A 144,179-nucleotide genomic window follows, 5' to 3' on the forward strand; every position below is an offset into this window, starting at 1 on the left:
TTCAGGATACTGACTGACAATCCCTTCTCCATGCCTTCCTGAAGAAAAGATAATATTCTAGGAATTCTAATTCTACTCCAAGAGTAGCCCTTGGATTCACACCAATAAAGATATTTAAGCCATATCTTATGGTAAATCTTTCTAGTAACAGGCTTGCGAGCCTGAATCATGGTCTCAATGACCGACTCAAAAAACCATGCTTAGACAGAATTAAGCGTTCAATCTCCAAGCAGTCAGCTTCAGAGAAACACGATTTGGATGAAGGAAGGGACCCTGAATCAGGAGGTGCTTCCTCAGAGGTAGTCTCCAAGGTGGGAGAGATGACATCTCCACTAGGTCTGCAAACCAGATTTGCAAGGCCACATAGGGGCTATTAGAATCACCAATGGCCTCTCCTGTTTGATACAAGCAATGACTCGTAGAAGGAGAGGAATCGGAAGAAACAGTTATGCCAACCTAAAAACCCAAGGAACTGCCAGAGCATCTATCAGAATGGTCTGCGGATCTCTTGACCTTGAACCGTACCTTGGAAGCTTGGCGCTCTGACAGGATGCCATCAGATTTAACTCCGGCACCCCCTATTTGAGGATTAAGCTGGAAAACGCCTCCGGATGGAGTTCCCACTCCCTGGGATGAAAAGTCTGCCTGCTCAGAAAATCCGCTTCCCAGTTGTCTACTCCTGGAATGTGGATGGCAGATAGACAGCAATTGTGGGTCTCTGCCCACTGAAGAATCGGAGTAACCTCCTTCATGGCTAAGGAACTCCAAGTTCCTCCTTGGTGATTGATGTAAGCCACAGAGGTTATGTTGTCTGACTTGAACCTGATAAACTGGGCTGAGGACAACTGAATTCTTGCTATTCCCTGCTTTTTCTGTCATTTTGCAACAAATCCCTCTTTTTGGTACGTGAGCTAAGGCCCTGCACTGAATTCTTGCTATTCCCTGCTTTTTCTGTCATTTTGCAACAAATCCCTCTTTTTGGTACGTGAGCTAAGGCCCTGCACTGAATTCTTGCTATTCCCTGCTTTTTCTGTCATTTTGCAACAAATCCCTCTGTGTGTGTGTGTGTGTGTATATATATATATATATATATATATATATATATATATATATTGAGCAATTGAATTTAGTCTGTTAAAATTAAGTCCTGCATTTTTTGTAATGATTTTCCCCAATGTCTCAATTCTAATGTCTAGTTAATTGCCATGTGATGCTCACTCCTTATCAATACTTGCTATAACTCTAAAATTTATAGTTCTTTTATGTCACAGTTTTAACCCCCTCCAAATTTTATTGTCTGTTTACTTAACTCATCTCACCCTGACCAGATTCTAACATTCCAATTGGCCTTACCAACTGTCTTTGATTAGCAATTAAGTAAATTTAGTGGACTCAGCTGACTGCCCTACCTGTATATATTGCAGTCTAGCTTGGGGAAGTGCATTGCACAGGGGTGAGTGCATTGGTAACAGGGCTGTGTACTTTTTAACAATAGCATATGTTCACATTTTCCAAGTGAGGCATTAATTTTTAAGAATTATACAAAAATTGAACAAGGATTGGGCAAGGGGCAAGACACAAGGCAAGTACTCTTGTAATACTATGTTTTATGTATATCCTTGTATCCTTTTGCAAGTGCTGCTGTAACACTGTGTCTTATGTGTTTACTTGGTTCCCACTTTCAGAATAATGCTCAATATCTTCATACTCCTTTTTGCTACCTCTTGTCTCTACAATAAACTACATTACTCAGTTACTCCTTCTCCCTCTCCACCTGCACTGTTCATTAGCCCATCTCTCTTATACTCACCTTACTTTTGTACTCATGAACTCTACTTATTCCTAAATACTCTCTCTCCCCCCTGCACTTCAGTTAAACAACAGTCTCATTACTGCAAATCTGCTTCTCATCTCATGTCACTCTCCCTCTTGCTCATACTAGCTGCTGGCAACATTTCCCCTAATCCTGGTCCCTCACAACCTCCTAACCTTTCACATCCTTGTGTGCCTTTCAATAGACTTCAGAAACTAAACTCTGGTAACCTTAATCACATTCCTCTTACATCTAAAAACCCCTCCCCCTTCACTTGTGCACTCTGGAACTCTCGCTCTGTTTGCAACAAGCTAACTTCTATCCATGATCTCTTTATCTCCCACTCTCTTAACCTTCTGGCTCTTACAGAAACCTGGCTCTCTACTTCAGACACAGCATCCACTGCTGCACTGTCACATGGGGGTCTCCATTTCAGCCACACTCCTAGGTCTGGCAATAGACAAGGAGGTGGTGTCGGTATTTTACTTTCCTCTCGTTGCACCTTCCAACAAATACAGCCCTTCTCTTCACTAACATTTTCTTCATTTGAAGCACACATGATTCGGCTATTCTCTCCCCTCTCTATACGTGTTGCAGTCATATACCGCCCCCCTGGCTCCCCAACTCAATTTTTAGATCACTTTGCTGCCTGGCTTCCTTATTTCCTTTCCTCAGACACCCCTGCCCTCATTCTTGGCGACTTCAACATCCCCCTTAACAATCCCACTGCCCCATCTGCTAAACAACTTCTGCAACTCACTTCCTCTTTCGGTCTGTCACAATGGACTGATTCTCCCACTCACAAAGACGGTCACTCCCTTGACCTGATCTTTAGCTATCGATGCACTCTCTCAAACTTCTCAAACTCCCCTTTTCCTCTTTCTGACCACCATCTCCTTACCTGCAACATATCATCCCTTCCTACAACTCTCCCACCTTCTACTCCTCACACCAAACTTCACAGAAGCATTAGGTCTTTAGATCAGCAACAACTTGCTAATTCCCTTCAACCGCTCCTCTCATCCTTCTCCTCCTTTTCCTGCCCTGAACAATCTATCCGCCACTATAATTCCACCCTTATATCCGTCCTTGACAATCTCGCCCCTCTTACCACTGCTAGGAAATCACACACTCATCCCCAGCCCTGGCATACTCCTCTGACACGGTACCTACGCAGATGTTCCCGTACTGCTGAACGGCATTGGAGAAAATCACGGAGTTCAGCTGATTTTCTTCATTACAAATTCATCTTTAACTCCTACTACTCTGCCCTTAATCTCCACAAGCAACACTACTTCTCTACCCTTATCTCTAATCTTTCTTCAAACCCAAAATGTCTGTTCTCCACTTTCAATACTCTCCTCCGCCCTCCTCCACTTCCTCATACAACTTCTCTGTCAGCTCAAGACTTTGCCAGTCACTTCATTAACAAAATCGATTCCATCAGACATGAAATCAGTTCTCAACACAATTCCATTCTCTCCCCCCCTCAAATGCTCTCACTCAACCACAACCCTCATAACCTGAAACTTAGTTCATTCTCCCCTGTTACTGAAGACGAAGTTTCAGCACTTATACTGCGCTCTCACCTCACTACCTGTCCCCTTGACCCTATCCCCTCACAGCTGCTCCCCTCTCTCTCTGCTACCCTTACCCCTATACTAACACACATTTTCAACCTCTCCCTCAGCACTGGTACATTTCCCTCATCAATGAAACATGCGCTGGTCACACCTATCCTCAAAAAACCTTCCCTTGATCCTACCTCCCCATCCAACTACTGCCCAATTTCTCTCCTCCCTCTTGCTTCAAAGCTTCTTGAAAAACTAGTATATGCACGCCTATCCCATTTCCTTACGTTAAACTCCCTTCTTGACCCGCTGCAATCTGGATTTCGTCCCTATCACTCCACAGAGACAGCTATTGTTAAGGTCACCAACGACCTACTTACAGCTAAATCAAAAGGCCACTTCTCTCTGCTTATCCTCCTTGATCTGTCCGCAGCCTTTGACACTGTCGACCACCCTCTTTTGCTCCAAACCCTCCAATCCTTCGGCATCTGTGACACAGCCCTTTCGTGGCTCTCTTCCTACCTGTCAAACCGTACCTTCAGTGTAGCCTTCTCTGGGGCCTCCTCTGCCCCGTCACCACTTTCTGTCGGAGTACCGCAAGGCTCTGTCCTCGGTCCCCTTCTCTTCTCAATCTATACGTCATCACTAGGTTCCCTAATTAAGTCCCACGGTTTCCAATATCATTTGTATGCTGATGACACCCAAATCTACTTCTCTGCACCAGAACTATCTCCTTCCTTGCTAACCCGTGTCACTAACTGTCTTTCTCACATCTCTTCCTGGATGTCCTCTCACTACCTCAAGCTAAATCTCTCCAAAACTGAGCTCCTCATTTTCCCCCCTTCTTCCAAAATCTCCACCCCTAATATCTCTATAACTGTCGACAACTCCATCATTACCCCTACCTCGCATGCCCGATGTCTCGGGGTCACATTTGACTCAGATCTTTCCTTCACTCCTCACATTCAGTCCTTGGCTACAGCCTGCCGCTTCCACCTTAAAAACATCTCTAAAATTAGACACTTCCTTACGCAAGACACAACTAAGATTTTAATCCACTCTCTCATTCTTTCCCGCCTTGATTACTGCAACTCTGTCCTCTCTGGTCTCCCCACCTGCCGCCTAGCTCCTTTACAATCCATAATGAATGCCTCTGCCAGACTCATCTTCCTTACACGTCGCTCTTCATCTGCTGCGCCTCTCTGCCAATCCCTTCACTGGCTTCCTCTTGCCTCTAGGATCAAACACAAAACTCTCACTCTTACATACAAAGCCCTCAACTGCACTGCTCCCCCCTACATCTCAGACCTTGTCTCCAGATACTCTCCCTTCCGTCCCCTTCGCTCTGCTCATGACCTCCTACTCTCCACCTCTCTTGTCACCTCATCACACTCCCGTTTACAGGACTTCTCCAGACTGGCTCCCATCTTGTGGAACTCTCTGCCTCGCTCCACAAGACTCTCTTCTAGTTTTAAAAGCTTCAAGTGCTCCCTAAAGACTCTACTGTTCAGGGACGCATACAACCTACGCTAACCCTTCCTAATACTAGTTCCTCTCCTCCACTGCAATGCCCTGAACCCTCTTAGCATGTAAGCCTAAAAGTCCAGCTGTTTGTAGATCACCTTCTTAAGAGCTGACTACAACAGTGCAACTTTTGGCAGGGCCCTCTACCCTATAATTGTTTTGTTGTACTCCCCCTTTTGTTTATAGCGCTGCGGAATCTGTTGGCGCTCTACAAATAACTGATAATAATAAAATAGAGCATTGTAAATTGCCTTCAACTCCAAGATGTTGATGGGAAGAGCAGACTCCTCCCGAGTCCAAAGGCCCTGAGTTTTTAATGAGTTCCAGACTGCTCCCCAGCCCAGCAGGCTGGAGTCCGTGGTCACGATCACTCAGGGAAGGTATCCAAAAGCATGTGCTCTGAGACAGATGTTCCTGAGAAATCCACCACGGGAGAGAATCCCTTGATGATTGATCTAACTCTATTCTCTGAGATAGATCCACATGGTCGCCATTGCATTGTCCGAGCATGCAAAACTGGAGAGCTCTCAAATGGAATCGAGCAAAAGGAATGATGTCCATGGAAGCCACCATCAGACAGATTACCTCCATACATTGAGCCACTGAAGGATGAGCAGTAGCCTGAAGAGAGAGGCAAGAGGAAATGATTTTGTTTTTCCTGACCTGTGTCAGAAAAATCTTCATCAATAGAGAATGTATTATGGTCCCTAAGAACACTACTCTTGTAGCAGGGGAAAGGGAGCATTTTTCCAGATTTACATTCCATCCGTGAGAACGAAGAAAAGACAAGGATCACTGCCACAACCTTTGAAAAATTCTGAGAGCCGTGGCTTGACCAAATGGAAGGGCCATGAACTGGAAATGTTTGTCCAGAAAGGCAAATTTCAGGAATCTGTGATCGTCCCTGTGAATAGGAACATGAAGATACGCATCCTTTAGGTCTATGGTTGTCATGAACTGACCATCTTGTACTAAAGGAAGAGTGGAGCATATAGTTTCCATCTTGAAGAGTGGAAATTTGAGAAACTTGTTTAGACACTTCAAGTCTTGAATGAGATGAAAAGTTCCCTCTTTTTTAGGAACCACAAATAGGTTGGAGTAGAACCCAAGACCCTGTTCCTGCACTGGAAATGGAACTATCACTCCCAGGGAGGAAAGATGTTGTATACATTTCAAGAACGCCTCTCTCTTTATCTGGTCTGCAGATAATCTTGAGAGAAGGAATCTGCCTCTGGGAGGAAAAGTCTTGAATTCCAATTTATAAACCTGGGATACTATGTCCACAGTCCAGGGATCTGGGACATCTCATATCCAGGCTTGAGTGATCTGAGAAAGTCTGCCCCCCACCTTATCCGATCCCGGATCAGGGGCAAACCCTCCATGCTGATTTGGAATCAGCTGCGGGTTTCTTTGATTGTTTCCCCTTGTTCCAAGACTGATTGAGTTTTCAAGAAGACTTGGATTGTTCCTGCTTGGAAGAAGAAGGGGAAGGCTTTCCTCTGAAGTTGCAAAAGGAACAAAAATTACGACGTTCTTTAGGCCTATTCTTCTTATCTTGAGGTAGAAAAGACCCTTTTCCACCTGTAATATCAGAGATAATTTTTGCCAAACCGGGTCCAAACAAGGTTTTGCCCTTGTAGGGAATCACCAGAACATTGACTTTAGAGGAAACGTCTGCAGACCAGGATTTCAACCAGGGCTAGGACAGCGAAACTAGAAGTTTTAGCTCCTAGTCTAACAACCTGTAAAATGGCATCTGCAATAAAGGAATTGGCCAACTTAAGCGCTTTAATCCTATCTTGAATTTCATCCAAGGAATTCTCTACTTGAAGATAATCAGACAAGGCGTCGAACCAATAAGATGCTGCACTAGTCACGGTGGCAATACACACTGCAGGTTGCCATTGGAGACCTTGATGAACATAAATCTTTTTCAAATAAGCCTCCAGCTTCTTGCCCATCGGATCCTTAAAAGAGCAGATATCCTCAATAGGAATAGTGGTTCTCTTAGCCAGAGTGGAAATGGCCCCTTCAAGTTTGGGTACAGTATACCAAGGGTCTTTAATGGAGTCTTTGACGGGAAACATTTTCTTAAAAATGGGAGACAGGGAAAAAAAAAAAAGACACCCCTGGTTTCTCCCATTTCTGTGACTCTGCCTAGTAAGGTCCAGCACAGAAAAAACCTCCGAAGTGCAAGGTTCATCAAAGAAACTATTAAGTTTACTAGATTTCTTAGGAGTGAAAACGACAAAGGGTATCGGAGTCATCTAAAGTAGCTAAAACCTCCTTTAACAATGCACAAAGGTGTTCAAGCTTAAATCTGAAGGATACCACCTCAGTCTCAGAAGAAGGAATTATAATGTCTAAAAGTCCTGATGAATCTTCCTCATCAGACTTATGAGAAAGGGCAACTTGGGAAGCAGAACTGAGGACAGGCACCTTATTTTCTGAATTTCTAGATTTTCTCTTGCATTTTCCCTGTAATCTGGAAATGGCAGCTAATGCCGCAGATACCACTGAAGATACCTGGGCAGCAATTTCTGCTTTTAAATAAACTCCACTAGGAGTTATAGAGGAACCACAGGGCACTGCATGTGATGCCATTGAGGCTTGGGACGTAGCAAGAGTAAGCAGAATTATAATTTTAACAGCGTCATCCTGAGAAACATTAGGCTCAAAAATTTTACCTTTATTTTGCAAGGTTTTCTTGACACATGAAGAACAAAATTGCATAGGAGCTGTAATTTGTGCATCTAAACATAATAAGCATGAAGTCATGAAAGCAGGCTCTTGCTCCATATCAGACATGTTGTGAAACAGTAAATAAACTTGTATAGATAAGTTTCAAAGATTTTAATATTCAATTAAAATAAGCCAAGGAAAAAATACACTTAAAATTTTATCCCAAATTAGGATCGATCCCCAGCTAAAATGATGTGAGAAAAGTTAAGAAAAAACATTAAATAAACATCAAATAAACTTCTAAAATACCCCTCAGGCAACACTACACATCAATTACTGAGGTGCCTTATCGCTACCAATTAAGACCGGATCACCCAGAAATGGAGAAAAACATAAATTATGCTTACCAGATAATTTCCTTTCTTTCTGTACAGGGAGAGTCCACAGCTGCATTCATTACTTGTGGGAAATACTGAACTTGGCCACCAGGAGGAGGTAAAGACACCCAGCCAAAGGCCTAAATACCTTCCCCACTTACCTCATTCCCCAGTCATTCTGCCGAGGGATCAAGGAGCAGTAGGAGAAATATCAGGGTGAAAAAAGTGCCAGAAGAACAAGTTAAAATTTAGGGCCGCCCAACGGCGAACACGGACGGGAGCTGTGGACTCTCCCTGTACAGAAGGAAAGGACATTATCTGGTAAGCATAATTTATGTTTTCCTTCCTATTCAGGGAGAGTCCACAGCTGCATTAATTACTTGTAGGAAATTATACCCAAGCTACAGAGTACACTGAATGCTAACGGGGGGTGGGGGGCAAAAAAAAAAAAAAAGAGGTGGACCCCATCTGAGGGCACCACAGCCTGCAAAACCATTTCTCTTGAAGACTTATTCAACAGAAGCAAAAAAACTTAATACAAATTTGGAAAAAGCATGTAAGGAAGACCAAATAGTCTGCCCAACAAACTGATCCATAGAGGCCTCATTCTAGAGGCCACCACTGCTCGAAAAAACTGAGCTGTGAACCTCTGAGGAGACTTGCGTCCCGCTGCCTCATATCCCAAGCTGAAGATACTCCTCAACTAAAAGATAAGACTAAGAAGCCCTCTGACCCTTACACTTCCCAGATAGATAATAAACAGAGAAAAACTGTCTATTCCTATATAGCCTGAAGATAGAACTTAAGGCATGACTCCATATCAAGTAGTAAACTTTCCTTCATGAAAAATGGACACCAAATCTCGGCTGAAGGTGCGATATGACACAACCTTAGGAGGAATCCTAACTAAATTCGTAGAACAGCCTTACTATCGTGGAACACCTGATAAGGAGGGTCACAACACAAGGCTGTAAACTCAGAGACTTCTGCACGCAGAAGCAATATTTAGATGTAGAAAAACTTCTAAGATAACAACCTATAGACAACCTCATGCATAGGTACAAAGGTAGCCCGATGCAAGAACCGTAAGAGTAAGATCCAAAACCCCAAGGAGCGAGCATCAGAACTACTCACCGGTCTGAGCCCAGTCAGAGTCCTAACCAAAACTGTACGTCCAGAAGCTCAATGAGCCTCTGGAGCTGAAAAAGCAGACAGGGCCAAAACTGTCCCAACAAGGAACTTGGCAAAGAGGCCCTTCTGCAGATCATCCTGAAGGAAGGAAATAAAGAATCCTGAATCCTGGCAGACCACTAAACCCGAGATGCTACCCTCAATGCTAGGTAAACTCAATCTCAAAAGCAAGGCTGACTAGAATTCCTACACTGGGACAAACCCAGTAGACTAGACCCTCAGATCAGAAAAGATTCCCTGAAGATCCACTATAAATGGGAGGAAAAAGCTCCTGAGTTTCCTGGCCCCCTTAGGCACGCCCTCACCAAACTGACGGGCTGCGACCAAAGTCAAAACTGCCACAGGAGATTAAAAAAAGATGTCCCACAGGATAGGGAGATCTTGACAAAGACACTAGAGCGCTATTCTTTCAACCAGTAGTCCAGGAAAATCTGCAAAGACAGATTCGAAAACATCTCCACTCCACTGCCTCAGCATACACCAAACCTTGGTTGGAATGAGACCTGGCAAAAGGAATGAAGTCCAATATGGACCCCATGACAAGTCATCACCCTCCAACACAGAGTTAGCGATGGCCTGAAGAAGGTCTAGAGGGCATGACCTGATGAAGCTAACCTTAAAGTAAAGTCTACCTGGCTAAGAAGGCTAAATTAGCATCCAGGGATCCAACCTGGTGCCTACATCAGAGAAAACTCTGGTCTAGATCCATCTCTGAGGATCGAGAAAAACAGATGCAATCCCTAAAGTCTTCTTATAAGACGATACAACAGTAAGTAAAACAGAATCATCAAGACAAGGGAGCTGTTAGATCTGGAATCAGGTCACTGCCCAATTAAACCCCAGATCAGAAACAAGGTTTACTGGAAGAATCAGTCCATCGGATATGGAAATTACTCCAAAAGTGGAATGACAAGGAAAGATATCCTTCTCGACAGTGGTCCTGCAATGTTCCTCCCGAACAAAAAGGTAGAGAGGACCTTATAATTATCCCCCTAAAAGAAGGAGACCATAGACCCCAAGGAGGACGGGATTTCCCTCCCTCTATTGAACCCTGAAACAACAGCGGTTAGAAAATATCCCAAACCTCACACTGCGATAGGTACCGGAACAATGACTCCAAAGGTCACCTGAAAAACTTCCCTAACTCTACTGAAAGACATGATCAAGAGAAGGAAAACTGCCCTGAAAGGCTAGATGTGAAGCCTAGTTCCGACCTCTAAGATAGTACCTAAAACAGGTCCTTCCTGTCATCTAGGATAGATGACTCGCTCTGCCGGAGTCAGCCCCAATGGAATAGCTCAGGTCAACATGGAAAAATCGTAGAAAAACTCTCTCTCTTGAACAGAAGGAAAGAGTAGACTTATCTGTCATAGCAACTCAGGGACTAAATAGAAAAATTATGTTCCAGCTTATGGTACGAGAAGACTGTGAATAATCCAGATAATGAAGTATAAGTTCCATAGCTTTTGTTGTTTTAAAAGACAGATAATCCCTTTATTACCCATTCCCCAGTTTTGCATAATCAACACAGTTATAATAATACACGTTTTCCCTCTGTAATTACCTTGTATCTATGCCTCTGCAATCTGCCCCCTTATTTCGGTTCTTTTGGCAGATTTGCATTTTAGCCAATCAGTGCTCACTCCTAGGAGCTTCACGTGCGTGAGCTCAATGTTATCTATAAAAAACACATGAACTAAAGCCCTCTAGTGGTGAAAAACTGTCAAAAGGCTTTCAGATTAGAGGCGGCCTTCAAGGTTTTAGAAATTAGCATATGAAGCTCCTATGTTTAGCTTTCAGCTAAGAATACAAAGAGAACAAAGCAAAATTGATGATAAAAGTACATTGGAAAGTTGTTTAAAATTGCATGCCCTATCTGAATCATGAGTTTTTTTTTTAGTTGACTTTCCCTTTAAGTCTGTTTTGAAAATATTGAGGGAACCATCACCTCGAACTAAGACCGAGATGCTTCCACAGGAAGGCTCCAAGCATTATGACAACCAAAGTCGTCAGTACCTAATCATCCCATATGACGAAACGTCTTTCTAAAAAGAGTTTCCTCAATAACCAAAAAAAACTATCCTGAAATAGAATAGAAAAAGTAAATAGGCAAACGCACAAGAACTGATAGCCAAGAAGGAATGCACAACTACACAACCCCCCCTACAGAGCTCAGAACTGGGATTCTAAAAAAAAAGAAGGAAATAGACGAGAACTGGGATTAAAAAAAAAAAAAAAAAAAAAGGAGGAGGAAATAGACGAGAAGGAATAGGATCTCCATCCTTTTCCACCCGTCTAATCAAGATCGCTATCTGATTTAGAGGTCTGAGATTCGACTGGCAGATCAGTACTAGAAATCTCTAACATCGCCAAAACTTCTCTCAGAAGCAAGCGTAGGCGTGCCACTTTAAATCTAAATGCTAAATCCTCTTCAGTCGGAGAAATAATATCAACGAACTCCGACCCTGGAGGTCCTACCTCTGAAGCCTCAGAGGGAACCACATCCCCGGATGACTGATCGGATACAATCGCAAATTTACATGACAGTCCCTGGGCAGGAGTGCATGGATTAACCCTTTGCTTGCATTTAGCAGGAAGAGGCAAAATCGCTAAGGCCATAGACATGGCCATGCTGAACTGCGCAGTAACATCTGGTGTAAAAAAGCCCCCTTCAGGAGGAGGATCAGCGGTACTCAGGGAAACTGCATGTGTAGGAACAGAAGATTCTAGGGAACACACCTAACGGGAAGAGGAATCCTCCGAGGTGGACAGCTCAGTGGTCTCTAACATCTCAACATTGGTTGATGAGAACACCCTGTTGCAGCATACGGAATATAATTGAGAGGGCTGGACTACCCGGGCCTCCTCACAATATACACAGGTATCAAATCCTGTCTTAGAGGGATCCCCCTCTAAAATATCAGAATCGTCCATAACTCTGTCTAATTTTAAATTAGCGAAAAAAACAACTGGCACCCAATGGCTGGGGCACTCACCACCTCCTATGACCCAGACAGATAGAGAAACTCGCTCCTCTCCACATACACTCGGTCAGGAATAGGAAATGGAAACCGTGACCACTCCCGGTCACACGGTGCGTCATGCAGGACTGCCCCTCCTAAGGGAAAGCACACCAGCTTAATAAAACTGTGCAGCTCTCAAAATAAAAATAACCTGTACGTTCCATATCGGCCTATGAGCCCAAATGTCTCCCACACATAAAGCAGCCGAAATCTCATAACAAATATTATTAAAAAGCCCACTGATCAATAATACACCTCAGGAGATATTAACCCTTCATTCCATAAAGATAAAAGGAGTCCCACTGTGACCCTATCTTCTATCGTTAACATATGTTCAAAAAAATAAATAAAACAATTTTACCAGAATCTATGTCATGGAACAGAAACACGGTCCTTCAAGTTTGACAGACTGTAGCATCGCTTCTGACATGGACTTGAGTGAAGAAAAGCAGGCAACAAAACTAGTCAACGCTGATTGCTTTAGGAGCTGTTAACATGAGTCTGGATGGGTTCGCAGACTCTCCCTGCATCTCCAGACCCTAACTTTCATCAATGCTTTTACTGAGAGGCTGACAAGACAACTTAAAAATTCCATCCCCATCTCGAAGGGTAGATACCCTTCCTAAGGGACTACTCCGAAATCATCTGACACTTCTCTGCCAACCTCCTGTGACGAAAGGCAAAGAATGACTGGGGGATAAGGGAGGTGGGGAGGTATTTAAGGATTTGGCTGGGGTGTGTCTGGTGGCCAGGTTCAGTATTTCCCACAAGTAATGAATGCAGCTCTGGACTCTCCAGGTATTAAGAAGGAAAACAACTTTTCCCTCAGAAACCTTATGAAGTAAAGCCAGTCATGTGACCGCAACTGCCAAACTCAAAATTACTGCTGCTACACGGAGAGGCACTAAAAATAGCTTCCTGGTGCACTGAATACCAGAAATAACCGTTTTTTCAAACCTGACAGTTTAAAATGTTGCATTGCTTTATTTTAAAGCAAAGGGGAAATGAATAAGTTTCTGAAATAGAAAATTCAGCCTTACTTTCAGTTTAAACTTGTATTGTTCGATCAAGTAAATATCTGTCAGAAAATAAAACCTAATAAAAACATTTTACCCTTTCTTTTTAAAAGAATTTAAATGTTAAGTCTCACACATGCTACAGTGCCTGCTTCATGCCCCAGTGTAACCCATACAACAGGATTATCTAAGTCCTAATAAAAAAAGAAGTGTCTTTTAATTTGTTAAGTGCATGGTCTCCCCAACTGGTAGAGAAAGCACTTACCTGCTCACTGTCCGGCATGTAGACAGTTACAAGGTATGAGAAGACACAGTTCTTCACAGAGACCTTTAAAAAAAGAAAGAACAGAGTAGCCAACTCTGGCTTTCTAAACTAGGGCAGCAATTGTTAGGAAAACGCAGTAAGTACCTTTTTACAAGTTCCTAACTGCTTTAAAGCCACCACTACCCGACTGCAAGGTAAGGAATGACGTGGAATACGGCTATACCCCAAACCTTGCTTGTAGATGAAATACAAAAACTTTTCAGACACCTAAACTTCACCTCCTCCATGCACCAAAGGCAAAGAGAATGACTGGGGGTTGTGGGTAAGGGAGTGATACTTAGCAGTTTAACTGTGGTGCTTTTTGTCTCCTCCTGCTGGCCAGGAGTGATATTCCCAACAGTAATTACTTAAGCCATGGACTCACCATATCGTAGAAAAGAAAAGTATGCAGAGAGAACCAAGTTGCAGCCTTGCAAATCTGTTCCAAGGAAGCACAAGAAGAGGAGACAGCCCTAGAGAGACTTGAGCTGTAATTCTCTCAGAAGGCTGCTGTCCAGCAGTCTCATATGCAAAACGAATCATACTTCTCAATCAGAGGGAAAGAGAAATAGAAGTAGCCTTCTGACTCTTATGCTTTCCTGACAAACAGGGCAGAATACTGGCAAAAATCCTTAGTCGCCTGTAGGTAGAATTTTAGAGCATGCACAATATCCAAGTTGTGCAACAGACGTTCTTTATGAGGAGGATTGAGACAGACAGAAGGAACAATAATTTCCTGATTAATATTTCTATCCGAAACCACTTTAGGAAGAAGCCCCAATTTAGTATGAAGAATCGCCTTACAAACAAAACCTTCCAAGATAACAATGTTATATCTATGGAATGCATTGGCTCAAACGGAGCCTGCTGCAAAACTTTAAGAACAAGATTAAGGCTCCAAGGAGGAGCAACAGGATTAAACACAGGCCTGATTCTGACCAGGGCCTGAAAAAAAGATTGAACATCTGGCATACCCGCCAGATGCTTGTGAAACAAAATTGATAATACAGAAATCTGACTTTTCAGAGAACTGACGGACAACCCTTTCTCCAGACCTTCCTGGAGAAGAGACAAAATTTTAGGAATCCTGACCTTACTCCAAGAGTAGCCCTTAGATTCACACCAATAAAAGGTATTTACACCATACCTTATGGTAAATTTTTAGAGTAACAGTCTTGCGAACCCCTGGATCATAGTCTCAATGACCAACTCAGAAAATCCACGCTAAGACAGAACTAAGCGTTCAATCTCCAAGCAGTCAGCTTCAGAGGAACGAGATTTGGATGGAGGAATGGACCCTGAGTTAGAAGGTCCTTTCTCAGAGGCAACCTCCAAGGTGGCTGAGATGACATCTTCACTAGGTCTGCATACCAGATCCTGCGAGGCCATGCTGGAGCTATTAGAATTACTGATGCTCTCTCTTGTTTGATACAAGCAATAACTCATGGAAGGAGCGGAAATGGAGGAAACCGGTATGCTAGACCGAAAGCCCAAGGAACCGCCAAGAGCATCTATCAGAGCGGCCTGAGGATCTCTTGACCTCGAACTGTACCTTGGAAGCTTGGCGTTCTGCCGAGACGCCATTAGATCCAACTCTGGCACCCCCATTTGAGGGTTAACCTGGAGAACAGTTCCGGATAGAGAGCCCACTCCCCGGAATGAAATGTCTGTCTGCTCAGGAAATCCACTTCCCAGTTGTTCACTCCAGGAATGTGGACAGACAGACAACAACTGTAAGCTTCTGCCCACTGAATAATCCGTGCCACCTCCTTCATGGCTAAGGAACTCCAAGTTCCTCCCTGGTGGTTGATGTAAGCCACTGAGGTGATGTCTGACTGAAACCTGATAAACTGGGCTAAAGACAATTGAGATCAAGCCATCAGAGCATTGTAAATCACTCTCAACTCCAAGATGTTAAAGGGGAGAGCAGACCGAGTCCATAGTCCCTGCATCTTTAACGAGTCCCAGAATCATCCCCAGCCTAGCAGGCTGGCGTCCGTGGTCACAATCACCCTGGAAGGTCTCTGGAAGCATGTGCGATGAGACAGATGGTTCTGAGAAAGTCACCACGGGAGAGAGTCTCTTGTCGACTGGTCTAGATCTATCAGAGACAGATCCGAATGGTCTCCGTTCCATTGTCTGAACATGCATAATTGCAGAGCTCTGAAATGGAATCGAGCAAAGGGAATGATGTCCATGGAAGCGAACATCAGACCAATTACCTCCATACATTGAGCCACTGATGGCCGAACATTAGACTAAATAGAGAGGCAAGAGGAGAGAATTTTGGATTTTCTGACCTCATACAGAAAAGTTTTCATAGATAGGGAATCTATTATGGTCCCTAAGAAAACCTCCCTTGTAGCTGGAACAAGGGAACTCTTTTCCAGATTCCCTTTCCAACCGTGGGAACATAGAAAAGACAAGATCTCTGCATAAGAGTTTGCTTGTTGAAAAAGATGGCGCCTGAACCAATATTTCGCCCAGGTATGGCGTCAGTGCAATTCCCCAAGACCTGATCACTGCCAAGAGAGCCCCCAGAACCTTTGAGAAAATTCTGGGAGCTGTGGCAAGTCCAAATGGAACAGCCACAAACTGAAAATGTTGGTCTAAAAAGGCGAATCTCAGGAATTTGTGATGATCCCTGTGGATGGGAACATGAAAATACACGTCCTTTAGGTCTATGGTCGTCATGAACTGACCCTTTTGGACCAAAGAAAGAATGGAACGAATAGTTTCCATTTTGAAGGATGGTACCTTGAGAAACTTAAGTCTAATAAAGTGCATGTTAGCATCAGAAATAAAGGAATTGGCTAGTTTGAGAGCCTTAATCCTATCTTGTGTCTCCTCCAACGGAGTCTCTACTAAAATTGATATAGACAAGGCATCGCACAAATAAGAATCTGCACTTGCTACTATGGCAATACAAACTGCAGGTTGCCATTGAAGACCTTGATGAACATACATCTTCTTCAAATAAGCTTCCAGCTTTTTGTCCATGGAATCCTTAAAGGAGCAGCTATCCTCCATAGGGATCAAAGTTCTTAGACAGAGCAGAAATAGCCCCTTCTACTTTAGGCACCGTGCGCCAAGAATCTTTAATGGAGTCAGCAACAGGAAACAACTTTTTTTTAATACAGGAGACGGGGAGAAAGGAATCCCTGGCTACTCCCATTCATGTGAAATAATCACCGTCACACAGTCTGGGACATGAAAAACTTCCACAGAGGAAGGAACATCATATTATTTATTACGTTTACTAGACTTCTTAGGGTTGACAACGACAGAAGTATCGGCGGCGTCCAAAGTAACCCATACCTCCTTTAACAGTACACAAAGGTGTTCAAGCTTAAATCTGAAGTTTACTTCTTCAGTATCAGATGAAGGAATAATACTGTCCAAATCTGAGATTTCACCCTCAGAGGCTACCGACATATCCTCCTCATCTGACTTATGAGGGAGGGCAACCTGCGTAGCAGTAGGTGGAACAGAAACCTTACTATCTGAATGTCTAATTTTCCTCTTGCTTTTTCCCAGCATAGGAAAAGCAGATAATGCCACAGATACTGCATAAGATACTTGTGCAGCAAAATCTGCAGGCAAATAAACTCCTCCAGGAGGCTGAGAACTGCAGGAAACTGTATGTGACGCCATAGAGGCTTGGGGACGTTTGAGGAGAAAGCTGTGGCATTGCCTGAACAGCATTATCCTGAGAGACATTGGGCTCAGAGGGCAACAATTTATCTTTAAATTGAAGTGTTCTAGCTAAGCATGCAGCACAGAATTGCATAGGCAAAACAATTTGTGCCTCAAGACAGATCCATGTCCATAATACTAAAAAATTCCCCAAATTGTAGAATTCTTTTTAAATACACTGTCACTTTAATAATTTTTAATACCACAGCCGCTTAACATTATGCAAAAATTCTTTAAAATAATAAACCAATCAGACTCCCGACACCTCAGGCTAAAGTGCCTTACCGTAAGACTTATACACAATTTGGCTGTCAGAAGGTTCTAAAACGATCATATAGTAGATCGACACTGAAGAGACTGAAATTCAATAACGCCGCTCCGTTTCGTGAATATCCAACAGTAGAGAAAAGTCACATGACCAGCAGAGAAAGGAAATTACGCAGCAAGTAAAAGGCGCATGCTTCCCTCTGCCTACAACACCAGAGCTTAATTTACAGAAATGCTCAAGCAGTTTGTCAGCCTGTTCTGGCTAAACAAGCAAAGAAAACTAACTGCCAAATGTTAAGTTTATACATAAATCCCTGTATAAAACATAAGCCACACACATACTAAAAGTATTTCAACAAAAATAGCCAAAAGAGGAAAAATGTCCCAATAAAGGGAAGATTAACCCCTAGTCTCAACATACATAATGTGCCTGCCTACTGCCAAAGAAAATCCTGTATAAAGGATTTTAAAAATGTCCCCATCTACTGAATATGACATTCTTCTGAAGTGCAAGTCTCCAAGACTTAGAAGATAAAGTTAACTGCAGTCTAGCTGTCCGGCAGGAAGACAGCTCACAAGGCGTGAAAGGACACATACTCCTTACAGAGACCTGTAGAAAAAGAGAACAGAGTAACCAACTCTGGCTTTCTGTACGATGGGCAGCAATGTGTTAGGAAACAAAGCAAGGACTACCTCACAACTTCCTAACTGCTTAAAAGCCACCACTACTCTACTAAAGAGATTGACGTGGACTTGGCTAAACCCAAATCTTTGCTTGCAGGGAAAAGTACCTGAAAAATGAATTAATTTCTTCAGACACCAAACTTCACCTCCTCCATTGACAGAGGCAAAGAGAATGACTGGGGATTATGGGTAGGGGAGTGACACTTTACAGCTTTGCTGTGGTGCTCTTTGCCTATACAGTATATATATATATATATATATATATATATATATATATATATATATATATATAAATAATTTTTTTTGGTTTACAAATGATACTGACATTTTCCCAAACAATATTTTATTGCGAACCCATCTGCTCCAAGAGTATTTTAAAGATTTTTTTTTTCTTTTTAGGGATTTCTGTGTAGATATTTAAAAGAAAAATTTAAATATGTAGCTTGTATAAGTATTTGAACCCCTCATATTATTTAGGCAAGTCACCTTTACAACAGCTTTGTCTTTTGGGATATCTGCCAGCTTAGAATCTACTAGACTTAGAAACATAGAATTTGACGGTAGATAAGAACCAAAAAAGCCCATCAAGTCTACCCATATTACATGTTACTTTTTCCTTAAGATAGCCTTTTTTTAATTCCTTTACAGTTTTTGTGTTTTCCATCTCAAATGGAAGTTTATTCCATGAATCCACCACTCTTTCTGTAAAAAAAAAAAATGCTTCCTCAAATTTCTCCTGAATCTGCTACCCTCTAAACTTTAGATTGTGACCCTTTGTTTTGGCTTTCAGCTTCTTTCACAAAAAAAATAAATGCCAAAACAAGGGGTCTCAATCTGAAGTTAGAGGGTAGCAGATTCAGGAGAAAATTGAGGAAGCATTTTTGTGTGCGCCAAGAGTCTGAATCTGACAGCTCACTTTTATATATATATATATATATATATATATATATATATATATATATATATACACACACACACACACACAAACACATACACACAGTATATATACATACATATATATATATCTAAAATACAAATATTTATCAATTAATTTAAAACAAAATTTCATAAAAATAAATCCGCATTTTCTTAGAAATAAAACGGTGATCCCATAAAATGGATTATAAAATGAATTGACCAGATCATGCACAATATAAAAAAAATCTGTTTTATAAACCGGTTGAAAAATTGTACAGTGACCAGTGCAAATATGAAAAATTAAGTTATCTAGATTTTTAACTCGTGGTTTAAATTTAATATTTGCTTTTTAGAAAAAATAAATTAAAAAAACTTCTGGTTCAAGATAGGCTGCAGATTTTAATTATAAGCAGTCAGCTTTTTCAAATCAGTTCCAATATTTATTAAAAAGTTTACTTGGTGATATATAACTAAAGTCTATTAGCAGCAATAAATGACCTTGTACATGTTCCATATACTTATGTCTAGTGACAAATACGAGTCAAGTAAGAAGGTTGTGGAGTTACTTGTGTTGCTAATCTTAGTGATTCTGGTGCAGGGTATTGTTCTTTTATTGTATATCTACCAGCTTTGCAGACTGGCTGGGAGCAATTGGTGCCCATTCCTCTTGGCATATCTGCTCCAGGTTGGTTGGGTCGTTCTTGCTGACCATAATTTTTAGGTTATTGTTCTTGAGCCACTCCAAAGTTGCTTTTGCCTTGTGATCACTGTCCTGCTAAAAGGTGAAAATTCTACCAAGCTTCAGCCTTAGACTGAAAAATGTTCTCCTACAGTATTGCCCTCTATTTGGTACCATTCATGGTTCTTACAAGATTCCCAGATGATGTTGATTAAATAAAATAAAAATAAATTACCTCACAGATCGTACGCGTATGGCAGCGTTTAGTTTACACCACGCATAGTTTTGAATTTTGGCTAAAAAGTTTTATGCTGGTATCATAAGGTTCATCCTTCTCTCATATCTTACCAGACCGTTTTCCTAACATATGTAGTTTGGAATTCTCTCTCGCACTGTTGTAGAATGTTCTTCTTTCTTCATTGTCACAGTTTTACTTCAGTTCTGCTGCCTAGCCAATGATCCATAGTGGGACTTTAAATCAGAATGTCTCACAGGTAGAGGACAATTATTAGGCAATTTTATTGCCATTTAGGCAGTTTTCAGCCATGTCAGGATCAGATCATGGGGTACTGCCTATGCTGCAAGGCAAGCCCCCCAGTCCAAAGTAGAACGTTCCATTCCATCCTAACTGGGTTTAAGCCCAGCGTTAGGAAGACATGGAACGTCCTAATGGTGGGAAGGGGTTAAAATTATTTTCAAATTACACAAAACAAAAAGTAGACGAGAAAGGGGGGCAGAGCTGACTCAGCAACCAAGTGGTCACACATTACTAAAGCTCCATGTAAACCTTACTTTTATTTGCTTAAATGACCACTTGGATGAACAAATACTACCCTAAACGTGAGAAATCAGTTTCAGGGGATTGGGGCTGACTTGCTGGGTAGCCAGAACCTGGAGGTTTTTCAGATAGCTGAACGGTGTACTTTGTTAGCAAGGCAACGCCATTAAGAAGCAGCCAGTTTCCCGCCCTCGTGGCACACCATAATCCTAAATACTAAAAGCATCCCCATATACTGCCTACTAGAAAAACAGAATTTATGCTTACCTGATAAATTACTTTCTCCAACGGTGTGTCGGTCCACGGCGTCATCCATAACTTGTGGGAATATTCTCTTCCCCAACAGGAAATGGCAAAGAGCACAGCAAAAGCTGTCCATATAGCCCCTCCCAGGCTCCGCCCCCCCAGTCATTCGACCGACGGTTAGGAGAAAAAAATGGAGAAACTATAGGGTGCCGTGGTGACTAGTGTATAGAGAAAGACATTTTTCAAACCTGATTAAAAAACCAGGGCGGGCCGTGGACCGGACACACCGTTGGAGAAAACAGAATTTATGTTTACCTGATAAATTTCTTTCTCCAACGGTGTGTCCGGTCCACGGCGTCATCCTTACTTGTGGGATATTCTCTTCCCCAACAGGAAATGGCAAAGAGACCAGCAAAGCTGGTCACATGATCCCTCCTAGGCTCCGCCTACCCCAGTCATTCGACCGACGTTAAGGAGGAATATTTGCATAGGAGAAACCATATGGTACCGTGGTGACTGTAGTTAAAGAAAATAAAATATCAGACCTGATTAAAAAAACCAGGGCGGGCCGTGGACCGGACACACCGTTGGAGAAAGAAATTTATCAGGTAAACATAAATTCTGTTTTCTCCAACATAGGTGTGTCCGGTCCACGGCGTCATCCTTACTTGTGGGAACCAATACCAAAGCTTTAGGACACGGATGAAGGGAGGGAGCAAATCAGGTCACCTAAATGGAAGGCACCACGGCTTGCAAAACCTTTCTCCCAAAAATAGCCTCAGAAGAAGCAAAAGTATCAAACTTGTAAAATTTGGTAAAAGTGTGCAGTGAAGACCAAGTCGCTGCCCTACATATCTGATCAACAGAAGCCTCGTTCTTGAAGGCCCATGTGGAAGCCACAGCCCTAGTGGAATGAGCTGTGATTCTTTCGGGAGGCTGCCGTCCGGCAGTCTCGTAAGCCAATCTGATGATGCTTTTAATCCAAAAAGAGAGAGAGGTAGAAGTTGCTTTTTGACCTCTCCTTTTACCTGAATAAACAACAAACAAGGAAGATGTTTGTCTAAAATCCTTTGTAGCATCTAAATAGAATTTTAGAGCGCGAACAACATCCAAATTGTGCAACAAACGTTCCTTCTTTGAAACTGGTTTTGGACACAGAGAAGGTACGATAATCTCCTGGTTAATGTTTTTGTTAGAAACAACTTTTGGAAGAAAACCAGGTTTAGTACGTAAAACCACCTTATCTGCATGGAACACCAGATAAGGAGGAGAACACTGCAGAGCAGATAATTCTGAGACTCTTCTAGCAGAAGAAATCGCAACTAAAAACAAAACTTTCCAAGATAATAACTTAATATCAACGGAATGTAAGGGTTCAAACGGAACCCCCTGAAGAACTGAAAGAACTAAATTGAGACTCCAAGGAGGAGTCAAAGGTTTGTAAACAGGCTTGATTCTAACCAGAGCCTGAACAAAGGCTTGAACATCTGGCACAGCTGCCAGCTTTTTGTGAAGTAATACCGACAAGGCAGAAATCTGTCCCTTCAGGGAACTTGCAGATAATCCTTTTTCCAATCCTTCTTGAAGGAAGGATAGAATCCTAGGAATCTTAACCTTGTCCCAAGGGAATCCTTTAGATTCACACCAACAGATATATTTTTTCCAAATTTTGTGGTAAATCTTTCTAGTCACAGGCTTTCTGGCCTGAACAAGAGTATCGATAACAGAATCTGAGAATCCTCGCTTCGATAAAATCAAGCGTTCAATCTCCAAGCAGTCAGCTGGAGTGAAACCAGATTCGGATGTTCGAACGGACCCTGAACAAGAAGGTCTCGTCTCAAAGGTAGCTTCCAAGGTGGAGCCGATGACATATTCACCAGAACTGCATACCAAGTCCTGCGTGGCCACGCAGGAGCTATCAAGATCACCGACACCCTCTCCTGCTTGATCCTGGCTATCAGCCTGGGGATGAGAGGAAATGGCGGGAACACATAAGCTAGTTTGAAGGTCCAAGGTGCTACTAGTGCATCCACTAGAGCCGCCTTGGGATCCCTGGATCTGGCCCCGTAGCAAGGAACTTTGAAGTTCTGACGAGAGGCCATCAGATCCATGTCTGGAATGCCCCACAGGTGAGTGACTTGGGCAAAGATTTCCGGATGGAGTTCCCACTCCCCCGGATGCAATGTCTGCCGACTCAGAAAATCCGCTTCCCAATTTTCCACTCCTGGGATGTGGATAGCAGACAGGTGGCAGGAGTGAGACTCCGCCCAAAGAATAATTTTGGTTACTTCTTCCATCGCTAGGGAACTCCTTGTTCCCCCCTGATGGTTGATGTACGCAACAGTCGTCATGTTGTCTGATTGAAACCGTATGAACCTGGTCCTCGCAAGCTGGGGCCAGGCCTGGAGAGCATTGAATATCGCTCTCAGTTCCAGAATATTTATCGGTAGAAGAGATTCTTCTCGAGACCAAAGACCCTGAGCTTTCAGGGATCCCCAGACCGCGCCCCAGCCTATCAGACTGGCGTCGGTCGTGACAATGACCCACTCTGGTCTGTGGAACATCATCCCTAGAGACAGATTGTCCAGGGACAGCCACCAACGGAGTGAGTCTCTGGTTCTCTGATTTACTTGTATCTTCGGAGACAAGTCTGTATAGTCCCCATTCCACTGACTGAGCATGCACAGTTGTAATGGTCTTAGATGAATGCGCGCAAAAGGAACTATGTCCATCGCCGCCACCATCAACCCGATCACTTCCATGCACTGAGCTATGGAAGGAAGAGGAACGGAATGAAGTATCCGACAAGAGTCCAGAAGCTTTGTTTTTCTGGCCTCTGTTAGAAAGATCCTCATTTCTAAGGAGTCTATAATTGTTCCCAAGAAGGGAACCCTTGTTGACGGGGATAGAGAACTCTTTTCCACGTTCACTTTCCAGCCGTGAGATCTGAGAAAGGCCAGGACAATGTCCGTGTGAGCCTTTGCTTGAGGAAGGGACGACGCTTGAATCAGAATGTCGTCCAGGTAAGGTACTACTGCAATGCCCCTTGGTCTTAGTACCGCTAGAAGGGACCCTAGTACCTTTGTGAAAATCCTTGGAGCAGTGGCTAATCCGAAAGGAAGCGCCACGAACTGGTAATGTTTGTCCAGGAATGCAAACCTTAGGAACCGATGATGTTCCTTGTGGATAGGAATATGTAGATACGCATCCTTTAAATCCACCGTGGTCATGAATTGACCTTCCTGGATGGAAGGAAGGATAGTTCGAATGGTTTCCATCTTGAACGATGGGACCTTGAGAAATTTGTTTAAGATCTTGAGATCTAGGATTGGTCTGAACGTTCCCTCTTTTTTGGGAACTATGAACAGATTGGAGTAGAACCCCATCCCTTGTTCTCTTAATGGAACAGGATGAATCACTCCCATTTTTAACAGGTCTTCTACACAATGTAAGAACGCCTGTCTTTTTATGTGGTCTGAAGACAACTGCGACCTGTGGAACCTCCCCCTTGGGGGAAGTCCCTTGAATTCCAGAAGATAACCCTGGGAGACTATTTCTAGCGCCCAAGGATCCAGAACATCTCTTGCCCAAGCCTGAGCGAAGAGAGAGAGTCTGCCCCCCACCAGATCCGGTCCCGGATCGGGGGCCAATATTTCATGCTGTCTTGGTAGCAGTGGCAGGTTTCTTGGCCTGCTTTCCCTTGTTCCAGCCTTGCATTGGTCTCCAAGCTGGCTTGGCCTGAGAAGTATTACCCTCTTGCTTAGAGGACGTAGCACCTTGGGCTGGTCCGTTTTTACGAAAGGGACGAAAATTAGGTCTATTTTTTGCCTTGAAGGGCCGATCCTGAGGAAGGGCGTGGCCCTTACCCCCAGTGATATCAGAGATAATCTCTTTCAAGTCAGGACCAAACAGCGTTTTCCCCTTGAAAGGAATGTTTAGTAGCTTGTTCTTGGAAGACGCATCAGCCGACCAAGATTTCAACCAAAGCGCTCTGCGCGCCACAATAGCAAACCCAGAGTTCTTAGCCGCTAACTTAGCCAATTGCAAAGAGGCGTCTAGAGTGAAAGAATTAGCCAATTTGAGAGCATTGATTCTGTCCATAATCTCCTCATAAGGAGGAGAGTCACTATCGAGCACCTTAAGCAGTTCATCAAACCAGAAATATGCGGCAGTAGTGACAGGGACAATGCATGAAATGGGTTGTAGAAGGTAACCCTGCTGAACAAACATCTTTTTAAGCAAACCTTCTAATTTTTTATCCATAGGATCTTTGAAAGCACAACTATCCTCTATGGGAATAGTGGTGCGTTTGTTTAAAGTAGAAACCGCTCCCTCGACCTTGGGGACTGACTGCCATAAGTCCTTTCTGGGGTCGACCATAGGAAACAATTTTTTAAATATGGGGGGAGGGACGAAAGGAATACCGGGCCTTTCCCATTCTTTATTAACAATGTCCGCCACCCGCTTGGGTATAGGAAAAGCTTCTGGGAGCCCCGGCACCTCTAGGAACTTGTCCATTTTACATAGTTTCTCTGGGATGACTAAATTTTCACAATCATCCAGAGTGGATAATACCTCCTTAAGCAAAATGCGGAGATGTTCCAATTTAAATTTAAATGTAATCACATCAGATTCAGCCTGCTGAGAAATGTTCCCTAAATCAGTAATTTCTCCCTCAGACAAAACCTCCCTGGCCCCCTCAGATTGGGTTAGGGGCCCTTCAGAGATATTAATATCAGCGTCGTCATGCTCTTCAGTAACTAAAACAGAGCAGCCACGCTTACGCTGACAAGGGTTCATTTTGGCTAAAATGTTTTTGACAGAATTATCCATTACAGCCGTTAATTGTTGCATAGTAAGGAGTATTGGCGCGCTAGATGTACTAGGGGCCTCCTGAGTGGGCAAGACTCGTGTAGACGAAGGAGGGAATGATGCAGTACCATGCTTACTCCCCTCACTTGAGGAATCATCTTGGGCATCATTGTCATTATCACATAAATCACATTTATTTAAATGAATAGGAATTCTGGCTTCCCCACATTCAGAACACAGTCTATCTGGTAGTTCAGACATGTTAAACAGGCATAAACTTGATCAGAAAGTACAAAAAACGTTTTAAAATAAAACCGTTACTGTCACTTTAAATTTTAAACTGAACACACTTTATTACTGCAATTGCGAAAAAACATGAAGGAATTGTTCAAAATTCACCAAATTTTCACCACAGCGTCTTAAAGCCTTGAAAATATTGCACACCAATTTTGGAAGCTTTAACCCTTAAAATAACGGAACCGGAGCCGTTTTAAGCTTTAAACCCCTTTACAGTCCCTGGTATCTGCTTTGCTGAGACCCAACCAAACCCAAAGGGGAATACGATACCAAATGACGCCTTCAGAAGTCTTTTATAAGTATCAGAGCTCCTCTCACATGCGACTGCATGCCATGCCTCTCAAAAACAAGTGCGCAACACCGGCGCGAAAATGAGACTCTGCCTATGCTTTGGGAAAGCCCCTAAAGAATAAGGTGTCTAAAACAGTGCCTGCCGATATTATTATATCAAAATACCCAGATAAAATGATTCCTCAAGGCTAAATATGTGTTAATAATCAATCGATTTAGCCCAGAAAAAGTCTACAGTTTAAATAAGCCCTTGTGAAGCCCTTATTTACAATAGTAATAAACATGGCTTACCGGATCCCATAGGGAAAATGACAGCTTCCAGCATTACATCGTCTTGTTAGAATGTGTCATACCTCAAGCAGCAAGGGACTGCAAACTGTTCCCCCAACTGAAGTTAATTGCTCTCAACAGTCCTGTGTGGAACAGCCATGGATTTTAGTTACGGTTGCTAAAATCATTTTCCTCATACAAACAGAATTCTTCATCTCTTTTCTGTTTCTGAGTAAATAGTACGTACCAGCACTATTTGAAAATAACAAACTCTTGATTGAATAATGAAAAACTACAGTTAAACACTAAAAAACTCTAAGCCATCTCCGTGGAGATGTTGCCTGTACAACGGCAAAGAGAATGACTGGGGTAGGCGGAGCCTAGGAGGGATCATGTGACCAGCTTTGCTGGGCTCTTTGCCATTTCCTGTTGGGGAAGAGAATATCCCACAAGTAAGGATGACGCCGTGGACCGGACACACCTATGTTGGAGAAATTCTGTTTTCTCCAACATTGGTATGTCTGGTCCACGGCGTCATCCATTACTTGTGGAAACCAATACCAAAGCTTTAGGACACGGATGAAGGGAGGGAGCAAATCAGGTTACCTAAACAGAAGGCACCACGGCTTGCAAAACCTCTCTCCCAAAAATAGCCTCCGAAGAAGCATAAGTATCAAATTTGTAGAATTTGGCAAAAGTGTGCAGAGAAGACCAAGTCGCTGCCTTACATATCTGATCAACAGAAGCCTCGTTCTTGAAGGCCCATGTGGAAGCCACAGCCCTAGTAGAGTGAGCTGTGATTCGTTCAGGAGGCTGCTGTCTCATAAGCCAATCGGATGATGCTTTTCAGCCAGAAAGAAAGAGAGGTAGCAGTAGCTTTTTGTCCTCTCCTCTTACCAGAATAAACGACAAACAAAGAAGAAGTTTGTCTGAAATCCTTTGTTGCTTCTAAATAGAACTTTAAAGCACGGACTACATCTAAATTGTGTAACAAACGTTCCTTCTTTGAAACTGGATTCGGACACAAAGGAGGAACAACTATTTCCTGGTTAATATTCTTGTTGGAAACAACTTTTGGAAGAAAACCAGGCTTGGTACGCAAAACAACCTTATCTGAATATAACACCAGATAGGGTGGATCACACTGCAAAGCAGATAATTCAGAAACTCTTCTAGCAGAAGAAATAGCAACCAAAAACATAAGATAGTAACTTGATAACTATGGAATGTAAGGGTTCAAACGGAACCCCTTGAAGAACTGAAAGAACTAAATTTAGACTCCAGGGAGGAGTCAAGGGTCTGTAAACAGGCTTGATTCTGACCAAAGCCTGTACAAAAGCTTGTACATCTGGCACAGCTGCCAGTCGTTTGTGTAACAAGACAGATAAAGCAGAAATCTGTCCTTTTAGAGAACTCGCTGACAATCCCTTATCCAAACCTTCTTGGAGAAAGGAGAGGATCTTAGGAATTTTAATCTTACTCCAGGAGAATCCCTTGGATTCACACAAACAGATATATCTTTTCCATATTTTATGGTAAATCTTTCTAGTCACAGGTTTTCTGGCTTGGACCAGAGTATCTATCACTGAATCTGAAAACCAACACTTGGATAAAATCAAACGTTCAATTTCCAAGCAGTCAGCTGCAGAGAAACTAGATTTGGATGTTCGAATGGACCTTGTACTAGAAGATCCTGTCTCAAAGGTAGCTTCCATGGTGGAGCCGATGACATATTCACCAGGTCTGCATACCAAGTCCTGCGCGGCCACGCAGGAGCTATTAGAATCACCGAGGCCTTCTCCTGTTTGATCCTGGCTACAAGCCTGGGAAGGAGAGGGAACGGTGGAAACGCATAAGCTAGGTTGAACGACCAAGGCGCCACTAATGCATCCACTAGAGTCGCCTTGGGATCCCTGGATCTGGACCCGTAGCAAGGAACCTTGAAGTTCTGATGAGACGCCATCAGATCCATGTCTGGAATGCCCCATAATTGAGTCAACTGGGCAAACACCTCCGGGTGGAGTTCCCACTCCCCCGGATGGAAAGTCTGACGACTCGGATAATCCGCCTCCCAGTTGTCTACTCCTGGGATGTGGATTGCAGATAGGTGGCAGGAGTGATCCTCCGCCCATTTGATGATCTTGGATACCTCTCTCATCGCCAAGGAACTCCTTGTTCCCCCCTGATGGTTGATGTAAGCTACAGTCGTCATGTTGTCTGACTGGAATCTTATGAATCCGGCCTTCGCTAGTTGAGGCCAAGCCCGGAGAGCATTGAATATCACTCTCAGTTCCAGGATGTTGATCGGGAGAAGAGACTCTTCCCGAGACCATAAACCCTGAGCTTTCAGGGAATCCCAGACCGCGCCCCAGCCTAATAGACTGGCGTCGGTCGAGACAATGACCCACTCTGGTCTGCGGAAACTCTTTCCCTGGGACAGGTGATCCTGGGTCAACCACCAACGGGGTGAGTCTCTGGTCATCTGGTCTACTTGAATCTTTGGAGACAAGTCTGTATAGTCCCCATTCCACTGCTTGAGCATGCACAGTTGTAATGGTCTTAAATGAATTCGAGCAAAAGGAACTATGTCCATTGCTGCAACCATCAACCCTACTACTTCCATGCACTGAGCTATGGAAGGCTGCAGAATAGAGTGAAGAACTTGGCAAGCGTTTAGAAGCTTTAACTTTCTGACTTCTGTCAGGAAGATCTTCATTTCTAAAGAATCTATTATTGTTCCCAAAAAGGGAACTCTTGTCGACGGAGACAGGGAACTCTTTTCTACGTTCACCTTCCACCCGTGAGATCTGAGAAAGGCTAGAACAATGTCTGTATGAGCCTTTGCTTTGGAAAGAGACGACGCTTGGATTAGAATGTCGTCCAGATAAGGTGCCACTGCAATACCCCTTGGTCTTAGAACCGCTAGAAGGGACCCGAGCACCTTTGTGAAAATTCTTGGAGCAGTGGCTAGCCCGAATGGGAGAGCCACGAACTGATAATGTTTGTCCAGAAAGGCGAACCTTAGGAACTGATGATGATCTTTGTGGATAGGAATATGTAGATACGCATCCTTTAAATCCACGGTAGTCATAAATTGACCCTCCTGGATTGTAGGTAAAATTGTTCGAATGGTTTCCATTTTGAACGATGGAACTCTGAGAAATTTGTTTAGAATTTTTAAATCCAGAATTGGTCTGAAAGTTCCCTCTTTTTTGGGAACTACAAACAGATTTGAGTAAAACCCCTGACCTTGTTCCACAGTTGGAACTGGGTGTATCACTCCCATCTTTAACAGGTCTTCTACACAATGTAAGAATGCCTGTCTTTTTATTTGGTTTGAAGATAAGTGAGACATGTGGAACCTTCCCCTTGGGGGTAGTTCCTTGAATTCTAGAAGATAACCCTGAGAGACTATTTCTAGTGCCCAGGGATCCTGAACATCTCTTGCCCAAGCCTGAGCAAAGAGAGAGAGTCTGCCCCCTACTAGATCCGGTCCCGGATCAGGGGCTACCCCTTCATGCTGTTTTGGTAGTAGCAGCAGGCTTCTTGGCCCCACATACTCTTCACTATCTCCGTACTTGTTCAGAGCGGCAAAGAGAATGACTGGGGGGGCGGAGCCTGGGAGGGGCTATATGGACAGCTTTTGCTGTGCTCTTTGCCATTTCCTGTTGGGGAAGAGAATATTCCCACAAGTTATGGATGACGCCGTGGACCTGACACACCAATGTTGGAGAACGAGGTTATTCTCTGCATCCCAGCCTTTACATCCACTGCCATGGAAGAGCTATACAACAGGGTGGATTACATTTTGGAGGACAGTATCTGAAGCTATGTATTCCAATAGCTGACAGACTGGATTTCTGTGGATTGTAAAGGTTTACACCTCAGTAATTTATGTTAAGATCATAATCGCTAGTCATATTACACTACTTAGTATTATATAAACTTGTTAGTTCATAATGTTTCTACCCAAAGTTTTGTATATTTTCATTGTTAAAGGGCGAATGTTTAAGCTGAACCTGATGCTCCAGTCTGCAATCAGTAATTATTCTTATAATGTTTAAATACATGATGTTTTTATAGTTGGTTGAATGCTTTCTGCTGTATAATGTACATTCTAGATGCTACTGTTCATTTTTAAGCCGGTACATTTTGGGTTCTCCATACAAGAGCAAGGTCCAGGTTATGCAGGGCTAAATAGCTCCCATCCTTAGTATCAGACCCTAAATATATAATGGGCATTTCCATATATATATATATATATATATATATATATATATATATATATATATATATATATATATATATATATATATATATATATATATATATATATATATATATATATATATATATATATATATATATATACACACACACATACACACTAGGCACCCAATTAGCCAATATTAAGTGAAAAATGCTGCCGTTTTATGTGCGTATATACCAATGTCTGAGCGAATGCATAATACTAGCGGAGCTAGGTTTGAGACATCTACCTACCTGTGGCCTAGCAAAGATAATACATATATACTGATATAGTTATACTTTAGGGTATTTTATTTGCACAACTACAATACAGTCTCCTAGACCACCTATATTACGGTAAACAATAGCATTATAGAGATAATTATGCCTATCCAAGTAGCAACATAAGTATATACTTCCCCAGTTGGGAAAGCCATATTGTTTATTTTGTGCTTTCATATAAAGGTAATCCAATACCCAGCATATCTATATAACAAGTTCATCTAGGAGCGCCTGGCTTCTATAGCCAGTTACATTTGTATACATGGGTGGAGCTGGAGCTGCTTAACTATGATAACTAATTTGCTACCAAATAGACTCATCTTGAGAGAGTTACTTATACATCATATATGGTTAGCTCTAAAAGAACATCTTACATTTAAAAAGTTACACCCAAGATCCCCAAGGAAATCTAAGAGACATGTCATACATAGGTCTCCATAGGGACTAGCGAAAATCTTGGTGCATTGGCTTCCATTTAGTCTCAATATTTTGACCCTTTTGTAACTGCGATCCTCCTAAACATCACTCCGCCCTCCCTAAAGTTTTTGTTTATCTGATAAACATAGGAACGTAGATTCCAAGGAACCTTCCCATTTAACTTCAAAATCAAGTATTCTATCTTTAAGCAGCAAATACTTATATTGAGCACTTTAGGTGAGCAGAGAGCATACGGCATATGAATACATTGATCAAATATTTTGTATTTTGGGTGCGGATAATATATAAAGAATGTGTGACAATATTGTTGCTTTTACTCTAGATTAATATGTTCCCATAGTCTATATCTTGTCCTCATCAGATAGGATATTAATCTTGTTTATCACAAGTAACTATCCAGAGACAGCTACTCTTTCATATGTTCTCATGCCGCCAGATTATTGTATGTTTCCCCGTTAATAAGCTTCTTGTACTTAATATTACCCCCTGCCTTATGTTTGATTGTACTATTTATACTAGATGTATATGCTACAAAGAACAGTAATATGTTTCAATAGTGCTAAAAGGAACCAAAAGGGACCCTATATTATAGAAACCCTCCTGCTATACTTCTTAATGGACGTGTTGGAGGTCCAAAGCGGCCTCACCTATGTTATGGAGGTGGAAAACCGAGGATGAACATTTGATATTTTCCTCTTATGTTATCCTACAGGTACAATTGTGATTGTTGGCTGCATTATGGTATTTCACTATCTTTAAGTTTCTGTACCTATTTGATCATATGCCACTCCATTGTTATGGTACTTATCACCTGGGTTTTTTATGTTACCTTATAATGGAATCCCTGTATGACATTTTGTTTAATACTCAAAAATATATTAAAAAAAAAAAACACTTTAGAGATTTTATTTCATGCACCAGCTCACAAATAATGCAACAACAAAAAAACAAAGAAAAAAAAAAAAAACTGTTTAGGAAGAAATAAAGTTGCATTAATGGAGTGATGTGTAACATGTGTTTCACTTGACTGGCACACAAAAAGTTAAAAGGGGCATGGAAGTCAAAACTTAAAAGGGATATTAAGCCCAAATGTATTTAATAATTTAGATAGAGAAGCAATTTTAAGCAACTTTATAATTTACTCCAATTATCAATTCTTCGTTCTCTTGCTATCTTTATTTAAAAAGCAGGAATGTAAAGTTCAGGAGCCGGCCCATTTTAGGTTCAGCACCCTGGACAGAGCTTGCTTATTGGTGGCTACATTTAGCAAACCATTAAGCAAACATAACCCAGGTTCTGAACCAAAAATGGTCTGGCTACTAAGCGTTACATTCCTGCTTTTTAAATAAAGATAGCAAGAGAACAAAGAAAAAAAATAATAGGAGTAAATTAGCTGCTTTATCTGAATCATGAGAGAATTTTTTGGGGCTTTAGTATCCCTTTAACTTTCGATTCTTCTAGCAAAAGCTAATAACCATTTCAACATCCATCTGCCCCTTTTTACCACCACATCTCTAACCACTGGTCATGCCAGATTGAGAACTAGTTTAACAGCAACATAAGCATAAATATCCTCACATCCCCTTTCAAGTTATATGAAAACCATTCTGCCGACCCAACTCTAATAAAAAAATAATCTACAAACCAAATGTACATTTTTCCAAACATTCTTCTTTTAACTGTTGGCAATTTCAATACTAAGGACCATAAAGTGAAATCTTGAAACTGAGATGACAGCCGCCAAGGATTTTCCCAGAGGCAACTCCTATGTGTTTATCCAGTCAAACTATAATGTACAATGACTATGAAATTCACACAATTTTTGAGCTGTAGTCATTTTCCCTCTAGAAATTCCCCATTGGTTTTTCTTTTTCATAAGTTTTACAAAACAATTGTTATATACAAATGGATACTTAAAAAGGTCATAAAAAGTTGTATACTTTAAAACACCCCGTTTCAGACCATCTGAAGAACTGTCAAGTAGCAAAAGGATCAAACATGAATGTCTTTAAATGCCTATAATAAAAAAAAATTGGTCGACTATCAAAGATCACCATATATCCATAAAATATTCACTCCGGATAGACCAAGATTCACTCTTCTGGAGAGAGAGGGAAAAAAAGAAAAAGATGAGATCACAAATAAAAATGCATTATATTATTTTGAAAATAATTTAAATAAAAAAATCTGCCCTCTATAATGTATAAAAAGAAACTTCTTAGTCTACAAATTCAGGCATAAAGTGACAATGTATATACTGTTATAGCGCCGAAGACAAAAGCGGGTTTTTCAGCCCACCTAGCCATGCTCTTCAACAAAAGACACATTAAAAACAAAGTAAAAATCATATGTAAATTGGGATTTTTAATTTTTTTTTATTGAAATATTTTTTTATTGAAGTTTTCCCAGTAAAACAGATACTGTAGCAATAACAAATGGACAGTATGTAAAAAAAAAATGCACTTGTCAGATCAATTCTATGAAGATCAGGTGTGGTCCAATAACTTGAGACCGTGGTAAACTACTGGAATTTCCAATTTAGCAATAGTAGAAATAGTGGGGGGGATAAGAGAAGAGGTCAGAGAGTAAGGAGAGAAGAAAAGGAGAGAGAGAGAAGAAGAGTGGTCTCACGAGGCCGGTCTATAATTGTATCTATTTCCCAACAGTCCTGGTTTCCAACACTCCTTCTCGTCTACATTCTAACAGTATCCTCCCAAACTATCCATTCCTCCCAAACCTTTAGGGATGTATTTCTTTTTTAAGTTATGCTCTAAACAATTCAGGTCACCTTTAAACCCATGTCCAAAAATGTAGTTTTCAGGGGAGAAAAAAAAACTTGATGTTAAATGACAACTTGGAAGTCAAGGTTTTAAAAAGTGCTAACTCACAAAGTAGCAAGGATCCTAACAGCCACACTGTAATGACTTATAATATTACACTAAAGTCTAAGTGACGTAAGGTTCAGACGTTTAAGACTTTAATTTATAAAAAAAAAAACACAACATCTAAAAATTTTCATTTGTGAATTCACCATTATTATATTTTCCATATATATTCTCAACAACATGTACCATTAGTGCACATTAAAAACAGAATTTATGTTTACCTGATAAATTACTTTCTCCAACGGTGTGTCCGGTCCACGGCGTCATCCTTACTTGTGGGATATTCTCTTCCCCAACAGGAAATGGCAAAGAGCCCAGCAAAGCTGGTCACATGATCCCTCCTAGGCTCCGCCTTCCCCAGTCATTCGACCGACGTAAAGGAGGAATATTTGCATAGGAGAAATCATATGATACCGTGGTGACTGTAGTTAGAGAAATTAAATCATCAGACCTGATTAAAAAACCAGGGCGGGCCGTGGACCGGACACACCGTTGGAGAAAGTAATTTATCAGGTAAACATAAATTCTGTTTTCTCCAACATAGGTGTGTCCGGTCCACGGCGTCATCCTTACTTGTGGGAACCAATACCAAAGCTTTAGGACACGGATGATGGGAGGGAGCAAATCAGGTCACCTAGATGGAAGGCACCACGGCTTGCAAAACCTTTCTCCCAAAAATAGCCTCAGAAGAAGCAAAAAGTATCAAATTTGTAAAATTTAGTAAAAGTGTGCAGTGAAGACCAAGTCGCTGCCTTACATATCTGATCAACAGAAGCCTCGTTCTTGAAGGCCCATGTGGAAGCCACGGCCCTAGTGGAATGAGCTGTGATTCTTTCAGGAGGCTGCCGTCCGGCAGTCTCGTAAGCCAATCTGATGATGCTTTTAAGCCAAAAAGAGAGAGAGGTAGAAGTTGCTTTTTGACCTCTCCTTTTACCAGAATAAACAACAAACAAGGAAGATGTTTGTCTGAAATCCTTTGTAGCATCTAAATAGAATTTTAGAGAACGAACTACATCCAAATTGTGCAACAAACGTTCCTTCTTTGAAACTGGATTCGGGCACAAAGAAGGCACGACTATCTCCTGGTTAATGTTTTTGTTAGAAACAACTTTCGGAAGAAAACCAGGTTTAGTACGCAAAACCACCTTATCTGCATGGAACACCAGATAAGGAGGAGAACACTGCAGAGCAGATAACTCTGAAACTCTTCTAGCAGAAGAAATTGCAACCAAAAACAAAACTTTCCAAGATAATAACTTAATATCTACGGAATGTAAGGGTTCAAACGGAACCCCCTGAAGAACTGAAAGAACTAAATTGAGACTCCAAGGAGGAGTCAAAGGTTTGTAAACAGGCTTGATTCTAACCAGAGCCTGAACAAAAGCTTGAACATCTGGCACAGCCGCCAGCTTTTTGTGAAGTAAAACAGATAAAGCAGAAATCTGTCCCTTCAAAGAACTAGCAGATAATCCTTTCTCCAAACCTTCTTGAAGAAAGGATAGAATCTTAGGAATTTTTATCTTGTTCCATGGGAATCCTTTAGATTCACACCAACAGATATATTTTTTCCATATTTTATGGTAGATTTTTCTAGTTACAGGCTTTCTGGCCTGAACAAGAGTATCAATGACAGAATCTGAGAACCCTCGCTTTGATAAAATCAAGCGTTCAATCTCCAAGCAGTCAGTTGGAGTGAGGCCAGATTCGGATGTTCGAACGGACCTTGAACAAGAAGGTCCTGTCTCAAAGGTAGCTTCCATGGTGGAGCCGATGACATATTCACCAGGTCTGCATACCAAGTCCTGCGTGGCCACGCAGGAGCTATCAAGATCACCGATGCCCTCTCCTGATTGATCCTGGCTACCAGCCTGGGGATGAGAGGAAACGGTGGGAATACATAAGCTAGGTTGAAGGTCCAAGGTGCTACTAGTGCATCTACTAGAGTCGCCTTGGGATCCCTGGATCTGGACCCGTAGCAAGGAACCTTGAAGTTCTGACGAGAGGCCATCAGATCCATGTCTGGAATGCCCCACAATTGAGTAATTTGGGCAAAGATTTCCGGATGGAGTTCCCACTCCCCCGGATGAAATGTCTGACGACTCAGAAAATCCGCTTCCCAGTTTTCCACTCCTGGGATGTGGATTGCAGACAAGTGGCAGGAGTGAGTCTCCGCCCATTGAATGATTTTGGTCACTTCTTCCATCGCCAGGGAACTCCTTGTTCCCCCCTGATGGTTGATATACGCAACAGTCGTCATGTTGTCTGATTGAAACCGTATGAATTTGGCCTTTGCTAGCTGAGGCCAAGCCTTGAGAGCATTGAATATCGCTCTCAGTTCCAGAATATTTATGGGGAGAAGAGATTCTTCCCGAGACCAAAGACCCTGAGCTTTCAGGGATTCCCAGACCGCGCCCCAGCCCACCAGACTGGCGTCGGTCGTGACAATGACCCACTCTGGTCTGCGGAAGCTCATCCCCTGTGACAGGTTGTCCAGGGTCAGCCACCAACGGAGTGAATCTCTGGTCCTCTGATCTACTTGTATCGTCGGAGACAAGTCTGTATAATCCCCATTCCACTGACTGAGCATGCACAGTTGTAATGGTCTCAGATGAATTCGTCAAAAGGAACTATGTCCATTGCCGCGACCATCAAACCTATTACTTCCATGCACTGCGCTATGGAAGGAAGAGGAACAGAATGAAGTACTTGACAAGAGCTTAGAAGTTTTGATTTTCTGGCCTCTGTCAGAAAAATCCTCATTTCTAAGGAGTCTATTATTGTTCCCAAGAAGGGAACTCTTGTTGACGGAGATAGAGAACTTTTTTCTACGTTCACTTTCCACCCGTGAGATCTGAGAAAGGCCAGGACAATGTCCGTATGAGCCTTTGCTTGTGGTAGGGACGACGCTTGAATCAGTATGTCGTCCAAGTAAGGTACTACTGCAATGCCCCTTGGTCGTAGCACCGCTAGAAGGGACCCCAGTACCTTTGTGAAAATTCTTGGAGCAGTGGCTAATCCGAATGGAAGTGCCACAAACTGGTAATGCTTGTCCAGAAAGGCGAACCTTAGGAACCGATGATGTTCCTTGTGGATAGGAATATGTAGATACGCATCCTTTAAATCCACCGTGGTCATGAATTGACCTTCCTGGATGGAAGGAAGAATTGTCCGAATGGTTTCCATTTTGAACGATGGAACCTTGAGAAACTTGTTTAGGATCTTGAGATCTAAGATTGGTCTGAATGTTCCCTCTTTTTTGGGAACTATGAACAGATTGGAGTAGAATCCCATCCCTTGTTCTCCTAATGGAACAGGATGAATCACTCCCATTTTTAACAGGTCTTCTACACAATGTAAGAATGCCTGTCTTTTTATGTGGTCTGAAGACAATTGAGACCTGTGGAACCTCCCCCTTGGGGGAAGCTCCTTGAATTCCAGAAGATAACCTTGGGAGACTATTTCTAGCGCCCAAGGATCCAGAACATCTCTTGCCCAAGCCTGAGCGAAGAGAGAAAGTCTGCCCCCCACCAGATCCGGTCCCGGATCGGGGGCCAACATCTCATGCTGTCTTGGTAGCAGTGGCAGGTTTCTTGGCCTGCTTACCTTTGTTCCAGCCTTGAATTGGCCTCCAGGCTGGCTTGGTTTGAGAAGTATTACCCTCTTGCTTAGAGGATGTAGCACTTGGGGCTGGTCCGTTTCTGCGAAAGGGACGAAAATTTGGTTTATTTTTAGCCTTGAAAGACCTATCCTGAGGAAGGGCGTGGCCCTTACCCCCAGTGATATCAGAAATAATCTCTTTCAAGTCAGGGCCAAACAGCGTTTTCCCCTTGAAAGGTATGTTAAGCAATTTGTTCTTGGAAGACGCATCCGCCGACCAAGATTTTAGCCAAAGCGCTCTGCGCGCCACAATAGCAAACCCTGAATTTTTCGCCGCTAATCTAGCCAATTGCAAAGTGGCGTCTAAAGTAAAAGAGTTAGCCAATTTGAGAGCATGAATTCTGTCCATAATCTCCTCATAAGAAGAATCTTTATTGAGCGACTTTTCTAGTTCATCGAACCAGAAACACGCTGCTGTAGTGACAGGAACCATGCATGAAATTGGTTGTAGAAGGTAACCTTGCTGAACAAACATCTTTTTAAGCAAACCCTCTAATTTTTTATCCATAGGATCTTTGAAAGCACAACTATCTTCTATAGGGATAGTAGTGCGTTTGTTTAGAGTAGAAACCGCCCCCTCGACCTTGGGGACTGTCTGCCATAAGTCCTTTCTGGGGTCGACCATAGGAAACAATTTCTTAAATATAGGGGGAGGGACAAAAAGGTATGCCGGGCCTTTCCCATTCTTTGTTTACAATGTCCGCCACCCGCTTGGGTATAGGAAAAGCTTCGGGGGGCCCCGGAACCTCTAGGAACTTGTCCATCTTACATAATTTCTCTGGAATGACCAAATTCTCACAATCATCCAGAGTAGATAACACCTCCTTAAGCAGAGCGCGGAGATGTTCCAATTTAAATTTGAATGTAATCACATCAGGTTCAGCTTGTTGAGAAATTTTCCCTGAATCTGAAATTTCTCCCTCAGACAAAACCTCCCTGGCCCCCTCAGACTGGTGTAGGGGCACTTCAGAACCAATATCATCAGCGTCCTCATGCTCTTCAGTATTTTCTAAAACAGAGCAGTCGCGCTTTCGCTGATAAGTGGGCATTTTGGCTGAAATGTTTTTGATAGAATTATCCATTACAGCCGTTAATTGTTGCATAGTAAGGAGTATTGGCGCACTAGATGTACTAGGGGCCTCCTGTGTGGGCAAGACTGGCGTAGACGAAGGAGGGGATGATGCAGTACCATGCTTACTCCCCTCACTTGAGGAATCATCTTGGGCATCATTTTCTCTAAATTTTGTGTCACATAAATCACATCTATTTAAATGAGAAGGAACCTTGGCTTCCCCACATACAGAACATAGTCTATCTGATAGTTCAGACATGTGAAACAGGCATAAACTTGATAACAAAGTACAAAAAACGTTTTAAAATAAAACCGTTACTGTCACTTTAAATTTTAAACTGAACACACTTTATTACTGAAAATGTGAAAAAGTATGAAGGAATTGTTCAAAATTCACCAAAATTTTACCACAGTGTCTTAAAGCCTTAAAAGTATTGCACACCAAATTTGAAAGCTTTAACTCTTAAAATAAGGGAACCGGAGCCGTTTTTATATTTAACCCCTATACAGTCCCTGGTATCTGCTTTGCTGAGACCCAACCAAGCCCAAAGGGGAATACGATACCAAATGACGCCTTCAGTAAGCTTTTTCTATGTATCTGAGCTCCTCACACATGCATCTGCATGTCTTGCTTCCCAAAAACAACTGCGCAATAGAGGCGCGAAAATGAGGCTCTGCCTATGATTAGAGAAGGCCCCCAGTGAAAAAGGTGTCCAATACAGTGCCTGCCGGTTATTTTACATGATTCCCAAGAATAAAATAACTCCTCAAAACTATGAAGTATTAAAAATGCATATATATCAATCGTTTTAGCCCAGAAAAATGTCTACCAGTCTTTAAAGCCCTTGTGAAGCCCTTTATTCTTATTTAATAAAAATGGCTTACCGGATCCCATAGGGAAAATGACAGCTTCCAGCATTACCAAGTCTTGTTAGAAATGTGTCATACCTCAAGCAGCAAAAGTCTGCTCACTGTTTCCCCCAACTGAAGTTAATTCCTCTCAACAGTCCTGCGTGGAAACAGCCATCGATTTTAGTAACGGTTGCTAAAATCATTTTCCTCTTACAAACAGAAATCTTCATCTCTTTTCTGTTTCAGAGTAAATAGTACATACCAGCACTATTTTAAAATAACAAACTCTTGATTGAAGAATAAAAACTACATTTAAACACCAAAAAACTCTAAGCCATCTCCGTGGAGATGTTGCCTGTACAACGGCAAAGAGAATGACTGGGGAAGGCGGAGCCTAGGAGGGATCATGTGACCAGCTTTGCTGGGCTCTTTGCCATTTCCTGTTGGGGAAGAGAATATCCCACAAGTAAGGATGACGCCGTGGACCGGACACACCTATGTTGGAGAAAGGGACATTAAACACTGAGATCGTAATATAAAATGATAAACTGTTTATATAAAAACTCTGCAATATACTTTAATTATTTTGTCCCCTTTCCCTGTTATTCCATTCTGAAATTAGGAGTTCCCGTTAGAAATGGAAGTGCAGGACACTGTTCTATTCCCCACAGCCATTGGCTGCACACTCTAGTGACCTATTTATAACTGTCCCTAATTGGCCACAGGAGAGGAGGTAACCTAAGTTACAACATGGCAGCTCCCATTGTTTTATAGACAGTAAAACTTTACTTATTTTGTCACTATTTAAACAGCTAATGAAATTTAAAAAATCGACATGTTATTCTCAGACTAATCTTTTCTTTGAATGCATCATTCTATCTACCATTTATTTAGTGTTTAATGGCCCTTTAACAGATATAGCATACAGTTACTCACCCAAGCATCCCAGATTCCTTGGTTTTTATGATGTACAGAAACATAAGTAGAGTATGAAATAAGTTATTCCTTCCCTGAAAAGGCACAAAATGTGGGTTAAACTATGGGTCACTAGAGGACTGCAAACTGTACAATTTGAAAAATGTAAAAACATTACTTCATGACTCAAACCCAGGTGCCAGGGAGCTACTGGTTCCATAAAAATTAGGCCCTGGCTTAGTCTAAAAGATACCCATGGCGCCTATAATTTAGCTTGGTGGACCCTGGATGCTTTTTATGAGCTCAGACTTTGAACAAATTTATCGACCCCTGCATTGCTCAATTTTTTTTGGAGTATTTCTATATTAGAATGTTTCCGTAAGTTTTCATAAAATGTGCTCGTTTAAAAGACATTTGGAAACAAAAATTTCGAAAGCAATGTATATTATACAAGAATGCAAAATTAGCCTAATTACATTAACAAACAAAATTATTTGGCAGCTAATGCTGCAGTTTACCACGGCTGCAACAGGAAGTGAAATAAGAAGCAAGTAAAAAAAAAAAAAAAAACAGCGGATCTTAGGGGAATTTGGGAAATATAGAAGAGGTATTGCCAGCACGCGCCAAAGGATGAAGTTAAAACAAGTCTTTATTAGTCAAAATGTAAAAACCGCGAGAACACGCCCGACATGTTCCGGCATGACTGCCTTAATCCTAAGTGTGAACTCATTTAAAAAGTTACACAATTTATAATGCACACCGCTCTGTGATAGGTTACATAAAATCATGTGACTATACATCAAGTCTAAACTTTTTGGGCGTATTAAGTATTCTGTCAATATTTTTGACAGATTCTACTGCTTTTTGGATTGTTCTACTCTCATAGCCTCTGGATCTAAATCTTTTAGTTAGATTTATTAACATTGACAGAACAGACTTAATACGCCCAAAAAGTGACACAGAAAAAACTAAAAGCACAGCCTTGGAGAAAGACAGCGTATTGTTTATCACGGAGTATATAGAACAATACAACCACATTTGTAACAGTTAAAAAACAACATCTTCCAATGCTAAAAGCAGATGATGGTCTTGAAAATTTCTCTATTAAGAATTGCAGATTTGCCTACAGATGCAATAGAACGATTGGCAATACGATTTCTACTACTAAGCTTCCATCCACTCCCTTAACCCAGTCTACATGGCTAACAAATAAGGGCATGTATAAATGCCATAACAGAGAATGTGTGGCTTGTGAGAAGGTAGACAAGGAGGTAAGTTTAGCTCAGCCGCCACAGGCTTTACGTATGCTAAGAATGTGTGCATGAATTGCAGATCAGCCTATGTAGTTTACCTTATTACATGTGGAGAATGTGATACACAGGTATGACGACGCGTGAGGTAAGATCACAAATTAGAGAACATCTATCTAGTATTATAATTGGCAAGGCTAGTACGCCCTTAGTACAACATTTTGCGCAATTTCACAATAAGAGCGCAAACACATTTAAATGGACCTGCACTGAAAGGGTTCATATCTCCCCAAGGGGAGGAAACAGGGATAAACCCTTGGCCAAACAAGAAATCAACTGGATCTTCACTTTGAAGACCAGGTATCCCTCTGGCTTGAACTCCAGCTATGACCTTATCAACTATTGTCAATAATAAAAAAAAAAAAAAAAAAAAAAATATATAGGTCATGGAACCTGCATGACAAATATAACCCAATGTTTAATACGGCACTCTAATGGATAAGATTAACTAACTTCCCCACTAGACATCATTAACTAAGAGTCATGTTATGAGAACTATTTATGTCAGACTTGTTTCCAGTAGTCAATACTGTACTAATCAAACAATAGCCCCAGATAACCTATTCACTCCTGTTTAGCAGTGTCTACTATATTTCTGATCTTAGAGACTGAGCTCAACCACTCTAGACAGATCTACATACGTCTAACATGTATAGGTTAGGCTATCAACGTCTAACATATATAGGTTAGGTCATTAAGGGTCCATTTTGATAGCAAACATAAATCACCTATACAGGGTCTGCTAGTAGCCATGGTGATGTTATATATAATTTACGTTTATTATTATTATTATTACTGCTCACTCCGGATATAGGAGTTTCACTAGCACTGATCTAATTATGTGTTTACCTTTTCCATTCGGATTTTTCTATCTGGTTTGTAGTAACACCCTGTTATCTGTGTTACAATTGGTATATGTTTTGGTCTGTGTTGAATATCTTATGTGGATTTCTACTATCCTTGATAGTTATGTATAGTCTCTTATCGAAATTTGAAACCCTAACATAGTAACATTTCCACTGTTGTATTGTCACAAAATATAAAGCAGCTACTTTTAGCCTTGACACTATTATTATTCTCCTCCCTCCAATGTGGGAATCGTAAGTGATATGATTGGATGGAGGTGTGTCTCAATTAACAAATAAGAGTCTTTTTCTATAAAAAATGGGGATTAACACTCCAATTTTATTCAGCTTTCACAACGGCAGGAGGGCGAAACGCATCAGCTGTGTTCTGACAAACCCTTCTTTTTGCTACATTATGTTGTTAGCTTTTAACTGTATACTAATAAACTACAGTTTTATTATATATAAAAATCTTGTGCTCCGCTTCAACATTCTTTTACATTTTGGACACCGTCTGTCCTCAACCAAAACGTAGAGCACTCTTTACAGGGTAAAACCCTGAATGCTCACCCTCTGAGCTGTCCAGGAGCTGCGGAGAGGTTGCCCAGTGAGACGCTGAAACGCCGATATCTATTTCCCTAACTAAGGCTACTACATAGGAGATTGCAGAAGGGAACCCAGTCTACGCCTAAAATGTCATTTGAAGGGGAAGTTTCTGAGGAGTACCTGTGATGTCATGTTCCTGTAGAGTAATGGATGTCTATACATACGGAACAGACCCCCAGTGAAGTGGTCTCCTCCTCTCCAGAACCGGACGGCTCCTTCTTCCGAGGACGGATTGAGTCTGGCTGCCAAAGCACTACCATACCGGGCATGGAGAAAGTTTGCGCACACACCCTCAGGGAAGTCAGAAGAGGGAGGCTAATAGTGGAACACGCTCGATTCCTGGAATCAAAATCATGTTTGTTTACAACCAAGAGGCACGGATCGTCAGCGAGTATTTCCCTTCTCCCTAGGACCAGACAGTCACACGTTTATCAAGCAGTTTGGGGTAAGCTGTGTTTATTTATCTACCTTGCATTCAGCTCCTAGAGTTTTCGGACATTCTAGATTATACCAACGGCTCAACCACGGCAGGTATACTTGGTTACATCACAAAGTTACTGTGACACAAGAAGAACTTTCTGCTATATTGTTTACAACTTGACACATCACACAACTAAACAACGATTTACACTGAAACCCTATTCTTGTACAATCTCATAAGTACTTACTAAGTAATCAGTACATGTATAAAAAAAAATATGTAAATAGTAGAATCAATGGGGTAAAGCTACTTCGTGCTTATAAAAATAAATATTTAAGTATGAATATGTAGGGAAAAGGGCATTAAAAAGGATTACATGGCAAAACAGTATACTTCATGGTTAGAAACATAACTGACAACGAGACCACACTCACTTGTCTCCTGAACATGTCAAAAAATATATATATATATCACAAAATTACTCTCAAAGTTAAAAGCTGAATTAAAACCTTTGGGGTGAGGGTGTCAATGGTAAAGAACCAGAATGCTTCTCTTAAGGATCAACTTGTTAATGTTACCGCCCCTTTTTGGATGTCTAACTTTCTCAATTACCTTCCATTTTAAGGTGGTCGTTACATTGTGGTGTTCTATGAAATGCTTTGCTAGCTCAGAGCATTGGTCAGAAGTTTAAATATCGGATAAATGTTACCCGACTCTTTCACTTACCTCACGTGAGGTGCAACCAATATACTGTTTTTGGTTGCAAGTGCACCAGATTAAATAGATAAAAAAAAAAAATTTGCTCTGTAATTCATAAATTCTTTGACTGTATATTGCTTTCCAGTTATTTGGGATTCAAAAGAATCAGTAATGTTTTCAAAACCACAGGGAATACACCGTCTATAACCACATCTGTGCATACCTTGATTTCCAGTCATGAGCTTTGTTGGTCCTAATCTCAATAGGGGACAGTATATTGCCAATGGAAATTCCTCGTCTATATGAAAAAGAGCAACCCTGTTTCACTATGTGTTGTAGACTTTCGTATGCGTATAACATGGGGCAATGTTTCTGCACAATATTGCAAATGTCATAGTAGTCAGATGAATATTGTGTGACAAAATGAGAAGTTGGTTTTTGTTTATTATTTTTTTTTTTATTGGTTTTGTCAGTTAGAAGGCCTGCCCTGTCTAGTTTGTCAACCTCATTTCTTGCTCTAAAGATAGTTTTTTTGTCATAGCCTCTAACCAGATCATCACCCTGTTTTCTATAATCAATCAATGTCCTGACTGCAATTCCGTTTAATTCTAATGAATTGGAACCTGTTTAGGATGATTACTCTTGCCATGTAGAAGGGTGTTACCTGCAATCGGTTTTCTATAAATGGTGGTTTCTACTTTAATGGTCTGTAGATTAAAATTTATAGTAATGTCGAAATAATTGATACTTCGGCTGTTAAACTCATGGGTAAATCTTAAACCTAACGGATTATCATTGAGATACATAATTAAGTTACCAAGTACTCCTCACCGGACCACACAAACAATAGATCAATAAAACAATGATAGGTCTGAATAAATGGTGCAAAGGGATTTCTGTCCCCATAAATACAGAGACTCCCACCAATCCATAGTTACATTTGCATACAAGGGGGCAAATTTTGCCCCCATGGCTGTACCTTGAACTTGAAAGTAGAATGCCTCATTGAATCTAAAAAAAAAATTATGCGTCAGCATGAAATGAGTAACTTCCATAAGAAAATCAATGAAATCTGAGGTATATACAGTATAGTTTGTAAGAAAATATCTAACCACTCTGATCCCCATTTGGTGGGGTATTATGGAATAGAGGGAGACGTTGACTGTAAGCCAACCATCACGATCATTACATTTAAAGTTATCAAAGTTTTGTGCCTCAAGTAGCTTGCCAATTTTAGAACAATAGGTTGGAGGATACGGTCACGCCATTCCAATAACATTTCACATAGAAAGCCTATGCCCAAAACTATAGGTCGCCCTTTTACTTCAACAAGGGAATTGTGGACCTTGGGCAAAATATGGAAAATGGGAATGACTGGTTGAGGGACAAGTAGATAGTCAAAGGTGTCTATCAATATGACCTTTTGAGAGACCTTGCTCTAAAAGTGTCTTGAGTTTTATCTTAAAAGAGGTTAGTGGATTGTGGCTGAGTGGGATATAGTCTTCCTTGTTAACTAATTGAAGAATTCTTTGGTGTAAGAGTCAGTATCCCATACAACCACACTCCCACCTTTATCCGCTGATTTAATAACCAGATCTTTGTTTGCCTTTAAGGATTCCAGGGCCTGTTTCTCTTCTTTTGAGAGGTTTTCTCCAATACGTTTTTGTTTAAATGATAGTTTCACCAGATCAGCCTCAATTCTTTTTTGGTAATAAACCAAAATTCCACCCCTGAAGTGAGTGGGGTAGAAAATGGATTTAGGTTTGAAACCAATATGGGAATCTACCATGCTATCTGCTAGATTACTATCTAGTTCTGTCAAGCTCTGGAGATCTCTCAATTCTGAGAATTCAAATGCATTATCACAAGTAATATGTTCAGTTACTGTGTTGTGTATCTGTTGAGAATCTTAGTTAAAAACATAATTTATGCTTACCTGATAAATTTATTTCTCTTGTAGTGTGTTCAGTCCACGGGTCATCCATTACTTATGGGATATATTCTCCTTCCCAACAGGAAGTTGCAAGAGGATCACCCAAGCAGAGCTGCTATATAGCTCCTCCCCTCACATGTCATATCCAGTCATTCGACCGAAACAAGACGAGAAAGGAGAAACTATAGGGTGCAGTGGTGACTGGAGTTATAATTTAAAATTTAGAACCTGCCTCAAAAAAGACAGGGCGGGCCGTGGACTGAACACACTACAAGAGAAATAAATTTATCAGGTAAGCATAAATTATGTTTTCTCTTGTTAAGTGTGTTCAGTCCATGGGTCATCCATTACTTATGGGATACCAATACCAAAGCTAAAGTACACGGATGATGGGAGGGACAAGGCAGGAACTTTAAACAGAAGGAACCACTGCCTGTAGAACCTTTCTCCCAAAAACAGCCTCCGAAGAGGCAAAAGTATCAAATTTGTAAAATTTGGAAAAGTATGAAGTGAAGACCAAGTTGCAGCCTTGCAAATCTGTTCAGAGGCCTCATTCTTAAAGGCCCAAGTGGAAGCCACAGCTCTAGTGGAATGAGCTGTAATTCGTTCAGGAGGCTGCTGACCAGCAGTCTCATAGGCTAAACGTATTATGCTACAAAGCCAAAAAGAGAGAGAGGTAGCCGAAGCCTTTTGACCTCTCCTCTGTCCAGAGTAAACGACAAACAAAGAAGAAGTTTGCCGAAAATCTTTAGTTGCCTGTAAGTAAAACTTCAGGGCACGGACTACGTCTAGATTATGCAAAAGACGTTCCTTCTTTGAAGAAGGATTAGGACATAATGATGGAACAACAATCTCTTGATTGATATTCCGGTTAGAAACAACCTTAGGTAAAAACCCAGGTTTAGTACGCAGGACTACCTTGTCTGAATGAAAGATCAGATAAGGGGAATCACAATGTAAGGCAGATAACTCAGAGACTCTTCGAGCTGAGGAAATAGCCATCAAAAACAGAACTTTCCAAGATAAAAGTTTAATATCAATGGAATGAAGGGGTTCAGTTATAGACAAACAATTCTTAACGAGAAGTGTATTAATTAGCAGAGGATTGCACCCATTAGCAAAAGGATGATTAACCCCTCAATACCCAAAAACGGATATCAAATTAAGATTTAACGCTTTAATCACAGTCAAACGCACTGTCACAGATCTGCTGTGACTGATTACCTCCCTCAAAAACGAATTTTGCAGACCCCTGAGTTCTCTAGAGACGTCCTGGATCAAGGAGGAAGAAACAGAAAGACTGTGCTAGAATTTTAACTGCGCAACAAGGCGCTAAAACAAGGTCCCTCCCACTCATATTACAACAGTGGGAGACCTGATATAACTGTTTCTATGCAGAAAAATACGTTTAGCCATGTGGAAAAAAAATCATGCCCAAAAGATTTATCACCAAAGTACCTCACAAAACGAATAACATGCCAGTAAACGTTTTAAAAACAACATTTTCAATGTCATGTAAAGTTATCACTAAGCCTGCTACCAGTCGCTTCCACTGCGGATAAGGCTTAAACATTATTTCAGTATTAACAGTATTTTCTCAGTCAAATTCTAGTCCCTAGAAAATAACTCAACTGCGCATACATTTATCAGCCTGATACCAGTCGCTACTACTGCATTTAAGGCTGTACTTACATCATATGGGTAACAGCAGTATTTTCTTAGTCAATTCCATTCCCAGAAAATAATGTACTGCACATACCTCATTTGCGGGGGACCCCGCATGCTATTCCCCTCTTTCTGAAGTTACCCTACTCCTCAGAATGTCGAGAACAGCCAGCAGATCTTAGTTACGTCTGCTAAGATCATAGAAAAACGCAGGCAGATTCTTCTCCAAATACTGCCTGAGATACAAAAAAAACAGCACACTCCGGTGTCATTTTAAAATAAACTTTTGATTGAAGAATAATTAAGTAAAAGTCCAACTCCTCTCGCGACCTCCTTTGTTGAGGGTTGCAAGAGAATGACTGGATATGACATGTGAGGGGAGGAGCTATATAGCAGCTCTGCTTGGGTGATCCTCTTGCAACTTCCTGTTGGGAAGGAGAATATATCCCATAAGTAATGGATGACCCGTGGACTGAACACACTTAACAAGAGAAATAGAAATGTTTTCTTAGTGTTGGTTGTCTAAATAAATCTGTTTATATTGACAAGAGTCTGAAAAAGATTAAATCTTGTGGTTGGTCGGTATTCTGCATCATTAATAATAGTCAGTCAAGTTAATTACATTAGTTGTTTTTGGTTGGTCCTGGCCTGTCCCGATATTTGTCCCGGTATTTGTTGTGTCCCCTGCCACACTTCTCAGGGGATAGAGTGTCTGATTGAATCTTGCACTTCCTCTTCCTGCCCCCCCCTCTTGTGGGGTTCCCCCGGGGATAACTGAAAAACCTGGTCCAGTTCTAATGGTTATGATGATAGGTTAACCTCTCCCTCATTGGTATTTGTAGTGGGTGACTATTTAGATCTAGAATTATTCTTATTTTTAGTGGGCTCAGGTTCCTGGGTAATTGCTTTGTTAAATGCCACAGTTTTTTTGACAGTAGTTGGTTTCAATATAGGTTTTAAGGGGCCTGTCTTTTGGTGATTCTCAGACTGTAAGGGGCGGTTACTCTTACTATCAGACATCCTCACCTGAATCAGTGTCAAAGCTAGTGTTACTATCATGTCCCTTACTATCTACCCCTATTCCTTCTTTGCCAGATATAAACCTTTTCTGAGTTATAATCAGCCTGGTCCCCCATGTATTTATCATGGTTTTATTAGTGTTAAATTTTTCTTTAACTATGCAATGGTATCTTTTAACATTCCGTCATTGTTTATACTTAGTTTCTAAAGTACACATATCAAGTTCAGTTTGTAAAACAATGATTTGTCTCTGACCTTTAATAAATCGATTGCCTTTAAATTCTATAAGACATTAAAAGGATATTCCAGCCAAAATTAGAAACCACATGGGTGCATTTCGATATTGAACAGAAGCAATTTTGTAATATAAATGCATTAGCAAAAATGCTTCTAATAAAAGTTAGTTGTTTCAAAAGAGTATTTAAGTATGCACCGTGCACCAGCATTTTAAACACAGCACTTGCTCAGAGAACCTTAGGTGCTTGTACCACCTGGTAATTACTCAATTTGTCAATTGCTGACATGATACAACCCCCACTGGCGCTCTGAGCAGCTGCAGTATGTAAAATGTGGGTGCACTGAGAATATCTAGCTATGCTTCACATGCAGAGAAAAATGTTAACACTAAAACAGTGATAACTTACTAGAAGCATCTTTGCCAATACATTTATATTGTAAATATGTTTCTATTCAAAGATGTAATTCATCTATGTGCATTTAAATTTTGACTGGAATGTCCCTTTAACTTAAAAGGAACAATCTGACAGTGCATTATTCCAGCGTTCAATAAAATCCTTATCTTGAACAATAAAAGTAGGACACGTCCGATATGTAGACCCCTAGGAATTATTCTCATTCTAATATATCTTTCTAAAGTCCATTTGTCCCACTTTAGTTTGATTTCTTTTTTCATGAGATTTTCAATTTGTTGGAATTTATCACCTAGGGGATTACTAGATTAATTTCTGGAAAGATATTTTCAAAGTCTTGTTCCAACTGATCCAAATTCTTAATTGATGTAAGAGAATAATAAGTATGTTCTTGTTGCGACTCTCCCATTTTGATGATCCATTTACTTAGCAGCAGTAATAATACACACCAGGATATATTCAAAATTTAAAGAGAGACTAAACTGATTAAACCAATTGAACAGTGTACAGGAACAAAAATCAATCCTTTAGACAAGTTAATGAATAAACTGTAAAAAAAAAGTGGATAAAAGGAGCGTAACACTCAAAACAGAGTAAATATGATCACAAAGATGATCATAGGGTATAATAACTTCTGGCGTTGGCACAGAACCGTCAGCTGTCAAGCTCCCTAATGCTTGAAAGAAGTCCAAAATATGTACAGTAGCTGAGCTGCCAGCTCAAAACAGAGGTAAGGGAAAGAGTCAGGGAACATTTATCCGGTATTAAAGCTTCTAACCAATGCTCTGAGCTAGCAAAGCATTTCATATTACATGACAATGTAACGACCACCTTTAAATAGAAGGTAATTGTGAAAGTTAGACATCCAAAAAGGGGCGGTAACATTAGCAAGTTGATCCTTAAAAGAGAAGCATTCTGGATCTTTACCCTTGACACCCGCACCCCCAAAGGTTTTAATCCAGCTTTTGACTTAACCTTTGGGAGTAATTTCGTGATATATATATATATATATATATTTTTTTTTTTTTTACATGTTCAGGAGACAAGCGAGTTTGGTCTCGTCAGTTATGTTTCTAACCATGAAGTATACTCTGTTTTCCCCATGTAGTCCTTTTATATGCCCTTTTCTCTACATAATCATACTTACATGATTATTTTTATATGCACTAAGGTAGCTTTACCCCATTGATTCTATTTACATATTTCTTTATACATGTACTGATTACTTAGTAAGTACTTATGAGTTTGTACAAGAATAAGGTTTCAGTGTAAATAGTTTAGTTGTGTGATGTGTCAAGTTGTGCAAAGTGTATTCAATGGACTTTATAGTTGGACCATTTGCATTTTTTTCAAATAATTAGTTCTATATTTATTCCATCTCCATTGAATGCCATCTTTACCATGTATTGTATTAATCATCCACCTTTAGACTTGATGTATAGTCACATGATTTTATGTAACCTATCACAGAATGGTGTGCATTATAAATTGTGTAACTTTTAAAATGAGTTCATGCTTACGATTAAGGCAGTCATGGCGAAACATGTCAGACGTGTTCATTTTTTTTTTTTTTTTTTTAATTATGACTAATAAAGACTTGTTTTAACTTCATCCTTTGGAGTGTGCTGGCCATACCTGTTCTATATTTGTTGCATTATCCCTGCTGCCTGGCACCTCCTCGAGTGGATCAGCCGTTGCCGATTGGAGCCATCCAGGGTCACGTGGTGGAGGAGTGTCCGTCTTCAGCTTGGTGCTTTACGGAAGCAATAGGAAGCAGATCCTTTGGGAAACAGAGCCTATGCCTATCAGTGCCTATCTGTGTCACTCTTTACACCCCGGCTCTACCCCACTACTCTTCTTGTGAAGAAATCATAGCGGATCCCCTGTTCAGATGAAAAGGCTGCATCTCCACTTCTGAGGGCGGTGAGTGACTGGTCTCGTGGACAGAGACACCCAAGTATCTATGGGACGTTTGTTACTGCTTGCTTCATTGTGAGGGGGAGCCATTAACCACCTACTACCTACTTGCTTCTATTATTGCTTATTAACCCTGCTGCATTTGGGAAACACGCCAACTCCTGCATCTGTTTGCTTTAACACTTTGCAACTCCACCTTTTTCTTCTGCCGTTTTGAGCTGGCTGCTCAGCTACTGTACATAGGGGAATTTGCACACAGAATAATCAAAAAGATTGGAGCAAAATTCCAGGTGAAGTAGCTCCCCGAATTTGTACAGCCTTAAAATTAAATAGATGGCTATTAAAAACCTAATATTAAAACATTAAGGACCACTATGCAGAGACAGAATGGAAAATGTATAATTTCCCTTTTTCTGGTGAGCTCTGATGTTTAAAAAAAAATTAATCACCTAGAGTAGATCCTTCCTTTTAAATAAACATGAGGCCCCTCTGCCAATCATGCAAGCAAGCTTCTGTCATGCATTTTCCCTTCTATAAAACGCATTCCTTTTTTAGTAGAAACTAAAAACCTCAGGCCATAAATGATTTTTGAATCTTGTTATAATCACATTAGCCCAGGGATTTTATGTACTGTAAACTCCATTAGAAAAAAGGTGGCAATAAATAGTTTGTTTACAGGTGGATATTGCATTTAATACACAAATTATAGGTACAGAGGAGTCGGTCAGAAAGAGGGCTTATATTATCTCACACATTTCAGGATGTTTGGTATCTGTCGCGCCTGTTGAGAAGACTAAGCAGCCTTAAAAGCCTGACCCATTCTTCTGCTTAATCACAGAAAAGCTTTTGCTTAGTATTCTAATTTTCTAAAGCTACAGTGATCTTATACCCAACCTTTGCTTTAGTAACACTAACAGGAAGGTTGTGAGGCTTTTTCCTGTGAAAGTGGTTTAGTCTGACATTTTTCTCCCTGCACTGAAGATGGCTCAGAGAAAAAAGACAAAGTATAAATATTGTCACCACTGCCGATTTACAGGTAGGTGCTCCCCCAAGCCAGCTCAGCTTTACAATAGTCTATCCATACCTAGAGTATTACCTTAGGTAAATTGTAGCAGTGCTTCTGATAAACTAGCTCGTAATGTGGAGGGTTGATGCTGCTCTGATGGATACAAAACAAATTCTCATTTGAAATATCTAAAAGGGGAAAAAAATTAAAAATTTTTACCGTTGTATGACCCAATGGAACAGATAAATACGCTGCGTTAGAGGGGACGAATGTCATACAACTATGGGCATAACAAGGTGAAAGCAGCAAACACACACACCAAAATTGTTCATTTATTTCACTTTTTTTATTATTATTATATACTAGCTACTAGCCAGGCTAAAATGTTACTCGCCACTCCTGAACCCACTCATCACCTGCCCCCCCCCCGGCATATTGTCCTACATAAAGCATCACTTCATCTTTCCAAAACACCACATTTTGGATTTTATACCTATATTGTACAATTAAAATGAATACATAAAAAGCATTAGTTTTGTTACTATGCACCATCCTGCCAGTTATGCAGAAGGTATAAATCATCTAACCTTACACATATTAGATTTTTAAAATTACACAAAATTCCAATTTCCCACAGGGGTAGCTTAACTCATTTGAACAATGACAGGAATGTTCCTACCCCTGTCCAAACTCATTATTAAAAAATAAAAATTATTAAATTAAAATTGTACCAAAAGTCTATCTATACAGCATTTCACAAAATATCTATTTGTATATTCAGTTATATTTATTTTGACCATTTTTTTTTTTTTTTTATTAGTTCAAGAAACTTGGATCTTTGAGCCCTAATAAACAAAACAAATAAAAAAAAAAAATAGGTTAGTGGTAATTGGCAGGTCACCATTATTACTATGACGACTACTTAGTAGCTCTGAAGACATGAAAACCCTTATTTGATTTGTGGGACCTCACTCTTTCAAATGTGGGACCTCATGATATATTTCTATAGTGAGTGGTAAAAAAGGCCTCTTAAAAAAAATGCTGGAACATCCAGATGTACTGCTTTCAAATAAAGGGGTCTAATGTTTGTCTATGCATTGAAGGGGCAACATAGGGGATACCCATCTCCCTGATGTGCTTGTATATGCCTACATGGTTGTCAGGTGATTGTTACCATGGTGATAGCCACCTTGGCATGTACCTTTAACATTGAAAGATGGTCCTCTCCTTTCTCAAAATAGGTATCACTTTCCCCATTGTAGTGCTTATTTTAGGGTGCTAGGGTCCATTTTACAAGCCAGAATACTATAAAGGCACCTAGCAGACAGATATTTCAAACTCTATGGCAATTGCCTGTTGTCTAAGACCCCCCCCCCCCCCATTTGAAAATCAGCAATTCACTTTTATCAGAGGGGTATGGTGTTAATGTTGTCATCAGGGGATAATGGGTCCTGCGGCTGGATAGTGCGGCTGCAGGTTATTGCTGCTGTAAGGGTGATCACAAGCATATTACAGGGACATGTAACCCTTCATTTGAAAAGGCAGACACCCACTTAAAATTAGGGATCTCTTGCAACATGCAAGTGATCACTTAAAGGGTTTTGCCTGTTTATTGCAGTTTTTTTTTTTTAAAGTAATAAAACGGCTGTCTACCCTGCGGGTTAGCTCTAATGGAGGCACCCCCTCTTTCAAATGAGGGGTCACTTGTCCCTCTAGCCCCTCTGTGTAAACAGCAATTTACTTGCTGCGGCTGGTTGACGTTTTTAGAGCAATCACCTGCATCTTACAGGGACATGTAGTGCTGATGGCAAACTCACCCTCTTTCAAATTAGGGTTTTCTTGTCCCTTTTAGTGGTAAGGGGGGTTAAAATCTGGGCTCTTAAAGCCCTCACCACATCCCCAAGCTTACAACCAGGAAATTCCCTGATTTGCAAGCTGTTCCGGCAAGAGCTGGCAAATATGTTCTACTGCAGTCTCATTTCCTTGTTGTGGCACATGGTGTCTGCAGGATACAGATCTTAAGGGGGACCCTCCTAGGATGACACACAGCAGCTGATGCCCATGACACCAATGGGTCATCATGCTCAATTAGGCTGTTAACATGGTGTGAAAAACAAACCATGCACTATTTTATATAGGAAGCTATACATTTTTCTTGATGGCTTACAAGTAAAGAATGAAATTTAATGACTTCCATGCCCCTTTAAATATTACAGAGACACTATAAATAGTTAACATTGCGATCAGATAAATCCCAGGTCATCTGCACTTAAACTTTAGCAAATTGGAACAAGAAACACTAATAAGTAATACACTTTAATATCAATACCTGGTTTATCAGGCGTCTGGACAAAGTGCTGCGAGGTAAAGGTTTTCCCATCAGGATACTTGGGGTGAGGTGGTAGTCTGGCATCAAGGTATGTACAGAAAACATGCATGATGATCTAAAACCAAAACAAAAGTGTTATCCAGAGAATCATATAATATATACAGTTCCCATACATCTAATACCAAGAATGCACAGACTTGTGCCAACTACATATGTGCTACTACCGGTGAGTTCTGGGCAAGCACAATCTCATGCTGGCATAGCTGGTGCAAAGAGAGATTTGCCTATACCATGGCCCTCACTAAATCTGAAAATAAAAAAGGGTCTTCAGACAAAAGTATCTAGAGGAGTGAGACTAAATGCACTGCCAAAAAGGAGCAGGAATAGGACCTTAAAGTGATGGTAAACTCCCCCCTTATAAAAACAGATCCGGAATGTTAGTGATATTTTAGATGAAGGTTAATTCCTCAGTTGTAATTAAGATGGTCTATAAAACGTTTTAATATAGTTGTGAAATCAAATACACCGTGCTAAAGTGCCATATGGGGAGAGTGGGCGACAGAGCATTTCAATTTCATCTTATATTAAAAAGTAACTTATAGCACAACTTCATTACAACTGATGAATGAAACTCCATTTAAAATACCATAGAGGAATAAGACGTGCTAGTGTATAAAGAATGCTTTTCAGATCTTTGTTACACACCAGCAGCATCAGCCATAGGCGATTCATATGGTTTGTGAAACACGGAGGAATAAGACGTGCTAGTGTATAAAAAATGCTTTTCAGATCTTTGTTACACACCAGCAGCATCAGCCATAGGCGATTCATATGGTTTGTGAAACACGGAGGAATAAGACGTGCTAGTGTATAAGGAATGCTTTTCAGACCTTTGTTACATATCAGCCATAGGCGATTCATATGGTTTGTGAAACACGGAGGAATAAGACGTGCTAGTGTATAAGGAATGCTTTTCAGATCTTTGTTACATATCAGCCATAGGCGATTCATATGGTTTGTAACACACGGAGGAATAAGATGTGCTAGTGTATAAGGAATGCTTTTCAGATCTTTGTTACATATCAGCCATAGGCGATTCATATGGTTTGTGAAACACGGAGGAATAAGACGTGCTAGTGTATAAGGAATGCTTTTCAGATCTTTGTTACATATCAGCCATAGGCGATTCATATGGTTTGTAACACACGGAGGAATAAGATGTGCTAGTGTATAAGGAATGCTTTTCAGATCTTTGTTACATATCAGCCATAGGCGATTCATATGGTTTGTAACACACGGAGGAATAAGATGTGCTAGTGTATAAGGAATGCTTTTCAGATCTTTGTTACATATCAGCCATAGGCGATTCATATGGTTTGTAACACACGGAGGAATAAGAAGTGCTAGTGTATAAAGAATGCTTTTCAGATCTTTGTTACAAACCATATGAATCGCCTATGGCTGATGCTGCTGGTGTGTAACACACGGAGGAATAAGAAGTGCTAGTGTATAAGGAATGCTTTTCAGATCTTTGTTACATACCAGCCATAGGCGATTCATATGGTTTGTGAAACACGGAGGAATAAGACGTGCTAGTGTATAAGGAATGCTTTTCAGATCTTTGTTACACACCAGCAGCATCAGCCATAGGCGATTCATATGGTTTGTAACACACAGAGGAATAAGCCGTGCTAGTGTATAAGGAATGCTTTTCAGATCTTTGTTACAAACCATATGAATCGCCTATGGCTGATGCTGCTGGTGTGTAACACACAGAGGAATAAGACGTGCTAGTGTATAAGGAATGCTTTTCAGACCTTTGTTACATACCAGCAGCATCAGCCATAGGCGATTCATATGGCTTGTAACACACGGAGGAATAAGACGTGCTAGTGTATAAGGAATGCTTTTCAGACCTTTGTTACATACCAGCCATAGGCGATTCATATGGTTTGTAACACACGGAGGAATAAGACGTGCTAGTGTATAAGGAATGCTTTTCAGACCTTTGTTACATATCAGCCATAGGCGATTCATATGGTGTGTAACACACAGAGGAATAAGACGTGCTAGTGTATAAGGAATGCTTTTCAGACCTTTGTTACATATCAGCCATAGGCGATTCATATGGTTTGTAACACACGGAGGAATAAGACGTGCTAGTGTATAAGGAATGCTTTTCAGATCTCTTTGTTACACACCAGCAGCATCAGCCATAGGCGATTCATATGGTTTGTAACACACAGAGGAATAAGACGTGCTAGTGTATAAGGAATGCTTTTCAGATCTTTGTTACACACCAGCAGCATCAGCCATAGGCGATTCATATGGTTTGTTACACACGGAGGAATAAGACGTGCTAGTGTATAAGGAATGCTTTTCAGATCTTTGTTACACACCAGCCATAGGCGATTCATATGGTTTGTAACACAGAGGAATAAGACGTGCTAGTGTATAAGGAATGCTTTTCAGATCTTTGTTACACACCAGCAGCATCAGCCATAGGCGATTCATATGGTTTGTAACACACGGAGGAATAAGACGTGCTAGTGTATAAGGAATGCTTTTCAGATCTTTGTTACATATCAGCCATAGGCGATTCATATGGTTTGTAACACACGGAGGAATAAGAAGTGCTAGTGTATAAAGGAATGCTTTTCAGATCTTTGTTACACACCAGCAGCATCAGCCATAGGCGATTCATATGGTTTGTAACACACGGAGGAATAAGACGTGCTAGTGTATAAGGAATGCTTTTCAGATCTTTGTTACATACCAGCCATAGGCGATTCATATGGTTTGTAACACACGGAGGAATAAGACGTGCTAGTGTATAAGGAATGCTTTTCAGATCTTTGTTACATACCAGCCAGCATCGGCTGTGGTACAAACAGGTGGCTTATTAACATTGCCTACATTGGCAACAACCTGAATAATGGATAGAAAGAGGCTTTTTATAAATCGTAGCGTCAGTTGCATCCTCCTCCACACCTCCAAGAAATATTACATGAACTTCTGATGTTTTAGACAAACATGCAAATGGGTTAAACACAGTTAAAAAGTACTGCTTGGGAGCCACGGAGTACTGCTGGCCCTGAGCAAATATGCTGGACACCCAATCAGCAGTGGTAACCTCACAGTAGTGCTCTGCGACTCCCGGTTGGTACTTTAACCCCTTTGGGTTTAACAAATTAGAACTTAATTATTCTGCTTGAATTGACCTTTAACATAAAAGAATGTTATCTCCTCTTTTTTTTTTCTCAAGGATTCAAAAAATTGTAGTTTCATAATGACATCACAACAAAGAGACAGGTCTTAACAATGCTGAGCAGCATGTGCTTTATGTTCAATACACATTTGTCCATAAATATGCACAAAATCTGGAAATCTCATAGCAATGGTAGAGCGTTATCATTTTAAGTGTCCTGTTACATGTGCATGGAACCTAATTATGAATGACAAACTGTAAAAAGACAAAACTTACTGAAGAGTCTGTGGGAAGGTCTGTATCCCATTTGCGACCCTTGAATTCTCCCCCAGAGTTCCAACGAAAAGAACTCATGCAACCTCCATGTGACAGCTCTAAAGTGCAAATAGAATAAAGAAAAAAGAAAATTTATGCTTACCTGATAAATGTATTTCTTTTTTGACACGATGAGTCCACGGATCATCTTAATTACTAATGGGATATTCACTTCCTGGTCAGCAGGAGGAGGCAAAGAGCACCACAGCAAAAGCTGTTAAATATCACCTCCCCTCACTCCCAACCCAGTCATTCGACTGAAGTAAAGTAGAGAAAGGAAGTAACAAGGTGCAGAGGTGTCTGAAGTTTATAATAACCATCCCTGTCTGTAGAACAGGGGGGGTCGTGGACTCATCGTGTCAAAAAAGAAATACATTTATCAGGTAAGCATAAATTCTCTTCTTTTTAATGACACGAGTCGTCCACGGATCATCTTAATTACTAATGGGATTCAATACCCAAGCTAGAGTGCACAGATAAGGGAGGGACAAGACAGGGAACCTAAACAGAAGGCACCACTGCTTTAAGAACATTTCTCCCAAAAGCGGCCTCAGCCGAGACAAAAATATCAAATTTGTAGAATGTTGGAAAAAAAAAAAAAAAAAAAAAAAAAAAAAAAAGAGAGAGAGTGAAGAGAAGACCAAGTTGCAGCCTTGCAAATCTGTTCCACAGAAGCTTCATTCTTAAATGCCCATGAGGAAGCAACAGCCCTCGTGGAATGAGCCTTAACTCTCTGGACTTCTATGCAAAAAAAACTTATGATACTCCTCAGCCAAAAGGAAAAAAAAAGAAAAAAAAAAAAGAAAGAAGTAGCCATAGCATTCTGACCCTTACGTTTTCCTGAGAAAACCACAAAGCAAGCAGAAGCATGATGAAAATCTTTAGTCATCTGCAGGTAAAATTTTAAAGCACAAACCACGTCCAAATTGTGCAGAAGCCGATCTTTCTAAGAAGTAGGATTAGGACACAAGGAAGGAACAACAATCTCCTGATTAATGTTCCAATCAGAAACAACTTTAGGAAGAAATCCTAATTTAGTTCATAAAACTATCTTATCCAAATTAAAAATATGATAAGGGGATTCCTACTGCAATGTCGAGAGCTCCGACACTCTGCAGCAGAAGAAATAGCAACAAGAAATAAAACCTTCCAAGATAGCTTAATATCTAAGGAATGCATAGGCTCAAACGGAGGCCCTTGAAGAACGTTGAGAACTAAATTCAGACTCCATGGAGGAGTAACTGGTTTGAACACAGGCCTGATCCTGACCAAGGCCTGACAAAAAGATTGCACATCTGGTACATCCGCCAGACGTTTGTGAAGCAAAATAGACAAGGCAAAAATCTGACCACTTAGGGGACCCACCGATAACCTTTTCTCCAAACCCTCTTGGAGAAAAGACAAAATCCTAGGAATCCTGACTCTACTCCAAGAGTAGCCCTTGGATTCACACCAATAAAGATATTTACGCCATATCTTGTAGCAAATCTTTCTGGTTACAGGTTTATGAACCCGAATCATGGTCTCTATGACCAAATCTGAAAAACCCTGCTTGGATAAGATTAAGTGTTCAATCTCCAAGCAGTCAACTTCATAGAAACTAGATTTGGATGATGGAAGGGTCCTTGAAGTAGAAAGGTCCCTCCTCAACAGAAGCCTCCATGGTGGAAGGGATGACATCTCCACCAGACCTGTGTACCAAATCCTGCGAGGCCAGGCCGGAGCGATGAGGATCACTGATGCTCTCTCTTGCTTGATTCGAGCAATGACCCGAGGAAGAAGAGCAAACTGAGGAAAAAGGTATGCTAGACTGAAGGCCCAAAGTACCGCCAGGGTATTTATCAGCACAGCCTGAAGGTCCCTGGACCTCGACCCATATTTCGGAAGCTTGGCATTCTGCTGTGAGGCCATGAGATCCAGTTCCAGCAGACACCATTTTTGGATCAGGCTGGAAAATACTTCCAGATGGAGTTCCCACTCCCCCGGATGAAAAGTCTGCATGCTCAGAAAATCCGCTTCCCAGTTGTCCACCCCTGGAATATGGATCGCCTATAGACGGCAACTGTGGGTTTTCACCCACTGGATTATTTTGGTTACTTCTATCATCGCTAAGGAACTCCTGGTTCCTGCCTGATGATTGATGTAAGCCACAAAAATTAAGTTATCCGACTGGAACCTGATAAACTTGATCAAGGCTAACTGGGGCCAGGCCAGAAGAGCATTGTATATAGCTCTCAATTCCAGAATGTTTATAGGAAGAACAGACTGACTTTGATTTTGAGTCCCAAATCCCTGAGCCTTCAGGGAGCCCCAGACTGTTCCCCATCCTAGAAGGCTGGCGTCTGTTGTCACGATCACCCAAGATGGTCTGCGAAAGTAGGTTCCTTGGGAGAGATGATCCCGAGACAACCACCATTGAAGAGAATCCCTTGTCTCTCGCTCCAGAAGTAATCTAGGAGACAGGTCTGCATAATCTTCGTTCCATTGCCTTAACATGTTAAACTGCAGAGGTCTGAGATGGAACTGAGCAAATGGGATGATGTCCATTGCCGCCGCTACCATCAGCCCGATTACCTCATGCAATGAGCCACTGATGGCCGAGGAGTGGACTGGACTGAAGGTCAAGACAAGTATCGAAAAACTTTGATTTCCTGACTTCCAGACATCGCATCTGAAACTGCCGTAGACATGAGGGAAGCAATGTCTCTTAAAGTAACTCCAGTAGGAGCTAGAGATGAAACGCAGGGCACTGCATGTGAGGGCGGTAAATTTTGGGGCGCTTGAGGAGAAAGTTGCGGCCTATATTTAACATTTTCATTAGATTCCTGAACAGCATCTTTAGAAAATGTTGGCTCAGAAAAAACTCTCTCCCTATAGCTTTAAGTCCTCACAATACATGAGGAACAATAAGGGATTGGTGACACCTTGCAGGGCCTCTTGTTCCAAAAATTAACAAGAATTTTTTTTTATTAAAATGTAACATCAGAAAAAAAAAAAACGTTACTGTCTCTTTAAATAATAAAGAAAAAAACTTTTTTATTCCATTTAATATAATAAGCTTAAAGTGTTAATATGAACTTTTAAAACACATCCACACCTCAGCAATACCTTGCTGAGGTGCCCACCTCCTATTAGCAGGAGCAAAATGTCCCCACAAACCGGTACTCGGTCGCGCAGACAGAATCAGGAGAGATCACGCAGTTCTGTTAATCTGCGGTGAACTCCTCGTTCCTTTAGTACATAGCTAAAAATACAGATGCGTAGACTACCCTACAACGGAGCGGAGTTACTGCAAATGGCACGCAATCACTTTCCGCTTCCTTGCGTACCTCCCATCGTGGGCGTGATTAGCAGCAAGGCTCCCGGTCGTCTAAGATAAAAAAAACGCCGGGAGTGTGGAACCGCTGCCCTTCAAATAACCAGCCTAGTGCCTGCATATACACTGCCTAGGGAGTCCCCTGTGCTCCCGGGGAGTCTTAAAGTGAATGTAAATTTTGATGCTAAAGTGCCCGGTTTTTAAAACTTCAATTAAAAACAGGGGCACTTTAATTCATCAAAATTTTTCATTTCACTCGTATTGTAAAAAAACAAACAAAAACAAAACAAAAAAAAACGTACCTTTTAATCTTCAGAGCAGCTCCAGCTTCCTCCGCCCGTTTCAAAGCCTCTTCCTGGGTCTAAAATGAGGCATCCAGCTTCCTCCAATCAAAGCAGTGAATCAGACACTGAATCCCCCGGGGGGGGGGGGGGAGCTGTGATTGGAGGATGACCTATCAATTATTTCTGACATCAGAAATGGCTTGTGAGACCGGAGGAAGCTGGAGCTGCTGTGAAGTTTAAAAGGTAAGTTTTTTTTGTTATAACAGGAGTGAAATGTAAATTTTGATGAATTAAAGTGCCCCTGTTTTTAATCAAAGTTTTAAAAACCGGGCACTTTAGCATCAAAATTTACATTCACTTTAAAAGATAATAACTGATGAGGTCAGATAAATGATCCTTTCAATAAAGTGCCCTCCATTTTTCTGAGAATTTATGGTTCCCCAGAAAGCAAGCTAGCACTTACCTCATCTGCTGCCCGACAGCAAGGCAGTTTTCAGGTTTTCAGAGGTCCTCTCCCTCCCATGGACCTGAAATAAAGGAAAGTCCTGAGTCCCTCAAGGATAGGGCAGCAACACTATATGGGAGGCGTAGTAAGAATTATGTCCCATAAGTTCCCATTGCTCTAAAGCCACCACTGCTCTACTGAAGAGACTGATATGGACTACGGCTACACCCTAGAACAAAGCAGCACGATCTTGGACTACTTTAAAAATAATAAACTCTTGATTGAAGAATCTTTTCTAACACCTAATTTACCACCTCCTTGCTCTCAACATAGGCAAAGAGAATGACTGGGGTGGGAGTGAGGGGAGGTGACATTTAACAGCTTTTGCTGTGGTGCTCTTTGCCGCCTCCTCCTGCTGACCAGGAGGTGAATATCCCAATAGTAATTAAGATGATCCGTGGACTCATTGTGTCATTAAAAATTAAGTAAGAATCTTATAAGTAAAATATCAAATTAGGGAATAAAATTGTAATACTCTTAGAATGGGCTGATAAAGTTATCGGCATTCAAACCTAACCCTTACAGCATACTCAACCAATAATCATTAATTTCTTCACTGAAAACTGATGCATACTCTCAGTATAGGGGCATTTAATCATCATTTGGGTTTAGTCCCAGGTTGCCAAATATTTACAAAACTAGGACTACAAGTTCATTTCCTTGCAGGGACATTTTACTAATTATATTAATTTTAGAACAATAAACTGTAAGAGGTTAAAATCAGAGAACGGCTTTGAAAAAAAAAGCACAGGAGGATAAACAGTGAGAGCTACTGTAGTTATGACCAGCAGATTTCTGTCCCTTTAAAGGGACACTCAAGTCAAAATTAAACTTTCATGATTCAGATAGAGCATACAATTTAAAACAACTTTCCAATTTACTACCATTTACAGAATGTGCAGTTTTTTTATTTTTACACATTTTGTGTTACCAGCACCTACTGAGCATGTGCAAGACTTTACAGAATATACGTATGTGCATTTTTGATTGGCTGATGGCAGGGGGAGTGAAAATAGAATACGCACATATCCCACACTAGTGGGAGCTAATTGCCGATTGGTGCCTGCACACATTTGTGTGTCTTATTATTGGCTTACTAAATGTGTTCAGTTAGCTGCCAGTAGTGCAGTGCTGTTTCTTCAGCAAAGAACAACAAGACAATGAAGCAATTTTGATAATAGAAGTAAATTGGAAAGTTGTTTAAAATTGTATATTCTATTCGAATAATTAAAGAAAATTTTGGGGTTTCCGGTTTCTTTAAATAAAAAATATACCTGCAACCTCAATTAAACTAAAGCTATAAAAGAAGCCCACAGTAATATGAGATATTACAGTTGCATAAAAACAAAATTTATGCTGATAAATGTATTTCTTTTTTGACACGATGAGTCCACGGATCATCTTAATTACTAATGGGATATTCACCTCCTGGTCAGCAGGAGGCGGCAAAGAGCACCACAGCAGAACTGTTAAATATCACCTCCCCTCACTCCCAACCCAGTCATTCGACTGAAGTAAAGTAGAGAAAGGAAGTAACAAGGTGCAGAGGTGTCTGAAGTTTATAATACCCAACAACCTGTCTCATACAAAAAAAACAGGACGGGCCGTGGACTCAAAAAAGAAATAAATTTAATTTTCTTTTTAATGACACGATGAGTCCACGGATCATCTTAATTGCTTATGGAAACCAATACCCAAGCTAGAGTACACAGATGATACGGGAGGGACAAGACAGGGAACCTAAACGGAAGGCACCACTGCTTGAAGAACCTCTCCCAAAAGCGGCCTCAGCCGAGGCAAAAGTGTCAAATTTGTAGAATTTTGAAAAAAAGTGTGAAAAGAGAACCAAGTTGCAGCCTTGTAAATCTGTTCCACTGAAGCTTCATTCTTGAATGCCTATGAGGAAGCAACAGCCCTTGTGGAATGAGCCATAATTCTCTCAGGAGGCTGCTGTTGAGCAGTCTCATATGCAAAACGTATGATGCTCTTCAGCCAAAAAGAAAGAAGTAGCCATAGCTTTCTGACCCTTACGTTGTCCCGAGAAAACCACAAACAGGGCAGAAGACTGGCGAAAATCCTTAGTCGCTTGCAGATAAAAATTTTAAAAAGGCACGAACCACGTCCAAATTATGCAGAAGCCTTTCCTTCTGAGAAGGAAGATTAGGACACAAGGAAGGAACAACAATCTCTTGATTAATGTTCCGATCCAAAACAACTTTAGGAAGAAAACCCAATTTAGAACGTAAAACTACCTTATCTGAATGAAAAATAAGGTAAGGTGATTTATACTGTAATGCCGAGAGCTCTGACACTCTGCGAGCAGAAGAAATAGCAACAAGAAATAAAACTTTCCAAGATAAAATTTAGTATAAGGAATGCATAGGCTAAAACGGAGCCCCTTGAAAAACTTTAAGAACTAAATTCAGACTCTATGGAGGAGTAACTGGTTTGAACACAGGCCTGGTCCTGACCAAGGCCTGCCAAAATGTTTGTACAGCTGGAACATCTGCCAGACGTTTGTGTAACAAAATAGATAAGGCAGAGATTTGACCCTTTAGGGAACTTGTCGATAATCCTTTCTCCAAACCCTCTTGGAGAAAGGATAAAATTCTAGGAATCCTAACTCTACTCCATGAGTAATTCTTGGATTCACACCAATAAAGATATTTACGCCATATATTATGGTAAATATTTCTCATTACAGGCTTACAAGCCTGAATCATGGTCTCAATGACAGAGTCAGAAAAGCCCCGCTTGGATAAAATTAAGCATTCAATCTCCAAGCAGTCAGCTTCAGAGAAACTAGATTTAGGTGAAGAAAGGGCCCCTGTATTAGAAGGTCCTTCCTCAACGGAAGTCTCCAAGGTGGTAGAGATGACATGTCCACCAGATCTGCATACCAAATCTTGCGAGGCCAAGCCGGTGCAATGAGGATCACCGATGCCCTCTCCTGCTTGATTCAAGCAATGACCCGAGGAAGAGCAAACAGAGGAAATAGGTATGCTAGACTGAAGGTCCACGGAAACGCCAGAGCATCTATCAGCTCCGCCTAGGTCCGTATCTTGGGATACTGTCGGGATGCCATGAGATCCGATTCCGGCTGTTCCGACTTGAGAATCGGGCAGAACACATACGGATGGAGTTCCCACTCCCCTGGATGAAAGGTCTGCCTGCTCAGGAAGTCCGTTTCCCAGTTGTTTACCCCTGGGATGTGGATCGCCGAGAGGCAGCAAGAATGGGCCTCCGCCCACTGAATTAAGTTGGTTACCTCTGTCATCACTAAGGAACTCCTCGTTCCTCCCTGATTGATGTAAGCCACTGAAGTTATGTTGTCCGACTGGAACCTGAAAAACTGGACCGAGGCCAACTGGGGCCAGGCCAGAAGAGCATTGAAGATCGCTCTCAGCTCCAGAATGTTTATATAGGATTCCAAACTCCCTGAGCCTTTAGGGAGCCCCAGACTTCTCCCCACCCTAGAAGGCTGGCGTATGTTGTCACAATCACCCAAGATGGTCTGCGAAAGCAGGTTCCCTGGGAGAGATGATCCAGAGACAACCACCATTGAAGAGAATCCCTTGTCTCCTGCTCCAATAGAATTGGTGGAGACAAATTCACATAATCTCCATTCCATTGCCTGAGCATGCTTAAATGCAGAGGTCTGAGGTGGAACCGAGAAAACGGGATGATGTCCATTGCCACCACCATAAGCCCGATTACCTCCATGCACTGAGCCACTGATGGCCGAGGAGTGGACTGAAGGACTAGACCAGTATCGATCTTCGATCTTCGATTTCCTGACTTCTGTAAGAAAAAAAAAATTCTTCATTGATAGGGAATCTATTATGGTTCCCAAAAAAGTTACCCTTTTATTTGGGACCAAGGAACTTTTTTCCAAGTTTACCTTCCACCCGTGAGATTGCAGGAAGGATACCACCATGTCAGTTTGGGATCTTGCTTGTTGTAAGGATGGCGCCTGGTCTAGGATGTCGTCCAGATAGGGTGCCACTGCAATGCCCCGTGACCGAAGCACCGCCAAAAGCGATCCCAGAATCTTTGTGAAAATTCTGGGAGCTATGGCAAGACCGAAGAAAAAGAGCCACGAACTGGAAGTGTTAGTCCAGAAAGGCAAACCTTAGGAACTTGTGATTCTTGTGAATGGGAACATGCAGGTACGCGTCCTTTAAATACACTGTTGTCATAAATTGACCCTCTTGGATCAAAGGAAGAATGGAACAAAGAGTTTTTATCTTGAAGGACAGTACTCTGAGAAATTTGTTTAGACTCTTGAGATCTAAAATTGGTCTGAAGGTTCCCACTTTTTTGGGAACCACAAACAGATTGGAATAAAAACCCAGACCCTGTTCCTGTATTGAAACTGGAACAATCACTCCCAGATCGGAGAGGTCTTCTACGCAGTGTATGAACACCTCTCTTTTTGTCTGGTCTGCAGATAATCTTGAAAGCAGAAACCTGCCTCTGAGAGGAAAACTTTTGAACTCTAGCTTGTATCCCTGGGACACTATTTCCACTGCCTAGGGATCCTGAACATCTCAAACCCAAGCCTGAGTGAAGAAGGAAAGTCTGCCCACTACACGATCCGGTCCCGGATAGGGGGCCGACTCTTCATGCTGATTTTGGTTCAATGGCGAGCTTCTTGGATTGTTTTTTCCCTTATTCCAAGACTGAGTGGGTCTCCAGGAAGATTTAGACTGTTCCTGCTTGGGGGCGGAATTTCCCTTGAAATTTTGAAAGGAGCGAAAATTACGCTGTTTTTCCCTTTTGATTGTTTCTCCTGTCCTGAGGGAGAAGGTGACCCTTACCTCTTGTAATGTCAGAAATTATTTCTTCCAAGCCAGGTCCAAACAAGGTCTTCTGCTTGTAAGGAATTGCTAAATCGTAGACTTGGAAGAAACATCCACCGACCAAGGTTTTAACCATAAGGCTCTGCGAGCTAAAATAGAGAAACCTGAAATCTTTGCTCCCAGTTTGATAACTTGAAGGGAAGCATCTGTAATAAAGGAATTAGCCAATTTAAGGGCCTTCATCCTATCCTGGATTTCATCCAGAGGAGTCTGTCCTAATAGCATGAGACAAAGCATCAAACTAATATGCTGCCACGCTAGTGACGGTAGCAATGCACACCACTGGCTGCCATTGTAAGCCCTGGTGTACATACATCTTTTTGAGTAAACCCTCTAGCTTTTTGTCCACAGGATCTTTAAAGGCACAAATATCCTCTATGGGTATAGTAGTTCTCTTACCCAAAATGTAAACCGCTCCTTCCTCCTTGGCGACTGTTTGCCAAGCCTCCCTAACAGAGTCGGCTATGGGAAACATTTTCTTAAATATGGGAGATGGAGAAAAGGGGATACCCGGTCTCTCCCACTCCTTAGTAATAATCTCAGAAGCTTGGTCTGGAACCGGAAACACCTCTATTGAGGAAGGTACCTCAAAATATTTGTTTAGCTTACTAGATTTCTTGGGAATAATAGAGACTGTGGAATCGCTGTCTAATGTAGCTAAAACCTCCTTAAGTAGTAGACAGAGGTGCTCTAGCTTGAACCTGAAAGAAACCACTTCAGTATCAGCAATAGGAATTACACTATCAATCTGGAATTTCACCTTCAGATGCTACTACGGTATCCCCCTCCTCAGGCTTCTATGAGGGTGCATCCGCAATAGGAATAACTGCGTCAGAAACCTCGCTTACTGAATGTCTGATTTTCCTCTTACGCTTTCCTTGTAACATAGGAAAGGCAGACAATGCATCTGAAACTGCAGAAGACATGAGAGAAGCGATGTCTTTTAAAGTAACCCTAACTGGAGCCACAGAGGAAACGCAGGGCACTGCATGGGAGGGCTGTAAAACATGGGACGCTTGAGGAGAAAGCTGCGGCATATATTGTGTATTGTCATTAGAATCCTGACCAGCATCCTCCTCAGAAAATGCTGGCTCAGGAAATATTTTATCCCTGTAACTTATAGTCCTCTCAATACAAAAGGAACAAAAAGGGATTGGTGGTTCCACATTGGCATCAAAACATAAATTGCAGGTGACATTTTGCAAGGCCTCTCGGTCCATTCTTAAATTTAATGAATAGAACTAGCATCAAATAAATAATTTTTTAATGAAAATTAGACTTGACCAAAAAAACGTTACTGTCACTTTAAATTTCAAACTTAACTTTTTTACTATACGCTGCAGAATGCAGACAAAATCGAAAATTAATCAAAAACTTTCAAACACATCTACACCTCAGCGGTCTACTGAGGTGCCTACCTGTCCCACAAGACCAGGAAAAAACAACGTCCCCCTTAGCAAGGAGCTGATCCATAGCAGGAAACAATATGAGCAAAAAAACGCTTCTAGAAACGCTTGTCTATCATGAAAACAAGCGTGTCTAGTCGGCCTCAACTGTGTCACCTCCGTAGATGCGAGAGAAATGGCGCGCAATGCTGAGAAGCACGTCACACTTAGCCCCACCCCTCGTGGGCGTCTCAACAATTTCCCGGTCGGTATTATTGCAAAACCGCCGGGAGCATGGGAACCGCCAAAACAGTTTACATTACCCAACAGTGTAAGCCCCAGTGCCTGCTATACGGTCTAGTCACGAAATCACCCTTCTTTAGAAAGGATAATGTCCCAATAAATGTAATAAAGCTTAATAGCCTTTTTCTTTAAGTAAAATAGTGCCCACTTTTTCAAAATAAAGTAAGCACTTACCTGACTAATGCCCGACAGCAAGGCATCTCACCCGGGTTGAGAGGTCCTCTCCCTCACATAGGCCTGTGGAATAAAAGAGACTGAGTATTTCCCCTCAGGTCTTTACAATTAGGGCAGCATAAACATTATGAGAGGCACAGTGAGAATTATGTCCCACCAGTTCGCATTGCTCTAAAGCCACCACTGCCCTATTGAAGAGACTGATGTGGACTACGGCTACACCCTAGGACAAAGCAGCACAATTTTGCACCACTTAAATAATAAACTCTTGATTGAAGAATCTTTTCTAACACCTCACTTTACCACTTTCTATCACTAACGTAGGCAAAGAGAATGACTGGGTTGGGAGTGAGGGGAGGTGATATTTAACAGCTCTGCTGTGGTGCTCTTTGCCGCCTCCTGCTGACCAGGAGGTGAATATCCCATTAGTAATTAAGATGATCCGTGGACTCATTGTGTCATATTTCCAATACAATATATAGATGCAGACGGCCAAATAAAGCGCTGAATTAACCCAATATAGTTCCTGGGCCTAAAGTTGAACTAACTTGGTTTTGACCCACAGTCTGAATGATTATCAGTATTCTGTAAAGCTGGATCTTAAAAACGGCAGAAGACCAAGTCTTACCTTTAATGCGCTCAAAGAGATACTCCTGGTTTGGGGTGATATCAAGATACTGCACAATAATATTCAGGGTAGGGATCAGTGGTCCTTTCATAAGGGCAGCTTGCTTTAGACTGCTGATGCTGGATTCTGTAAAAGGCGATAAATCTTGTTACTGCCCCTTATAAAATGAGATTAGTGCATCATTGAACATATATGTTACAAAGCATGTACTGCAAGATGTATTATTCACCTCCTATTTGCAGCTCGGGGCAGCCATGTCGTCTCAGCTGTGTGTTCACAGACTCCATTTCATGAACAATTGGTACCAAAATAGTCTCATTAATCCACTAGAAAATACAAAGATATAAAAAACATGAAGTGAAGTTAAAAAGAAAATGGAAACAGATACAATAAAACTGCTATTAGGAGAAAAGGAAATATTTGTGTTCCTATTAGCAACATCTATATGAAAAATACATACATTACGGATATTTGCGGTCCATGAATCTATGTAGTCCAGCAGCTGGCGATTCATTGTGACTCTTGCCCAAACCTGCAATATATAATCCATCAGTAACATGCAAGTTAATAGTCTGCTGCCCCCCACATACAAATCAATGCGTTTCATTTCTTCTAGTTTCTGTTGGCTGGATACACAACAGTCGCTTTGGCTATATGACGCACACTAAACTACAAGAGGAGTCTATATAGATAGTTTGGCATTATTATAGTAACATTTCCCAAGCTTTACATTATGCAGTCCTAAAATATTGTTAATAGTCTAGATTTTGCATCAACAGAGAGGAGGCCACCCTTATCAACTTCAATAGGAATTTCTTTAATTAAAAAAAAAAATCAACTTAAAATTTGAAAACATAATATTTAAGAGAGGTAACAGCCGAAGCCTAAATAAATAACATTTTCTTTAAAATGCAGAACTAAATTCACAATGATAATTCACTTAATATCAGTTTCTTGAAATGTCTTTGTAAATCAATGGCACTAAATGGATGTAGCACTGTTACATGCACACGTTAATAGCTATGAAATCACACTGGCTCCAAGCCTACCTCTTCTGCAGCTTGCTTGGAACCAAGGTCAGATTCATCTTTATTTGCAGAAGGAGCCTGGGAGCGGCAGGCCAGCTGATACTGAAATTTGCGTAGGGTGTGAGCATAGTCCCCCATAGTGCGATTGTAATTCCAGAAAGTTGGACTGTTGGAGGGTGAATTGGATTCTGGGCTTCCTGCCCAAAGAACATAAAAACAGTGATTAGGGCACAAATGGGCACTAGAGAGCTATGCAAAGACTCACTTAAGACCCCACAAGTAGCTAAATGGCTTAGGCTAAAACTATATCACTTACAGTACAATACTTTATACCTAGCTGTGTGCGATGCTTCTTCTCTTCTTCACAACGAAGAAACAGGTCCAATAACTTCACGTCTGTCATGTAGTCTTCTGTGCCAGTGGGGGAGATGAAAGATGTTGGTGAAGAACGGTACCGAGATCTTAATCCACCGCTTTCAACCGGGCCAAGGCTACTGGGGTACTGTGGTGACCCATGCGTTGGGGAGTAACTTGGCCCCTAGCAGAAAAGCAAACAAGATCATATTGTTTAATAGGTCATATTGTCTGATGCACTCAAAATTGTGACAGGTGCGGCAATCTATAAGATAGGAGACTTTCTACTGCAACATAATAGAAGAATATAATAAAGACTGAAGCTTTACCGTTGAGTAGCTGCTGTTTGGTGAATAAGGCATAGCTGAAGTGAAGGAACCACTACTGTTTGGTAATATGGCTTGTAACTGAGGGCTGTACCCACAGCTGGAAGAAAACTTTGGGCTACTGCTTGGTGACCGTGAGGGACTATAGCTCAGCACACTTTGGCCCTGCATGCTGGGTGATGGGGTAGAAGTTAGGACCTTATTTGGCACAAGTTCACGAGGTGGAGAGGACTGTGTAGCTGTAGGAAAACATGTAATGAATACAGTTAGTATAAATATTAAGACACTGGTGTATTTTATTTACCTCAAACCTGAGTGGACCCCAAAGTGAATATTAAGACAAAAGGTCATTTAAACAAAATCAACATTTACACCCCAAAACATGGACCTTTAAAAGCGACAGTCTAATTCAAATTTGTTAGACTAGATAACTATGTATTTAACCTACATGCAACACCCGAGCAGGAAAAACAGACCGTGCTCTAAGTGTGTTTGACCTTTTGCAAGGGTTAAATACATAGAAATTTAGGCCAAAATAAATGTATTTCCCTGCTTATAACTCCTATGTGTGATTTTATAGCCATATCTGATGTAAATAGAGTCAAGCCTTGTGGTATAATGCTAGATTCAGCACCATCAGCAGATACAAACTGCTACATGGTACTTGGCCTTTCAGTGCATTTCATTCAGGGCATTCCTCATCTGCTCTCTGAGACAATTTTTTACTTCCATCCTAAAAACAGCTGCTGGCTCCTAGCGTGCCCTAGCTGAGCGATACAAAAAACTGCTGCGCCCCAGCTGAGAGATACAAAAAACTGCTGTGCCCCCGCTGAGCGATACAAAAAACTGCTTTGGATACAAATGCGAGAGTCACACATGGGTTCATCAAGATGGTTATGTATTTGTGGACCATCTGCAATGGCCAAATTGAGAAGTAGTCCTTTTAGTTTCTTAAATGATAGTCATATGCAGGGGTAGAAAATATCACTAGTTTAGCAGCAGAGAGGAGTTACTAGTCCAATCAATAATAAACATATCTTACTCATCCAGGACTAGTGGAAATTTCCAGCCCTCGTCATATGGTTTATTTAAAAAAGGGACATTAAACCCTTCAAGACATTAATATAAATTGTGTAATTGTATGTAGTAAAACAACTCAGTAATGTAATATACTTTGAATATTTATTTTCTTGCCTATTCCTGTAATTTAATTTTGAATATTGTGGGCTTCCCAATTCCTGTTAAAGTAAAAGTGCAGATACAGCTATAGTCCACACAGTCATTGGTTTCACACTCTAGTAAGCCATTTATAACTCTCTAGCTGGCCTTAGCAGAAAGAGACCTAAGTTACAACATGGTGGCACCCACTGCTTTATAAACATTAGAATGTTACCCTTATTTTTTTTTTTTTCAATATTTATGTAATAAAAATAATAATAAATGTATATATTATTCTCAGGCTAATATTTGCTCTGAATACAACATTCTATCAATTGTTTATTTGTTGTTTAATGTCCTTTTAACTAGCTTTTGCCAGTTGTGGGTAAACTGAACTAATTCATTGGAAAAATGTGGATATATAACTGCAAATATATATCTCATACAAAAATATTTTTTCCTCTAATAAATTATTTGCAAAAAGTGGTTGAAGTGGTCTTTACTATTATAGTAATTAATTTGAATACTATATAGTAATTTTATCTGAATCCTTTAAAGTGGTTTACTATAATAAATATTTAAAAACAGATTAATATCACTACAAGCCTAACAAAAAGGTATTACCTGTCTTTACATTACTTTTGTTATATATTATTTTCTCAAAAGCATTTACGCTTTCTTCCAATAAAACTAACACTGTACCACCCTCTCCCTAAATCAATATGGAAAATAAGAAATCACAACAGATGGCAGCTGACAGAGATGCTCAGGTGATATTTTCCTGTCGGCTTTTTACATTTATACTGCATCAGTTTCAAGTGATTTAGCATTTGAGTATTATGTCCCTTTAAGCGAGAAGCGACAATGAATCTGTTGGCGCTCTACAAATAACAATAAAAAAAAAAAAAGTAAATCCCAGAGAGAAAAATATCCCCTCTTACATTCCCTTGATGTCCAAGTTTGCATACAATGAAAAGTATCCACTATATCCCACAATCCCCCTTCCAAAAATAGTAAAAATTATCAATGATACCACTTAAGCAGATATAATTTTGAGAGACCGCAAGGGTGGTCCATATAGTAGCTAAAAGAACCTTTTTTAAACCCTACGGGGGGAAAAAAGAAATGGCGTTTCCATAATAACAGGTACATGTTACAGAATAGTTTAGAGCCTCATCTTCAGTTCACGCTAGCACCAAACCCAAGACGGCCTAAAAATATTGACCAAACACCCTAATATTTGTATTATCATCACCACCACCACCAGGTATTTGTAGAGCACCAACAGATTCTGCAGCGCTATAAACATAGGTATACAAGATAACTATATAGGGATCAGATGGGTAGAGGGCCCTGACGAGAGTTGCACTGTTGTAGTTGGCTCTTATGAAGGCAATCTACATAGCTGGGCTCAAAGGCTTACATTCTAAGGGGTTCAAGGGGAAAGCAATGGAGTTAGGAAAGGTTAGTGTAGGTTGTATGCATCCCTGAATAGTAGTCTTTAGGGAGTGCTTGAAGCTGTTAAAACTATGGTAGTGTCTTGTGGAGCGAGGCAGGGAGTTCCACAAGATGGGGGCCAGTCTGGAGAAGTCCTGTAAACGGGAATGTGAGGAAGAAATGAGGAGGAGAGTAGGAGATTGTGAGCAGAGCAGAGGGGATGGGAGGGAGAGTATCTGGAGGTCTAAAATATAGGGGGGAGCAGTGCAGTTGAGAGCTTTGTATGTCAGAGTGAGGATTTTATGTTTAATCCTAGAGGCAAGAGGAAGCCAGTGAAGGGATTGGCAGAGAGGTGCAGCAGATGAAGAGTGACGTGCAAGGAAGATGAGCTTGGCAGAGGCATTTATTATGGATTGTAAAAGAGCCATGCAGCAGATAGGTAGACCAGAGAGGACAGAGTTGCAATAATCAAAACGGAAATGTCACTGATATCTTATGTGTATAGCAGATAAATGATGGATTTTACTATCCATTAATGTCAATTAATAACAGAGACTGTTACCAGCAAAGTTTATTCACCCTATGTAATAGTGGTAGCCAAATGCTGTAGAAGAAAGTTTCCCCTAAGCCAGCAGTTTCATCTGCATCTCGGCAACATTCAGAGCTCCGCCCCCTGCAGCTACTCCCACTCTTCTGCCTCCTCATAAATATTCATATTGTATTATCTGTAAAGCAGGGGGCAGAGCTCTGGATGTTGCCGAGGTGCAGATGAAAAGGATGGCTTAGGGGAAACTTTCTTCTACAGCATTTGGCTACCACTATTACATAGGGTGAATAAACTTTGCTGGTAACAATACACATTATCATAAGATATCAGTGACATTTCTGTAAGAGATGTATACATTATGCAAATACAAACATCCCATAAATTGTGATGATGATGATTCTCAAAACTAATCAAAGGCTGACATAGCCAGTGAATTGCTTATGCAGATATTGGCTGTTTGTGTGAAATATCAGAGTGAAAAGTAGATTGTGTTTTTATTCCATTCACAGCTCTGTAAAACATCTCAGGATCATGTTTCACAGAGCTGTGAGTGAAATATTCCTCTTGTTTCTACAGAAGGCTTACCAGGAGGACGGAGGGGGGAGTGAGATCCGTGCCACTGTAAAAAGTCAGGGAGAAACGCTGGGGATTTGTCACAGCCTTATCTATTACACAATCGCCATAGAACAAGCCACTGAGCTGTTGTTCGTTCCTGGTAGAGCGCTTCTCTCTTTGTATGCAAATTATTATGACCCTGGGGAAGTCTCCCTATGGGTGATGGGGGAAACCAGACGTGGACTCCTTGCCCAGTGTGCTTAGAGGAATGTGGCTGCACCTCACTGACGAGGCCCATAGGAGGCCGAAAACGATCGTCTGGGGTTGTCATGTTCCTTGTTCAGAGGAGAATTGCCTGGTATTTCGGGGCTGGACTGACCTTACTTGGCAGGATCAGACTGATATACTTCAGGAAAGTTTTCTTCTGTGAAAAGCACACTGGTCTAAAAGAGGCTGCTTCCGGGTGGTAAATCGCCATAGAACAAGCCACTGAGCTGTTGTTCGTTCCTGGTAGAGCGCTTCTCTCTTTGTATGCAAATTATCTATTACACAGACAGCCCCAGCATGGGGGCTGGCTGTAAAAGACACTAGAGAGGGAGTGTAGAAAAAGCCTTGCTCTCAAGCTAGTGATTATTACGTTCGTATTCTCATTCACTGAGAGGATTACAAACTTTATAATAATTTTTAGGAGATTTAGCAGCAAAATTGCTAATACTTGTCAATTACAAACTTTATCTTCTGTTGGTGCTTTATTTAAGTAGCCTATATTTTTTTGGGTGTATAATGGCCCTTTAAGGTAGTGAGAGGATATCCAAGATAAGATATGAGAAAGACAGTTAGTGAAACGTGTTAGTAAGGAAGGAGGTAAGTCTGGTGCAGAGAGGTAGATTTGGGTGTCATCGGCATACAAATGGTATTGAAACCTGTGGGACTTTATTACGGAACCTAATGATGGTGTGTAGATTGAAAAGAGAAGGGGACAGAGCTTTGAGGTACCCCAACAGAAAGTGGTAATGGGGCAGAGCATGCTCAAGAGAAGGCTACACTAAAGGTACGGTTAGATGGGAAAAGAACCACGAGAGAGCCGAGTCACAGATGCTGAAGGATTGGAGGGTTTGGAGCAAAAGAGGGTGGTCAACAGTATTGAAGGCGGCAGACAGATCAAGGAGGATAAGCAGAGAGAAGTGGCCTTTGGACTTTGCTGTAAGTAGGTCGTTGGTAACCTTGACAATTGCTGTCTCTGTGGAGTGATGGGGACAGAATCCAGATTGCAGTGGGTCAAAAAGAGAGTTTAGTGTAAGGAAATGAGATAGACGTGCATATACTAGCTTTTCAAGGAGCTTTGAGGCAAGAGGGAGTAGGGAAATAGGGCAGTAGTTGGATGGGGAGGTTGGATCGAGGGAAGTTTTTTTTGAGGGATAGGTGTGACCAGTGCATGTTTTAGAGATAAGGGAAATATACCAGTGCTGAGGGAGAGGTTGAAAATGTGTGCGAGTATGGGGGTGAGGGTAGAAGAGAGGGAGGGGAGTAGATGTGAGGACAGTATAAGGGCAGAAACTTCTTCCTCAGTAACAGGGGCAAAAGAGCTACATTTATGGCCATTTGGGTTTTGTGTGATTGTGAGCTATTGAGGGGATGGGACATTGGTAGTACTATACTTTGTGTGTGTCGCCTTCAAGTCTATCTTACACTATAAAGTGAAATAGATGGAAGTAGACAAAGTGAAAACAACCTCTGACAGGGTTAGTCGTATCCCCTAGACTCGAGTATCATTTCATTGTTACATTGCTGAAAAAAAGAGAAACTCAAAATTGCATCAACCGTATGGCTAAGTATTTGGCTTTTAATTAAGAAGCAGGACAGAATCCATCATCCCTAGAGACAAAGAATGTCACAGGAAAGCCATTTGGTGCTTAAAGCTCTGGAGCAGCCAGTGTGAGGAAAACTACATTATTCAACATTGATAAGTTATAAGTTTAGATCTAAACAATTTGTTGTAGCTGAATAATCAAACAGTGGATTTGCTAATCCTTCTGCCAAGACTTGATAAACAGCTTACCTGAGTAAGGCACTCCTAGAAGTTTTTGTTGGGAGGGACTCAGAATAAGGTTTTGGGAAGTCATTGTATATTTAAAGTACCTCCAAAAATCAAACAGGGCATTTAGACTGAAAAGAGAGGCAAGAGCTAGTTCTATGGGAGAGAAGAAAAAAAAACAAGTTATCCAGCTTATATTTTCTCAAGTGTATCAGTAAGGCAGAAACCGATTAAACCCATACATAAATCATACACACGCACAAGATGGCCAAGGCATGCAGATAAGCTCTGCTTTGTAAACAAGTCATTTGTGGTCCATATTAGTCAAATTTCTAACAAAAAGGCTTATAACAAGAGCACTATGAATGAAACTGAGTCGGTGACGAACAAGAGTAAAACATGAAGCAAATTCTTCTGCAGTAATATTGTTATGTTTCATACTTTATATCTAGTTGCCTTAATTATCTGAGTAGACCTACATATAATGGTCTCATTAAATGCTACATCCATACTGAACACTGAGGATAATGGAAGGGCCAATTAGTTTTGTCAATATGGCGGCACACAGTGGGAAAGACTTTTAAATAAATAAGAATACTCAAGGGATTAAATGAATACTGGAGTCAAGGGAGGACACTTTAAAATGCATAAAAAAAGCAGGTTCCAGCAACTATTAACTTATCTTGTCATACTGGCACACTTGTGCTGATCAGTTAGTGAGAAGTTCAGAACCGATACTGCAGTATTAGCTTTAAATGGAACAGCATTTATTTAATAGGTAAACATGCTGCTCTAGTATAGGAGAGGTGTTTTCTGAGTATTATTTCCCCGTAACAATTCGTCTGAGTCTAGTTAAAAACAAAATACTTTTCTTAATGTTTGATGGCTGAAGGTTTATATGTTATTAAACAAAATGCTGCTGCAAGCCCCAAATTAAACATTTATCATTAAAATAGCACTTGCACTTTTACACAACTGTCCAGCTTAATTCTAAACTAAATTTGCTGTGTTCACTTGGTTTTCCTTTGTTGAACAATAAATCTAGGTAAGAGCTCAGAGGTGTTCATGCCTCTTTAGCAGTCTAAGGCAGCAGCGATTGCAACTATGTATAACCGTGCTATAGCCATTGTGGCAAATACTGCTGCCACATGGCTAAATAAACATGCATGCTCCTGAGCTCACCTAGGATTACTCTTTAACAAAGGATACCCAGAGAACTAAAGAAAGCTGATACAGTATTTAGAAGTACAGCATGCTCCATCCAATTGAACGTTTAATTTTGACTTTATTGTCCCTTTAAACAAAGTTTTTTTTAAATATAAAAAAAAACATAATTTATGTAAGAACTTACCTGATAAATTCATTTCTTTCATATTAGCAAGAGTCCATGAGCTAGTGACGTATGGGATATACATTCCTACCAGGAGGGGCAAAGTTTCCCAAACCTTAAAATGCCTATAAATACACCCCTCACCACACCCACAATTCAGTTTAACGAATAGCCAAGAAGTGGGGTGATAAGAAAAAAGTGCGAAAGCATATAAAATAAGGAATTGGAATAATTGTGCTTTATACAAAAAAATCAAAACCACCACAAAAAAGGGCGGGCCTCATGGACTCTTGCTAATATGAAAGAAATTAATTTATCAGGTAAGTTCTTACATAAAACAGAATTTATGTTTACCTGATAAATTACTTTCTTCAACGGTGTGTCCGGTCCACGGCGTCATCCTTACTTGTGGGATATTCTCCTCCCCAACAGGAAATGGCAAAGAGCCCAGCAAAGCTGGTCACATGATCCCTCCTAGGCTCCGCCTTCCCCAGTCATTCGACCGACGTAAAGGAGGAATATTTGCATAGGAGAAATCATATGATACCGTGGTGACTGTAGTTAAAGAAAATAAATTATCAGACCTGATTAAAAAAACCAGGGCGGGCCGTGGACCGGACACACCGTTGGAGAAAGTAATTTATCAGGTAAACATAAATTCTGTTTTCTCCAACATAGGTGTGTCCGGTCCACGGCGTCATCCTTACTTGTGGGAACCAATACCAAAGCTTTAGGACACGGATGATGGGAGGGAGCAAATCAGGTCACCTAGATGGAAGGCACCACGGTTTGCAAAACCTTTCTCCCAAAAATAGCCTCAGAAGAAGCAAAAGTATCAAATTTGTAAAATTTGGTAAAAGTGTGCAGTGAAGACCAAGTCGCTGCCTTACATATCTGATCAACAGAAGCCTCGTTCTTGAAGGCCCATGTAGAAGCCACGGCCCTAGTGGAATGAGCTGTGATTCTTTCAGGAGGCTGCCGTCCGGCAGTCTCATAAGCCAATCTGATGATGCTTTTAAGCCAAAAAGATAGAGAGGTAGAAGTTGCTTTTTGACCTCTCCTTTTACCAGAATAAACAACAAACAAGGAAGATGTTTGTCTGAAATCCTTTGTAGCATCTAAATAGAATTTTAGAGCACGAACTACATCCAAATTGTGCAACAAACGTTCCTTCTTTGAAACTGGATTCGGACACAAAGAAGGCACGACTATCTCCTGGTTAATGTTTTTGTTAGAAACAACTTTCGGAAGAAAACCAGGTTTAGTACGCAAAACCACCTTATCTGCATGGAACACCAGATAAGGAGGAGAACACTGCAGAGCAGATAACTCTGAAACTCTTCTAGCAGAAGAAATTGCAACCAAAAACAAAACTTTCCAAGATAATAACTTGATATCAACGGAATGTAGGGGCTCAAACGGAACCCCCTGAAGAACTGAAAGAACTAAATTGAGACTCCAAGGAGGAGTCAAAGGATTGTAAACAGGCTTGATTCTAACCAGAGCCTGAACAAAAGCCTGAACATCTGGCACAGCCGCCAGCTTTTTGTGAAGTAAAACAGATAAAGCAGAAATCTGTCCCTTCAAAGAACTTGCAGATAATCCTTTCTCCAAACCTTCTTGAAGAAAGGATAGAATCTTAGGAATTTTTATCTTGTTCCATGGTAATCCTTTAGATTCACACCAACAGATATATTTTTTCCATATTTTATGGTAGATTTTTCTAGTTACAGGCTTTCTGGCCTGAACAAGAGTATCAATGACAGAATCTGAGAACCCTCGCTTTGATAAAATCAAGCGTTCAATCTCCAAGCAGTCAGTTGGAGTGAAACCAGATTCGGATGTTCGAACGGACCTTGAACAAGAAGGTCCTGTCTCAAAGGTAGCTTCCATGGTGGAGCCGATGACATATTCACCAGGTCTGCATACCAAGTCCTGCGTGGCCACGCAGGAGCTATCAAGATCACCGATGCCCTCTCCTGATTGATCCTGGCTACCAGCCTGGGGATGAGAGGAAACGGTGGGAATACATAAGCTAGGTTGAAGGTCCAAGGTGCTACTAGTGCATCTACTAGAGTCGCCTTGGGATCCCTGGATCTGGACCCGTAGCAAGGAACCTTGAAGTTCTGACGAGAGGCCATCAGATCCATGTCTGGAATGCCCCATAATTGAGTTATTTGGGCAAAGATTTCCGGATGGAGTTCCCACTCCCCCGGATGAAATGTCTGACGACTCAGAAAATCCGCTTCCCAATTTTCCACGCCTGGGATGTGGATTGCAGACAAGTGGCAGGAGTGAGTCTCCGCCCATTGAATGATTTTGTTCACTTCTTCCATCGCCAGGGAACTCCTTGTTCCCCCCTGATGGTTGATATACGCAACAGTCGTCATGTTGTCTGATTGAAACCGTATGAATTTGGCCTTTGCTAGCTGAGGCCAAGCCTTGAGAGCATTGAATATCGCTCTCAGTTCCAGAATGTTTATGGGGAGAAGAGATTCTTCCCGAGACCAAAGACCCTGAGCTTTCAGGGGTTCCCAGACCGCGCCCCAGCCTACCAGACTGGCGTCGGTCGTGACAATGACCCACTCTGGTCTGCGGAAGCTCATCCCCTGTGACAGGTTGTCCAGGGTCAGCCACCAACGGAGTGAATCTCTGGTCCTCTGATCTACTTGTATCGTCGGAGACAAGTCTGTATAATCCCCATTCCACTGACTGAGCATGCACAGTTGTAATGGTCTCAGATGAATTCGCGCAAAAGGAACTATGTCCATTGCCGCGACCATCAAACCTATTACTTCCATGCACTGTGCTATGGAAGGAAGAAGAACAGAATGAAGTACTTGACAAGAGCTTAGAAGTTTTGATTTTCTGGCCTCTGTCAGAAAAATCCTCATTTCTAAGGAGTCTATTATTGTTCCCAAGAAGGGAACTCTTGTTGACGGAGATAGAGAACTTTTTTCTACGTTCACTTTCCACCCGTGAGATCTGAGAAAGGCCAGGACAATGTCCGTATGAGCCTTTGCTTGTGGTAGGGACGACGCTTGAATCAGTATGTCGTCCAAGTAAGGTACTACTGCAATGCCCCTTGGTCGTAGCACCGCTAGAAGGGACCCTAGTACCTTTGTGAAAATTCTTGGAGCAGTGGCTAATCCGAATGGAAGTGCCACAAACTGGTAATGCTTGTCCAGAAAGGCGAACCTTAGGAACCGATGATGTTCCTTGTGGATAGGAATATGTAGATACGCATCCTTTAAATCCACCGTGGTCATGAATTGACCTTCCTGGATGGAAGGAAGAATTGTCCGAATGGTTTCCATTTTGAACGATGGAACCTTGAGAAACTTGTTTAGGATCTTGAGATCTAAGATTGGTCTGAATGTTCCCTCTTTTTTGGGAACTATGAACAGATTGGAGTAGAATCCCATCCCTTGTTCTCCTAATGGAACAGGATGAATCACTCCCATTTTTAACAGGTCTTCTACACAATGTAAGAATGCCTGTCTTTTTATGTGGTCTGAAGACAATTGAGACCTGTGGAACCTCCCCCTTGGGGGAAGCTCCTTGAATTCCAGAAGATAACCTTGGGAGACTATTTCTAGCGCCCAAGGATCTAGAACATCTCTTGCCCAAGCCTGAGCGAAGAGAGAGAGTCTGCCCCCCACCAGATCCGGTCCCGGATCGGGGGCCAACATCTCATGCTGTCTTGGTAGCAGTGGCAGGTTTCTTGGCCTGCTTACCTTTGTTCCAGCCTTGCATTGGCCTCCAGGCTGGCTTGGTTTGAGAAGTATTACCCTCTTGCTTAGAGGATGTAGCACTTGGGGCTGGTCCGTTTCTGCGAAAGGGACGAAAATTTGGTTTATTTTTAGCCTTGAAAGACCTATCCTGAGGAAGGGCGTGGCCCTTACCCCCAGTGATATCAGAAATAATCTCTTTCAAGTCAGGGCCAAACAGCGTTTTCCCCTTGAAAGGTATGTTAAGCAATTTGTTCTTGGAAGACGCATCCGCTGACCAAGATTTTAGCCAAAGCGCTTTGCGCGCCACAATAGCAAACCCTGAATTTTTCGCCGCTAATCTAGCCAATTGCAAAGTGGCGTCTAAAGTAAAAGAGTTAGCCAATTTGAGAGCATGAATTCTGTCCATAATCTCCTCATAAGAAGAATCTTTATTGAGCGACTTTTCTAGTTCATCGAACCAGAAACACGCTGCTGTAGTGACAGGAACAATGCATGAAATTGGTTGTAGAAGGTAACCTTGCTGAACAAACATCTTTTTAAGCAAACCCTCTAATTTCTTATCCATAGGATCTTTGAAAGCACAACTATCTTCTATAGGGATAGTAGTGCGTTTGTTTAGAGTAGAAACCGCCCCCTCGACCTTGGGGACTGTCTGCCATAAGTCCTTTCTGGGGTCGACCATAGGAAACAATTTCTTAAATATAGGGGGAGGGACAAAAGGTATGCCGGGCCTTTCCCATTCTTTGTTTACAATGTCCGCCACCCGCTTGGGTATAGGAAAAGCTTCGGGGGGCCCCGGGACCTCTAGGAACTTGTCCATCTTACATAAATTCTCTGGAATGACCAAATTCTCACAATCATCCAGAGTAGATAACACCTCCTTAAGCAGAGCGCGGAGATGTTCCAATTTAAATTTGAATGTAATCACATCAGGTTCAGCTTGTTGAGAAATTTTCCCTGAATCTGAAATTTCTCCCTCAGACAAAACCTCCCTGGCCCCCTCAGACTGGTGTAGGGGCATTTCAGAACCATTATCATCAGCGTCCTCATGCTCTTCAGTATTTTCTAAAACAGAGCAGTCGCGCTTTCGCTGATAAGTGGGCATTTTGGCTAAAATGTTTTTGATAGAATTATCCATTACAGCCGTTAATTGTTGCATAGTAAGGAGTATTGGCGCACTAGATGTACTAGGGGCCTCCTGTGTGGGCAAGACTGGCGTAGACGAAGGAGGGGATGATGCAGTACCATGCTTACTCCCCTCACTTGAGGAATCATCTTGGGCATCATTTTCTCTAAATTTTGTGTCACATAAATCACATCTATTTAAATGAGAAGGAACCTTGGCTTCCTCACATACAGAACATAGTCTGATAGTTCAGACATGTTAAACAGGCATAAACTTGATAACAAAGTACAAAAAACGTTTTAAAATAAAACCGTTACTGTCACTTTAAATTTTAAACTGAACACACTTTATTACTGAAAATGTGAAAAAGTATGAAGGAATTGTTCAAAATTCACCAAAATTTCACCACAGTGTCTTAAAGCCTTAAAAGTATTGCACACCAAATTTGAAAGCTTTAACTCTTAAAATAACGGAACCGGAGCCGTTTTTATATTTAACCCCTTTACAGTCCCTGGTATCTGCTTTGCTGAGACCCAACCAAGCCCAAAGGGGAATACGATACCAAATGACGCCTTCAGTAAGCTTTTTCTATGTATCTGAGCTCCTCACACATGCATCTGCATGCCTTGCTTCCCAAAAACAACTGCGCAATAGAGGCGCGAAAATGAGGCTCTGCCTATGATTAGAGAAGGCCCCCAGTGAAAAAGGTGTCCAATACAGTGCCTGTCGGTTATTTTACATAATTCCCAAGAATAAAATAACTCCTCAAAGCTATGAAGTATTAAAAATGCTTATAAATCAATCGTTTTAGCCCAGAAAAATGTCTACCAGTCTTTAAAGCCCTTGTGAAGCCCTTTATTCTTATTTAATAAAAATGGCTTACCGGATCCCATAGGGAAAATGACAGCTTCCAGCATTACCAAGTCTTGTTAGAAATGTGTCATACCTCAAGCAGCAAAAGTCTGCTCACCAGCACTATTTTAAAATAACAAACACTTGATTGAAGAATAAAAACTACATTTAAACACCAAAAAACTCTAAGCCATCTCCGTGGAGATGTTGCCTGTACAACGGCAAAGAGAATGACTGGGGAAGGCAGAGCCTAGGAGGGATCATGTGACCAGCTTTGCTGGGCTCTTTGCCATTTCCTGTTGGGGAGGAGAATATCCCACAAGTAAGGATGACGCCGTGGACCGGACACACCTATGTTGGAGAAATTATGTTTTCTTTCATGTAATTAGCAAGAGTCCATGAGCTAGTGACGTATGGGATAATGATTACCCAAGATGTGGATCTTTCCACGCAAGAGTCACTAGAGAGGGAGGGATAAAATAAAGACAGCCAATTCCTGCTGAAAATAATCCACACCCAGAATAAAATTTTAATGAAAAAACATAAGCAGAAGATTCAAACTGAAACCACTGCCTGAAGTACGTTTCTACCAAAAACTGCTTCAGAAGAAGAAAACACATCAAAATGGTAGAATTTAGTAAAAGCATGCAAAGAGAACCAAGTTGCTGCTTTGCAAATCTGATCAACCGAAGCTTCATTCCTAAACGCCCAGGAAGTAGAAACTGACCTAGTAGAATGAGCTGTAATCCTTTGAGGCGGAGTGTTACCCGACTCAACATAGGCATGATGAAATAAAGATTTCAACCAAGATGCCAAAGAAATGGCAGAAGCTTTCTGGCCTTTTCTAGAACCGGAAAAGATGACAAATAGACTAGAAGTCTTTCGGAAAGACTTAGTAGCTTCAACATAATATTACAAAGCTTTAACAGCATCCAAAGAATGCAATGATTTCTCCTTAGAATTCATAGGATTAGGACATAATGAAGGAACCACAATTTCTCTACTAATGTTGTTAGAATTCACAACCTTAGGTAAAAAAAATTCAAAAGAAGTTCGCAGCACCGCCTTATCCTGAAGCAAAATCAGAAAAGGAGACTCACAAAAAAGAGTAGATAATTCGGAGACTCTTCTGGCAGAAGAGATGACCAAAAGAAACAAAACTTTCCAAGAAAGTAATATAACGACCAAAGAATACATGGGTTCAAAAGGAGGAGCTTGAAGAGCCCCCAGAACCAAATTCAAACTCCAAGGAGGAGAAATTGACTTAATGACAGGTTTTATACGAACCACAGGTTGTACAAAACAATGAATATCAGGAAGATTAGCAATCCTTCTGTGAAAAAGAACAGAAAGAGCAGAGATTTGTCTTTCAAGGAACTTGCGGACAAACCTTTATCTAAACCATCCTGAAGAAACTGTAAAATTCTCGGTATTCAAAAAGAATGCCAAGAAAAAAGATGAGAAAGACACTAAGAAATATAAGTCTTCCAGACTCAATAATATATCTCTCTAGATACAGATTTACGAGCCTGTCACATAGTATCAATCACAGAGTCAGAGAAACCTCTTTGACCAAGAATCAAGCGTTCAAACTCCATACCTTAAAATTAAGGTTTTGAGATCCTGATGGAAAAAAAGAACCTTGAGACAGAAAGACTGGTCTTAACCGAAGAGTCTACAGCTGGCAAGAGGCCATCCGGACAAGATCCGCATACCAAAACCTGTGAGGCCATGCTGGAGCTACCAGCAGGACAAACGAGCATTCCTTTAGAATATTGGAGAATACCCTTGGAAGAAGAACTAGAGGCGGAAAGATATAGGCAGGATGACACTTGTAAGGAAGAGATAATGCATCCACTGCCTCCGCCCGAGGATCCCGGGATCCGGACAGATACCAGGGAAGTTTCTTGTTTAGATGAGAAGCCATCAGATCTATTTCTGGGAGTTCCCACATTTGAACAATCTGAGGAAAAACCTCTGGGTGAAGAGACCATTCGCCCAGGTGCAACGTTTGGCGACTGAGATAATCCGCTTTCCAATTGTCCATACCTGGGATATAAACCGCAGAGATTAGACAGGAGCTGGATTCCGCCCAAACCAAAATTGATTGATGTATGCCACAGTTGTGACATTGTCTATCAGAAAACAAATGAACAACTCTCTCTTCAGAAGAGGCCAAGACTGAAGAGCTCTGAAAATTGCACGGAGTTCCAAAATATTGATCGGAAATCTCACCTCCTGAGATTCCCAAACCCCTTGTGCCGTCAGATACCCCCACACAGCTCCCCAACCTGTAAGACTTGCATCTGTTGAGATTATAGTCCAGGTCGGAAGAACAAAGAAGCCCCCTGAACTAAACGATGGTGATCTGTCCACCATGTCAGAGAGTGTCGTATAATCGGTTTAAAGATATTAATTGAGATATCTTTGAGTAATCCCTGCACCATTGGTTCAGCATACAGAGCTGAAGAGGTTGCATGTGAAAACGAGCAAAGGAGATCGCATCTGATGCGGCAGTCCTAAGACCTAAAATTTCCATGCATAAGGCTACCAAAGGGAATGATTGTGACTGAAGGTTTTGACAAGCTGATCAATGTTAAACTTCTCTTGTCTGACAAGGACAACGTCATAGACACTGAATCTATCTAGAAACCTAAAAAGGTTACCCTTGTCTGAGGAATCAATGAACTGATTGGTAAATTGATCCTCCAACCATGAACTTGAAGAAACAACACAAGTCGATTTGTATGAGATTCTTCGAAAATGAGAAGACTGAGCAAGTACCAAGATATCGTCCAAATAAGGACATACCAAACCCCTGATCTCTGATTACAGAAAGAAGGGCACCGAGAACCTTTGAAAAAAATTCTTGGAACTGAGGCTAGGCCAAACGGTAGAGCCACAAAACTGGTAATGCTTGTCTAAAAAGAGAATCTCAGACACTAAAAGTGATCTGGATGAATCGGAATATGCAGATACGCATCCTGTAAATCTATTGTAGACATATAATGCCCTTGCTAAACAAAAGGCAGGATAGTCCTACAGTTACCATCTTGAATGTTGGTATCCTTACATAACGATTCAATATTGAAAGATCCGGAACTGGTCTGAAGGAATTGACCTTCTTTGGTACAATGAAGAGACAAAATAAAACCCCAGCCCCTGTTCCAGAACTGGAACTGGCATAATTACTCCAGCCAACTCTAGATCTGAAACACATTTCAGAAATGCTGAGCCTTTGCTGTTTTAACTGGGACACGGGAAAGAAAAAAATCTCTTAGCAGGAGGCCTTAACTTGAAGCCAATTCTGTACCTTTCTGAAACAATGTTCTGAAACCAGAGAACGAAATTGATCCAAATTTCTTTGAAGAAAACGTAATCTGCCCCATACCAGCTGAGCTGGAATAAGGGCCGCACCTTCATGGGTACTTAGGAGCTGGCTATAGGTTTCTATAAGGCTTGGATATATTCCAAACTGGAAATAGTTTCCAAACTGATACCGCTCCTGAGAATGAAGGATCAGGCTTTTGTTCCTTGTTGTGAGGAAAGGAACGAAAAAGATTATTAGACCTAAATTTACCTTAGATTTTTTATCCTTTGGTAAAAAAGTTCCCTTCCTTCCATTCCAGAAACAGTTGAGATAATTTATTACCCTGGAAAGAAAGGGAAAGTAAAGTTGACTTAGAAGACATATCAGCATTCCAAGTTTAATCCATAAAGCTTTTCTAGCTAAAATAGCTAGAGACATATACCTGACATCAACTCTAATGATATCAAAAGATTGTATCACCAATAAAATTATTAGCATGTTATAGAATAATAATAATGCTATAAAATTATGATCTGTTACTTGTTGCGCTAAAGCTTCTAACCAAAAAGTTGAAGCTGCAGCAACATCCGCTAAAAATATAGCAGGTCTAAGAAGATTACCTGAACATAAGTAAGCTTTTCTTAGAAAGGATTCAATTTTCCCATCTAAAGGATCCTTAAATTAAGTACTATCTGCCGTAGGAATAGTAGTACATTTAGCAGGAGTAGAGACAGCCCCATAACCTTAGGGATTTTGTCCCAAAAAACTCTAATCTGTCAGATGGCACAGGATATAATTGCTTAAACGTTTAGAAGGAGTAAAAGAATTACCCAAATTATTCCATTCCCTGGAAATTACTTCAGAAATAGCATCAGGGAGATTAAACACTTCTGGAATAACTACAGGAGATTTAAAAACCTTATTTAAACGTTTAGATTTAGTATCAAGAGGACCAGAATCCTCTATTTCTAATGCAATTAATACTTCTTTAAATAAAGAACAAATAAATTCCATCTTGAACAAATACAAAGATTTATCAGCATCAACCTCTGAGACAGAAACTTCTGAACCAGAAGAACCATTTATCAGTATCAGAATGGTGATGTTCATTTTAAAAATTCATCTGAAAAAAGAGAAGTTTTAAAAGACTTTTATGTAAACTAGAAGGAGAAATAACAGACATAGCCTTCTTAATGGATTTAAAAAATAAAATCTCTTATGTTATCAGGAACACTCTGAAAATTAGATGTTGACGGAACAGCAACAGGTAATGTAACAGTATTAAAGGAAATTTTTATCTGCATTAATAAGTTTGTCATGACATGCAATACAAACAACAGCTGGAAAAACAGATACCAAAAGTTTATAGCAGATACACTTAGCTTGGTAGCTCCAGCACCGGGCAGTGATTTTCCTGAAGTATCTTCTGACTCAGTTGCAACGTGGAACATCTTGCAATATGTAATAGAAAAAAACAACATATAAAGCAAAATTGATCAAATTCCTTAAATGACAGTTTCAGGAATGGGAAAAAAATGCCAGTGAACAAGCTTCTAGCAACCAGAAGCAATAAATAATGAGACTTAAATAATGTGGAGACAAAAGCGACGCCCATATTTGTTTAGCGCCAAATAAGACGCCCACATTATTTGGCGCCTAAATACTTTTGGCGCCAAAAATGACGCCACATCCGGAACGCCGACATTTTTGGCGCAAAAGAACGTCAAAAAAATGACGCAACTTCCGGCGACACGTATGACGCCGGAAACAGAAAAGATTTTTTGCGCCAAAAAAGTCCGCGCCAAGAATGACGCAATAAAATGAAGCATTTTCAGCCCCCGCGAGCCTAACAGCCCACAGGGAAAAAAAGTCAAATTTTTTAAGGTAAGAAAAAAATGAAATGATTCAAATGCATTATCCCAAATATGAAACTGACTGTCTGAAAAAAAGGAATGTTGAACATCCTGAGTCAAGGCAAATAAATGTTTGAATACATATATTTAGAACTTTATAAACAAAGTGCCCAACCATAGCTTAGAGTGTCACAGAAAATAAGACTTACTTACCCCAGGACACTCATCTACATGTTTGTAGAAAGCCAAACCAGTACTGAAACGAGAATCAGCAGAGGTAATGGTATATATAAGAGTATATCGTCGATCTGAAAAGGGAGGTAAGAGATGAATCTCCACGACCGATAACAGAGAACCTATGAAATAGACCCCGTAGAAGGAGGTCATTGAATTCAAATAGGCAATACTCTCTTCACATCCCTCTGACATTCACTGCACGCTGAGAGGAAAACCGGGCTCCAACCTGCTGCGGAGCGCATATCAACGTAGAATCTAGCACAAACTTACTTCACCACCTCCATAGGAGGCAAAGTTTGTAAAACTGATTTGTGGGTGTGGTGAGGGGTGTATTTGTAGGCATTTTAAGGTTTGGGAAACTTTGCCCCTCCTGGTAGGAATGTATATCTCATACGTCACTAGCTCATGGACTCTTGCTAATTACATGAAAGAAAAGTTCTTTATCCCACAATCCGTAGAGAGAGCAAAAAGCCAATTCTGTAACCTGGATTTTCAAAAAACTGTAAAGCAGCTATTTGCTGTCTACCCAAACCGTATTATATACCTAGATTCTGCTACAGAGCAGTCACAAGTGCACTCAGTCATTGGGATTAAATACGGTGCTCAGACAGTGATATATTTAATACTTTACTGATCTTGAGGTTAAGAAAAATAGATCTAGTAATTCATCGGGATGCCTGATAAACTGCAATCAATTTAGTTAAAATTCTAGCTTTTTGCTGTGAAAAGCTAAAAGGATCTCTCAGTAACCAATGTACACACAACTCAACTTACCGATGTACCATAGAGGCCAATAAGAAATATTACAGTACGTTATAATCATTTTACCAGTCCTAGAAAGAAGAAAAAAAAAATTTTAGCAGAACTTTATGTAACGCAATTACTTAGTAATTTCAGAGATGTAAGAGTGCTTGACCTTTTTATTAAAACAAAAAAATATAAGCTCTTATTGGTAAGAGCATATAATTAAATTAGTACCAACCCTGCATATCTATGTGTTTAACTCCCACAACAGTGTTAAACACTTAGGTAAAGAGTACCACTCTGGAGCTACAGAGAACTTCTATTCCTGAGCTGAAATAACAGCTAATCCAATCAGGTGCGCTATTTAGCACTGCTGATCGGCGGCAGTTTTTACTCGTGACTAGCAGTCTTTACCTATGTGTTTAACCCCATTTGTGATGGTTAAACACAGATATGCAGGGTTTTTTAGTGATGAAATGCTCTAACAAATGCATAAACTTCAGTGCATGGACATTAGTTTATGATAAAAGGAAAAGCTCACATTTCTGTGTAGATCATTCCAGCCAGAGACAGGTTCAGTAGGGCCCAGGCTAACACAGCCTTTTTGGCACTGGCTTCATTTCTCATCCTGATGGTTGTGTCAATGAAAGACATATTTGTGCTTTGTTCTTCTTGCTTCATTTCTAACAAAAAAGAAATAGATCATAAATACAAAACCAAAGAATATAGGTAGCAATAATAGATTTTTCTTTGCACTAATATTTTGTAGAAGATCCATTTATATAGCCCATCTGGTAGGGCTTTTGTAAAAATGAATAGTTTTGCCCATTTATTAATAATAGTGATGATTTTAAAGACTCCTAACCAAGCCCCACAGTGCCAGATATATACTGATGTCTACAGACTACTGATGGCTCTTGTTTATGCTATCTGTCTTTTCATATGCAGGGAGGGGGCTGCTCTTTGTTTTCCCAGCCCCTTTCACTGGGTGTGCCAGACTAACCTCATTAACAGAGCTAAACTGGGAGCATCTGAATAAGTTTTTAAAAGATTTTATACTGGATTTGTATACAAGTACCTGCGCATATTCTTTATAGTAGTGTCTATTACAGTAGTGTCTATTACATGCATGAAGATTGGTGTACACTGTAATAGACACTACTATAAAGAAACATAAATAAAAACTTACTTAGAAGCTCCCAGTTTAGCATTGTTGATGAGGTTGAGCTGGGACACCGACTGAAAGGGATTGGGTTTTTAAATAAATAAATAAATAAATAAATAAATAAATAAAGCAGACCCCCCCTCCCTCTATATGAAAAGACATAACATAAACGGGAGTCTGTAAACGTGTGTATTCATCTAACATTGTGGGGCTTGGTTAGGAGTATGAAGATCAGAACAATGTTACTAAAAAATAAGCAAAACTATACATAAAAAAAGCTCCCAGATGGGCTATATAAATGGATCATCTACATAACATGTATGCAATGAAAAATCCAGAGTACAATGTCCCTTTAATAAAGATCCTCTAAGTCACTGGCTGACCGTAGGGTACCAGAGGTCATACAGTCCTGCAAGGCCCTCTCTCTGACAGGTTTCATTTGAAATACTGCTTGTACAATTTAGATTATTTCACACCAGGTTATTTAAAGGCAGAAATGACTAACTCTACTTAACTGGATGCCCCACGTGACATGATCTATATACAGATCGCTGTAACTGCTATTAGCCTGTGACAAGCAGAAAAAAATAATAATTATATATACATACATATATACATACATACATATGAAGAAAGAAGGAGACATCTAATTGTGGTCCTGATAAAGTTAGTATTTTATTGTTGGAATCTCTTTAAAAGCAACGGCATGCAAGCCTGGAAAGTGCAAAGTTAGACAAAAGGTATATATATATATATACACACACACACAATGTTCAAAGAGAGCACTCATCTCAATTTCAGCTGCCAGGGTGCCAACATCTGAGGAAGGGGAGTGTGTGTCCAAAAAGTCACGCAATTTCCGCAATAAATCGTGCAGCCCTACTAGGTAGTTTCAGGAGCAGCAATGCACCGCTGGGAGCTAGCTGCACATATATTCTTGTCATTGAGTCACCTGATGTGCTCAGCTAGCTCCCAGTAGTGCATTAATGATCCTTTAACAAAGGATAACAAGAGGATGAAGCAAATTTGATAATAGAATTGGAAAGAATATACTTTATCTTAACCATGAAAGAAAAGAAAAAATATGTGGGTTTCATGTCCCTTTAATTCACAGGAATATTCAGAGCGGTAAGTGCCAGGCTCACCCCACACAGGAATATCCAGAGAAGTCAGTGCCAGGCTCACCTCACACAGTACAGAGGAATACCCTTAGAAGCCAGTGCCAGGCTCACCTCACACAGTACAGAGGAATACCCTGAGAAGTCAGTGCCAGGCTCACCCCACACAGTACACAGGAATATCCTGAGAAGTCAGTGCCAGGCTCACCCCACACAGTACACAGGAATATCCTGAGAAGTCAGTGCCAGCCTCACCTCACACAGTACACAGGAATATCATGAGAAGTCAGTGCCAGCCTTCCCTCACACAGCAATATCCTGAGAAGTCAGTGCCAGTCTCACCTCACACAGCAATTTCCTAAAAAGTCAGTGCCAGGCTCACCTCACACAGTACAAAGCAATATCCCGAGAAGTCAGTGCCAGTCTCACCTCACACAGCAATATCCTGAGAGGTCAGTGCCAGGCTCACCTCACACAGTACAGAGGAATACCCCGAGAAGTCAGTGCCAGGTTCACCTCACACAGTACACAGGAATACACTGAGAAGTCAATGCCAGGCTCACCTCACACAGTACAAAGCAATATCCCGAGAAGTCAATGCCAGTCTCACCTCACACAGCAATATCCTGAGAGGTCAGTGCCAGGCTCACCTCACACAGTACAGAGGAATACCCCGAGAAGTCAGTGCCAGGTTCACCTCACATAGTACACAGGAATACACTGAGAAGTCAATGCCAGGCTCACCTCACACAGTACAGAGGAATACCCTGAGAAGCCAGTGCCAGGCTCACCACACACAGTACAGAGGAATACCCTGAGAAGCCAGTGCCAGGCTCACCACACACAGTACAGAGGAATACCCTGAGAAGCCAGTGCCAGGCTCACCACACACAGTACACAGGAATATCCTGACAAGTCAGTGCTAGGCTCACCTCACACAGTACACAGGAATACACTGAGAAGTCAATGCCAGGCTCACCTCACAAAGCAATATCCTGAGGAGTCAATGCCAGGCTCACCTCACACAGTACAGAGGAATACCCTGAGAAGCCAGTGCAAGGCTCACCTAACACAGCACAGAGGAATACCCTGAGAAGTCAGTGCCAGTCTCACCTCACACAGTACGCAGGAATACCCTGAGAAGTCAGTGCCAGTCTCACCTCACACAGTACGCAGGACTATCCTGAGGAGTCAATGCCAGTCTCACCTCACATAGTAAGCAGGACTATCCTGAGGAGTCAATGCCAGTCTCACCTCACACCGTACACAGGACTATCCTGAGGAGTCAATGCCAGTCTCACCTCACACTGTACACAGGACTATCCTGAGGAGTCAATGCCAGTCTCACCTCACACCGTACACAGGACTATCCTGAGGAGTCAATGCCAGTCTCACCTCACACCGTACACAGGACTATCCTGAGGAGTCAATGCCAGTCTCACCTCACACCGTACACAGGACTATCCTGAGGAGTCAATGCCAGTCTCACCTCACACAGTACACAGGACTATCCTGAGGAGTCAATGCCAGTCTCACCTCACACAGTACACAGGACTATCCTGAGGAGTCAATGCCAGTCTCACCTCACACAGTACTATCCTGAAAAGTCAATGCCAGTCTCACCTCACACAGTACACAGGAATATCCTGAGGAGTCAATGCCAGTCTCACCTCACACAGTACACAGGAATATCCTGAGGAGTCAATGCCAGTCTCACCTCACACAGTACACAGGAATATCCTGAGGAGTCAATGCCAGTCTCACCTCACACAGTACACAGGAATATCCTGAGGAGTCAATGCCAGTCTCACCTCACACAGTACACAGGAATATCCTGAGGAGTCAATGCCATTCTCACCTCACACAGTACACAGGAATATCCTGAGGAGTCAATGCCATTCTCACCTCACACAGTACACAGGAATATCCTGAGGAGTCAATGCCAGTCTCACCTCACACAGTACACAGGAATATCCTGAGGAGTCAATGCCAGTCTCACCTCACACAGTACACAGGAATATCCTGAGGAGTCAGTGCCAGTCTCACCTCACACAGGAATATCCTGAGGAGTCAGTGCCAGTCTCACCTCACAGTACACAAAAATATCCAGAGGAGTCAATGCCAGTCTCATTTCTATACAATAATATAGATTTGTTTTAAAAACCAGATATATGTAGAAATATTTATTTATGAATAATTAGAACATATTACGTTACGTAAAGAGCAAATTCAGTCAGTGCCAGTCTCATCTCTCTATACAGTAATCTAATGCCAGTGCCAGTCTCACCTCTCTATACAATAGTCTAATGCAAGTGCCAGTCTCACCTCTCTATACAAGTCTAATGCCAGTGCCAGTCTCACCTCTCTATACAATAATCTAATGTCAGTCTCACCTCTCTATACAATAATCTAATGTCAGTGCCAGTCTCACCTCTCTATACAATAATCTAATGTCAGTGCCAGTCTCACCTCTCTATACAATAATCTAATGTCAGTGCCAGTCTCACCTCTCTATACAATAGTCTAATGCCAGTGCCAGTCTCACCTCGCTATACAATAATCTAATGCCAGTGCCAGTCTCACCTCTCTATACAATAATCTCAGTGCCAGTGTCCCCTCTATACAATAATCTCAGTGCCAGTGTCCCCTCTATACAATAATCTCAGTGCCAGTGTTCCCTCTATACAATAATCTAATGTCAGTGCCCCCTCTATACAATAATCTAATATCAGTGTCCCCTCTATACAATAATCTAATGTCAGTGCCAGTCTCCCCTCTATACAATAATCTAATGTCAGTGCCAGTGTCCCCTCTATACAATAATCTCAGTGCCAGTGTCCCCTCTATACAATAATCTCAGTGCCAGTATTCCCTCTATACAATAATCTAATGTCAGTGCCCCCTCTATACAATAATCTAATGTCAGTGCCCCCTCTATACAATAATCTAATGTCAGTGCCCCCTCTATACAATAATCTAATGTCAGTGCTCCCTCTATACAATAATCTAATGTCAGTGCTCCCTCTATACAATAATCTAATGTCAGTGCTCCCTCTATACAATAATCTAATGTCAGTGCTCCCTCTATACAATAATCTAATGTCAGTGCCCCCTCTATACAATAATCTAATGTCAGTGCCCCCTCTATACAATAATCTAATGTCAGTGCCCCCTCTATACAATAATCTAATGTCAGTGCTCCCTCTATACAATAATCTAATGTCAGTGCTCCCTCTATACAATAATCTAATGTCAGTGCCCCCTCTATACAATAATATAATGTCAGTGCCCCCTCTATACAATAATCTAATGTCAGTGCTCCCTCTATACAATAATCTAATGTCAGTGCCCCCTCTATACAATAATCTAATGTCAGTGCTCCCTCTATACAATAATCTAATGTCAGTGCTCCCTCTATACAATAATCTAATGTCAGTGCTCCCTCTATACAATAATCTAATGTCAGTGCCCCCTCTATACAATAATATAATGTCAGTGCTCCCTCTATACAATAATCTAATGTCAGTGCTCCCTCTATACAATAATCTAATGTCAGTGCCCCCTCTATACAATAATCTAATGTCAGTGCTCCCTCTATACAATAATCTAATGTCAGTGCTCCCTCTATACAATAATCTAATGTCAGTGCTCCCTCTATACAATAATCTAATGTCAGTGCCCCCTCTATACAATAATATAATGTCAGTGCCCCCTCTATACAATAATCTAATGTCAGTGCTCCCTCTATACAATAATCTAATGTCAGTACCCCCTCTATACAATAATATAATGTCAGTGCCCCCTCTATACAATAATCTAATGTAAGTGCCCCCTCTATACAATAATATCAATGCCAGTGTCACCTCTCTATACAATAATCTAATGTCAGTGCCACCTCTCTATACAATAATCTAATGTCAGTGCCAGTGTCACCTCTCTATACAATAATCTAATGTCAGTGCCAGTGTCACCTCTCTATACAATAATCTAATGTCAGTGCCAGTGTCACCTCTCTATACAATAATCTAATGTCAGTGCCAGTGTCACCTCTCTATACAATAATCTAATGTCAGTGCCAATGTCACCTCTCTATACAATAATCTAATGTCAGTGTCACCTCTCTATACAATAATCTAATGTCAGTGCCAGTGCCAGTGTCACCTCTCTATACAATAATCTAATGTCAGTGTCAGTGTCACATCTCTATACAATAATCTAATGTCAGTGCCAGTGTCCCCTCTATACAATAATATAATGTCAGTCTCACCTCTATACAATAATATAATGTCAGTCTCACCTCTATACAATAATATACAAATAATAGTGCCAAACTCATCTCACACTGCATACAGGAATATTGTAACCAATTCCGCACTATGAATGAAGACCAAGTTCAACTCACACAGGAAAACAAGTGTCAGACTCACCTCATACAGTATACAGCAAAAGTACTCTGGGGGTCAGTCACATTATCTAGTAATATTGGGGGTGACACAATGGCACATTATAGCATCACAGCTCCCGCCCACCTGCGTCGGGTCCCACACAGTCCCGTTTTAACATCGGAGCCACTAACGACTCCTGAGTCCTCCAACGTGCTCCCGCGCCAGTTCCTGGAACGCACCAATTCCACGCCTCGCTATCAAAGCGAGCTGACACGTCATAAAGCTATCTGTTTAATGATAGGATGAGTAGAACACGATCTGTAGCAGTGGTCCATAGTTTCACTTATAATAGGCTGATTTTGCTGTCATTTTGCACTCACGCACGTGATAGGCAGAGGCCATCTCATGAGATCCCGCCTATGCAGCTTTATAAGATTCAAGTTACCGGCCGCGCGAAGTTTTATTTACTGGATTTAAAATGATGCTTTGTGTCAGAGACGGTTTCTGTTTCTAGTACAGAGTCCTAGTGCTGAATCTCTTATTTTATCGTATTCTCTGTGGGAGAAACAAACGTTTTAAATTCCCAGCTACTGTTGATGTTTTCTATATACAATGTTTCTTAATACAAAGTTGCATCTTGAAGAAACTGCACTGTCTATAGGGCACATATTGACATACTGAATTCAATCTAATACTAATATTAGTCTCCCCATAAATATATTAACCTCTCTTTCATCCCTTACTCCTCACTATAACTTCATACCATACATTAACCATTTCTGTATAGCAAATTACTAATTATATTTCTCTTGGGGTAGATTTATTAATGTGCGAGCGGACATGATACGATATAGTGTATCATGTCCGCCACACATCGATAAATGCTGACAGCATACGCTGTCCGCATTTATCATTGCACAAGCAGTAATTGTGAACTGTTGGTGCAATGCTGCCCCCTGCAGATTCGCGACCAATCAGCAGCTAGCAGGGGGTGTCAATCAACCCGATCGTATGAGATCGGGTTGATTTCTGTCCGCGACCTCAGTGCAGGTGGACGAGTTATGGAGCAGCAGTCTTTTAGACCGCTGCTTGATAAATTGGCCCCATTGCACGCTGTAGCCCCTATAGTAGCAGAGAAAGAGTTAAAAGCAAAGGACACATTGTTATTCAAGGTAATTTAATTTGTTTTGTGTAATGGGTTTGGAAAAAAACAGAAGTAGAATTAGTGTAAGGCACATGACTCTAGGAATGAATTTGGTATGTACGCTAAACTTTATGCAATATAGGGTTAATTTTACAGGGCATACTACTAGTTACTGTAGACAATAAAGTGTTAATTTTACAGTGCATAATACTAGTTACTGTAGGCAATAAAGTGTTAATGTTACAGTGCATACTACTAGTTACTGTAGGCAATAAAGTGTTAATGTTACAGGGCATACTACTAGTTAATGTAGGCAATAAAGTGTTAATGTTACAGGACATAATACTAGTTACTGTAGGCAATAAAGTGTTAATGTTACAGTGCATACTACTAGTTACTGTAGGCAATAAAGTGTTAATGTTACAGGGCATACTACTAGTTAATGTAGGCAATAAAGTGTTAATGTTACAGGACATAATACTAGTTACTGTAGGCAATAAAGTGTTAATGTTACAGGGCATACTACTAGTTAATGTAGGCAATAAAGTGTTAATGTTACAGTGCATAATACTAGTTACTGTAGGCAATAAAGTGTTAATGTTACAGTGCATACTACTAGTTACTGTAGGCAATAAAGTGTTAATGTTACAGGGCATACTACTAGTTACTGTAGGCAATAAAGTGTTAATTTTACAGGGTATACTACTAGTTACTGTAGGCAATAAAGTGTTAATGTTACAGTGCATACTACTAGTTACTGTAGGCAATAAAGTGTTAATGTTACAGGGCATACTACTAGTTACTGTAGGCAATAAAGTGTTAATTTTACAGGGTATACTACTAGTTACTGTAGGCAATAAAGTGTTAATGTTACAGGGCATACTACTAGTTAATGTAGGCAATAAAGTGATAATTTTACAGTGCATACTACTAGTTACTGTAGGCAATAAAGTGATAATTTTACAGGGCATACTACTAGTTAATGTAGGCAATAAAGTGTTAATGTTACAGGGCATACTACTAGTTAATGTAGGCAATAAAGTGATAATTTTACAGTGCATACTACTAGTTACTGTAGGCAATAAAGTGATAATTTTACAGTGCATACTACTAGTTACTGTAGGCAATAAAGTGATAATTTTACAGTGCATACTACTAGTTACTGTAGGCAATAAAGTGATAATTTTACAGTGCATACTACTAGTTACTGTAGGCAATAAAGTGTTAATTTTACAGGGCATACTACTAGTTACTGTAGGGAATAAAGTGTTAATTTTACAGGGCATACTACTAGTTAAAACTGAAAATGAAGGCATGAAATGGTTAACTTCACAGGTTTTCATGCAGTCTGATTCCTTGCAACATTGTATAAACATTGTGTTACCAGTGACAGCACTGAGAATAAAATACTAAATTGTGCAGATGCTCCTAATAAAATACGCTAAAATAGGTGATTACCATGTTCCCTATGTAATAATATACTTTTACACAAATTGGTAAATAAGATACAAAGTTATGTTTTAGATTTTTTTAGGTTGGTGGATGTCACTAACGTGAATAATAGTGTAATACAAGATGTACCCGGCACTTGTATATACAACTATGGCTGCGTTCGGGCAGCGCTCAGAAGCTAGTGGGGGTGCTTCACTCCCAGCGATGACGTGGCGCTAGGTGACGTCACAAGCAAGGGAGCTTAGAAAAAACGTTCGCATGCGCAAAGGGATCTGCTGCACAATAATGGACTGCGCATGCGAACGTTTTTACTAAGCTCCCTTGTAGCTGTTACACAACACCAGTGTTATGCCGATAATGATTTCCCCAGTCTCTTCATAAACATCGGAACTCTGACCCACCTCCATTCAACTGCTCTCAGCTCAGCCCCTGTAGCTTATCCTGCACCGAATAGAGGTGGGTCAGAGTTGCGATGTTTGCCAAGAGACTGAGGAAATCATTCTCGGCATAACATCGTATGTCTGACAGCAGCATTTAGTACAGGGCAAACTGTACTAAATGCTGCTGTCAGATTTATCCGCCTCCTCTGCTGCTTATAAAAAACATGGCAGCCTCCACAGCAACATGTGTGTGGAGGCTGCCATGTTGCCAAGCGTCTGAGCTTGCTCTGAAAAGTACCAGCTTTTCCAGCACACTGGAAGCGCTGGGACTTACGTCATCAGAGCGCTAAAAAAACGCCAGGCATCTCACTTGCAAGTGTGAGAAAAACACTCCAAGCGAGTCCCAGTTCGCTTGGAGCGCTGCCCGAACGCGCCCATTGTCACAGTAGGTAGCGGCTATTCTGAATAAAAATACATATTAACACAGGTAATTATTTATAAAATAATATCTTCCTTTGTCTTATTTCTTTTTGTGCAGTGTTCATAGAGCTCATAAAGAACCATTTAATTTCTTACTGTATTCTTAAAGGGACAGTAAACACCTAATTACTAGACATTTCTGTTGCTATATTATTTATTTATAAAATATTTTACCAGGAAGGATACATTGAGATTTCTCTCGTTTTCAAGTGTGTCCTGGGTCCACAAAACATTGCATTGATACAATAAGGTACAATAAAATACAAAAACAATAATAATACACAATATATGCAAAATTTAACATAGAACAGGTAGGAAATATATAATCAACCATGACAGGAGCATTCTGTTTTGATATATGCAGACAGGGATCTCTTGAAGGATTCTAGGCTTGGGGAAGGTTTTAAAGTGTGAGGGAGGTCATTCCATAATTGGGGTGCTCTGTAGGAAAAGGAGGAATGAGCTGCTTTCTTTTTGTATGGGGGCAGACTAAATAATGTGCTGGTACTGGATCGGAGGTTATAGGAGGTATAGACTAACATCAAACAAGTCTAAACCTTTATTAAACAAATTATCATTTTGTTTGCTGTAATTGCTTTTAAAGGGGCACTCAGGTCAAAATTAAACTTTCATGATTCAGATAGAGTGACAGTTTTAAACAACCGTCCAATTTACTTCCATTAAAATGTGCACCATATTTTTATATTTACACTTTTTGAGTCAACAGCTCCTACTGAGCATGTGCAATAATTCACAGAATATACTTATATGCATTTGTGATTGGCTGATGGCTGTCACATGATACAGGAGGAGTGGAAATGACATAACTTCAAAATGTGTCAGAAGAAAATCTACTACTCATTTGAAGTTCAGACTAAATGCTATTGCATTGTCTTGTTATCATGCATTTGTTGATTGTGCACATCTACTGTATTTACTGGCCCTATTATAGCCAAACTCCACACTCTGCTTGGCTCATTTGAAGGAGCCAATATGGGCCTGCAGACTGCCTTTTTTTTAGTTGTGAGAATGAAAAAAAATGTTTTTTAGAGATAAAATACATGAAGAAGAGACAAAATAAATAATACAAGCTATATTGCGAAGGTGTTTTACTATGCATAACTAAACCTTTTATAATACAATTTCAAGGTATTTATTGTCCCTTTAAGCTACTAACTACTATGAGTGGCCAAACAACCTGGGTACTTTACTAGGAGCAAGACTACACAGAGCTGAAGGACAGGGCCAAACCATTGTCATATTTATTGAGTATAAACATAACTTTGTGAGAGTTTGAAAGTTGGCAACAAGTTGAGTTCCCTAACGGACAAAAGTTAAACAGGCTTTCTTTTTTTAGCTTAAAGGATTAGTCTAGTCAAATTTAAAAACAAATGTGGTTTGATCACAGTACAACTGCTGTGTTAACCAAAAATAACAGAGGTGCGCCAAATAACCAATCGCAAATAAAGATGTTAATATAGAGATACCAATTTCAATCTTAATATACTCAATATTATACCATAGATAAAGAATATATATTTGTCATATAATCAAATGTTTTCCAAAAAGGAAATAGGTAGACTTAAAAACATAGATAAAGTCCCTCTAGTAGGTATTCAAACCAATATAGGCATTGTAAATAAAAAGTTCATCAATCCGGTAATGAGCAGCTCTCTCCAAGTTGTATGCAATAGATAGAATATGTCCTGAAAGACAAAAAGAAAAAAGAGGTGCTCTTGGTGCAGCAAGTTCCAATATATGACAACCAAACGTTCGTGATCTAGATGATATACTCAGAAACAAGTGTGCACATGCAGTGCAATAGTAGGCGGACTGAGACTTCAGAGCCGTTCGGCTGACTCCTCAATGGCGACTCTGCCAAACGATGCTGACACGCCAGATAGTAGTAGCAGTGATCCGGTTCACTGTGACGCCTCCGTAAGAAGCTGCAGTGATCAGCTAAGATGGAAATCCACAAACTGCTATGGATAGTCACAAATCCACAGGAGCAAGGAAGAGTAGTATAAAGTTCTGTTTATTAAAAACACTTAAAAGTTGCTTTGCAACGCGTTTCTCGGCTAACAATGCCGTTTCATCAGGCTATACAATTTGTTACACTCTACCTTGCTACCTTTTAACTATACATTCAACCAATCTGCAGTCCGTGTTGCGAACAACGCCCAAATCACTACAGATGAATCAGAGGCTCTGCATGCCGCACACCACTCGAAATAGTATCTCTACTCTTTATAAAATTCTTAAAACTTGTGCAGTGTGTGGAGGACAAAGTCTTTAGTTTAGACTGAAGTGATGTTTTTTAATGTATAGCAATGTAATTATCAAATACATATGCGAACCTTGTAGATAAATATTCAACAAGCTAAAATATTTATTCAGTCAACCCGACTCACTGCGGACAATTCAGAGCTAGCAATACGCCCAAAACACTATAGACGAATCAGAGGCTCTTCAGACCACACACCCCTCGAGAGGGAATCTATGATCTTTAACAAAATCTTAAAGCTTATACCGTGTGCGGAGAACAAGGTCCTCTGATTAGACTGTAGTGAGAATAATCTTCTTAGCAGAGAAAAATGCCACTTAAACATATGCATATGCAACAAGCTAAATTCATGGTCTTTAAACCCATCTTACTCGAGATAATTCTGAGCGGTTTATCCTATATAATGTATTGAGAATTAATTAAATAAATAAGATATATCAATGAACTTATTGTTATAATATTAATAATGATGTGTAATACAATTTCTAATCATGTGCAAAAGCTAAAATTGGTGCCGAGTGATGTTGATACTAAAATCTAAATATATATGTGTAAGTGTCCCCTATGTGAATGGAGTAATGTGAATAACTCTGAGATAGTAATAATATCAAGTGTATAAAGAGTTAATTTAATAAATAAGATATGTCGAAAAACTTATTCTTTGCCTTTCTTCACCATAGGAACAATCTGGATGTTGTGCCTTAACATTCTATCTTCAGGTGACCAAGGATTTCAGACAATCTTCTTCCTTGTTTGTGTTTTATGCCGGTAAACGCAAGGGCCAGAAGGCTACTGCGACTTCCCTATCTTTTTCGCTGAGAAGTATCATCCGTTTGGCCTATGAGAAGCCCAGTCATCAACCTCCTGAGAAAATTACAGCTCATTCCACTAGGGCAGTATCTTCTTCCTGGGCTTTTAGAAACAAAGCTTCTGTGGATCAGATTTGTAAAGCGGCTGCCTGGTCCTCTTTACATACTTTTGCCAAATTCTATAAGTTCAATTTTTTTTCCTTCAGCTGAGGCTGCTTTTGGGAGAAAGGTGTTGCAAGCGGTGGTGCCATTAGATTAGGGTCTGCCTATTCATTTTGGCCACCCGTTTTTCATTCTGTGTCCTCTAGCTTGGGTATTGGTTCCCAACAGTAATGAATGAAGTCGTGGACTCTTCCTGTCTTTGGAAAGAAAACAAAATTTATGCTTACCAAATAAATTCCTTTCCTTCCTGGCAGGGAGAGTCCACAACCCCGCCCGAAGTAATGGCAGAATCCCTTTCTTATCTTCTGGCACCTATCACCTAATGTTACGCCTGCTTTTCCTTGTTCCCTCGGCCGAATGACTGGAGGGATGGGGGAAGTGGGTGGGATATTTATAGCCTTTGGCTGGGGTGTCTTTGCCTTCTCCTGGTGGCCAGGTGTTGATATTCCCAACAGTAATGAATGAAGTCGTGGACTTTCCCTGCCAAGAAAGAAAGGAATTTATCTGGTAAGCATAAATTTTGTTTCTTCTTTTTTTTTCTTTAGAAGTACAATTAAGTTTTTTTTTGGAAGTGTAATCTTTTTTGGAAGTACACTGTTCTTTATTGGAAATACAATACAATTTTGTTTTGAAATTACACTTCAAGCAAGTGTCAAAACTCTCAAAAATAAATGCTATGGGGGGACTACTGGGCAGCAATCATGTCTTGACGTGACTCTAAGAGCTGTGTGTGTGTTTAATATCCAATGAAGTAGAGGACATCTGTGTAAAGCTTTAGACCTGTATTAACTTTAGGACAATGCCCTACAAAAGGTCCTATAAGATAGGGGGCGCCCTAAAATGAATTTGTGTATCTATATAGTGAAAATATTAATATTAAACAAAATACAGGCTATCAAATCAATAAGTGATAAACATTAATACAATTAGTGCAACAAAATTAAGATAAATAAAAACAATTCAAAAAAGTCTCTGAGGAGTAGATAGAAGATATCAAGGCAGCAATCTGTAGAGAACCCGGCCAGGATCCTAAGAAGATGATCTATAAAACATAAGAGAGACAGATGCGCCACATGGCCCAATATTGTTTGTTCAGCAGAGTAGATGTGATTTAATGATGCCAATGCAAACTCACAATTTAGGAAGCACTCCAGTTAGTGCAACAGAAGCAGTCTGGGATCAATCACAGTCACCCAGCAGACCGACCTCTTGGATAGAGTGGTATATTCTATGATAAAAAGATAAGGAGACACAGAGGAGCCTATATGGCCTAGTACAGTTTGGAACCAGAAGATAATGTTGTGTATACTTGAAAATATACTCACATTTAGTAAAGCATCTCCATTGATGCTAATCAGGCAGGAAGGGATCAATACAGTCACCCAACAGACTATGACAAGGTTCTCACAGGAGTCAGTCAGCAAAAATCCAAGGGACCAGAGTTGGTCCAAATAATACACAATAGCAAGTGTTTGTAAAAAAGGATAATACTTTACTTTGTAAAAGAATAAAAACAAGCGACGCGTTTCTCAGCAACAAGTTGTTTCATCAGGCTTATAAAATGTAACTAAAACACTTGCTATTTATAACCCACATTTGTATCAACTTAATTGAACACACATGTTTAGGGGAGTGGCAGAAGGCAACTCCCTATGGATACATCCTATCAGCATTCACTGTGTTGAATGACATGTACAATACAACAAAACATCAAAACATAACAGTCTAATATATTATTATTCACGATGATCATGAATATTTTTCACCATTATTATCTCCTATGGGTATATCAGACATACACAGTTAAAATCCTGTTGGGCACCACCAAACATTGTAGCAGTTTTATATAGTTGGTTACGTTAAGTGCATAGTATTATTTTTATAAGTTCTCTCTACTAAGCAATATAAACTGAAAATGTACGTATTTGCAAGTTAAGCATATTTATTAAACTTACAAGGGGTGCATACTTTATGTCAAAGAACGGATCAGTCTGCTGTGTATTTTCATTTCCTTCGGCGTTCTCTAGTTGTAATTGCGCATGCGTGTAAACTCATCTGTCAATCACTATGTGACAAATGCGCATGCGTATAATATAATCAGTGAATATTCATATTACGTATGTCCAGTTTAATAGAAACAAATTGTAATCCAATTAAGTAATAGATGTCCTACTACACTATGAACTATATAAAGTGCCCGGCTTTGCCAATTCGGTCCTTTATAAGTTATAATATAACGCAGATTAGCAGGTCCGCTTGTATGCTGTGAGAATGTAACCCCTGTTCGCTACCTATCAGAGACTATTTTCTACTGCGGGCGGTGTAATGATATGTGTCAAACTGTTCAGCTCAATGTAGCAGATAGATCAAAAATCCCCTACCTAAAAAAATATAAGACTGAAAATAGACATATGTAAGCTGTTTGTCTCGCCTACTCGTCATAGGAGGTGTGCCAATCAGTAACTACTATGATTCTAAGAATCCGGATCACATGACTAACTCCGGACACCAGCCAATCAATTGGGGTTATTCCAGCCTATCATCTTAGTACAAAACAAAGGTGTGTCAGTGAGATATCGTAACCCATTAGTAGAAAATATTAAAGTTTTTCAAATATATGGGTATTAAAGGAGATATAAACATTTGGACAATCCCTGATTGCATAACTAAAGATAGTAGATAGATATAAAATATATGTTAATGACCATCAACCCAATAATAATAGTAATTGTAGATAACGTTTCTTGATATCAGAATACAATATCCACCTAAATATAGTGTATTAAGTTAATATGATTTAGCTGTCAAGTGAGCATTAATGATGGGTATGGAAATAATGTGGTGTATAAATAAGGATGTATATAGAAGATATCTAGTGTTATATAAAGAATGGTAGTGGCGTGTATGAACTATAATAATATTCTAAGTGCCATATCTGTGTGAGTGCAAATGTGTAAATACTAACATAATATATATTGAGTAATAAATTTAGTTGGCAACATCCTTATATATTTTATAATACAAGAATGTTAAATACATATATAAATCAGGATTGTTCATGATAGAGTATGGGGACTAAAATTAAAAATTGATATATCGGCCAAACCTGACCTAGTGTATACAAATGCCCATGTGTCAGTGTATATATATGATGGAGGTGTAACAATTTAGGTATCAAATATATGTTGTGTAATATAAACTCTATTTTCTAAAAGATAATATATATAAATCTGACAGCTAGAATAATAAGCCAATATTATAAGTCAGGAGATCAGTCCTTTTCCACAGTGTAATGGCTCTTGGGATGTTTATTAAGGAGTTTCGTGAGCCTGTATGGACTATTAGGCTCAAACAATCAGATATTGAAAGCGGCTAAATCCACACATTCATTAAGACCATCTGGTACCAACGTGTGTAATTTGTGTATCCAGTAGGTCTCTCTGCGACGCAGACTAAGAAGAGGATTGTGACTGTTTCGAGAAATTTGCTCAATGGGTATTTCTGATAATGTTTTTGGACTTCCTTTGTGTGCAAAGGCACAGTGTCTCGAGAGGCTGTGTTTCAAGTATTTTCTCTTAATGTTGTAAGTGTGTTCACTCCAACGTTTCTTGATGGCGCGGCTCGTGCGCCCTACATATTGAGCCCCACACAGGCAACTCACCAGGTAAATTACATAAGTCGATTCACAAGATAACCTCTTGCTAATTTTGAATTGTTCTCCTGTTTGGTGGGAGGAGAATATATTGGTACCACTTTTGACGACTCTGCACATATTGCATTTACGCTTCATACATTTATATACTCCATTTTGAGGAATAAAGTTACCCAAAAAGGTCCTTTTTTGGCCTAACTGATGGTTAGAACAGACAGCCTTATCCCTTACTATCTTGCTAGGGGCTAATTTGTTTTTGAGGGTAGGCGCTATTCTATAGACTATCCTAGGTTTAGAAGGAATTAGTTTTTTAAGATGTGGATCATCACAGATAATGGGCCAATGTCTTAATATGATTTGTTGAATCTCGCGGTAATTGCTATTAAAACCGGTGATAAATAGCGGTGTCTTATTATACTTCTCAATTGTTCTTTCTTTTACCATCTTTGTTTGATTTTTGTCTGATGTTAGATAAGTGTTCCTGTCATCTTGTAACGCTCTAAGGTAACCTTTTTGGATCAAATCCAAAGGATAACCTTTCTCCAAAAATCTATCCTTCAGGATTAGGGATTGTTTTTTGTAACTTTCAACGGTGCTACAATTGCGTCTTATTCGTCTGAACTGCCCATAGGGCACGTTTTTCTTCCAGTGAATTCCAGATCTAATTCATTAGCATTGAGCCAATAACATGTATAGTAAATGCCTCTCGGTGATGCCACCTGTTGGAAGCTTGGAATATTTTGACAGGCTTGCTCGACATAGCGGCCAATCCCTTGGAATATTTTGCTTTTGATCTTCTGGGCCATAGTGTGATTACTACTACATGGCGTTTTGGTGCTATCATCCAATGAGCATTAGTAGTAAGAAACTCTTAGCAAATGAGTATTAGAAGTAAGTAAACAACTAATATTTCTGCATTATTTTATTAAAAAAGTGACAGCAAGGTCAAATTTACTTCTATTATCTAATTTACCTTGTTCTTTTAGGATTCTTTGTTGAAAGCATAACTAGGTAGGCTCAGGAGCAGCAATGCAATACTGAGAGCTAGCTGGCTGGTGATTGGTGGCTGCACATATGTCTCTTGTCATTGGCTCACCAATGTGTTCTGCTAGCTCCCAGTAGTGCATCGTTGCTCCTACAGGAGTAAAGATTGTAGTAATGTTGTACATTATTGCAAGCACTAGTTCCATAGAGTGCTAAAGACACATGCACACTTCTTAGCAATTCTGAGCCTACCTAGGTTAGGCTAGGTAGAATGGGAGCTTACAACAATTAATCTATTATTTCCAGAGGAGGAGGCTGTTGGGGTGGTGTGATACCCTACTGACATAGAGCGAGCTTGTAGTGAGGAGATGTGCCAATCAAGTACACATTTGGGCTCTACAGGCTGCCAATGCATATCCTCTTCAAGGACTGTTGTCAAAGTCTCTCTAATATCTTCAGCCTATGAAAATCCCCGGGCTTGGGGGTCCCTTTGATGATGGGAGCCTGGTGGATTGCAAAGTGTCTAGTGAAGACAGAGCAGGAAATGCGAGAAAATGAAAATCCTATCCCCAAGATCTAGAAAGCATAATTTATGTAAGACCTTACCTGATAAATTCATTTTTTTTTTCATGCAGGTGAGAGTCCACAAGCTGTTACATATGGGATATACATTCCTACCAGGAGGAGGCAAAGTTTCCCGAACCTCATATGCCTATAAATACACCACCCACCTCACACATACCTCAGTTTAATGTATAACCAAGTGGTGAGGTGTTTAAGAAGAAAAAAAAGGAGCTGGAAAAAAGATGCGCTTTAAAAAATAATCATTACCCAAAAAAAAAAAAAAAAATGGGTAGGTCTCTTGGACTCTCGCCACCATGAAATAAATTAATTTATCAGATAAATTCTTACATAATTATGTTTTCTTTCATATAGGTGGCGAGAGTTCACAAGCTGTTACATATGGGGTATAATACCCAAGATATGGAAGTCCACAAGTAACAATAAAGGGAGGGATAAAAATAACAAACAGCTATTTTAGCTGAGAAATTAAATCCAAAATTAAATAAGTCATTTGTAATTCCAAAAAATTCAAATAGGCACTAGAATCAAACAGACAGCTGCCAGAAGAATCTTTCTACCAAAATTTGATTTGATCAACTGAAGCCTGTTTCTTGAAAGACCTAGATGTGGCATCTGATCTTGTAGAATGAGCTGTAGTTCTCTACAGGGCCGCCACAAGAAATGTTGGGGCCCCTGACTTAACCATTGATCAGCCCCCCCCCCTTCGTCGACGTGCAATTTTTGACCAAGTGACTAAAACGTATATGCACTTTATTCTTAAGTGTCTATTTAAATTGGAATTGTTGTAAAGGTAGTAACATACACACACACACAGACACACTCATACACTGAAACACACACACACACACACACACACACACACATAAGGATTCACATATAGACACTCTAACAGACACGCAAATAAACAGACTCAGACACAGACACTTAGCACTTGTTTACATTGACCTGACAAGTAATGAGGTAAACTACAGTTTTGTAAAAAAAAAAAGGAGATTTAGAAAACAAAATATGGAGTTCTGATTATCTTTTTGTAAAGGAAGATGCCAACTAAATGATGACAACAGCATGCAGTGGCTGAAAGGAAGGGCCCTGAGCTGCCTAAACAATAATTTAAAGGTTAAATGGTAGATTGGTGACTTCCGGAAAGGTCTCATTAGTCTCAAAGTCTGTAGAAAGATGTGAATAATCAGTAGTAAGGTCAAAATGTCCTAAAAAGGAACAGACAATGTTTATGTGCATAGTGGTTTAGTACACACTCAGAAATCCTCTCAAATGCTAATACTTTACTCCTTGCAATAACAATTCCCATGCTCAATCAGCACTCTGCTGTAGTACCCACTGGTGGCTGCCAAAATGTAAAAAAAAAAAAATTTATTTTTTTTTAGTTCTTGCCTCATGGGGCCCCCTGGTCCATTGGGCCCCCGACAGGAGTCACCCCTGTCACCCCCTGATGGCGGCCCTGGTTCTCTAAGGCGGAGACTGTCCCGTCTCCAAATAAGCTTTGTCAATCAAAAGTTTTAACTAAGAGGCTAAAGAAATGGCAGAGGCTTTCTGACCTTTCCTAGAACCAGTAAAAAGAACAAACAGACTAGAAGTCAGTCTGACATCTTGTAATGAAAATTAATGTTTGCTGAAATTGAATCAAATATGCAGAACTTAGTATTAGTAACAAGATTCTATAATATGTCAGCTTCGTTAACTTAGGCTACTATAAATGGATAGATGTAACAATCTAGGAGGCTATTAGGAGTCAGGATAAACTCAAAATTGTCCTCTAAGAATGTATTACAATTGTGATCACAAAGTACTTAGATATTACGCAACACAGGATTTAAAATATATACTGAAGGAAGAAAAAAACTGAACAGCTTGTATTAAGGCAACTGTATAGCAGAGGAGTGTGATAAGAAATATGGTCATCAATTTGTTGGAGGAATAATTACTCTGAGCTTGTGAACAGAAAACAGAGGAGTTAATTAATAACAGGTAGATGTATAAACTTGATAAGTAGATAATTTAATAACAGTTGAATAGCTATAACTTTTGGTGAGGTCTTGCAAGTGTAAAAAATAGTTTTGGAGACGATATGTTTCACAATAGTACACTACGTGAGAACAAGTTCGAGTATATGAGTTGCAACAAAATATAGTCTATTCCTTGAGGTTTGCAGAATAGGACAGTACCTGAAATGATTGACCGCAAAGTGTGAGCCTGAGGAGTTGGTCCGGAATCCGGAAGAGACAATCTCTGTATGATTGAGGTAGAACAGCTGATGAACGTGGTTGCGGTTCCCAATGGACTGCAGACAAATAGCTGATGTAACAGTTCTGTCCTGAACAGCTGAAGGAAAGAAGAGACTTTTCACAGCTCTGAAAGCTACGGCAGAAGGCTTGGTAAGGAAGGCAAAGTTTTAGCCACCTAAGCAGTTAGGCAGGAAAATGCAAAAACATTAACAAGTGAAGCATAGATGAAAAGTAGGTGGTTATAAAGGGTAGTAAACCAACCTCCAATTAAAAAGGCAGGAGCCTAACAATTCCAGAATACATGACACATCTTTAGTAGCATCCACATAATATTTCAAAGCTCTAACAACAGCCAAGGAATATAAGGATTTTTCAGTAGCATTCTTAAGATGAGGAAACAAAAAGGAAACAATAATTTCCCTATTAATGTTATTAGAATTTATCAACTTTAGGTAAAAATTTGAAAGAATTCCGCAAACTAGCTTTATCTTGATGGAAAATTCAGATAAGGAGACTCACAAGAGAGAGCAGACAATTCAGAGACTGTTCTAGCAGAAGAGATGGCCAAGAGAAACAACACTTTCCAAGAAAGTAGTTTGATGTCCAAAGAATGCATAGGCTCAAAGGAGGACCCTGCAATATCTTTAATACCAGATTAAGACACCAGGGAGGAGAAATAGGTTTAATGACAGGTTTATTTAAATCCTGAACAAAACAGTGAATATCAGGAAGGTCAGCAATCTTTCTGTGAAATGAAACAAAGAGAGCAGAGATTTGTCCTTTCAAGGTACTGGCAGATAAACCTTTATCCAAACCATCCTGAAGAAACTGAAGAATCCTAGGAATTCAAAAAGAATGCCAGGAATAATTATGAGAAGAACACCATGAAATATAAGTTTTCCAAACTTTGTGGTAGATCTTCCTTGAAACAGGCTTGCGGCCTGAATCATAGTGTGAATCACAGAGTGAGAAAAACCTCTATGACTAAGGACTAACGTTCAATTTCCATGCCATTAAGTTTAGAGATTTGATATCTGGATGGAATAACGGACCTTGAGACAGGAGGTCTTATCTTAGAGGAAGCGACCAAGGTGGGCAACTGGACATCTAGACAAGGTCTGCCTATTAAATCCTGTGAAGCCACGCTGGGGTTATCAGAAACACATAAGATGGTTCCATTTAGATTTTTGAGATCACTCTGGGGAGTAGGACGGGGGGGGGGGGAATGTAAGCAGGCTGGTAAGACCAAGATACTGCTAGTGCATCCAAAATTTCTGCTTGAGGATCCCTGGACCTGGGAAGCTTCTTGTTCAAATGGGAAGCCATCAGATCTATTTCCAGAAGGCCCCACATTAGGACTATACGAAAGAACACATCTGGGTGGAGAGACCACTCCCCCGGATGCAGGGATTTAAGACTGAGATAATCCGTTTCCCAGTTGTCTACACCTGGGATGTGAATCACAGTGATTAGACAGGAATTGGATTCTGCCCAATAAAATATTCAATAAACTTCTTTCATAGCTAGAGAACTGCAAGTTCCCCTTTGATGATTGACAATATGCCACTGTTGTGATATTGTCTTTCTTTTTTTTTTTTAAAGTATCTTTTTATTGATTTATATATTTTCATAAGTATACATAAATTGAAGTGCATTTAAGTATATTTAAGTACATTCAAATACATCAAATACATCGAATACATCGGGGGGCCAAAGATCATTTTCTCAGAACAGATGTGAATAAAGCTTCTTATAAAAAATATACTTTCTTTGCCCCCTACCATAAACAGAATATACATCTTTCTCTGGAGGCCCTCTTTACTTGACCTCATCAGTTACATAAACAACATATATTAATAAAAAAAAAACATAAAAAGAAAGAAAAAGAAAGAAAAAGAAAACATAACTCATACATCTGCTGAGATTATACGAATAGTCATAACAATCAGAGGAAACCATAGGTCACACTTCATTTGAACAGCAAAGCAGCTAAAGGTAAATGAATTCCCTATGGACAGAGAAAGGGAACCATATCAACCATTCAGAACTCAACCCCGGCTGACACCGAAACTTGGAGGGCTTTACGTCTGATGCGCTCAGAGGGGGAGGGGATAGGAGGGTGGGGGAGACAGGTAGATAGATAGAGGGGGGGCTAGCATCCTACATCCTGTTGCTCCAGGAGCTCGGTAATTCTCCCTTATAGATCATATTTTTCACTATCTTTGATTTAATTATAGGTTTAATAATTTGAAGTTGAACATCTACCGACTCAGCTTCTATTATACTCAGCCATTTATAGAAAAACCTTTTATATGTATCTTAGCACCCGGCTGAATGTCATATTGTTCCAAGATTATCTGATTTTTCATCCCCTTCACAAATTGTTTAATACTGGGAGCTTTTGAGTCTTTCCACTTTCCTAGAATCAATACCCTACCTTGTAAGATTGCTGTGTTAATAAGACTTGCATTCTCTCGCCAATCTGTCACCTGATATAAAAACAGAATAATTTTACTTTTTATTTGGACTTTTAGGTTTAACCATCTGTTTAGCCAGTATTGTACTTGCTGCCAGAACTGTCGAACTTTTGGGCATAAATATAAGCAATGCTCTAGATCTGCTTCTTTAGCTCCACATTTATAGCATACTATGTCCATGTTCCTGTCCCATCTCACTATTTTACTAGGTGTAATATACAATTGATTAATTACTTTAAAATGTGATTCTCTCCAGGTGGTAACCTTGGTGGTCCTGATTACAGTGTTAAGACTATCTACTAGTTCTTCCCTTGACACTGTAACCCACATTTTCCTCCATTTCCCTTGGAGGGTCTGTAAATGTGTGTCTATTTTATAATTCATTATAAAATTATAAATCAAACTAATTGCATATTTCTTTTGTGCAAATCCCATAATAATTTCATCTAACCCTCCTAATGACCAATCATTGCCATATTTAGCTTGTAACTTGTTGCGAAAATGCCTAACTTGTAGATAAGCAAAGAAATCTTTGTTCTTTAACTGATATTCCTTTTTTAGTTCATAGTATGATTTTACAATATGGGTTCTACTATCCTCGAGTTGCATCATATTAATCAGCCCCTTCCTTCGCCATCTATGGAAGACTCCATTTTCACTGCATCCTGGTTTAAACTTAGGATTCCCTATGATTGGTAGATGACTTGATTTAAGGGTATTTACTCCTACTCCTTTACCCAATTTATGCCATGCCATTATTATATTATTAAACACTAGCTGCTGTCTAATCCTTTTTGGAAGATTCTTAGTCTCACAATGCAAAAGTGCCTTCATCGAGTAAGGAGCACACACCTCTGCTTCTAGTTCCCCATACGATACATAATTCCCCTCTATGATCCAATCTATCGCATATTTCGCCAGTGCGGCTAAATTATATGCCTGGAGGTTCGGGAGTGCTAGTCCTCCAGCTTTAATAGGAAGAGTTGTTATTTCTGTTGAGCATCTTATTTTCCCTCCTGCCCATATAAAACTATTACACATCCTGTTAAACCTAATACAATCTTTCTGTGTTATTATAATAGGTAAGTTTTGGAGCAGATGTAGTATTCGGGGGAAGACAATTGTTTTAATTAACATTACTCTAGCAGAAATATTGATTTTAAGATTACTCCATCTCTTACAATCTACTACACATTTATCTAAGCATGGTGTAATATTTTTACCATACCATTGTTTCGGATTCCTTGTAATATTTAAACCTAGATATTTAATCTGTTCTACTTCTCTAAAGGGGCAATCTTTATGTTTCTGACTTGGCCCACGTAGCCACATAATCTCCGACTTATCTACATTAACTTTGTACCCAGAAAATGAGCTAAATTGTTTTATAATGTCTAATAGTTGCTTAATACTATTTTGGGTGTCTGATAAAAATAGAAGCAGGTCATCAGCGAACAAAGAGAGAACTATCTTCTGCTGATGTATTTTGATGCCTGCTAATTCTTTCCTTAGCCTTATAGCTAGGGGTTCTATTGCTAAGTTGAACAGCAAAGGGGATAGAGGGCAGCCTTGTCTTGTACCTTTCTTGAGGACGATATCTGGTGTAAATTCCCCATTGATAATTAAATTAGATGTAGGCTCCCTATATATACATTTAATAAAAGACTGGATATTCCCTTGTACTCCAAATTTCCCTAATACTGTAAATAGATGATCCCAAGTTATCGCGTCAAAAGCTTTTTCCGCATCTATCGCTAGTACCGCTAAATCTGGACTACCCCCCTTAGACATTTGCTTTATGTCTTGGTAACAATAGTCTAATGTAGTAAGAACTTTACAAATGTTTCTGGCTGGATTTCGTCCAGTCATGAATCCTACCTGATCTATGTGTATAATTTTATGTAATATTTTTTTAAGTCTGTTTGCTATGATAGTAGTTAAGATCTTATAATCGCTATTTAGCAATGATATTGGTCTATATGACCCTGGATATTCTGGTTCTCTACCTTTTTTTAATATTAGCGTAATGGAGGATGCAGCGAAGTATTTAGAGTTAATTTCCCCTTTTAAAAAATAGCTGTTGTATAGGTTAGTAAGAGTGGGTATAATATTGTTACCTAGCATTTTATAAAATTCTGCCGGGAGCATATCAGGTCCCGGTGCCTTGTTGCTTTTCAGTTGTGTAATAGTCCAGGTTACCTCTTCCTCCGATATTGGCGCATTTAACATATCTCTGTCTTTTCCCTCAAGTTTCCTGATTTCTAATTGATCCCAAAACTTCATTTTTTGCTGTAAATCCACTACAGAAGTCGTATAAAGATCTTCAAAATATTTAAACATTAGCTGTTTGATTTCCTTGGTCGTATTTGCTCTATCATTCCCTAGCTTAATAGCCGATATAAAATTCCTTTGCTTCTGCATTTTAATTACTCTGGCTATATATTTAGCGGATCTACCATTAAAGCCCCTGTATTTGGCCCTATCATGCTCATCTTTTTGAATAACCATTTGTTTTAGAAATATCTCCTTCTCTTGCTTACTATTTTGGTATTTAAGCCAAGTCTGCGGATTAGCATTGCCTATATATGCTCTATATGCGTTTTTGAGTTGGTTGTTAAGCTGGCACTCACGTTCTCTATTTTTCTTCTTCCATCTACATAGATATGCTTTAATATTCCCTCTAATATATGCTTTGGCTGTTTCCCAGTATATTTCCCATTTACCAACATAACTGCTATTAAATAATTTATATTCCTTCCATTTTTCTAAAATATAGTTCTTAAAATGGATATTGTGATTAAGATGTCTAGGATATCTGATTCTACCATCACCCCTACCCATTTGAGATCTATTCTGCATTTCCAATGAAATAGCCGCATGGTCTGAGATACATATGTCCTTAATATCTGCTTTACAATTCAGACCCAGCATACTCTCTGAGATTAGGAAAAAGTCTATTCTAGAGAGGGTCTTAAATGTTTTGGATACACATGTATAGGCGCGTGCGTCCGGGTTTTGGTCTCTCCATTTATCTTGTACTCTGAGCCCTTTCATAAAGTTTTTCAGTACTCTACCTTTCTTTTTAACATTCCTTGTTTGGCTACATTTAAGCCTATCTATTAATGGCACTGGTGTCAGATTAAAATCCCCCCCTATGATAATGTTCTTCCCAATATATTTCAACAGCTTATTATTTAATTCCTCCCAGAACTCTTCCTCTATTTTATTGGGGCCATATATACAGCAGAGTACAACGTTTAGTTTAGTTTATCTATTTCTTGTTTTAATATTTTATATTCACAATTCTTGTTGATAAGTATAGCCACCCCTTTTTTCCTACCACAGTACGGAGAAGCTATTACATGTCCTACCCACTTACTTTTTAGTTTCTCAGCTTCAGAAGGTTTTAAATGTGTCTCCTGCAGTAGTGCCACAGTCGGCTTAAACTGTCCTAAGTGTTTTAAAAGAAGCTTCCTTGTTATAGGGGATGAGATCCCACCCACATTCCAGGATATAAAGTTGTTATTTTCCTTCATTCTAACTTAACTTTCTGATTAGTCTGGAACTCATTCTCTTTGCTATTTCCCCGCCCCCCACCCCCCTCAGAGCGCACACCCCTCTTTTTTGGTAAAGATCCCCTCAATATTACGTAAAATGGTTTCCACTTATCAATCCAGCAGATTTTAAAAAAACTTAAAAACAACATAAACATCACTTGTTTGGTCCACATCCTGCCCACATAGTTCTGCCGCTTATTTCTTATATGTACATATCATAGACCTTTTTCATGGCAAAAATCTTTGGCCTCCGTAGTTGTAAGAAGGGTCCTCACTGCACCATCAATTTCCACACAGATTTTCGCAGGATAAATCATACTCGCTGGCCATTTAGCGTCAATCAGCTTGGTACAGTAAGGAACCATCTCACGTCTTTTGCTACTGGTCTCCGCAGAGAAGTCTTGGAATAAATAAATCCTACTATTGGCTATCATAAATTCGTGTTGTTTACGGTATTGTCTTAACATGTTGACCTTATCTTGGAAATTTAATACTTTGATCATAATAGGTCTCCCTTTTGTATGTTCTTGGTCTGATCTTCTAATACCTATTCTATGAGCTCTTTCTATTTTTAATGGGAGGTCTCCCGTAGGTATGCCTAAATAGTGTGGTAAGGTTTGAGACGCAAAAGTTATCAAATCTTTAAATTAACTTGATTCAGGGAGTCCCACTACCTTAATATTATTTCTACGGGCTCTGTCCTCTAATTCTTCTATTTTATTCTGCATGACAAGGATCTGTTTGTTATGTATGGATATTGTTTGATCTACATTGTATACCTGGTCTTCTACGTTGGAAATACTTAGTTCTGCTTCATTTAATCTGCTAGCATATTGTCTGATTTCATTGGATAAAGTGGCAATCTCTAATTTTATGTTTTTAAACTGTGGTAATATTAAGTCTGAAATTTGTTGTATAAGTGAGTGGGGATCTGCAGTAGTTAGTTGTGAGTCATCTAAATTAATTTCTGCAGTCTGTTCAATACCTTTGCTAGTAGTTTTTTTATCTTTAGTTTTAGGCGGCATGGCTGGTGATCTAGTTTTGATAAACTTTTCCATATATGTGCAAATACTAAACAAAAAAGGAAACCTGTGTGTAGGTATCCAGTGAGGATAATATTTAAATATCCCTCCCCTAGCGGGAGTTTAAATCCTTATACAAGATCAACAACTTGTATTGTGTTATTGTGTACTCTGTGTGTATCAAACCAAAAGTTCTTGTTCAAAAGTGAACAAACGAAAAAGAAAAATCTTCAAAGATTTATAAAAGAAAGAAAACTATTGTGCTTCTGGTCAACTTACTTTCCTGACCAAATTGTGCTTAAGTGTGTTTTTATTATTATTATTTTTTTATTATTTATTTATTTATTTATTTTTTGAGTGTGAATATGTGTAATGTTATATGACAATATCTAAGTCAGAGAAAATTAGAAATCAAAATTGGTACCTTTTAATTGGAACTTGTTTTGCCCCTACCACCCAAAATTTTTAGCTACAGACCCTTACCCGCTTATTCTATAATCTAACTGCAGCACCAAGTTTGCCACCTGTTTTTGGCAGCCGTCCCTTCTCTTATATTGTAATTAAGGCAACCTTATTCCATTTTACTTAATTTTTACATAACTTCTATAGCCATTTATCCAAAAAAGCTTTATGCTGCCTGATAGAGATAATATTTCTGGGGTTTTATACCCGCCCCTCTTATGATAACTCTACTTAGCACCAGCCTCACATACTTTCATGCCTCTTAAAGAATTGTAGAAACTTTATAGATAAGTATAGAGGAATAAGCACGAATAGTATGCCTTATCAGAAACAGATATAATGTTCAGATCACTACACAGAAAGAAATATCCCACAGAGTCTCTCTCTGTGAGAGTCGAGTGAATTTTGTATTGCAAGGATGGATCACAACTGCAGACAAGAGAGGGTTAAGTAAGTGAGTACACAAGGTCTTACTCCTGCTATTTGGTTACAGGAGAGTGGAGAGCAAAGTTTAAATCCCAAATGGAGAAGTAGTAATATATTATGGCTTTGTGCTGAAGACAGCTTGTACATAAGAGATCAGGAATTAAGGTTTAGTAACCCCTGGATGATCCGGAACACTACTAGAGTACCCAGCTGCTCTTTAGTATCATGCAGTCTTTATGCTGTATCGGAGAATGAGCCAGCGATGAGAGAAGTGCTACCGCTGCAGAAACTGACAGCCTGAGAGGGGTGTGTAGCGAGATACCAATCAGTGGTGAGGAGACGCTGACAGGCAGTTGCAGTGTAAAAGTTCACAGCGCGGCTCCTGTGCCGACACGCTGAATAGGAGAGGTAAACAGCAAGCCTTCAGGATTTGTTCGTAGAGGCGTATGAGAGTAACAGTAGATAGACGCCTTGCTATAACATAAGCAATTTAGGCAGAGGAGCTGAGAATGAGATCTCTGTTGTGTGAGTAACAAAGTCTGTTAAAGTTGTAATGTTGGAGGTATAATTGTAATCCTTATGTTGGTAGAAATAGATCAGTTAGCCAGGAGGTTAGAACAAGCAGCTACTCAGAAGTTTGCACGCTATACACTAACATTAATTGGCACCTGGAAGGGGGAGGAGTAGGTTTAAGTAAGCAGTGCTTAAAGGTATACACATGCAGGTAAAAACATGACAGATCCCCCCCTCAAGGGTGCTGCTCCGCAGCAGTAGGTCCAGGCCTGTCTGGATTATCCCGGTGGAAACGAGCAACTAAACGGGAGGCATTTAGGTTGGTGGATGGTTCCCAAGAATCCTCATCAGAGGAGAACCCCTTCCACCTGATTAGGTACTGCAATTGTCCTTGTCGAAGTCTGGAGTTCAGAACTGAAGATATTTCATAGATGTCCTCCTCCACAACTATGGGGGGTTTAGGGCAATCCACGGATTGAAGCCTAGTGGTAACATATGGCTTTATCAAGGACACATGAAATGTGGGGTGAACTGGGATCTCCGGAGGAAGAGCTAATGTAACCGCATTTTCATTTACAACATTAGTAATCCGGTAGGGACCAATGTATAGTTGCGAAAATTTCCGGGTAAGTGTTTTTAATTTCAGATGTTTGGTGGAAAGCCAGACCATATCTCCCAAACGGTAGAGTGGAGGTTTGCTCCTCTTGGAGTCGTAGTAATGCTTCTGGTTTTGCTGGGCGAAACGTATGTTATCCTTGAGAAAATCGAAGATCTCCAATAAGGTATTAGAAGTATCGTCAACATGAGGAGAAGTAGTGTTCAGATGTGGAAAGAGATGGAAAGTTGGATGGTACCCATAATTTGCATAGAAGGGAGAACATTTAATAGAAGCGTTTAGGGAGTTATTGTAGGCAAATTCTGCCATGGGAATGTTATTCTCCCAGTCGTCTTGTTGGTGGGAACAGTAACAGCGTATGTACTGTTCTATCCACTGGTTTACTCACTCTGTTTGCCCATTGGTTTGTGGGTGGTATGCTGTACTGTAACAATGATTTATTTTTAGAACAGAGCAGAGTTGTCTCCAAAATCTAGAGGTGAACTGTGATCCCCTGTCGGAAATTATGATGGATGGTAGACCGTGAAGACGGACGACATGTTTCAGGAATAAAGATGCAGTTTCGGAGGCCGTTGGTAACTTTTTGTGGGGAATAAAATGGGCCATTTTCGTCAATAAATCTACAACAACAAAGATGGTGTTAGATTGGTTTGATACAGGTAGCTCCACAATAAAATCCATACCGGGCAATGGTTGAAGGTAGCCCGATGGTTTGGACTTTTGTGACTTAGAAACTGTACAGGAATGGCAAGTCTTGACATAGTTGTCTACTGATTGTCTGAGGTTGGGCCACCAGAAGTTCCTACCGACGAGTTCACTTGTTCTGTGGATGCCTGGGTGCCCACTTAAGGGGTTTTCATGATGGTCACGTAGAACCTCGTCTCTAAGGTTAGGAGGTATGTATATTTTACCCTTTGCATGAGTAATCCCTCTGGCATCTGTTTGTTGTATCTCTTTGGGGATTGTTGTATCATCTCTTTGTTGTGAACGTAAGGTATGAACCATGTCCTCAGTGAGACCCAGGAAATGTTGCGGTGAAAGGATGGATTGAGGCTGTATATTTTGGTCCTGTCTGAGAAGATGTCTGGAGAGAGAATCGGCTTTGCCATTCTTTGATCCAGGGCGATAAGTAATGAGGAAGTTGAACCTGGTGAAGAATAAACTCCAACGAGCTTGTCTGGCTGACAGTGTTTTACTTGACTGTAGGTATTCTAAATTATTGTGGTCCGTATAAATGAGTATTGGATAGATTGTTCCTTCTAGGAGGTGTCTCCAATGTTCGAGAGCTGACTTGATCACTAGAAGTTCCTTCTCACCTATAGCATAGTTTTGTTCGGCTGAAGTCATAAGCCTGGAGAAATATGCAACAGGATGGATAGGATCAGAAGGGGATTTGCGCTGTGAAAGAATAGCACCAAGAGCATATTCTGAGGCGTCAACCTCTAGGATGTACTGGAGACTTGCATCTGGAAATTGGAGAATGGGAGCAGTGGTGAAGCAATTTTTTAGGAAATTAAAAGCTTTCTCTGTTTCTGATGTCCAGAGGAAACGAGTGTGAGTACCTGTAAGTTTACAGAGTGGTTTTGCAATCATGGAAAATCCTTTAATGAACTTGCGATAAAAATTCGCAAAACCCAGGAACCGCTGGACTTCTTTCTTGCTTGTGGGGGTAGGCCATTTGAGGATGGTGTCAATTTTCCCATTTTCCATTTTAACTCCTGAGGAGGAGATATTGTAACCCAGAAAGGTGATTTCTTCTGTATGAAATGAGCACTTCTCTAATTTAGCATACAACTGGTGTGTTCTTAGTCTTCCTAACACCCAACGCACATGTTTTTTGTGATCTTCCAGGTTGTTTGAGTATATCAGGATGTCGTCTAGGTATATCACTAAGCATACGTCCAATAGATCTCTGAATATATCGTTAATGAAATATTGGAACATAGCTGGGGCATTACATAGCCCAAACGGCATGACCAGGTATTCATAGAGTCCGTAGCGTGTCCAGAAAGCGGTGAGCCACTCGTCCCCCTCCCTGATCCTGATCAGGTTGTATGCCCCTCTGAGATCCAACTTGGTGTAAATAGTTGCTTTACTAAGACGTTCCACTAATTCAGGGATCAGCGGAAGAGGGTACCTGTTCTTCTTAGTTCTCCTATTTAACTCATGATAGTCTATAATGGGACGTAAGGAGTTGTCCTTATTCTTCACGAAAAAGATTCCGGCTCCTGCTGGGGAGGTAGACGGTCTAATGAACTCTTTCTTTACGTTTTCATCTAAGTATGCCTTGAGATGATCTAATTTGGGTTGTGAGAGCGGATATATATGCCCATATGGTATGTTGGAGCCAGGTAGTAACTCAATGGGGCAGTCATATATACGATGAGGGGGTAGAGTGTCAGCTTGTTTTTTATCAAATACGTCATGGAAATCATGGTAATCATGTGGAATTGTTACTTTGGAGACTTGTAGTAGGTCTTGATGGGGATAACACGAAGTCTTGCAGTATGTCAAATTTAGATCAACTTGTAGAGATTGCCAAGCGATTGCTGGTTGATGTTGTTATAGCCAGGATAAGCCTAACACTATTGGGTATAGAGGAGAAGGGATGACATCAAAAGTTAGGTACTCAGTGTGTCCTTTTCCTGTAATAACTTTGAGTGGGATGGTGTGGTGTGTAATAGGCCCAGAACTAACTAGAGTACCATCAATCACACGAATGGAAACAGGTTTTGCTTTAACACACAGGGGTATTTTATTCTTATTTACAAGGGATAGATTGATGAAATTGGAGAATGCACCGGAGTCAATGATTGCTTCCGCTCGGAACACCTGGAGGTCCCACTGTAGGGATAGAGATAGGGTACAGTAAGCAACATCAACCACTTTATTAGTCAAACAATCACTAATATGTTTCGACTTACTTCTTTTTTGACGTAGCAGTAAGGGACAGTCCTTAACAGGGTGATTAGGGGATGCACAATACATGCAAAGATTCTTTTGTTGGCGACGGTGTCTTTCCTCCAAAGTTAGAGGCCCTTTGGTGAACCCAATCTCCATGGGTACAGATGAATCTTTTGCACTAGGCAACCCTGGAGAGAATCTATGAGGTGCTTCGGTTTGTTGCCGTTCTGACCTTCTTTCTCTGATTCTACGGTCAATCTGAACAGATAAGGTCATAAGGCCTTCCAGGGTCCTAGGAAGGTCTGTGCGAGCAAGTTCGTCTTTGAGAGTATCTGACAACCCCAGCCTGTACTGGTTGCGCAAGGCTACCTCACTCCATTCCGAATCCTTATTATAAAGTTTGAATTCAGATAGATATTCCTCTACTGGGCGGCGGCCCTGTCTTAGTGAGCGCATCTTGGCTTCAGCTGTCAGTTGTTTCTGTGTGTCTTCATATTACAAACTCATTTGTGTGAAGAAATCAGTTAAAGAAGCAAGGATAGGGTCATTATTCTCAAACAAGTTGTCAGCCCAAACCCTAGGTTCTACAGATAAGAAAGAAATGACAGTCATCACCTTAAGTCTCTCTGTATGGTAGGTCTTTGGCCTCATCTGGAATAGGAGATAGCAGGCATTTCTGAGCTGCCTGAACACTTTCCTATCACCAGAGAATCTCTCTGGCAAACACACCTGTGGTTCTGGGGTGTTGTCTCTGACGGCTGCCCTTAGGTTATCATTCTGTAGTTGCAACTCTCTCAGTCCTTGTGACAACTGGTCAACCCTTTGGGAGAGGTTGTATACCACATTAGGGAGGTCCGCTGGATCCATATTTATTCCTTTTACGCCAATTAATATGTGAGAGTCGAGTGAATTTTGTATTGCAAGGGTGGATCACAACTGCAGACAAGAGAGGGTTAAGTAAGTGAGTACACAAGGTCTTACTCCTGCTATTTGGTTACAGGAGAGTAGAGAGCAAAGTTTAAATCCCAAATGGAGAAGTAGTAATATATTATGGCTTTGTGCTGAAGACAGCTTGTACATAAGAGATCAGGAATTAAGGTTTAGTAACCCCTGGATGATCCGGAACACTACTAGAGTACCCAGCTGCTCTTTAGTATCATGCAGTCTTTATGCTGTATCGGAGAATGAGCCAGCGATGAGAGAAGTGCTACCGCTGCAGAAACTGACAGCCTGAGAGGGGTGTGTAGCGAGATACCAATCAGCGGTGAGGAGACGCTGACAGGCAGTTGCAGTGTAAAAGTTCACAGCGCGGCTCCTGTGCCGACACGCTGAATAGGAGAGGTAAACAGCAAGCCTTCAGGATTTGTTCGTAGAGGCGTATGAGAGTAACAGTAGATAGACGCCTTGCTATAACATAAGCTGAGAGCGGTAGTAGGGGAGTATGTCCGGAGATGACTTGGCGCTTTACTTCCAGCAATTTAGGCAGAGGAGCTGAGAATGAGATCTCTGTTGTGTGAGTAACAAAGTCTGTTAAAGTTGTAATGTTGGAGGTATAATTGTAATCCTTATGTTGGTAGACATAGATCAGTTAGCCAGGAGGTTAGAACAAGCAGCTACTCAGAAGTTTGCATGCTATACACTAACATTAATTGGCACCTGGAAGGGGGAGGAGTAGGTTTAAGTAAGCAGTGCTTAAAGGTATACACATGCAGGTAAAAACATGACACTCTCTTTGGCCTTCTATGTACCTTCTTCTTTCTCTTTAGACCTCAGACATCCTCCACTTGAAATCTTGCATACTTTTAGGCTCCCTGTAGCCCTTGTGTATTATTCTATGGAGGGGTCCCTGTATTCTGGATGGTATACAGCTGTATATTACACCTTCCTTAGACACTTCTGTATTCTTATACCATCTAACAGGTGCTGTCCCTTTCTTTGATAGGTCAAAAAAATTAGGATATGTACAGTTCCCCAATACAGTATACTGCGAGCTATCCTCTTTGATAGTTCCTCTTAGGAGATCCTTATATGCCTCACATCCCTTTGAGGTTGTATGTTTAGATCAAAGCTTATAGGACGGGGCTACCACTATTACAACATATATTCCCAAGAAAAGTATTGTAATGTGCGGATACTGGCCTTGCCTATTTAACGCTTAAATCCTTAGATAAGTAATGGTCTCATGCTAATTATGTCTTAGCCGTGCCCAGCTTCACATCATATGCATATCACACAGTCTTTCTTAATATACAGTATACTTGCGAGCCTCAGGGGGATGTTCCAGCGGATCCTCTGTACTGTGATCTCGTGCTGTTTGTAGATAGCTATCTCCTATTTTACAGGGAAGACCAGCAGCATGTGTCTCAGATCCCACGAACTCCCAACAGGTACTTGTGCCAAACTGCAGTGTTACTGTTTAGCCTGGGAAATAGTGGTCGTGCTCCTTCTCAGTTGTAGCAAGCCCCTTTTGTCTGGGCTCTCAGTGACTCCAAACATCTGGCCGTGGCGAGATCGGCCCTACGCCACAATTCGGCTTCCGGCACCCATCAGTCACAAGCGCTGGCTTGCATGCCCAATTCGGTCCTGCAAACAAAGGCTATGGCGCTGCGGTGTTGGAAAGTTGGCTCCGGTTACTCCGTCAGCGTGCACGCTGGCGTGTTCCTTGAGCTCCGCCCCGGAAGCTTCTTTGACATAATTATACCACCTGTGCTGCGATATTGTCTTTCTGAAAATGAATGTAAGGTTCCCTCTGTAACAAAGGACAATCCTGAATGGCTCGGAAGAGAGCACACAGTTTCAAGATATTGATTTGTAACCTCGCCTCTTATGGATTCCAAACTCCTTGTGCTGTCAGAGACCCCCAGACAGCTCCCCAAACTGTAAGACTAGCACTTGTGGTGATCATAGACCAGGTAGGACGAGCAAAGGAGGCCCCTGAAGAATGAAGTGGGGGTTTAACCACCAAGTCAGAGAATGTTGTGTGTTGGGAGTCAAGAATATCAGCTGTGATATCCGAGTATAATCCTTGCACCATTGGCGCAACATGCAAAGTTCTAGAAGTCTCATATGAAAACAAGCAAAGGGGATCGCGCCCGATGCTGCAATCATGAGACCTAAAACTTCCATGCATATGGCTACCGAAGGGAATGTTACGGCCTGAAGGTTTAGACAAGCTGAAATCAATTTAATCGTCTCCTTTCTGTTAAGGATAGTGTCATGATTCCACCTTTACTCACTGCTGTCCACCTTAACAATTGCTCTATATAAGTCTATTACAGACACCTGTTCAATGCTTGATTATTGTTGTGTGAATCAGATGAACTTCCTGCATTCAGCTACTTTTCCTTATCAAGCCTAATCCTTGCTCTGTGCAGTCACCATATCTGACTATTTTTTGTGCATTCAAATCCTATTCAATCCGGAATCTACTCAGTAAATCTGAAACAGGTAACTACCTTGCCATTTCCCATAAGCTGACTCCGCTGACGTCATCACTCTCAGACTGCCAGCTGAGTCACACACTTGTCTGCTGTACCTCTGAGCCCAGCAGGCTCCCAAACTATCCGGTACCTTGTTGTGTTTGTTCTGCTGTGTGGCCGCAGCACACGCCATCTACGGAGTTCCTGTCACTCTGCCAAAAGCCGACTCTGTTCACAAGTCAGCGCCGCTGAGTCGCGCAACACACGCTTCCCTGCAGAAATCCTGTCTGCTCTGCAAACTCTGGTCAGGTATTTTTTCACTCTATTCCAGAACTGTGATGTTTGGTATTTGTGCCTCCTTTGTTTAACCAAAACAACGAACTACCTTTCTGCATTACTCCATTTTACCCTCAGAGTGTTTATACATTTTACCAAGTATTCCAGCATAAATACTTTTGTGTTTTGATTCTCAAATATAGTAAATAAGTTTTTAAGCGCATGTCAGCTTAAATCCTCTTCATTCAATTACTAATAGCAAATTCTGCTTAATCCTTTTGCTTCAGACATCTAAGCTATATGTTCTGAACATAGGATCAAGCTACAAACATACTTTTATAATTATTATAATCTGATCATTACAGAATAATCAAGCCCAAAATAGTGCTAGGATTCACACTGAATTATGGATCCTGCAGCCATGGCAAATGAAATCTCTAGTTTAAACCAGAAGGTAGAAATTTTGGCTCAGGGTTTAACTGAGTTAAAAAATGAAAATAATACATTGAAGCGTATTTTAAATGACTTTGTTACACAAAAGGCTACTGAACACCCTGAACCAAAAATTAACCCTCCAAGTGTCTTTTCGGGTGTTCGCACTCTTTTTCGCGAATTTCGCAACGCCTGTTTACTTATGTTTTCTATGAAACCTAAAACATATTTTTCTGACAGAGTAAAGGTATGTACTGTGATATCCTATTTAAGTGGTGAACCCAGGTTATGGGCTGATAAATTTTTTGAAGTTAATGATCCCATATTAGGGTCTTTGGAGGATTTCTTTAATGCAATGGCCTTACTGTATGAAGACCGCAACACCCAACTTACAGCAGAAAACAACTTGAGAACACTTAAACAAGGAAAACGACCAGTTGAAGACTACGTCGCGGAGTTTCAGCTATGGGCCACAGAGTCTCAATGGAATTCAGTCTCTTTGCGTAACCAGTTTCGCCTGGGACTGTCCGAACATCTAAAGGATGAGCTCTCCAGAATTGAGTTTCCAGACACCCTTGAGTCACTTATAAAGATTTCCATCTCTATGGATAGGAGATTCAGGGAACACCGAGCTGAAAGGGTGCCATCAGAAAACTACCCAAAGAAGTACCACCTACCTCTAGTGGAGAAACCTGCATCTGGTCCTATACCCATGGAAATTGGAACAATAAAGGGACCATTGACTTATGAAGAAAAACAACGAAGAAAGAATTTGAACCTATGCATGTACTGTGGTAACAAGGACCATACTGTATCCACTTGCCCGATTCTACTGCGACAGAAGAGGGGTAAGATAATGATAGTTAACCCCCAAATAAACTCTAAATTGATATCACACTTAACCATTTCATTATCTTTGCAGTGGGACCAACAACTTCTCTGGAATGAAGCCATGATTGATTCAGGGGCTTTCGGTATTTTCATGGATCAAAGTTATGTTACCAAAAATAAAATACCCTGTGTGTCAAAGCAATTTCCTGTGTATATAAAAGTTATTGATGGTACCACTCATTTAAAAGGTCCAATAACACATCACACTATTCCACTACTCACTACTACTGGTAATGGGCATACTGAATATATCACATTCGATATACTACCCAAATCCATACACCCTGTTATTTTAGGTTACCCTTGGTTACGTCAACATAACCCCAACATAGATTGGGCTACTAATACATTACAGTACACCTCTAAATACTGTAACTCTACTTGTTATCCTACACTTTTGTTGAATCACATACAACCTCAGATTCCTTCAGATTACATTGAATTCTCAGATGTGTTTAACCTAAAAGAGGCAGAAAATTTACCGCCACATAGGCCATTCGATTGTCCTATAGACACTAAACCTAACACTACCATACCATTCGGTAAAATATATCCTATGTCTAATAAAGAATTGCAATTCCTTAGAGAATATCTTGACGATAATTTAAGAAAAGGATTTATATCCACTTCCACTTCTCCAGCAGCTGCTGGAATGTTTTTTGTGACCAACAAGGATGGTACATTATGCCCAATCATCGATTATAGAGGTTTAAACGAAATTACAGTAAAAAACAGATACCCGCTTCCACTCATCCCCGAACTTCTTGAAAGATTAACTGACGCTCAAATCTTTACTAAACTTGATTTGAAAGGCGCATATAATCTCATTCGGATGAGAAAAGGGGATGAGTGGAAGACAGCATTCAAAACAAGATATGGCTTATTTCAGTATAATGTCATGCCATTCGGGTTAACAAATGCACCAGCGACATTTCAATTTTTCATTAATGAGATATTCAAAGATCTATTAGACTCTTGCGTAGTGATATATTTAGATGACATCTTGATTTATTCGAAATCCATGACTGAACACATTAAACACGTACGTTGGGTATTAATGAGATTAAGAGAACATCATCTTTATGCAAAATTAGAGAAGTGTCAATTCCATGTAAAGACAATCAAATTTCTGGGTTATATCATCTCCCCAAATGGAATAGAAATGGACCCTGACAAAGTGAAGGTTGTTCTCGAATGGCCCGTCCCTACCAGTTTAAAGTCTCTGCAGAAGTTCCTTGGATTTTCCAACTTTTACAGAAGATTCATTCAGGGATATTCATCCCTTGCTCAACCCTTGACTAAATTAACAGGAAAAAATAAATTTCATTGGACAAAAGAAGCAAATGATGCTTTTGAGCATCTGAAAAGACGTTTCACTACAGCACCAATTTTACAGCTACCCGATCCTGAAGCAGATTATACCTTAGAAGTGGATGCCTCAAACATTGGGGTTGGGGCCATTTTATCCCAACAACGTACGGAATCACAGGAAAGACACCCTGTTGCCTTTTATTCAAGACTTTTAAAACCTGCAGAAAGGAATTATTCAGTAGGTGATCTTGAACTCCTGGCAATAAAGGTTGCCATGGAACACTGGAGACATATCCTAGAAGGCACATCCAAACCCTTCTTAGTTTTAACTGACCACAAAAACTTACAGTACCTTAAAAGAAACAAAACGTTATCCTCACAACAAGTCCGGTGGTCTCTTTTTCTTGATCGTTTCAATTATCTGATACACTACAGACCAGGATCAAGAAATACACAAGCTGATTCTCTATCCAGAATTTTCCAAAATATTCCCGAAAAAGAAGAAGTGCAAAATATCATACCTCCGCATAAATTCTTAGCCTCTATTTGTGGTATTCACAATCACTTTAAATGGTGAATACGAATTTATGACAAAAATAAAGGTTTTGTTGCTCTTTTCTTATAATAAGCAAGAAGAAATAACTTATTCAACTTGTTATATAAGGTGAGGCTTTAGTTTAGTAATTGAATTTATATATATGAAATTAGATCTTGCAATAACACATAAGGAATTGTGGATAGTTTCTGTTATAATAATGATACAACAAGGAGAACCACAGGAATAAATGTGAGTGATAAATGGTTTAAATCACTCATATGGCAGTTCAATAATATCCAGGGTAAAGTTGTTGCTTTAAGTATAAGCAAGGTTTTCACGCACTCACACAAGCAGACAATAAAATATGTACAGTCCAAACACACTCTCATATATCCTAAATACGTATCAAAAGTACTTTTCCAGATGACAGGTTAATAAGCAAAAGAGGTAATCGAATATAGGATTGATACAAACAACATAAGGTAAGTATTTGTGCGTGGATAGCGGTACTTAGCTTATAACCAGGGCGGTTGAGGCAGCGTGGGTATGAGAGAGCTGAAAGGAGCTGACAGGCAGGTAGATTGAGCTCCGGTAACCGCTCAGTGTGAGCGCGACTTCGGCGTCTGTAGTATGAAGTTCCGGTAAGCGTAGTAATCTGGCAGGATGGTTCCGGTAGGGAGCAAAGGTAGCAAACGAATATGCAGCGCATATAGTAAGGATTGAGCATAAAGACCTGAAAGACTAGTAAAGTCTAAGAGCAAAGTTATTTCACAGGAGACAAAGTGAACTGTGAAGGAACAACTTCAATTTTCAGGCCCAGAATGAGGCTAGACTGTGTCCTTAAATAGGAAGGAAGTTCTTGAGAGGTGCAAATTTAAAGGTATATCACATGTCCCCCCCCCTCAGGGAATCACCCCTGGGGATTTTAAATGTGGTTTGAGGGGGTATTTCCTGTGGAAAGTCCTGACCAACTGGGGTGAATGAACAGATGAATGAATGAGCCAGGAGTTATCTTCTGGGCCGTAACCTTTCCATTTAATGAGATATTCCAATTTATGTCTATTTATCCTAGAGTCAAGTATGGATTCTACCTCAAATTCCTCCTGGTTATCCACTATTACAGGAGGTGGGGGTGAGTCAGAAGTGCGAACTTTGACAGGATATGGTTTCAACAAAGAGATATGAAAAGATGGATGAATTTTATAATCTGTAGGCAATTTGAGTTTTACCACATTGGAATTGATTACTTGTTCGATTGGGAAAGGACCCAAAAACTGATTAGCAAGTTTTTTGCTGGGAACATGAAGTTTGAGATTCCTAGTTGAAAGGAGTACTAAGTCCCCAATCTTGTAATCAGGGCCTTGTCTATGAGTTAGATCATAATATCTTTTTTGATAGTTTTTTGCTTCCTTCAGATGTAACTTCAGGACATTTAGTCTTTCTTGGAGATTGTATGTAAATTCTGTAGCAACTGGGGAATTTACTGTTTTACTAGAAAGAGATATGGTGTTAGGGTGGAAACCATATGTTGCATAAAAGGGGGAGGTTTTGATAGATGCGCTTAAAGAATTGTTATATGTAAATTCATATATGGACAACTGTAAAAAACAGAAACAGAGGCGCCACATGTGTAGATCAATAGATACCAAGACGTAAATCTGGACAAGACACAGGATACTCACAAACGTGAAGGCACTCTCTTGTGCCTGTTAGAGGCAGGCTGGTATTCTAAACAGCAAACCAGCTGGCTGTGTATACGAATCCCCGTCGTGATGTCCTGGAGAGGTGGATGTCCTGCAAGGCAGTCCTTGCCTGGATAGTATCCTCACAATTTCCTCAGCTCAGCAGAGTAAGTTCTGTGTAAAAAGTTATCTGTCAGTTTCTGTCCAGCTCATCAGTTCAAGAGCTGAGCAAAAATAATTAGCTGTTTCATGTTGAGCAACAAGTTCCTTTATACAATACTCTGTGCACAGAGAAAATGTTTTAGTAGATAAGTATTGTATAAAGGAACTTGTTGCTCAACATGAAACAGCTAATTATTTTTGCTCAGCTCTTGAACTGATGAGCTGGACAGAAACTGACAGATAACTTTTTACACAGAACTTACTCTGCTGAGCTGAGGAAATTGTGAGGATACTATCCAGGCAAGGACTGCCTTGCAGGACATCCACCTCTCCAGGACATCACGACGGGGATTCGTATACACAGCCAGCTGGTTTGCTGTTTAGAATACCAGCCTGCCTCTAACAGGCACAAGAGAGTGCCTTCACGTTTGTGAGTATCCTGTGTCTTGTCCAGATTTACGTCTTGGTATCTATTGATCTACACATGTGGCACCTCTGTTTCTGTTTTTTACAGTTGTCCATATAAGAAAATTACATCACTTGTGAAGTGAAGACCGAGAGCTGCCTTCTCCACTTTTCCCTTTCTCAGACGGACTTATTTTGGGACTTTTTATTTGCACCGTTTATATTGGACATCTTCCAGTGTAACGTGTGTATTTTTACATATATACATTTGTATTTTCATTTTTTTTATTTACATATCATAATAATTGTTTAATTAAGTTTATATTTGATTTCAACAATTTATATATTAATTCTATAGTAATTTTGTATTTTAGTTATGTTTTTATTTTTATATGGGTTTATTATCATACATTTACACTAGGGCCACCCACACCACCTGTTAAGTAAGCGCCTCCTATAGGTTATCTGTGACACTTAGTCACAGAGTTTCCAGTGTGTAGTATATGTAAATTCAGCCATGGGGAGATAATCTGACCAGTCATCTTGGAGATGTGATATATAACAACGTAAGAATTGTTCTATGGTCTGATTCAGTCTCTCTGTTAGTCCATTTGTCTGTGGATGAAAAGCAGTCGTATATCGATGGTCAATCTTTAACAGTTTACATAGAGATCTCCAGAAAGAGGATGTAAACTGGGTTCCCCTGTCTGTAACTATGTTGGTCGGTAGTCCATGTAATCTTACTACTTGGTCAAGAAAAACTCTAGCAGTTGTTATAGCTGTGGGTAATCCCTTGAGAGGGATGAAATGTGCTAGTCTGGTTAAATGATCCACTATTACCATGATAGTGTTATTATGTTGTGAAAGAGGTAATTCAACAATGAAATCCATTGCTATGGTACTCCATGGTTTATCCGGGATAGGCAGAGGTGTAAGTAAACCAATTGGTCTTTTGTGAACTAATTTGTTTCGGGCACAGTTCTCACACCCGGATACATATTCATAGATGTATTTATTCATGCCTGGCCACCAGAAATTACGTCTGGTGAGGTCAATGGTTTTTTGCATTCCCGGATGTCCAGAAATTATATCATCATGGGTATGTGAGAGGACTGATGATCTGATACTCTCGGGTACATATAGTTGATTGTTATGATAGTATAAGCCGGTTTGAGGGTCTTTGGAACAATACTGGTGAGGTATTGTATCTTCTTTTAAGGCGTTATGTACTTCTTGTTCTATAGGTGTGAGGACACCAATGAACTTTTCAGGTGAGATAGTATAATTAGGTGGATCATGGGGTGAAGTTTCTGATATTCTAGATAGAGCATCAGCTTTCGTATTTTGAGTTCCTGGTTTGTAGGTGATGATAAAGTTAAAGCGGTCTAAGAATAAAGACCATCTAGCTTGTCTGGCTGTTAAAGTTTTGTTCTTCTTCAAATATTCAAGGTTCTTATGGTCAGTAAATATTATGAAGGGGAGTTTTGATCCTTCTAAGAGGTGTCTCCATTGTTCTAGAGCACTTTTTATAGCCAGAAGTTCCTTATCACCCACACTATAATTGACTTCAGCACTAGTTAATGTTCTGGAAAAGAAGGCGATTGGATGAATTTCACCATCATCACCTTGCTTTTGAGAGAGTACTGCTCCTATGCCAGTGTTAGAGGCATCCACTTCGAGTTGGAATTGAGCTTCAAAATTGGGGAGCGAAAGTATTGGAGCAGTAGTGAATAGTTCTTTAAGGGTATCAAAGGTTTCTTGTGCTTTGTCAGACCACTTGAATTTTTGATTAACACTGGTTAATTGGGTTAGTGGTCTGACTATTGAAGAAAATTTTTTAATAAACTTTCGGTAAAAATTGGCGAAGCCAATGAAGCGTTGTAGTGATTTTACAGTGGTGGGAATAGGCCAATCGATAATAGCAGAAATCTTTTCAGGATCCATTTGTATTTTATTAGGAGTGATTATATAACCTAAGAACTTTATCTTAGAAACATGGAATACGCATTTTTCAAGCTTGGCGTATAATTTGTGTTCCTTAAGACGAGTAAGTACCCATCTTACGTGTTTTTCGTGTTCAGAGGGAGTTTTGGAATATATCAAGATGTCATCTAAGTATATGATAACACAAATGTCCATGAGATCATGGAATATTTCATTAATAAAATGCTGAAATGTCGCGGGAGCATTGCTCAGACCAAACGGCATCACATTATACTGGAAAAGCCCATAACGGGTTCTAAAGGCGGTTTTCCATTCATGACCTTCATTCATACGTATGAGGTTATAAGCCCCCTTAAGGTCAAGTTTGGAATAGATACTTGCTTCATTCAATCGTTCTAATAATTCAGGTATAAGTGGTAGAGGGTATCTGTTTTTAATAGTTATTTCATTTAAAGCTCTGTAATCAATGATAGGTCTTATAGTACCGTCTTTATTACGTACCAGAAACATTCCAGCTGATGCTGGTGATGTTGAATGTGATATAAAACCTTTTCGGAGGTTGTCGTCGAGATAAGAGCGTAAATAAGTTAACTCTTCTTGTGATAATGGGTATATTTTACCGTGAGGTATTTGAGACCCTGGTATTATATCAATGGGGCAGTCAAACTCCCTATGAGGAGGGAGATTTTCTGCTTCTTTTAAGTCAAACACCTCTGCCAGATCCTGATAAATTTCTGGTAGTTCTTTTTCTATGGTAGAGATTAGCTGAAAAGGATAACAGGTATTTAAACAGTATGGTGATTCTAGAGTTAGCTGTGTGTTTGACCAGTCAATGCTGGGATTATGTTTGTTTAGCCAAGAAAATCCTAGAATAAGAGTATGCATATGGATAGTGATTAAATCAAAGGTCAGATATTCAGTATGGCCTTTATCAGTAGTCACTAAAAGTGGTATTGTTTGATGTGTAATGGGACCATTTTGTATGTGTGTGCCGTCAATGAGTTTAACAGATACTGGTTGTGCCTTGCAAACAATAGGGATTTTATTTAATTTAACAAAAGATATATCAATATAATTTCCGGCTGCCCCAGAATCAATCAACGCTTTAGATTGTATGTTTTTCTGATCCCACTGTAAAGAAAGATCAACAGTCAGTTGAGGGTTTTGAGCAAGGAGTAAAATATTATGTTTTATAATCATCTTACCCTTTTTTTTTCTTAGAAGATTTGGGCAGTTTGAAACGGAATGTTCTTTTTGCCCACAATATAAACAAAGGTTTTCAGATTTACGTCTGGCCTTTTCTTCGGGTGTAAGGGGTCCCCTTATAGCTCCAATTTCCATTGGAGTTTGATTGGATGTACCCTTTTCCTGTGTTGGAGTGTAATGATATGAACGTCGCTGTGTTACATCAAAAGAAGCCCTTTCAGCCTTCCTTTCACGTAGTCTACGATCCAGAGTTGTGCTCAATTTTATGAGACCGTTTAAAGATTCAGGCATCTCCAAGCGGGACAACTCATCTTTTAAAGATTCAGAAAGTCCCAATCTGAATTGGTTCTTTAAACTTATTTCATTCCATTTAGAATCATCAATCCACATTTGGAACTCAGTGATGTATTCTTCTACGTTCCTTTTTCCTTGTTTCAAAGATCTTAGTTTAGTTTCTGCAGTGATCTGCGTATGAGAGTCCTCATACAAGGATGTCATTGCTAGAAAAAATTCTTCCAAAGAATCAAGTATTGGATGGTTATTCTCAAAAAATCTGTTTGCCCATGAGCGGGGCTCCCCCTGGAGGAAAGAGATAGTGGTGCATACTTTGATTCTTTCAGAATGATAAGTCTTAGGCCTAAGTGAGAAAAGTAAATTACAAGCATTTTTAAAATCTCTATATTCACTTCGTTTACCAGTGAAGGTTTGTGGGTAATTAATATGTGGTTCAGGTGTTTCTAAACTTTTCACGGGTAAACATTCTTTTATTAGTGTTTTAAGTGCCTTGTTTTCTGTTTGTAATTCAGTTAAAGCCCTTGCTAAGTATTCCAATTTTTGATTGATATTAGTGATTTCATTCTTTATTTCACTGGGATCCATATTATATTTAGTGGTATGTCCTATATTTTATAGGCCTGAAAATTCTGTGGTATTCACAATCACTTTAAATGGTGAATACGAATTTATGACAAAAATAAAGGTTTTGTTGCTCTTTTCTTATAATAAGCAAGAAGAAATAACTTATTCAACTCGTTATATAAGGTGAGGCTTTAGTTTAGTAATTGAATTTATATATATGAAATTAGATCTTGCAATAACACATAAGGAATTGTGGATAGTTTCTGTTATAATAATGATACAACAAGGAGAACCACAGGAATAAATGTGAGTGATAAATGGTTTAAATCACTCATATGGCAGTTCAATAATATCCAGGGTAAAGTTGTTGCTTTAAGTATAAGCAAGGTTTTCACGCACTCACACAAGCAGACAATAAAATATGTACAGTCCAAACACACTCTCATATATCCTAAATACGTATCAAAAGTACTTTTCCAGATGACAGGTTAATAAGCAAAAGAGGTAATCGAATATAGGATTGATACAAACAACATAAGGTAAGTATTTGTGCGTGGATAGCGGTACTTAGCTTCTCTTTATTTTAGCTAGGTAAGCTATTAAATAGTTAATAACTATTTAATAGCTATTGTACCTAGTTAAAATAAATTGAAAGGTGCCTGTAAAATAAAAATAAATCCTAAGATAGCTACAATATAATTATTATTTATATTGTAGCTATATTAGGGTTTATTTTATAGGTAAGTATTTAGTTTTAAATAGGATTAACTTCGTTAATAATAGAAATATTATTTAGATTTATTTAATTAATATTTAAGTTAGGGGGGTGTTAGGGTTAGTGTTAGACTTAGGTTTAGGGGTTAATAATTTTATTACAGTGGCGGCGGTGCAGTGGGGGGCAGGATAGGGGTTAATAAATGTATTATAGGTGGCGACGGTGTAGGGGGGGCAGGATAGGGGTTAATAAATTTAATATAGGTTGCGGCAGGGTCAGGGAGCGGCGGTTTAGGGGTTAATATGTATAGAGTAGCTTGCGGTGGGCTCCGGAAGCGGCGGTTTAGGGGTTAATAGGTATAGAGTAGCTTGCGGTGGGCTCCGGGAGCGTCGGTTTAGGGGTTAATACACTTATTATAGTTGCGGTGGGCTCCGGGAGCGGCGGTTTAGGGGGTAATAACTTTATTTAGTTGCGGCGGTGTAGGGGGGACAGATTAGTGGTGTTTAGACTCGGGGTACATGTTAGGGTGTTAGGTGTAGACAGCTCCCATAGAAATCAATGGGATGTCTGGCAGCAGCGAACTTGTACTTTCGCTATGGTCAGACTCCCATTGATTCCTATGGGATCCGCCGCCTCCAGGGTGGCGGATTGAAAACCAGGTACGCTGGGCCGTAAAAGTGCCGAGCGTATCTGCTAGTTTTTTGATAACTAGCAAAAGTAGTCAGATTGTGCCGTACTTGTGTGCGTAACATCTGGAGTGAGGTAAGAATCGATCTGTGTTGGACTGAGTCCGGCGGATCGAAGTTTACGTCACAAAATTCTACTTTTGCCGGTCTGTAGCCTTTGATAACTAAGGCGAATCAGCCTCGCCACAAATACGCTGCGGAATTCCAGCGTATTTGAGGTTGACGGCTTGATAACTACCCCCCATTGCCTTCTATGTGGCTGCAGCAATAGAATCTTTCATTGCTGCAGGAATGCCTTCTACATTAGACTGAGAGGAAAAAACAGTGGAAGCATTTGTACTCATAGAAATATTATCAGAATACAATAAAATTTCAAAACAGGAGCCACATAATTGAGCTGAAGAAATCAGTTCAGCTTTCTTACAATAAACACACTTAGCTTTTGTAAAAATGTGTTCAGGCAGCTCAGTTCCTATGGTAAATTCTGGGACAGGATCAAACCGATACATTATAGCAAAAAACTGTTTAGTTGCAAATATATATTATATGCCCCTAAACTAGCAAGCTTTTGAGGAATGGGAAAGATTGCCATCATAAGAAAAAATAGCCAAGGAATTTTTTTTTTTGCAAAATGTAAATGAGCAAGCGACTCTAAAAAAAAAATTATTAATACATTGCTAGTAAAAACAAATGATGCGTGTATAGCCCAAATTTTTATATGAGGGCGATGAGTGAAGAGGGGGCGGGCTTTTTAATGCAAAAAAAAAACAATTTGCCCCCTTTTATTATTCAAGAACTTTGTCATGTAGCGTTATAAATAGCACGCTCACTTTGCAACATATGTTTTAATAAGGAGTAAATTGCCTGCCCCAGAGATCAATATATATATACAGATATATAAAGTATATCAGCAGAGGTAATGGAATGTGGAGTAAGACAATCTGTAAAGGGAGGCAGAAGATGAATCCCTGCAACCGAATTTACAGAGAGCCTTATGAAAAAGATTTCCCAAAGGCAAAAACATGGTGTCATCAGGCAGTACTCCCTTCACTTCCCTCTGACAATCAATGTACTCTGAGGGGAACTTCAATATGCTCAGAAGTGCCTTTCACGGAAGAAATCAAGCACATCATGCTTCACCAACAACTAAGGAGGCAAAGTTTTTAAACTGAGGTATGTGTGAGATTGGAGGGGTATTTATAGGCATTTGAGGTTTAGGAAACTTTGCCTCCTCCTGGTAGGAATATATATATCCCATAAGTAACAGCTCGTGGACTCTTACCACCTATATGAAAGAAATGGGGTTTAGCAATCCCGTGTTTCTAATCTTTCTTTTTATTTCATACTCGCAATTTCGTGATTGTAAGTTACAGTAATTATCGTCAGTTTGCCATTCCATCTTGTTTATTGTTAACCAAGATCTTTTGCAGAAAACAGAATTCCATAAAATTATTAATTTACAGTATTACATTTTCTTATAGTAACAGAAATTCAGCAAAGACAAACTGCGTTCTGTACAGGGACGTTTGGAAGTTATGGCGATATTTGAAACCTCATCACTTAGCAGTTTCACAGTTTATAGTATGAGACCTGTTAAAATCCTGATATAGAGGAAGAGATAAGTTGCAGCCACTTTCTTCTTATGGAAATTAATTTCCTGCACTGTTCTTGACCTGAAAATCTCCCATAAATGGAAAACAAAGTTTTCTCAATTAATAAAAAAGAAAAAAGAAAAACAATACTTTTAAAATATAAAAAATGTAAAAAAAACCTCATTGGTTAAACATGCCAGTATACCCATCATGCCAGAATATTATTATTATTATTATTATCATTATTATTATTATTATTATCATTTAGTATAGAAATGGAATTCAGATTGTTGAAGACATCACAAACAACACACACTCCATTAACCCGTCTTGATTTTCTTTCATTGGCATTCGTCATCATTAGTTGATGGTACCGTTGTGAAAAAAATGGAGATCGAATTTTGAGGCAGATGTCCTGCTCGGATATTTTTTTTTTTTTAATATTTTTTTTTTTTTATTTGAGACTTGAGTTTAGGCATAGAAACAGTGGTAGACAATAAAAGGTTGAAACACTGCAATATGCATATGACAGAAACAGAATTGCTAATATACAGTGAATCAAGGTGAAAGGGAAACATTTCCAAGAAAAAATATACAGCTAGCCTGCCAATCTGGATAGAGACCTTCTAAGCGACCCATGAGGCCACTCTTGGACCTTCTAAATTTTTAAACATATGGAAGCTACAGAAGGTAATTTCAAATAAAGGAGACCACTCTTGGGTCTGAATTGACAAGCCTCTTTTTTGTATTGATATTAACTTTCTGTAAATATAACAATATCAACTTAAACTGACCTATAAATTAACATTCACAATGGAAAGATCCGTATAGTCTGATTATATCAACAGGACATTTTGTCTATACCTAATCTGCATGAAAGTGTATATCATATGAAGAGGTCTGTGCAAAAAGACAGTATGTTTTGACTATTACCCTGGTTTTAGACACTATTTTTTGACTAAAAAAACAGAACATAGTAGAATGGTAGTCTACAAGTATAAACTATTTAAAGGCCTCAGGAGCAGGCGCTTAACTTATGTGGAAACCTGAACTATAATGCGCTTATTACGGAACCCTTCTATCATAGAATGTATACGCATAACATATTATATGCCATGACATATAAAAAATCAGAGGGCATGTTAGAATATTAAATGCAATCATATCCATTGAGAAAAAGCTTAAGAGACTACTGTGAGGTGTCAAGTAAGAAAATACTATAGTTTACCCTGTAATAAATTTATAGGGGCCTATTTAAGATGGTGCGAGCGGACATGATCTGATACAGCGGATCGTGTCCGCTGTACAACGATAAAAGCTGACAGCTTACGCTGTCGGCATTTATCATTTCACCAGCAGTTCTTGTGAAATGCTGGTGCAATGCCGCCCTCTGCAGATTCGCAGCCAATCGGCTGCTAGCAGGGGGTGTCAATCAACCCGGTAGTATTCGATCGGGTTGATTTCTGGCAATTTCTGTCCGCCGCCTCAGAGCAGGCGGACAGGTTATGGAGCAGCAGTCTTTAGACCACTGCTTCATAACTTCTGTTCCCAGTGAGCCTGAAAGCTCGCGACGGAAACACGGGGCATCAAGCTCCATACGGAACTTGATAAATACTGTATGCCCCATGAAGTTGTATCAACATCTCTACCAACTGTACTTTTATAGTCTCCATGTTCTTTTTGTCTTCTCTCTGCCGCAGTAAAATATATGTGGATATAAGAAGAGAAGGGAGGGAATAAGCCATTCTGTCTCTGCCGCAGACAGCATGGCTTAATTGACTATTGTAGGTAACTGACCTGTACAACCTTACGGCTAGATTTAGAGTTCTGCGGCCAAAGGGGTGCGTTAGCTACGCGTGCTTTTTTTCCCCCACACCTTTTAAATACCGCTGGTATTTAGAGTTCACAGAAGGGCTGCATTAGGCTCCAAAAAGGGAGCGTACAGGCATATTTACCGCCACTGCAACTCTCAATACCAGCGGTGCTTACGGACGCGGCCAGCTTAAAAAATGTGCTCGTGCACGATTCCCCATAGGAAACAATGGGGCCGTTTGAGCTGAAAAAAACCTAACACCTGCAAAAAACCAGCATTCAGCTCCTAACGCAGCCCCATTGTTTTCTATGGGGAAACACTTCCTAAGTCTGCACCTAACACCCTAACATGAACCCCAAGTCTAAACACCCCTAACCTTACACTTATTAGCCCCTAATCTGCCATCCCCGCTATCGCTGACCCCTGCATATTATTATTAACCCCTAATCTGCCGCTCCGTACACCGCCGCAACCTATGTTATCCCTATGTACCCCTAATCTGCTGCCCCTAACACCGCCGACCCCTATATTATATTTATTAACCCCTAATCTGCCGCCCCCAACGTCGCCGCCACCTACCTTCACTTATTAACCCCTAATCTGCCGACTGGACCTCACTGCTACTATAATAAAGTTATTAACCCCTAATCCGCCTCACTCCCGCCTCAAAAACCCTATAATAAATAGTATTAACCCCTAATCTGCCCTCCCTAATATCGCCGACACCTAACTTCAAGTATTAACCCCTAATCTGCCAACCGGACCTCGCTGCTACTATAATAAATGTATTAACCCCTAAAGCTAAGTTTAACCCTAACCCTAACACCCCCCTAAATTAAATATAATTTTTATCTAACGAAATAAATTATTTCTTATTAAATAAATTATTCCTATTTAAAGCTAAATACTTACCTGTAAAATAAACCCTAATATAGCTACAATATAAATTATAATTATATTGTTGCTATTTTAGGATATATATTTATTTTACAGACAACTTTGTATTTATTTTAACCAGGTACAATAGTTAATAACTATTTAATAGCTACCTAGTTAAAATAATTACAAAATTACCTGTAAAATAAATCCTAACCTAAGTTACAATTAAACCTAACACTACACTATCAATAAATTAATTACATAAACATACCTACAAATAAATACAATTAAATAAACTAACTAAAGTACAAAAAATAAAAAAAGAACTGTTACGAAAAAATAAAAAAAATAATTTACAAACATTATAAAAATATTACAACAATTTTAAGCTAATTACACCTACTCTAAGCCCCCTAATAAAATAACAAAGCCCCCAAAATAAAAAAAATGCCCTACCCTATTCTAAAATAAAAATTGAAAAGCTCTTTTACCTTACCAGCCCTTAAAAGGGCCTTTTGCGGGTCCATCATCCGGCTGAAGTCTTCTATCAAGCGGCATCTTCAATCTTCTTTCTTCCGGCTCCATCTTCATCCCGCCGATGCGGAACATCCATCCTGGAATCAGCCAATCAGATTCAAGTTCAATCCGATTGGCTGATCCAATCAGCCAATCAGATTGAGATCGCATTCTATTGGCTGTTCCGATCAGCCAATAGAATGCAAGCTCAATCTGATTGGCTGATTGGATCAGCCAATCGGATTGAACTTGAATCTGATTGGCTGATTCCATCAGCCAATCAGAATTTTCCTACCTTAATTCCGATTGGCTGATAGAATCCAATTCTATCACAGGTAAGTATTTAGCTTTAAATAGGAATAATTTATTTAATAAGAAATAATTTATTTTGTTAGATAAATATTATATTTAACTTAGGGGGGTGTTAGGGTTAGGGTTAGACTTAGCTTTAGGGGTTAATACATTTTTTAGATGATGGACCTCTTCAGCCCCTGCTTGGATCAAGACTTCAGCCGGATGATGGACATCTTCAGCCCCCGCTTGGGCTTGGATGAAGACTTCGGACCCTCTTCTGGACGGATCGGTGATACCCGGCGTGGTGAAGACAAGGTAGGGAGATCTTCAGGGGCTTAGTGTTAGGTTTATTTAAGGGGGGTTTGGGTTAGATTAGGGGTATGTGGGTGGTGGGTTGTAATGTTGGGGGGGTATTGTATGTTTTTTTTTACAGGCAAAAGAACAGAATTCTTTGGGGCATGCCCCGCAAAAGGCCCTTTTAAGGGCTGGTAAGGTAAAAGAGCTTTTCAATTTTTATTTTAGAATAGGGTAGGGCATTTTTTTATTTTGGGGGGCTTTGTTATTTTATTAGGGGGCTTAGAGTAGGTGTAATTAGCTTAAAATTGTTGTAATATTTTTATAATGTATACTTATTTTTTTATTTTTTGTAACTTAGTTCTTTTTTTATTTTTTGTACTTTTTTTTTCGCGGCTGCAAAGTGAGCGTTAGACCCTTTCCTGACTGACTCTAAATACCAGGGGGCGGCCAAAACCAGCGTTAGGAGCCCCTAACGCTGGTTTTGACGGCTAACGCAGAACTCTAAATCTAGGCGTTAAGGAATAAAGAGAGATGATAACATTGTGCAAGTACTAGGGCAACTAAACAAGTTATTTTATAATAAATCAAGAGAGCTAAAGTGTACCGCAAATGATATATATATTGGTAAAGTCTACTATATAAGTACTA

At 40.2% G+C, this 144,179-nt stretch overlaps 1 protein-coding gene across 2 annotated transcripts; it reads right to left on the bottom strand.

The window, feature by feature from the left end:
• Window positions 1-32,297: 32,297 nt before the first annotated feature.
• TMEM209 (transmembrane protein 209) lies at window positions 32,298-97,761 on the bottom strand. Of its 2 annotated transcripts, none has more exons than XM_053716380.1 (15): window positions 97,608-97,761; window positions 91,337-91,478; window positions 90,826-90,884; window positions 77,634-77,765; window positions 71,881-72,116; window positions 71,531-71,735; window positions 71,219-71,394; window positions 70,630-70,701; window positions 70,399-70,495; window positions 70,170-70,295; window positions 58,674-58,771; window positions 55,190-55,304; window positions 52,951-53,048; window positions 40,810-40,883; window positions 32,298-33,508 (listed from the first exon to the last, which is right to left on the bottom strand). In XM_053716380.1, the coding sequence occupies exons 1-15, from the start codon at window positions 97,639-97,641 to the stop codon at window positions 33,451-33,453; spliced, it is 1,722 nt and encodes a 573-aa protein (XP_053572355.1). In that variant the 5' UTR covers window positions 97,642-97,761; the 3' UTR covers window positions 32,298-33,450. The 2 variants fall into 2 exon arrangements, with proteins under 2 accessions (XP_053572355.1, XP_053572356.1); XM_053716381.1 differs by having other exon boundaries at window positions 97,506-97,705.
• Window positions 97,762-144,179: the final 46,418 nt, after the last annotated feature.

The sequence above is a fragment of the Bombina bombina genome, chromosome 6, assembly GCF_027579735.1.
Source record: "Bombina bombina isolate aBomBom1 chromosome 6, aBomBom1.pri, whole genome shotgun sequence".
NCBI classification, from domain to species: Eukaryota; Metazoa; Chordata; class Amphibia; order Anura; family Bombinatoridae; genus Bombina; species Bombina bombina.

What these genes read in the sequence shown, in the direction of transcription:
- TMEM209 (XM_053716380.1), bottom strand. Translation starts at nt 97,641, where the DNA reads ATGTTAAAACGGGACTGTGTGGGACCCGACGCAG. An exon ending in TTGGCCTCTATGGTACATCG is followed by an intron (nt 77,766 to 90,825) that starts GTAAGTTGAGTT and finishes TCTCTCCCATAG; the next exon opens with AACTAGCTCTTGCCTCTCTT. An exon ending in CCAGACGCCTGATAAACCAG is followed by an intron (nt 53,049 to 55,189) that starts GTATTGATATTA and finishes TTCCCCTTTTAG; the next exon opens with ATATTTCAAATGAGAATTTG.